At 41.4% G+C, this 111,657-nt stretch overlaps 2 protein-coding genes across 4 annotated transcripts; one reads left to right on the top strand and one right to left on the bottom strand.

Annotated features, from left to right (window-relative positions):
• The first annotated feature begins 14,412 nt into the window (after nt 1-14,412).
• Nucleotides 14,413-72,365, top strand: UXS1 (UDP-glucuronate decarboxylase 1). Of its 2 annotated transcripts, none has more exons than XM_083820818.1 (15): nt 14,413-14,649; nt 26,350-26,377; nt 28,966-29,014; nt 31,071-31,114; nt 34,663-34,723; nt 39,398-39,578; nt 45,905-46,009; nt 47,468-47,527; nt 49,313-49,434; nt 59,694-59,813; nt 64,554-64,597; nt 65,841-65,901; nt 67,318-67,375; nt 69,413-69,516; nt 71,545-72,365. In XM_083820818.1, the coding sequence occupies exons 1-15, from the start codon at nt 14,553-14,555 to the stop codon at nt 71,674-71,676; spliced, it is 1,266 nt and encodes a 421-aa protein (XP_083676944.1). In that variant the 5' UTR covers nt 14,413-14,552; the 3' UTR covers nt 71,677-72,365. The 2 variants fall into 2 exon arrangements, with proteins under 2 accessions (XP_083676944.1, XP_083676945.1); XM_083820819.1 differs by lacking the exon at nt 14,413-14,649 and adding an exon at nt 14,718-15,081.
• Nucleotides 72,366-78,074: 5,709 nt separating this feature from the next.
• ECRG4 (ECRG4 augurin precursor) lies at nt 78,075-111,330 on the bottom strand. 2 transcript variants are annotated; one of them, XM_083820820.1, is made up of 4 exons: nt 111,102-111,330; nt 81,605-81,652; nt 80,371-80,528; nt 78,075-78,450 (listed from the first exon to the last, which is right to left on the bottom strand). In XM_083820820.1, exons 1-4 carry the CDS (start codon nt 111,313-111,315, stop codon nt 78,289-78,291), a joined length of 582 nt encoding a protein of 193 aa, XP_083676946.1. In that variant the 5' UTR covers nt 111,316-111,330; the 3' UTR covers nt 78,075-78,288. The 2 variants fall into 2 exon arrangements, with proteins under 2 accessions (XP_083676946.1, XP_083676947.1); XM_083820821.1 differs by lacking the exon at nt 111,102-111,330 and adding an exon at nt 82,136-82,305.
• Nucleotides 111,331-111,657: the final 327 nt, after the last annotated feature.

Below are 111,657 nucleotides of genomic sequence, written 5' to 3'. Positions count from 1 at the left end.
CCAGTGTCATTGTACCACCTGCATGTCAGGTATTCATGCAGCATAAAGACAAGCATGGCTGAAAACTGTTTAGAGACACATAGACAAAAAGAAGAGATCCTGCATATAGCTGCAAACATCTTTACGTACTTTATCGGCAAACTTTCACACTTATCGGGATATAAATTTACTGGAAAGGAGCACAATAATATAGTTCTGGTAACTAAAATTGCAGCAAAACTACATCAAAATTGCAAATTGAAGCCTAGAAAAAATTATATGTTTTTTCACTTTTAACTACAGTGGTGAGAGATTGAATGATTTTTATTTATTTATTTATTTATTGGTATGTTAGTTATAGGTGTCATGCATTTCATACAGCCCAGAACACATCCCTCAGCTTTTCCAAATAAGCCCAATAGTACGCATCACCAGGGAAGATAATAATTACAAGAAGAAAAGTTGTCAGGTATATAATGTGACTGTACTTCATCCTGCAAGATGACCCTATTCACCTCTCAAACTGTTTTTCTGTCTTCAGGCTGTCATTGAACGGTGCAATACCAAGGCTACTGCTAATGAATCTCCCTGATTCATTATGGCAGATACAGGACAGCAAGGACTGAGTCCCACAGTACCTGAGTGAGGCAACAAGAGGAAGTCCAGTGATGGCATCAGCTTAGGTTGAGAGTCCATATTACCAGACAAGACCTTAGAGATGACGCAGGACTGAGACCAAACCTTGGAGTCAAGCCAGCGAGTCACAATCAAGGTTTGGGCCAGCAGTGCCCACAGCCAGGGATGGACACAACGGTGGCAAAACTGCAAGGTAGCTTGACGGTGGGACAAAGGTAAGAGCCTCAGCTTAAAAAGTAGCTCTGAATAGAAGGAGTGGGAACCCCTAGCCAAGGCATCATCCAGCTCTTTCCTCAGAAGAGTTCTGCTCAGGGAGCCCACCTTGAATGCTCTTGGCCCTAAGCCCAGGCTAGCAAAATCCTGGCAGGAGAGGGAGGATGTGCTGACACAGTCTGGACTTCCAACATCAGCATTCAACATGGATTCTTCATTCTTGGAAGAAATGAGAACAGAGTTGTACTCACAAGTGGAATCATACCTCTTTGGGAAGGCTATAATGTACATTAAGAGCAATGTTGATTCTGAGTGTTTCCTTTGCTCTATAGTCAAAAAAAAAAAAAAGCTCTGAGGAGTCTCGTAAACCACACAGGATATTCCATCTAAGAAAAACAGGAAAACAAACTGACATATGGTTGTGTTTAAAAGTGGATAGAGATCGTTACTGTTTAGTTGATACCCATCCTATTTGTCAGCAGCAGATGGAAACAACATTCATTCACACCATCTAAAACAGACAAGTCTCTATTTTTGGTGTTGAAACCAAACCGATCCTTTGTCAATTAAAAACTTTGGATTGGGATGTGAGGTCTAGCTAGCTAGTTCGCTAGCTTTACTCTGTGGAAACAGAGAGTAACAGTTAAACCACCAAATTAATGCAAATGCAAAATTAGTGAAAGACCAAGATAACAGCCTTGTTATGAAGTTCATTATAAAATCTCCATGAACATATAGATAAGTCATTCCTCCTGGCTCACAGAAGTCACCTTTGGTATTTCAATCATGTAACACTGATTTTGCTAGCCATTGTGCAACCACTTCAACCTACAACACCAGAGTACTTCAGGTTGCTCCACTGTTTTCTTCTTTTTCATGAAACAAGGGGGAAGATAATTTTGATCTTGTCGTATAACAATAATTGGTACCGGAGAGGGAAGGGATAGGTAGAATGAAGGATGTCCAGGAAAGAACCAGTTCCTCTGGGAACCTGGCAGGTATTTTGAGCTAGAGCTGATAACAGACTTAATCACTTAAAAGCTGAACCCAAGAGAGTCTAACACTTAGATGTCTGACCCCAGCATTGAACCTACAGTCCTGTGCCTTGAGTTCTTTATATAATATATGAGATAATCAGCTAGCTCTGAGTAAAATCCATTTGTACAATAAACTATAAGTTGTCTTCTGTGGTCTTGGTATTGGGTAAGTCATTTTCCCACTACATTCAGGACTTTCTAGAAGTCCCCCTATACCACACTCATTTGATGTAATGCTGTAGAGTGGATGAAGATTCTGCTCACATTTTTCAATTTACTAGGTTCCAATCAATGCTGCAACACAAACGTTTATAGCTGAAGTTGTGTCACAAAATATAAAACAGTTTCAAGACTTTCTTAGGTATGAATTGCAGGTATAGCTGTTAGCAAATGGGATACAACTTGCATTCAGCAACTGCATTTTTCAGTGGAAAGTACAGGGGACTAGGAGTTTCTGGAACTAGTGTTTGGGTTTTCTAATGTGTATTTTAAACAACAGGAAGAAGTCTGAACAGAAGTGGTGCAGTTTCCCTCAGGACAGCCAGAAAATACTCTGCTTCAACATCCATGGACTTCCAATCCAGAGTAGATTTTGGGACCTACACCAGCTCATCTTATCATTAAAGATGTGGCTTAATGCTGCCTTTTTAACAATCACTATTAGTGGGTGGATCTTTTGAAATTTACTTTCCATGCTTTCCTTCCTTTTAACTTGTACCTCAAGGAATTCACTCCATTTCTTGTATGAGGCTCTTCACTAACTTGGCGCTCATCCATACTCATAAAAGGCATGTTTTGTATGTGCAGCTCCCATTAAATTCACAGGGAGTAGAAAGACTGTTAAGAAGTGTATTCTGGAGGAGGGGAAATATTAAATATTGATGTGTCTGACTGAATAGCAGCCCCTTAGCTACTGTCTTCCCTCTCCCTGAGTTACCCTGCTTTTGCAGGATTGGAGGGAGACGGTACTATCATAAATAAAAAATGATTTCTGTATCCAGAGAAGGCAGTGAATAAGCAGATTTTAAATAGACCTTTCTTAATTCTATCAGACTGAAATAGCATTATATAAACTATATGATCCCTTGTGCTGATGGAAGAATTTTTAAATAACATTTCTCCCACTCTCACTTGGAAAACTGGATGGCCAGAAGATAATTACCCTATTTCCGTCTCTAAGTTATTGCAAGAGGATGCTCAGCTATTGCAATCTAGTAGAGATCAACACCTCATCAAGCTCTAGAGGCAATTAAACTACTGAAGTCTAAAAAGAAATCAGGCATGAACACTTTTTAAGTGACTTGTATTAATTGTTCCGAAGGTTTTACTCACCTTCTTGAAATTGTCTGATCTGTACGCTGGGAAGATCTTTCATGTGGTGGTAATGGGAGCACCATACACGTTAAAAGGATGAAAAAGATTCCCTAACTGCCTCTCCTCTAGTGAACGATTTCAAATAATAAACCTGAGACGGTTCAAGGCAAAGTATTTCGATGGCTAAATCAAAGATCAGAGCTGTAGATTGAGTGTTTGCTCTGGCTTTTCTGCAGGAATGCATAAATTCTGCCCTGGTTGCTTCACTATATTCAGAGCTCTACCTTTCCATGCTGTCTAGGATTATAAAAAGGAAAGGTGTTTGAGAAAGAAAGCATCTGTGCCTTTGGGAGAAAAGTAACTGCTGAAAAACTGAAGACCAAAGTAAAAGCCGATAAAAAATAAAAATCATCTCAAGCAGAAGCAACACTCACAGCCAGGCTCGGTGCTGACAGTAGAAATTTGCAAACAAAGCTATTGAAAACACAAGTTAGACAGTAAAAAGGGCTTTTACACCAAACACAGCTCCTAACACCCTCTACGTCTTCTCTCTGCCTGCTTTTTTTCCTGTTTAACTAAAGAGTATCCATGGCCTTGTGAGCTTTCAAGCCAAGCAGACAAATAGATGGGAAAGAAGCACTTATAAGAGCAATGAGCCATTTCACACAGGTGTGCAGAAAGCCTGACCAGACCCCCAGCTCTAGTCAGGCATTGCATCCATGTCCCTGTTGCATGCAAATACCAGCTGAAAGGCATGCTTTTACAGCTCCTTCCTCTGGGTGTTCTCATCATACCCACACAGAGTATGGAACATGCTGGGCCATGATGCCTATGCTACAAACCCAAACCATATCCCACACCTTTCCAGCACCCTCCTGCCCTCATTTGTGCGCACACGCCAGCTCCATATCTCACTTTTACTTGAGGAGTCCTGCTTTTCTCCTCATATTTGCCCAACACCTTAGCCTAGCTATATGTTGGGAAGAAGAAAATTTCTGCTAGGTGTCAAACACAAATCCCTGGATTATTTGCATTCCCTGCTGTTTGACTATGGCATCCCCAGGACTTGCACTTAGCACCCCTGAGCTGGAGCTGTGAGTGCTTGAACCCCTTGCCAGTCATCAAGACTGTCAGGGGGATGTACTAATGGCTAGTAAAAGCTGGGAAATACAAAGATTTTTAAGTTGTTGTATTAGTTATTGCACTCTATCAGTGATTTTATGTGTGGTCTGAGACCAAAACAGTGAGAAGGGTCAGTAATTTGGTATTAGGGAGTCCTTCAGCTCCCAGTCAAGGACAATGGTCCCATAGATAGCATCTTACCTAATTGCAGGATGCAAGATAGACTGCAACTACTGCTAAAAAAGAGAGATTTCTTTGTCCCTGGTAGTAACTGTAATTACTTCCCAAAGTGCATGACCATGTTGAAGGGCATCATTTAAAAGTCCTTAATAGATAGGTTTTTAATATATTTTTTGTTATTTCCATAGTTATTTCCATTCAGAGACCACAAAGATTTCAGTGGCCCATAACTGTACAAGTACAGCCTTTATTGAAGCTAGATGAATGTGAAGGGTGCCACCCGTAAGAGTATTACAGGTTTTAGAGTCACACAGGATTAATTTTGATGCTATGAACACTAAGTCTACTTGGCTCTAAAGATTGAAATAAATAATACAGGCAGTCAGGAATTTCTTGTTGGAATCGCTGTAGAACAACACCCTAATATTTAATCTCTATACAGAGCTTGTTGATATTGCATTTCAGTTTGGTCATTTTCTTTAAAATATATATATATAAAAAGGGAAACTATGTATTTCAAATGCATTTTCTTTTGAAATGTCCAATGACATGACAAAACCACACAGAAGACAAAGAATGGCCTGACAGATGGAGTATAAAACTGGTTTTACTTGTGCTTGCTCTCCGGTTGGCTGGATTTAGCGAATGAAGGCTTCGTGACATGCATGAGTAATTGGAGCCTACAGCCAAGTTCACTTTGGGTGAGAGTGGGTGGACCTAGCCAGTGTACACTACCAAAGTGCCATTTGTGTGGATGACACCCTTCCTTCCTTCTCTCCTCAAACAAACAACCTCTTCCTTTTGTAAATGCCATGGAGTACCTGGTGTTGGGATAAAAAGGGTTCAGAACTGTACAGTAGATCTATTGCCTGGCATTGTCCTCAATCTTTTGGGGAGAAACATAGGTAGTTCAAGATATCTGGATAGATAGATTCTTAATTTCAAGAGCGCTTTCTTTTCCTTTCCCCTTCCCACGTTACTCTCCTCCTTCTCCTGTAGATTGCTCTGCTTCTGGGGCCCCATTCATTTTTTTTTTTTTCCCAGGAAGCTGATACTGTGGGGTTTACTCTTAAGTTTTGCAACAATTAATAGCTCCAGGAACAGAAGAGCTAGTGAAGTCTAGTTGCCAAAGAATCTGTGTCTTGTGATTGGATTGTTTCATACCTAATAAATGACGAGCTATGATTAAAGTTCTCACACACAGTGCTTATAGGTCTGGCATGGATTCTTTAATAAGACTTGAGCATAACCTATATCTTTTCTATCCAGCTACCACCAATAAATGTATGGTAAACTTAACATCTTTGAGACCTATGCTATCTCAGATGAAACAAACTGGTGATTAAAAAATTACTGAGGGACCCGAGAGACAATGGAGAAGTGAGAGAGACATCAAAAGACATGGATATGCATGCACACAGGGTAAAAAAAATCACAGCCATCACCAGCACAGAGATTAAGGCAAAATGTCTATTAACAGCTCATCATACTGAGCTATGCCAGCTATCCTGGCAAGAGATGTCTTTTTCCAATATAATCTCTGTGGGCACATTCGTGCTGTCTGGAAGTGAATCCAGTACAGCCTGGCTGAGAAGACCTTCTCTATGTACAGTAGGCAAGCTCCTGAGCCATGCATTTGCTGAAATTACAAGTAATTTGAATCAGCATAATGATTTTCATTTTAACAGGTGCTGGAGTTTGAGATTCTGTTCCTACCTGGTCAGCCTATCACTTTTGTGTAGAAGAAAGGTTTCCAATGTCTTGATCTACAGACACCCAGACCTCAGATACAAGTCTCCTGATGAAATGCTTACTTTTCTCAGAACCTTTTGCAGAATCCTTCAAAACAGCCCTCAGGATGCTGAAACCTCAGGATGTAGGAATTCTTCCAAGAAGTAGTTCAGGTGTATGTTTTGGCTTTGTCTTCATCACATTCCTTCCTCAACTCACCATTCACCTCACCGTATTGTTTTCACAGGAAAAAGAGATGGTTGCATGAGCCAGTAAGGTCATACGGTATTGTCCAGGACCGGCCTAATCAACTTAGCTTGACTGCCAAGTTGGAAGCCCATGATAAATGTAAACTCATTTATAAAACCTTCCCATGGAAGCACTGGCATAACAGGAAAAGATAAATTTCTGGTAATTATTTTTGATCTAATGAGGCAAGCACTGTATGCCTAAGACCTTTTGTCTTTTGTTGGTTGCTTTTAATAAGCACTGTAGCAATAAATCTTCAGCTCCAATGACAGGCACAGGTAAAAATATGCACACGAGAATTACCACATTTTTTCTATGAAACAGTTTCACACTCAAAAGTTCACACTGCTTTTACATGACTTGGAAATCTATGGACATATTGCTTTTACCAGGAATGAATTTATACTCCGTACAACAAGACAATCCAAGGGTTCATTTGTTAGGTTTGTTTGTTTGTATGTTTGTTGGGATGAAACACAATTTGCAAATTCATTTAACAGGTATTCACAGAAGGAATGTATTGCTTATGTAAGACCATAATTTAACTTTGGAAGGCAGCAATGAAAGTTTATTTGGCTAAATCTCATTAGCTACTGGAAAACTTATCTGGAAATTACTAATCCTCCTTACTTCAAAAAAGAAATTTGATACTAAAATTACCTTGACCATAGGCTATATTTCTACATGTAGAAATTGCAAAAGAGAATAAGGTTACATAGAAGACTGTTCATTAGTGTCTTTACTCACATGAATATTTCTATTGAGATGACTAATGCCAGTTCATACAAAGGTACTTTCATTCACTTGGCTTTGTATCTATTCAGCGGTATCCAGGAGCAGAAATAGAGTAACACAATGACACAAAACAAAGGAACATATTTGGAACAGTGCTTTTGCTTGCTTTGTAAACACAGAATCAAAGAAGGGTTAAGGTTGGAGGGGACTTCTGGAGGTCATTTGGTCCAACCCCCACTCTAGCAGGGACACTTCCTCTGTTCCCGTTTGTGCCCATTGTCCCTTGTCCTGGCACTGGGCACCATTGGCTCTGTCTCCTCTGCACCCTCCCTTCAGGCACCTTCCCCTGAGCCTTTTCTTCTCCAGGCTGAGCAGTCCCAGCTCTCTCAGCCTTTCCTCATAGGAGAGACATTCCAGTCCCTTCATCGTCTTTCTGGTCCCCTGTTGGACTTTCTTTAGTATGTCCAGGTCTCTCTTGTACCGGGGAGCCCAGAACTGGATACAGCACACCAGGTGTAGCTTTACCAGTGCTGAGTGAGGGGAAGGATCACTTGCCTTGGCCTGCTGGTAATACTTTGCCTAATGCAGCCCAGAATACCACTGACCTTCTTTGGGGCAAGGGCACATTGCTGACTCATGTTCAACCTGATGTCCACCAGGACACCAAAATCCTTTCCTGCCAAGCTGCTTTCCAGCTGGGTGACCCTAGCATGTCCTGGTGCCTGGGGTTGTTCCTCCCCATGCGCAGGACTCTGTACTTCCCTTTGTTCAACTTCACGGGTTTCCTGTCAGTCCACTTATCCAGTGTGTCCAGCTCTCTCTGACTGGCAGTGCAGCCCTCTGGTATATCCACTATTCCGCCCAGTTTTTTGTCATCTGCAAACTTGCTGAGGGTACACTCTGCCCCATCACCCAGACCAGTAATGAAGCTGTTGAACAGGACTGGACCCAGAATTGACCCTTTGGATAATCTGCTCGTTACTGGCCTCCAACTAGGCTTTGTGCCACTGACCATCACCCTCTGGACCTGGCCTTTCAGACAGTTTTCAATCCTTCTGTTTGCTCATATAGCCCACACTTCAACAGCTTATCTATGAGGATGTTACGGGGGACAGTGTCAAAGGCCTTACTGAGGTCAAGACAACATCCATTGTTCTTGCCTCTTCTACCAAACCAGGCATTTAATTGCGGAAGGTTATCAGATTGGTTAAGCATGGCTTCCTGTTCGTGAATCTGTTCTGACAACTTCTGATGACCTTCCTGTTCTTCATGTGCTTGGAAATGGTTCACAGGATTAGTTGTTCCATTTCTTTCCCACAGATCGAGGTGAGGCATGGCACCAAGCCTGATGGAGTTCAAAAAGCTTTTGGACATTGTTCTCAGACATATGGTTTGATTTTGGGGCAATTTTGGTCAGAGCCAGGAGTGACTCAATGATCCTTGTGGGTCCCTTCCCACCTGGGGTATTCTGTGACTCTGTTCTATGAGGAGTACTGGCCTGAAGTTCCCTTGGTCTTCTGTCCAGCCCTTTTTGAAGACAAGAGTGGCATTTGCCATCCTCCAGTTTTCAGACATCTCTCTCTCAGTCTTCATGATCATTCAAAGATAATTGAAAATGGCCTCACAATGACATCTGCCAGGTTCCTCAGCACTTGTGGCTGCATCCCATGAAGGCCCATGGACTTATGTATGTCGAGTTTGCTTAGATATTCCCTATTCTGATTCTCTTCCACCAAGGGTAATACACAAATGCCTCTAATTAATTTGATATTAGAAGTTAAGCTCTTCTTAACTCTTTTTTTTTTTTTTCTTTTGAATTTTCCCAGAAAGGCAGTCTTCACGAATGATGTTACAATTATGTCATTACAGAGAACAACGCAGTGAAGCTTGCACAATGAGAGACAGACAGACATCTGGCACTCTGGTTAAATCTTATACACACACATATAAAAACACACACATACAGATGTATATATACATAGTCATGGCAAATTTAATGTCAGCCATGTGCAGCAATGCCTTATGTGTTTGAACATAACTGATTAACCTAGGCGGTGCACCACAATAGCATGCTTGCTCTGTTTCCCATGCTTAAATCAGCTTGTTCAGAGCTAGCTCGGTTCTCTTCCCATGGCAATCTATCAGGCTGGTCCTGATGAATCATTTGGTCCTGATGAAATCCCAAAACTGAAGCACACAGGCACATCTGGGCACAGGGCCTGGGCTTCCCCAGCTCACACGGCCCTCTGCTGATAGTGCCTCGATGAGCCTGCAACAGGAGGCTCCTTTGTTTGCAGCTGTCTGAGGTCCTCCTTCCTAAGACCATGGGCCTTCATAGCTATGGGCTACATAAACTTAATAATGCTTTTACATTACATTTCCAGAATGGGTGAGTGTGTGTGCTCTCTCTGTCAGTCATCCTACCTGTCTGACACTAGGGCTGGGGAAATTTGTGGAAGAGGAATAACATCAAAGAGGAGTGTGTATTTGTGCACTCCAAATACATTTCAGCTGGATTGTGGCACTGACTTTTCTGACTAGTGCCTTTCCATCAACCTTACAAGTTCTCTAACACCTTTAATGACCTTGTTTACTTTCTGCTTTATCGACAGCTTTAGAGTAGTTGAACACCACTAAGATTTTCTTCCTCAGAGGGAAAAAAAAGATACCAGTAGATAAATCTAGACTGCAGAGCAGATGTGCTCTCCAGCCTCTTGCAGTTCTGCTTTTCCAGTTACTCAATGTCATCCCCTTACTGGCACTTCAGCTGATAATTCTCACATTCATGTAACACAGAATCACTATCACTGAGGTGACCTGTAAATCTTTTGCCTGGGGCTTGTGTGAGGAAAGGAGAAGCAGGCCTTTTATATAGCATGCAGCTAAAATGGTTAAAGTCACATCCAACTAGCATCATTGCAAGTAAAGTAGCAGAAGAAAACCAGCTTTCCTCTCCCTAGTATTGCAGTGGCCAGCACGGCCTCCCAGTATAAATCCCAAGAGGGTTACCATAAGAAAAAGCAGTCCTCAGCGACTACATCAAGTACATTTTACATGCACGTATGTCCTCGTCCCACTCCAAAACAGGTTTGGTTTTGTTCACTTTCTGGGCCAGTGATACACGGGGGAATAGAAGCACAGAGTTGTGACTGCTGTGTATCATCATGCAAAGATGCCACGGGCCAGGTACTAATTCCAGCATGATCTGGACTGAATCCAGTCCAAAATAAAGCCATTCAAAGCCACCACTTCCCAAATGCTGTAGGGTAGAACTATGCCAATTTAAAATCTCCAAAGGACTTGGGTAAATTATGAAATGTGAAAGAGCAGTGAATGATTAAAGTACTTGCTGACCTAGCCTAATGAAGCAGTCTCTTTGATGGGTGATAAAAGACCTTTCAGGAGCAGCAGCTTCAACTGCTCACAAGTTTCTACAATTTAGCCACTCTCTGCTATTTTGTTCTTACCCAATTGCCAGAAAATTTTGCACATGACCTTCTGCACTTTCAGAATAGACAGTGGTACCTCAAAATCTGTTTCCAGCTTTGAAAATGTTCAGGGCTGTCTTTGGTTACCTTGGAGGAAAAATGCATCATGGAGAACAAGTCCATTATGTAGGTAATACAACCAGTCATGGCTACTTGACTTTTATTTTTCTGTCTAGTCCCCAAACCAATTTCAAAACTGGAGCTGGAAGCAACATTTCTGAGCATCTTTGAGAGTTTTGTTTCTATGTTCTAGATGCAAAAAGGACTCTCAGCTTTTACAGAATGAAATCTTGAGACTAATATGATACATAAGGAAACTGATTAACAAAACAGATGGACCGCAAAGATTTTTGACATATGATTATTTGCTTTTATGTTATAATTCATTCTTTATAAATAACTGATTAAATCATGAAATGATTCACCTAATTTCAGCAAATCTGTATTTAAGTAGTCATTTCCATACTCTGCTTTGACACCTGCTTGTTTGTTTGTTCATATTTGCTGTATGATCAGCCTCCTACTTTGTATGTTTTCAAGGCCTGGGACTGACTGAATTCTGTATTCATACTAAATATTAAAGGAGTTGTGATCCAGTCATATTTGAATTTGTTTATTGCCATCACTATCCAAATATTAAATAATAACTCACTGAAGCAGTTAGCAGGTTTTTGTTTTTTTGTTTTTTTGTTTTTTCTCTCTTGAGATGCTAATGTTAAAAGAATTGACGTTATTCCCAGAACCATGTCCTCTTTCCATTAGTCTTAGGGGAAAAAATTAAATTAATTAATTATAAAAAAAATAACCCCATAAACTCTCAAACTTCAAACTTTGCCGCCAAAGAAGCACTACTACTAGTTACACCTAATACCTTTTTCCATTTTCAGTTCTCCTCCTCACTACGATCTGTTGTTAAAAGTAGAGTTAATTTTAAAACAAACAAACAAACTTTATATTTCAAACTTTTTTTTTTTTTTAAATCTGTATTTTTACTCTCTGTACATGGATGAATGCATTTTTTTAAAAAATTTTTTATTATTTTTTTCCCCCAGATTTATCTAGGTCTTTGTATAACTTTACTGTTGTGCCTGTGCAGTACCATAGTGTCACTCCATAGAATAATCTGTAGATTTCCTAGAGGATAAAAGTTCCAGAATAATTCCTCCCAGGTATGTAACACTAGCTGTGGGATGCAGCCGGGCTGGGAGAGAGGTCAGAATGTGCAACTCAGTCTTACTTTCTTGGCTACATTCAGCCTTAATTAGAGTACAAATTTACCAGAGATGATAGCAGTGTGGTGGGAATGGCTTGTTTTTATTTTTGCAGTGCCTTGCAACTCATTTCCTACTCTTACGCACAGTAGGTCTCTCTGCTTGGATCTCACTGCCCAGGATTCATTTCTGTTTGCCGGGTCATATTGTCAAATGTTATCTCTCGCAGAAACATGACTGGGACAGAAACACATGATCTTCGTTATATTACACATGGCAGAACAGTCTCCCTCATATAGCATCATGTTGAAGTTGTACATGTGATGACAGTCCTTTTTTCCCTGGTCATGAAACAACAGCTGGGAAATCGAACAGTTCTGGTTGTGTCAGGCATGAAAGTATGTTGCAGGGGTGCTGTTAATTTTAAGTTTTCACCAGTTGTTCACATAGATACAACTGTTCCTTCATATTTTTAATTAAGATTTTTTTTTTTTTTTAAAAAAAAGACCATCTTCTTATAGACCATGGTTTAGTGCAAAATCAAAATGCTCTCATAAAGCATTTTAAGAACTAAAGATGAAAACTGCAATCTAGGAGACAGGGTTTATTGCTTGCACACTAGCCCAGAGAGGATTGCCATTAGCTGAGGTCATGCTGTCAGCCTGGCAAAGATAATGACTTAAGGCAGAAGGATGCCTGCTTCATGTTGCACAGCACACTCATAAGAGTCAGCATCTAAAAGAGTATTATCCCTCAGTCTTTCTCTTGGCACAGTTAGCAGCCGCTACATACAAAGACCTCTGCTACCGGTGCCAGTTCTTGCCACGAGGTTGTGACTGTGACCAGCTGTATCTTGAAATAAGCATCTCTGCTGCTGTCTATTGTGTGGATGGAGAACTTTATAGCTTTTATAATACACATGCCTATAGTTATAGTTGACGTAAGAGGGATTTAAGCACACTCTCCTGCAGCCTGTGTTAAGTTAGACATGCTCTGGCTCGCTCAGGGAATGACAAGGACACAGCTGGCCCTGGTGCTATGCATGACAAAAAGCTTGTCCTTTAGACAGCACAGTCAGGTTGCCTCCCCTGGGGTTCAAGTCTCCTCTGTCACGAACTTCCACAGAGCACATTCTGCTTCCTTACTCTCCTTTTCCCATCTTCACGGACTGCAGCCAGTCTCAACATGCTTCTGCAGCAAAATTAGCCTGAACGCTGAGCGTGGTGCCAAACAAGGTGCCTTACGCAGGCAGCCCGATAGAGTCATGGATTGTGCAGCTGAGCTTCGGGCAAGGCAATTAAAAACAGCTCGCCTATCCCTAAAGGTATGTGGAATAAGAGCTGTGCATGTGGATACCATTATTCAAAATCGTCTGAAAACAAAGTGAGTCTGAGCTGCTGGGCTCACCTCATAAAATGGATGCAGTCATGCTCCTGTAATATTCTCTAGCTTTCATGCAGCACTGTTCAGCTACAGCTTTTTGATGGCCAAATTTACTCCTGGTATAAAACTGCTTTACTATCTGAGTGATTGCTCTGCAGATAAATTCAGCCCTAGATAGTGGTTTAGATTATTTTTATTTTTATACCCTTTTCTCCACATAGATATAAGCAGTGGAATAAACATGCAAGTAAAGTATTTCAAATACAAATCAGAGGAAACAAAAGCCAAGAGGAAAGGAGTGGCTTTATACTAACAGCACCAGGGTTAGGAGTTAGGAAATTTTGATTCTCAAGGCTTCCTGAGTAAAGTCACTGCCTCTCTGCACTACAGGGTGATATTCTTCATCACCTCGAACAGCATCTTACTGCGCTTATCCTTCAAAGACTTACACATCTGCTCAACTTTTCACACTTTTTAGCCCTCATAATAAGGAGGGGTTAAACTCTCGTTAAGTGGGTGGGTTTTTGCTTGATAGAGGTCATAGTTCCTTTGGTGCAAACAGCTGCATTTCTACATTGAAAATAAATAATTGAAATTAATTCAAGAACACTTGTTCTTGCAGTATTCTCCTGCAGGAGATGAACCTGAGAAAGAATATCCCTTAGTAATTGTTTGAAGGTCATAGCACTGTGTGGGGAGACTGGCTTTTCTCAGATTTCTTTTCAGATTAAGTGTATTTTATTGACAGAACGTATTTTGACACATGAGAAAGGTGCAAGGCCTTCAGGTGTAAGTTGAAGGAGAAATGTGGACTGTTTTAGGGTAGTTTAAATCTCATTATCCTAACCAGAGGCAGCTTAATATTAACTATTTCTTCGGGGAGAGCAAACGCACACTGCTCTACACGCGCCATAGATGAGAGATGTGTGGAGATAGGAAAAGAATACGAGGAGACATGAAGCTTTCAATATGCACTGAAGGAAACAGAGCGACACACAGCTGGGGCATGCTTGCGTACGTCCGGGTCTGTCGGCGACCACCAGGTCACCCACAAAGCTCCAAGGCCACCCACACGGGGACACCCCGAGGGACCCGCGCGGCCCCCTCGCCCTCCCCTCGGCACCACGGCGCACGCGCCATGACGGCCGCCGGCCGCCACAGCGGGGGAAGGGGAAGGCGGGAGCGGGGGGCGCCGCTGCGCCTGCGCGGGCGGTTCCCGGGCAGCCGAGCCGAGCGGAGCCGAGCCCGGCCGAGCAGGCGGTGTGCGGCCGGGCATGGTGAGCAAGGGGCCGCTGCTGCGCCTGCTGACCGCCATCAACCGCAGGAAGATGAAGCTGCTCACGGGGCTCGCCTTCGTCGCATACGTCGCCTGTGAGTGAGCGGGCGGGCGGCCGTTCGTTATGGGGGCGGCCGGGGGTCGCCCTTTGTCCGCCGCGGGGCTGAAGGGGAGGCGGCGGGGTTGTTCCGCGGACGGGCCTCGCGTCCTGTCCCCCCGGGGTGAGCGGGGGCTTGGTCGGTGGCTGCCTGGCTGCAGAGGCCGAGGAGAGGGGCTGGAGGAAGCGTTTGACAGGGCTGTTGGTGGCTGGGGTTGTGAGGCGTGAGTCAGGCTTTCGGCTCTCTCGCCCTTCGTCCGGATTCATTCCGTCGCGTTCTTCGCGTGCAGCGTATTTGGGGCTGGCCTGTTGTGTTTTCAGACGTTTCTGCAGGTTTTGTGTAGGCAGCGCGTTGTGGGGAGGGAGCTCTGAAGCCTCGTCAGCGTGGCTGGAGCCAAAGAGCTCGCCTGATGCTCCGAAACACGTGCAGGTGAGCGAGCTTTGGAGGCGGGTGCCTGCGAGGTGTGTTTAGGACCCCCTCTGCACGTTTGGGAGCGTGGAGAGATACAACTTAAGCATTTCGGAAGAAAGCTGCTGTTTCTAGCCCAGAAACGCGAGACAGGAATTCCCTTTGCTGCCATATGTTGCCGTGTTTGCCAGACCTCATTATTTACTTACCGCTATAGTTGTTGCAATTATATGCCAGACCCGACTGTTAGGACAGTTTGTCCAAGCGACTTCGGGTTCCCTGCATACTAAAGCCAGAACGGCTCAGTGCCTGTTCTTATTTTGAAAGGGCTTGATATCTTGCCAGAAATGAAACTTAATATGAAAACAAAGTCACTAGGCTGCTCTGAAAATACTGGGGATCAGTGGCAATTGGCATGGCCACTGGGACCTGGCCAGCGATGAGATCTGTGAACGGTAACAGTGTTCGCTTTCTGGGTAAAAGCTAGCCTTAAGGAAGGGAAACACTGCCATCTGATTTTTGCTGTAAGTCACAGAAGTCTTCCCAGTGCACATTTCTGGTGATTCTTTGGGGTTAAAAATCAGGAGAGGGACTGCAGATCGGTGTGGCAAAGGGTAGCTTAAAAAGGGAGTAGATTGGTGACTGACTGGAATCTGCTTTTGCAAATCTACCGTGCAGTTGCTGTGCTTTTCCATCTTTTCACTAGCAGTGTAGTAAAATCATTAGTTACGGCTCTGGTGCCTTCAGCATAGTATGTTATGCTGGCAGAGATGCCACTGATCTAATAGATTGTAGAGAAACTATTTTCTGTTATCTTTTCTGTGGGAATGACTGGGATCCCAGCCCCCTATCCTGCCAGTGTACTCCTTGCAATGTTACTGAATCATCGCTGTTCTCTGCATGCCGTCAGATAACGCGAGGCTAAAATAGCATAGAATTTGAGAAAACTGAGCTTGTGGTGTAGGTGTATGTGCTGGCACTTAGTACGTTCCTTCTTTCTCAAGTGCTCTCCAAATGACTAAGTGTTTTCAGGCTGTGCACATCCTTCCAATGAATTTCCATTCAGTGTTAGCGCACGGGGACTCAGATTTGGAGCACATTATGTTTCAGGGAATGAAATACTTGGAAGTACCTTAATTTTTTATGAACTAGGAGGTAGGAGTTTTCTGATAGTGTCGTTTTGTTAGTTTGTGTATGAAAACCTGGGAGAGTGTTTGGAGAGTGTATTTGGGAAGAGCGCCTTATTTCATATAAAGCTTCTGCCTTTAAATGCAAATTTGATTGAAATGTGCTTGAAGAACTTCTTCATGGGAGTTAGCAAATGATGGGAAGAGCTTATTGCAGGCGGTTGAAAGGCTCTCAGCTCTCTCGCTGTCAGGAGTCATTGTTCTTGGTAGTTTCACAGCTCGTGGTGTTGGATGCCTGGGCTGGCTTAGGTATCCCTGCTCCACATCTCTCACTTCCCACCAGTCTCCTCTGCGTATAAGGGCTTAAAACTCCTGTCCTGTGCATCAAGTAAAGGAACCGGTCTGGGTAATGTCACCTGGCAGTGTCGCCTTCCCTTTTAGGTTATAACCAACTCCCAGTGGGCATTCAGACAGATATTTTGGCCCAGCTGAGAGGTGGTGCAATGGGGAAATGGGGAGCTGGGAGCAGTGATTGACAGTGTTGCCATCACACACCTTGCAGGTTCTACAACTAGTGTCTAATATAAGGAGTTTAGTTAGATTTGGTTAAAGTACTACCTTGATGTGAGGTGCACAGTCAGGCCGATGTTACCTTGGACTCTTACGGACCGCAGTGATTTCCCTAATGCCACTTACAGCAAGAAGGGTCTTTGCTTTCCATCTGGGTTTGAATTAGTCATGTTTGGTGTCTCATTTTTGTAAGTCTAATTTCTGTTAATTTAAAAAATCATTGTTCATTTGAAACGGCCTGCGCTACACAGTTTTTGTCTATAAATAAAAACAGAACCCAAATGGAGCATTCCTATGCAGTAGGCAGTAAAAAGTTGTAGCTTAAGCAAATGTCCTCTGGCAAAACTGAAGTGAACAGAGTTTAACTAACACTGCCGTTACTTTACCTCATCTGTAGGCCCTTAGTGAAAGAGGTGATTTTTGTTCCCCGTCACACAAGTGATAAATCTGGAGATCCTGCAGCTACTGAGCTGCCTGAATCACTCTGTAATCTGGTAGAACGCTGCTCTTTTTTTTAATTTATTTCAGAATTAGCTTATTTGAATCACTTGCACTGCTGTCTCCTTCTGTGAACATTGTGTTGCTATACTGTGCTAGATATAATAGGGGGCCTTGCCCAAAGGTTGAATTGTCTTTACCCTTTTAAAGGAACAAAGTTTTATTGCTACATCTATGCTCCTATTTGATCCCCTGCAAGGTACTGCAGGAGTGCTAGTGCCAGCCGGGGGGGGGATGTGGGTGGTGGCCCCAGAATGAATCCTTTCAGTTACAGGCTGCACTTGCATCATCTTGAAGCCATTGTGAAACCACGGCTTAAGAACATGAGGTGATTATAAATGCAAGTGAAATGGATTTAATTGATTTTTATTGTCCATAGCAAGAGAAATGTACACATCATAAAACAGCAAGCAATTAACAAGGTTCTGGAAAAATATCCAGTGTAACCACTGAGCAATTTATTTACATGCAGACTGAATTTAAAAATAAAATAAAAAGGCCCACCTTTTTGTGGGTTGGTAAGTCAATACATAGATACCTTAAATTCATTTCCTTGGAAGTTTTGAATGTTCATTCAGCTTTATACAGGCATGCTGAGGTGCTTCAGTGAGGCTGTCTTTATAGAATTAGACCCTTATTTAATTGTTGGATGTGGACTCTAAAATCTTGTAGCCAGGATTTAAAGACCAGAGCTTGTCGATCTACGTGGTTTGCTTTAATCTTGACGCTACTCTAAATAGTCCACTGATGTCTTGGTATAACAAGGGAGTTGCATGTTCTTGCTGAAAATAAAGGAAGAGCTCTATTTCTGTTGAAGTAGAGCAGGTTTTCTTTGCTCGTTTGTAGATCAAATAGTTCTCTGGAAGTATGTCAGTAGCCTTGTTCATTTTTCAAGAGAAAAAAATGAGTAGTAGGGTGCTGTCAAGAGATCTGAGATTAAGACCTCGCTACTTTTAAAAAATAAATCAAAGAGCAGCTACTAAAACAACTTAAAAACAAAATGTCAAAATATTGTGAGTAACGTACATCTTGCGGTGTAGTAGCTTGACTTCTCCCAGCATTGTGGGCTTCCACAATTGTTACGCTTCGTTTTATAAGGTTAGCCATTTGTTCTTGTCAGATTTCCATCAGCTAGGAAGAGTGTAACATCCCCTTCTCGGAATAGCAAGGGATGGGGAAGCTGATCGGTTTAAATCTTACTGGGCTCTTGCGTGCTGTATGTATAGCATTTGTTCAAAACGAAGTTTAAATACCACTTAATGTTGTATTCCGATAAGCTTTTACTTTCACTTCCCGTGATAGGAGAATAGTTATGAATTTGGTCCTGTTTTACTGCTTCTGGCCGGCTGTCTGAAAGTTATTTAGCGCTGCTTTTGAGAATAGCAGGAGCCATTCTTCCTCCCCCGACTGTTTTACAGCAAGGCATCAGGATTGACAGGCCAGGGATGATTCAGGAGTGGTCTGATGTGACATCAGGCTCGCCTGCTTTTTGTGTCAGCATGCCACAGATTCTCCACCAAAAGAAAACAAACCATAAACATTTGCTTTCTGACTTTATGTCCTGCAGAGCAGCCTTTCAACTGCGGGTTTGTGCAAATCAGTTTACTGTCTTCAGCAGCTTCCAGTTCACTGCTCGTCAGGCTTCCAGCTAGCTGTAGCCGTGTACCTTACGAAAATGTATTTGTGGTCCAGTATCAATTTTGAGTTTAAGTCAGGAATAGACGGATTTCTATTCTGCTTTGCTAGCCATGATGGTTTTACTGTGCGGTGGTTTTTTTTTGTTTGTTTGTTTGTTTTTTGCTGTGTCAGAGAAACTTACCCATACAGTTCCCCACATATCTCCATTTAGTATTTGTCTTCATGTGGCACATGCAGGAGTGATGCTGTCGTTGTTCTACACCAGGACACTCTTAGGGCTTTCATCTTCTTTCCTTTCTGCGTTTTTCAAAGGGAAAGTGTTTCCCTGTCATTTATATTGCTTATCTGTTTTCTGGAAGGTTGGTTGACCAAAGCAGAATTTGGTTTGTAAGTTGAGGTAAGCTGACACAGTGACCCCCACCTCTCTTTCCATAGGGGAGAACAGAAGTTGAAAACCACCAATTTAAACTAAAGTCTACTTTGGTCAATCAGCCTTTAAGAAAGAAAATGAGCAATGTAAAGGAGAAGGGCGAGCATTTCCCATTTGCAGAAATTCTTGGAGGGAAAGCAGATGTTCCAATTATTTAAAACTGCCTTCCAAGTTGCTAAAATGCACTAAATACATATGCACATATTTATATTAGATTTGCTGTTATTTCTTTTATTTAAGCATATTGCAGGTGTATAAAACACTTACTCCTAGATCTGCCAAGCTTTACCAAGGAAGTCAGTGTTCCCACTCACGTGCATTTCAAAAAAAATATTGCTACAACTTTAAGAAGCATTTCTTCAAATTCAAAAGTGTATCAGGTAGAATATTTAGTGCCTGCCTGTTGTGGGAACTGAAAGCTAACCTTTATCCTTTCTGCCGATTTTGCTTTTTGTTTTACTTTTAACCTGCAGTTAAAAAGTGTTGCTTTAAAGGAAATGGAAAAACTGTTTTTCTCAAAAGAAATTTTGTGCCTTTGAATTGTGTAGATCAGATTTACCTGGAGGTAAATGTCATTTCATAGGGATATTTTATTTTTTTTTTGAGCAGCAGCTTCTGTTTGAGGAAAGACAGGTTTTCAATTCTTTCTCCAGCTTTACATGAAAAGGGGGCACAGGAGCACTAGCAGCTTAGATCACTGAAATTTCATATTGTCAAAACAATCCTGACCTTATTCAGAATGTAATTATTGCACCCAGTCAGGTACAGGTGAAAGTCCTTCTGTTGGCTCCCTTGGGAATTCATACCTTCTGTAGGCAACCAACATATTTGTAAAACACTTTTTTTTTTCAGTAACTTCAGATCTTGGAAAGTTTTGTGGTGTCCAGGTACACTCAAATGTATGTAGTGATTGAAATGGAAGATCCTGATTGAAACTTAATAACTGTGATGAGCTCTTTGGGATGAAAAACATGCGTACATTCTGTTGGTTCTGTAGTTGCTGCAAATAGTGGGTGTTTCTGTTGGTAGTAACGAATTTCTGAATAGGATTACCTTGTTTATGGCAGAGCACAGAGGACAGACAAAAATGGATGAGTAGTGGTGAAGAACGATATGCTAGAGATAAAAGATAGAAAAGAGTAGAAACATTGAACAGAGAACTGGAAAAAAAGGGGAGGGGGGAAGCAGAAGAGCTGGAAAGAATTTGCCAATGGAAAAATGAAGACCTCTGTTCAGCCTTTAAATGATGGTGCGAACTGAAATGTTGCCATCAATAAAATATGCATTAATAGTTAGCTTACCATCCAGTGTGAAGCTCAATTAAGTCTTGTGAAGAAAGAAAATTTACATAATGTTGAATCTGAAAGCTGTAGGAGTGTATCAGCTTGCCAAAGCTGAAGTATTCCTCCTTAAGAAAAGGTTCAAAAACGTTGTCCTGTGTTGCTTGTCTTTTACTAGGGGATGAGTAGCTGAGGAGTGGCATAGAGTGATGTTTTCCAAGCTGAAGGTAAAGCCCCTGAAGAGCAGCACGCTCTATCCCGATGTCTTGGGAACTTCCCATGTGGGGAAAGCTGAAGTTCCTATCTGTTGTCTTTGATCTGGGGCAGGAACTTTGGTGTTGGACAAGACCTTGGTTCAGGAAATCTAATGCAAAGAACTACTTGCCGTACAGAAATCTGTATCAACATAAAAGAGATTTTAAAAAAATTGTGCAACTCTAGTATTTTTTTAGATTCAAACTATTATACATTACCCAAAAGCATAATCCTAAATTTCACCCAGGTGACATTTCCTAATACAAAGCTGTGATTAGTGATTGTGTGGTGTTATATCTACTAATATTGCAACATATTCTCATCAATATGATAACTTTCCTACAGCAAATTAAGAAACGACTGGAATTAACAGTTAGGATATGACTGCAATTTATTTTTTTTTTTTTACTGTTGCAGAATCTAGACTATAAAATGCAGTTCAAAATACATTAGCCAAATAATTGTATCCTTTATATCATTCCATATGTAACTGAGATCTGCAAATAATTGAGTTTTTTTTCAAAGCATCTGCAACAATCAACATTTCATGAGCTCCCTGTGCATACTTTTCCATTCTGTCTAGTATTTCTCTATAAAGAAAATGCTTGTTTCTACCAGGAGACCGAAGCTGCGCAGCAACTATGGAGATTGATTTAAGAAAAAATCCTGTTTTTAATGTCATTACATCTCTCTGAAATAAATATGGCTGAAGCAATTCACTCTGGACATTCGAAGGTTAGGATTTTGCTCTAGAAATTCAGGTAACAACTGTGTATCAATTCATAGTGTTCCCACATGTCGATTCTGTTGATTGCAGAATCCGTTTGTAACCAAAATCCTCTTGTACTCTCCTATTCTGAGGAACAGAGGACATAAGGAGGGTAATACAGGGAAAATTCTCGTGGTTTCAGCTAAATCTACTTGGGCAAAAGCTCATATGAAAGTTTCTTTAGCTAAGTGTCTTGAAATTGCAAACAACATAACCATTGTGAAGAAAATGGTTTTAAAAGGGTTGCATGTGTTGTTGCTCATAGTGCAAGTGGATCTTCATAGGCATTATGGCTCTTGCTTTTAAATACATTTATTTTAAAATGCACATGATCCTGAAATAAAACTGTCACTAATAATTTAAGATTATGAGTGTTAATTACAGTTGGTGCCTTGTGATAGACTATGACTTGATTTTAAAGAGACCCAGAGAAGAAGGATCATCCTGGGGTAAAGGCACAAATTTCCTTTGAGATTTTTTCCTACCTTCAGATTGTGTTAGTGTTACTCTTCTGGCTCTTCAGCCTGTTGTGGATGAGTTAATTCAGGCATGCAGAGTTCTCAGAGTAGTGATCTGTGTTTTATTAAAATGTATACAGTAAGTATTACTGCAATTGACAGACTCAGAGGACAATCAAGCTATAACATGCATCCTGTTCCCGTATTCTCGGGATCTAAAAGAATGACTTCTGCCAGCTGTGAAAAACAGCTGGTTAGAGCCAAAAGGCTATGATAGGCAGGGAAGTGTCCATTTAGTATTGGATGCTGTACACAAATTGCTTGGCTTTTCTGTTGTACTTTTTTGTGCCTGAATTACTAGGTGTTTTTTTTTTTTTACATTATGCAGTCAGGGTTGGCTTGAATTTATCTGAAGAATGGCTCTTGAAATGTTCCTTTGGTGAAAGCAGCCCAATCTTTGCACTGCTCTGCATCCAGTGTAGGTTCAGAAATGGTCTTCTGTAGGAAAACTAAACAAATTGTTAAGTTTCCAGGAATATACTTGTACACAGTAAGAAGAAAGCCATTCTTTATTCATCTGTAACTGGCTGCCTTTTGTTTAAGGTAGTTTCAAGAAGTCTTGGAGATAGGCAACAATTTTGCCATAAGGCTATGCTTGCCAAATAGTTGCAGCTTTATCTCTCAGGGGCAGGAGGAGAAAAAAGGAGGCTGGGGGGGACCACGAGTGATTAATGTTTAATATTTAAATCTGGTTGACCTCTTTAGTAACAATACTGTGATTAAGGCTTTAAAACACAAATCCCATTTTCCTAAAACTATAGCTCTTTATCACATCCAAGTCATGGCATTCTCCTCTGGAAGCTGTCACTTAAAAGTGTAATATCTATGGGGGTGATTAATGCCTCCAACGTATTTTTAATTTTCATGGTACGTGTAATTAAGCCTTGCAAAACCCCTACAATAAAAGTGATTGTTGTTATTTTATGGAAGGGAAGCAGAGGGGAAAAAATGTTTCAGATCAGATGGAATCAAAATAGGACTGCACCTTCCTCCTACAGGCCATTAAATGAGGCTTTCCTGCATCTCTGAGCAATACAAATACTTGGATCTCTTGCCTAATGGCTGCTTATTATTGCCTTAATCAGTTGTTGGGCGAGGTTTAAAAACGGACTTTTGAGAGAATAAGGCTTTTTTCTTCTCTCTTGTAACCAAGCAATTAAGACACTGATTACAAGTCATGCACCTGTCTGTCAAGTCCAGTGAATTGTGAATCCGTCACTGTCAGAGTTTCAGAGGGTGGCAGGAAGACTGTGAATGCTCTCTGGCTGGATGAATGGGAAGTTTTCATGGCTGTTGAGGGAGAGGATCTCTACGGCTCGAATTGGCATCTGTTACCCTGGATAAGTACGTCCTGAATTAAAAGATTTAGCTTTAGATTTTTCTTGTTGTATTGTGGTGGTGTTGGTTCATTTTTGTTTTTGTTCCACATCCACATCTGCAGCTTTTGGTGCCTGAACTTGGTTGGCGTGGGTTTTATGGTGCCTTTGATGATTTTTGTCTCAGATTTTGGTTTGTAATTCTGCATTATTCTGCTTGTGGATTTGGGCCCCGTAGCCTTAATATGTTTTTATCATTCGGAATATGTTCCTTGCTGAATGTCAGACCTGCCTTGGCGTAACCTTTAGGGCAAGGAAGTGACAAGTCCAGGAAATCCTCTGTAAGCCATAATCATACTGCAGGTTCTGCAGCTGTAGAAGACCGATATATAAACAGCTATGATGTGCATTTAAAAAAATAAATAAATCCATGCTGCAAAACCATACCTGTGATCTCTTCAAACTTGACATAAGCTAGGTGTGAACACCCAGCAGCAAAAGAAAATCTCTGTAGAGCCGTACATTCAGAACGCTTTGTGAGGACAGTAGGTCCACGCACACTTCTGTGGCAGCTCTGTGCGTGAGAGATGCTTTGGTGTCCTTCGGATCCTTCTGTGTGGGATTTCCTCTATGTGGTTCATTTTGTATTTTTTCCTTTTTTTTCAGTGTTAAAACTTCCAGGAAGTTTGACTATTTTTGTAAGAAGGTCACTTAGTCCTACAGAGTTGTGATATCGAGCACAGTATTTTTGGAAATAGATGGATGCTTTTCTGAGTTCCCATTCCCTGCTGTGGAAACTGAGCATGCACAGCTAACACGTTTCCTTTAGGAATCCAATTTCTTGTATGTAGTGTAGCTGCACGGTTTTTTTTGCTGCAACAAAACCAGCAGGATGGTATTTGTGGTGCAGCTGGTGACTTTTTTTTTGTCAATTCCTGCTTCACCAACTAAGCCCAGATGTTTCCTGACATTGCACAAACAATACCTTACATTACTTGTATGGGTTTCGGTAGCCCAGAAAAATAACCGACTGTAAGTATATCTGAGTGATGTGTAGCTTGAGAATTCTGTACCTATAGTTATTACATGATCATCATTCACTGTAAAAAAAAAAAAAAAAAGAAAAAAAAAAAGCTTTGCCTTTAATATTATCACGAATAATTCTAAAATCCTAGCCACACAGTAAATAACTTGAATTTACCATTAGTGCTCAAAACTGTCTCTTTTCCCACTGAGAATTTACTCTAATTAATGTAAAATCCACAGTGCTTTTTATTTCAGCTGAATTGTATTGATCATCTATTCTAATGTAAAGCTTCCTTCTCTCTTCCCCAAAGAAGATGGGGGTTTATGATACCACCGCTGATATCATAGTGCCCTCCTATAGTTTGATGGTCAAGAATTCATTTGAATTTCTCTTTGAATGACTCGGCAGCACTCAGCAGTTTAACGCAGTCCAGTAGCTTTGCCATCCCATGAAGGGTGGAACAGTAACTGCTTTATTGAATTCTCACTTGTGTCCTCCCCTATTCCTCTTTCCCAAGCATATTTTGTTCCTTCTGTTGCCCAGAAAATGCCTGTGACTGTAGCTGTATTTTTGTTCTCGTCTCTGTAACGCCTCTTTGCTTGAGATCACTAAATAATAACCATGAAAGTGTATCTGCAAGGCCACAATCTAGGCAAAGTACTTCACTGAGCTGCTACTTGAGGCCTGAAGCACAGCTTGCAAAAACTGAGGTCACTTCAGAAGCTTTCCATATGTATGTTAATACCATAACTGCATGTGGGCTGCAACAATTGTGAAATGATTTTCTGAAGATATTCAGGGTATATTTTCTGTGTTGTTTATTGTTGCAGAGTCCCTTATGTAACTGTCCCACGTTAACCTTATTTGTGTTGACATTCTGAAGTTGGCAGCTCTGTAGCCTGCTTTATAGCTTCTCTCTCTCTCTCTTCCTTTTTCCCTTTTTTTTTTTTTTCCCACTTTAAGCCACATTCTGTGTCCTAGTTGAAAGTGAAAAGGAAAATCTGTGTTCTGATAGTCTTTGTGTAATCGCTTAAACCCTGAATAGTTTCAGAAGATGTTTTCTAGTAGGGAATAGATTCAGCAAATGAATCTTTTCATGAACACGGAGAAACAGCTGATACTTGTTTGCTGTATCATTTCATATAGTGATTTGTCTTTCTTAAAACATTTCCATACAAAATATGTAATAAATGAGCATTGCTGCTCAGTGAGGAATTTGGTTATGTTGCTTAGGTTCTGTTTGAGTTTGCATCACTACTATATATTTATTGAAAATGAGAGAGAGCATGCAAATTAGCACTTGCAACTACTTTTAGTGCAGGACTGTTATGCCAACTCTTTGAACTGGTTCAGCTATTGCCTGTAGCAGCCAGTGCTTTTATCCTTGTCATTCTGCAGTTTCCAATTCTTGTTGTTCAGGGCTATAGTACTTCTTCCTTGCTGTTGCCAGTCTTTCAATATATGTAATAAACATGTCTAGAACTCATTTTTAAGGTGTACAGTGACAAATTAGAGAATTCTTGTGTATTTTGTTTACTTAATATAGTGTGGGGATAGGAGTCAGATAAGTGTATCTGCTGATTTGTTGGCCAGACAGTTCCAGGTGTGCACTGGAATAGACAAGTCCTGTTTAATTAAATTGTTCTATTTTCCTTCTTTGTAGTCTCATGTAATCATCAGAATTCCTCCTATACTCCTAAACTGTGTTCTGGTCACTTGGTTTGCTATGCCATGTATGTAACTTACTTAGATGATGTGGTGAACACACTCAATATTGTTTTAAATTCCTTATGATGATGATGGAAAAAATTACCTTATACTGTTACATGACACTAATGTTCTCCCTCTTTTTATTTTCCAGCTGTGTGGGGAAACTTTGTCAATATGAGGTAATGTCTATTATTTTTGTATTTAATATACTTACCTGAAATAAAACGGGTACCATTCCCATCAACATGCATCACTTTATGTCAAGCAGGGAGAAAACATAAGAGCAGCTCACGCTGCTGTTGGATGGTTGCTAAGCAGCTGATACCATTTCTTAAATACAGGGTGTTCAGTCTCAGAAAGGGGTGCAGTGCATGTCTGCTGAAAACCTCATCGAGGGTCTTCTCACATTTCAACATCTTCCTTTGCGTGAGATCATCTTCTGAACTGGGAGATGTTTTCAGGCAAGTTGAAGATTATAGCTGGGCACGTAGGCTGGGATTCTGCTTTCTTTCGTCATAGACCTGACCGATATATTGGTGACAATACAGACTTAAGCATGGAAAAGTAGCAGGTCATCCACTGTTTACCATAATTCTGTGCCTAGAATTGGAAATAAAGTTTTGAGGAGTTTCTCCCCTCCATAATTAATTGAGAGAGAAGCTGGTGGTTTAACTGCTGAAAAGCAAAAAAATCCTGTGCTATGTCCCCCAGAATTTATGCCCTTAAAAATAGGAAGGCATAACATATAAATGCAAATCATGCAGATTTCACAGTACTGCTGTTTGATTGCAAGTGTCCTCTGGAAGAGAAGGTGAAGAGGATATGAGGACACTGTGTTCCCCACAACAAAGTTTTGCGCATAGGGGACAAAATATTTCAACGTGTTGTTCCGCTATTAAAAGGCTTAGTTATTCTGTTACTGTGCTTAGCAGCACAGAATAAAGGAATTTTGAGGCAAATTAAGAAAATTACTTAGTTTCATGTGGACTCTGCTTTACCCAGGAAAGCTTGCTCTGGGATCTGTTCTTGTCCCAGGCTGTCAACTTTACTTTTCTTGCAGTTTCCCACCCTTGCTACGAGAAGTGTTCAGCTGTTAGCTGAACAGCTGCTGAGCTACTGTGGCTTTCAGATGGAGATATCATTTAGATTACCATGTTATCTCATGATCACCCAACTATGGCAGCTTAGCAGCTGTTAGGTGAGCAGCTGAGCATTTCTGAAGGAAGGACCCTCAGTGGTTTGAGGAGGACAGGCTGTCATGGGATCCAGAGTGTTGGTTCCCTGACAAGCTGTCCTTAGTAATCCTGCAGTTATCTGCATCTACCTTCTTATTTGAGAAGTCCTTTACAGAAAAATTTCTGAAGATCTAATGTTGGGACTCAGTCAATAACATTGTCTTTGTTAGGGTGGAAAAGCTCATTAAAAACTAAACTAGAGTGCCAATACTTAAGCTACAGGATTTCTGAATAAACAATACTGGGTACCTTTTTTTTTCTTGGGAAAACATTTGAAGCATTCACATGAATTTATAAAAACACTCCAGATAACATGGTATGAATTTATTATTTGCTGCTATTAAAAAATAAAAAAATAAAATTCATCATGAAAATATGGTTCAGGGACCGTGTCTCAGCCTATTAATGCACTCTACTGATACGACAAATCCATTCAGTGAGGTTTTTGCCTTAGTAATAGACTGAACTGACTTTAGTAACAGAGTTTTAATGAAGGGTATGAAGGGAATCATTGCTCCGACTTCTAATGGTGTGGCATATATATATCTGCTTAACAAAGGGCCTTCTGTTTCCTTAGGTGTTATGACTGCAGGTCCCAAGTAAAGGAGCTCTGTTTTATTTGAAAGAACTCCATTTTATGTTGGATACCCATGAATCCTCTAGTATGCAAAAAATTACTACTGTAAGGCTTGATAAATAATTCCCCTTTCAGAAAGTTTAGTTTGGGGAAGGAAAAAAAAAAAGAATTATGCAAACTTAAGGAAAATTATATAGACTAGATGCAAGAAGTAAAATATTCTACAGTTGTTGAAGTTTACCTAAAGAATGGATACACTAATTAAAATATTTTACACAATTACATGCTAAATAAGACCACATAACTTTATGCAAGACACTAACATCTTAGGCAATCCTCTGTTTTCACAACTTACACTGAAGGACGTCAAGGTATAAGCTTGGATTCATTTCAAATGAGTGACGTGCAAAAAGTTAGCATTGCCCATCAAATGGTCGCTTAAGGTAAGTTTCAGTATAGGTTTTTTTCCTTGTTTTGTGAAAATTCAAAGTCAAAGCTAGGCACGTGTCCTCTTCTCTCTTTTAGATTGAAATTGCAGTTGTGGCATTGAGAGAAAATGTTCTGTTAGCATACAGTGAACTTGCACCCTCAAGAAGACATCTTAGGCATTCAGATAGTAAAACTACACAAACACTTCTGCTGACCCTACCTTGGTGCAATGATTAGACACTTTTCTGGTTAATTTAATTTTCTCTGTAAAATGAATGCCATCTTCAGTTTTATTACTTTTTCCTGCGGGCTTGGTTCTGTTTCTGCCAAACTTTGTGACAAGACTGTAGCTGTTTTCAGTGGGAATTGGACCAAGCACTTTCATTTACTCTGAGTATGCCTATGAAATAATACTAACTTAGGATGCTGTGAAGATACTGTTTTAACAGGAAAAGCTTGATGTTGGTGCAGTGGAGCTAACGTTGCTTTGGTATGAATTATGTTTTTTTTGTTTTCTTGCTAACAGGTCTCTCCAAGAAAATGGGGATCAGAAAGTGGAAAGTAAAATAGAGGAGGTCAGTTTTCTAATATTTTTTTTGTTCTCTTTTGAAGACTCAATTTTTCATTTCATATTGAAAGGGACTAGCTCTGTCATTACTCTCCATTCCATTAAAATCAAAGCATTAGATTTATGCATAACAGCTTTTGAACTCTTACAGATTCACGTAGATATGACTTTCTGGAAATAAAAAGGGTACCTCTAAATCTTTCTGGAAGTTATAGCTCTAGAGGTAGTCTTGTTTGCTGCAGAGACTTTATAGAGACCTCCTGACAACTGACTTTCTTGAGTATAGGACATGCACAGATTGTTTCCTCTATCACCCTTCCAAAATATTAAGTATACGTAAGTTTAAGTCAAAATTTGAAACCTTACAAACATGCTTTGCTTTATTGTCAACTCATGAACAAATATAGCTGTATTTGTGTTTGGGACTAGTTTGCACTGACAATGCTTCAAGGACAAGTGCTGGCAATACAAGTACTACAGTAGGCATGGGTATTGAGCATGCTGGTGGTTCTGAACTTCTTCATCAGCATCTCTGAATTTATTTCAACCTCAGTTTCCTGTGCAATACTATGAAAGTTCACAAACAGATCTTCCTCCAGGTGAGTTTAGGCTTCCAATATAATAACAAAATAAAGAATTGAACAGATATAACTGTCCTTAGTTATATGTTATATATATCTTTTATACTCACCTTGAGGTGAGTACTTGCCACCCCTTTTGTGCGTGTTGGTGTGACCATGCTTATTTAGTCTGGTCTGCGTAGTGTCTTGTATTCCTACAGCTTTGTAAAGCAATCGTTCCTCAGGATACAGAAAGAAGCCTAATGAAATTGCTTAAAATTTGGGGAAGGGCTGTGTTCTTAGGTCATGTCTGTTGCATTCTTTTTTTTTTTTTCAGCTTTTTGCTGAAAAAAAAATGCATTTTTTTTGCATTCATTTGTTTTTAATTCTGGTAAATATTACAACAAACATTCTGAAAATCTCAGTTGTTTGGGAATGGTGAAATGCTTGAAATTTAGTGGGTGAAATTTTTTGGGATCAGAGTTACTTCTCTGAGAAGTTAGGCTTGTCTGGATCTTGTTTTTAAAGCTGTAGTTGTACACAGTACTTTAAACTGTCAAAATAAGTATGGCTGTTTCAGGAGCTATTTGCTGCTCCACAGAGCCAGATGCTTGAGGAGCTTAAAAGAAAATGCAGTATTTCTCTCTTAACATGAATATTCAGATTATTTCAGTTAATTCATGAATTTCCTGAGTTGTCTAGCTCTAACCATTAGTATTTGTGGGAAAACTAATGGTCGTTGGATGATACGTTTCTATTTAATACCTTTTTGAATGATAACCCTTTGATAGCTATCAATTTACATATGTCCCTACACGGTAAATTTTGTGACAAACTTTTAGTAAGCTTAATAACGAGATTACAGGGACTTGCTGATATTTGGCAGGAATGTTAGAAATTCAGGTCCTGTAATAAAGAACCTGAAACTGATGCTGACTTAAATGATTCCCTCTTTCAAAGCAATGAAAATACAAAACAGAAGTATTGGTAGGTGAATTTTATTTTTTCTAATGAATTTCCATTTATTAAGATTTTTTAAAAGACTAGTAAACTAAAAACATTTCCTCAAGTTGTAATGTAAAACATGATATTTCTTTAAATTCACATGTTCTGAGAGAATTGTAACCTTTGCACTGGTGCTAATGTCTCTGCTTCTGTATTTACGTCCACTTAAATAGGAATCATAACGGTGGATGTTCATATCACAAAGCTATGGTACTCATAGCTTTGGATGTTCTTTTGAGCAGCTGCATTAGCTTTGAAGATGCTTTACTTTTAGTGGTAAGCTTAAGGGTATTAGGTGATTTGATTTTGGGGGAAAACTGCCCAAGGATTTTTTGACATAAAGAATGCTTTAAGATAGAAGTTTCTTGGATTATCTTTTGTGAAGCTCTTTGTAAAGACTGCCATGGTTTTTGCTCTGAAGTAACTTCCTATATGAATGTTTTGTCATATGAATCTTACCTCTTCTTCAAAGTTTAAATACTATTCCTTTATTTTTAGGCTGTTGCACCTCTAAGGGAGAAAATCCGAGATCTAGAAAAAAGGTATGTGGTCTTTGCTTGGTTTGGGAATCAGTTTAAAAGTGCAATTTCTGCTTTGTAGCATTAAATTCTGTACCTTGTAGGCTAGAGATACATATTTTGCGTATGCCTTCAATCCTTTTGGATTTTTGTCATATCTGCTTTAGGATGGGCCCTTGAATGCCAAAGGACATTAATGCTTAGGGTAGTCAGGGCTGAATAATCCCATCAAAGTAACTGTGAGTACTAAATTCTTGTCAAGGTCAAATCCTGTGAAGGAATTTGCAGATTTTAGTGCTGCCGGTGAACAGTTTACCATGGTTTAGTAAGTCTAGTACAGGTATGTGCTGAAATACATTGGTTTCAACTACAAGAAACTGGAGGTGTTTTACCTTACATTTCCCATGCTTGTGATCGCTTACCATGGTTCAGCTAATGTACAACAATTTGCTTTTGAATCTTGTTCTGTGCACGTGTTTTGGATGAGCCCAACAGACTGACTTCTCTTAGGATTTGTAAAGGAATGTGATATCTTGAATTAAATTAGATAATACAGTTGAGAAATGCAGACAAGCTTTTTGGTGAACCACAGATGGTAAATGTGGTAGATTTCTATGCTTGCTCTAGTTCCACCACTTCTTGTGCTGTTTGAGTCCACTCTGCAATATCATTTCCTCCCTCATGTGGCACCAGAGCCATTCGAATGCTGTTAGTAAACTGGATGGGGAAACTATACATTTCAGTGTCTCTTCACAAGCAGGTCCCTCACACTCCAACCTATTTGCCTTTCAGCCAGATGCATTCTCCAGTCTGGGGAAACTGGCCGTTGTTGGCAGGAGGACACTGCTGGTTTTGACAGTGATACTGTTTCACGGGTGACGGAGTCCATGTCCCAAACAACCAGCCGGGCTGAGAATGCTGCATTACAAAGGGCCAGGTCTGGCCTTATTTAAGCCAGTGCCAGTAAGCCTGGATGGTTACATACGGCATACTGGTGGTTACCTGCTGTTTCATTTCAGTAAGAACGCTGATCTGATCATTGATCTCTTAATATAAGTATGGATTTCATGGGTCGAACTAAACAAGTGATGCAGTGATGAAATTATAGAGAAATGATTTTATGTTCAGATTAAATTTTTGATGCACTGTCTCCGTTCAATTGACTTGGTTAATCTTTACTGACAGCCCAGTATATCTTCAATTTCAGTTGTTAGTAATTCAGGTATTTCCTTCTGCCGTTGTGGTAGGGGTATCCTGGTTGGCTTTTTTTTGCTTTTGTAATTGTTGCATTTTTCCAAATGAGCAATGGGTAAAACCATTAAGTTAAAGCTTTTGTCAGGAGCCATCTAAATGCTCATTTCACTTGGAGTAGCGTGTGCAGTGCATTAATGTTTCTTGTTTCAAATGTCTAGCAAGTCACTAACAATGAGCAGAAAGAATGAAAATATATTTTACCTCTGCAGGAACTGATCTGGGAATCATATTTATAACAATAAATAATTATTATTTATATATAATTATATTATCTGCTGGTTCAGCTGCATGCAAGATGTTGCTGGTACTAATTTTCAAATTTTGTATCTACATAAAGAGGTGGTATGCAACTATTCACTAATAGATGCCTGAAGGCTGATCCTGCTTGCAAAACTTATTCTCTAGTGTCAATGTTTTTTTACCTCATAAGCTGATTAGAATCTGAAATCAAGCCATCTTCATGCATTTGGGAAGCAGGAAAGTCAAGAATTCCTTAATGCTAGTCTCATGACGAAAGGTTGTTTGACAAGCTAAAGTTGGAAAGCTTTTATTAATGATTTGCACAGCAAAAAGCATTGCTAGGCCTAGTGTATTCATCAAAGCAAAACTTACACTTAAGCTGTTGCCAAAAGATGAGCATTCTGCTGGATCAGTTCCAGACTCCTGCACGCTGCCCCTGAGCCATTCCTGGTGTAACGGAAGGTGCAAGCATGGTTGGGACATTCCTTTGGCAGCAGTGTGACTTCGTTATGGACTAATGTAACCTTGGCCTTAAAAATGGAGGGGACTGACTTTTACCTCACATCCAGCTACTTGACACTTACCTTTTTTAAAAACTTGATAAACATTCAACGTGTTTTCAACTCTCGTTATTGGTGGATTTGCCCTTCTCTCACTGGAAGGCTGTTTTACATGTATGTATTATGCTTACGCACTGCTGTTTCTCATTGTTTCACCTTAAATCAAGGAAATAAGGTTGCCCTTAGTGATCCCTGTAGTGATGGGATACAAGGCAAGTGTAGGTAGTTCCTTCTTTCAGTTTTCCTGTATGGGTAATGTTGGAAGATTCTGCTGCATATTTCACCTATCCACAAAACTGAAAATGGCTTTAACTCTGGGATGACAAGTTGTCACAAATACAGAAGCACTGTGCTTTCTCTTAATTTCCATTGGGCCAATACTGCAAGCTAGAACCAGAGGAGATGCTTCAGAATCAGTAAGTGTAGAGTCAGTTCAATCAGAGTCTGTGAGTACATGTAAACGTAATCTCAGTGTGAACTTCGGATGTAAATATCTCCTGCTTGCTACATCTGATTGTATCTCTAGCATGTGGGCTTCCTGGAGAAGAGTAACCGCAGTTTGATTTTTGTCAGGTGTCACACTGGTATTTAGTAAGCATAACATGAGCTATTGAAATATTGCTGGGACTAAAACGCTACTTAACTTAAAAAAAAAATCATACCTTCTTCACACCTTCATTTGGAGGTGTTTGTTGCCATATGCAGAGTGCATGCCAGTGAGGGGGAGAAAAAAGTAACATAATTCTGTTACTGTGTCCATAAAAGCATTTAGGGCTCTGAACATCCATTTTGAAATTAAGAGAGCACCAGAGATTCATCGGTCACATAATTTTATTTTAGAATATTTTAGTTTTGATTGAATTATTCTGAAGAATGTGAAAAAAATAAATGAAGTGAAAGTAGCTTGTAGACCATTAAGACAACATCAGTCTATTCATTTTTTTTGAGAAGAAAATTAAGATTAGCTTTCAGACTGAATAAGGTCTCTTGTTTGGAGGAAGAAAAAAAAAAAAAGGTTGAGCCATCTTAGAGGGTTTCCTCAGCATTCTGCTTGTAAACATTACATTGATTACACTGAAATTTTAAGCAGAGTTGTTTGAAGTCAATGTGGTAAGTTAATAGAATTTCCTTTCCAGATTTTTATAGAAGGTTGCTTGCTTTTTAAAACTTCAAAAAATAAAAACTAATTGCTCACGTTTTATGATTGTATTCTCTTGTGATGTCATGCCTGGCTCTAGGCCTGTTCTCAACAGATAGAAGAAGCCAAGTGATTCATACTCGAAAATCACTTAAGCAGAAGGTTAAAAGCACTTCTTGCTGTTCAGTTTTTATATTTTTCATGGTGCTTCAACAAAACGTAGGTAATTTCTCATGTTGGTCTAGATTCTTCTTTAGATAAAAGGAGTAAGCATGGCCTTACTTTGAGTATTGGGCGTTGTCAGAATAATGTTTCATAATTCAAAGAAGCAAAGCTGAAACTTATATGATTTTTATTCTTTGTTTTGATTTGTTTTTTAGTTTCACCCAGAAATACCCACCAGTGAAATTTTTATCAGAAAAAGATCGTAAGAGAATCCTGGTAAGTTTGAACTTACTCAAGGGTTGTGCTTGGGAAATAAGAGCTTGGTGGAATGTAATCTGTTTTACAGGATTAATTAAAAACCATGAGCAGGGTTAAAGTAAAATACTTTGGATGTTGTATGTGCTGCACAGGGTATAGGCTAGGGATTTGCTTACCCTGCGTTGATGTTCTCAAACACAGCATATGGATTTTAGACTTGGGCTCTGGTTTAGAGGTTTGACTTGCTGATTAAGCTACTGTTCTCTGCTTCTAACAGCTTAGACCTGCATCGCTAGACCTGCGTCCCCAAGTGGCTTAAACTTGCAGACTGGGAAACTTTAGGCATGTCTTGGCAGAAAGTTTGTATGGTTGAATTGAACAAGTCATAAGGCTAAAAGAGTAGCTGCTCTGCAGTACTGTTAAGAAGGAGCAGTTAGACTGAGGCAGTGTGTATCTCTTATCTTCTCTGTTTCTGGTATTTTGAAGCATCACAGACATTTTAGGATGGGAGAGGAGGACAGGTTTAGTCAGGACAAGTAATAGTCCAAGGCATCTTTAAATTCAGCAAACTGCTGTGACATCAGCTTTACAGTTTTGTCTACAAACACTTTTGAAGTTAGCAGTGTCTTAAAATTTTTCTTGTTTTCGTCTGTCCTGGACAAAAAAAGAATGTCTTTGTTTCTGAGAGGCAGTGGAAATATAGCTACCTAAGATACATATTAAGAGCTTCTGCCTCTGTAGTAGAGAGCAGAATCTACGACAAATCCCCACAAAAGTGCTGAAATTTCGTGGTTTTGCCTTGACACTTCAAAATTTTGACAAAACACTGAAAAGATATAAGTAAAACCAAATGACTTTATTGCTATTGCAAAACTTCATGAAGAATGTGTTACTACATTTTATTAGTTTAGTTTAAGTTCATATGTTTATGGCTGCCTGAAGGGGATATAGGTTTGTAGGCTTCCTGATTCCTTGTTGAAATTGGAAGGCGTAATGAGGAAAGTAACAGCCTTAATTCTGAAAAGTCCTAAATAGTGTGCTTATGCATGCAACTGTAACAATGTTACCTCAACGTCCTTTTTTTGGTATGATAAGGTGTTTACAAGAAAATTATCAGTGCAAGCTGTTAATGGATTATGGAGCTCTTTACTATTTTTTAACTTTGCCACTTGAAGGTATTGGATATCTTGCTGAAGTTCATTGCTTCAACAGAGATGGCAAATAGTTGGAATGGGAGTGTTTTCTGCAGACCTGGAGGTGAATAGCTTTTTGATGTCTGCATTCTGTAGAGATTAAATTATTAAACAGAGAGCTGGCCAAAAGGATGACTGAGTTGCATAGTCATTTCTTCTGTACTGCAGTTGGGAACTAGTTCAGTGCGCGCTCATTGGCATTCACAAACCTGCTGCTCAAGTGGGCAGTTTCATTCATCTATAATGTTCGTGTCATCGTGTAGGAAAAATTTTGAATAGTTGAATTCAGCATATAGAAGACTTGTGTAGACCTTGCATGGCACTTCAAAATTTGTCAGGAGTAAACAGAAAGAACTGGTGAGCCAAGTGAAGTTTGGTAGATGATTTGTTTCATATTTTGATGATTCTATGTGTTTTTTTTTCCTAAACCATTCTAAGTTCTTATTTTCCCTGAATGCAGTCTCCAGCTGCAAACCTGCAGATATCCACAACACTGATGTGAGCAGACAGCAGTTCTAGCAGTTCTTTGCTTATTCTGTACCTATTTGCAGATGATTGCTAGTAGCAGCGATATCTCAGCTAAGACTGGATACTCCAGCACTTTCTTTCAAAAGAGCTTAAGTTCATTGAACTTCGTCCTGGGGTGTGTGATTTGTCTGCTTGTTCACTTCTCTGAAGTGACTAGGCAAAAGGCTTTTCTGTGCAAGAGAAGGATTTCTGGTGATTTTGTGGATGAAAGCGTTGGCGTAGGCTCAGTGTGTTGTGTTTTTTTTTTTTCCTGAATTGAATATGGTAGACCAGTAGAAACACAAAACAACAACAAAATTAGTGCAATTTCCATATGGGACACTAGATGTTTTAAATCTGATTGCAGAGAGCAAAAATAAACCTGTATAGGAAATAGACAAGTATTTAAACACATCCACTGCAGGAAATTACTAGTAATGTTTGTGCCTTTCCATAGATGCTGAAGTTAAAAAGCATATTGGCACTGTTAAATTATATTTTTATATAAAGTTTTGTTAAAGAATGTTTATTTAAGCCCTAGGTGCTGCTATTTCAATTCTGATATGGAAATGATTCATGTACAGTATATGATTTTGGAGATTAATGACATTGTAATTTGCAGGAAGTCATATTTAGAAATGAAGTACATTAACCTTGCTTTTATAAGCAATTACAGGAAGGTTATGTTGAGAACTTCAGTGAAAAATGATCTTTTTAATGTAGCCTCAAGTAATGATAAAAATTAATTTATGTAGCTGTTTACTTTTCCAGGGGAAATTCAGCTCCTTTTCCAGGTAGTTCATTTTCAATACCTATGGAATTAGCATGTTAATGAAGCTAATACAGATTTATCATAAAAACGACTTACAGATTTAAAATAATTGTAAACTTCTTTCCGAACAAAATTGGTTTGTGCTTTTTTCCTTTTTTTTTTTTTTTTTTGCTTGCATATGACAGAAGAGTGCTGCTGTGCTGCTACGTGCAGTGTCTGGTTGGGTTAGGAGATGAAGAAGACACCTTCAGCATGTTTTGCTACACTGAGGGTATACAGCAAACATTGAATTTGTCTTCTCTGGAATGCCGGAAATAGAAGTAGCAGCAGGGAATTTTGTTGGATCTCGATTGAAGGAACAGGTTCATAAGCTCTACAGGAAACTTTGGTCCTGGTCACCACAAAAAGACAAACCCCTTGGAATGTTCAACAAGGCTGCTGTTCACTCCCAAGTCAGGATAAGCTTATGGCAGTAGGTTTTCTGTGCATTTTTTTTTCCCTTAGTAAGTGGTATTACCTGGCAAAGGGCTGTTCTTGCTCAGTTACTGCCCTCTCTGTGCTCATAGCATTATGTCAGAAACCTGTTCCTCCCTCCTGTCTGTTATGGGATTGTGGGAGCTCTGACATCGTTGCTTTGTTTTAAAGAGGGTTTCTCCTGAATCTTCTTTCTCCTTCAGGTTTGTCAAGGAACTGAATTACATACTGAATCTGGAAGCACTGACTAACCCAAAAGAATGCCAAATAGGCCAACTAAGTGGTTCTTTTATTAACTGGTACAATGTCTTTAACACCAATAGCCCTGAGTTTTTAATATGAAAAAACAGTTGTGGGAAAACAAGAAGTAGAAGGCTGGGGTTTAGAGAAGAAAGCAGATGTCAGTCTTTTTTTTTTTCCTTTTCAGTTTTTGTTAGCTTTCTATCTGCCTTTATTTCTTTCCTGATTATGAAATTAAAAAAAAAAAAAAATCTGCTCATCTGGTGTTTGCAGCAGTGGATGGGGGGAGAGGGCAGGATAAATATCTTCACTTTGTGCCAGTCAAAGCTTAAGAACTTCAGGCATTTATATCATTCTGCGCACAGTGCTTGGTCATTGTAGCACACTATCCATGCATTAGATTCCTCTTTGATAGTATCACTATGCCCTTTTGTTTGGCTAGTTGTCACTGCAACTGAAGAATGGAAATGAACAGCTGAATCACCTTTTCAAAATGTAAATTTGATCATGTAGTCATATAATAGAGCTGATGCTACGTTGGGCTTTTACCTTCATTCTTTAAAAGTGTTTGTCTGTCATCTTTGTGTATTCTTATAAACAGTTTATGAAGTGCAGAGAAAGTGATTGCTTCCATAGATATGTCTGTCTGGATGTGTCACGCAACGTGGAGCCCTACTACTTGCAGTGTTTACTGCTTGAATACTCTGTTAGTGATTTTTGTTGTTGTTTACTCTTAATGACATACAGAAAGGGGGAAAAATAAAGAACTTGATTACTTTAACTCTAATATGGAACAAGAGCACTATATTTAAAATATTTTATTTCTGCTTATTTCTTTACAGTAAAGCATCATAAAGTTCCAAGACAGGCAAGTGCTGTATGTCAGAGTAAATGGTACAAGAGGCTGCAAACAGAATGATAGGATGTGCATACACATCCTGTCATAATAGGGTTGTGGATGCATTAAAACAGAAAAGGAATAGTTTGGGTTTTTTTCCGCCTCTGAGAGGTGAAAGAATTTGTAGTACTTAGAACACCCAACATGCCTTCCATTTAAAGCAGACAGAAGCTGGATTTGATGTTTCTAATATTATAAATCTTTCACAAAAATAGCATGGACTTTTTATTTTTTTTCTCAGAAATGGGAATAGTGAAGAATTCTCTTACCTTTTTGGGTCTTTTTAGATCTCTCTCTCACATAAAAAGGGCACAATCCATTTTGAAGGAAAAAATAGGAAAGATTCTAATCTGAAAAAAAGTGATTTTGTTGATATGAATAGTTAGCTGAACTTGTAGGCTGACAGTGATGAAGCATGTCAAGCACCTCTTGAAATTCTAGATGCCCTAAATATTGGGTTAAAAAAAAATTGAACATGGAAATGGAGATGTTTTCCCCTGGAGTAAGTAAGGATCTGAAAGCTACTGTTCTTTTGTTTTCATGCTGTAGACTTTGTCTGGTGTTTCTGTAAAAAGAAAAAGAAATTTATACCAACTGTCCTAACGCAGATAACTGGAGGAGCAGGGTTTGTGGGTTCTCATCTTACTGACAAACTAATGATGGATGGCCATGAGGTTACAGTTGTGGACAACTTCTTTACGGGCAGGAAAAGAAATGTGGAGCACTGGATTGGTCATGAGAACTTCGAACTGATAAATCATGATGTCGTTGAGCCCCTGTACATTGAAGGTGAGTAGTTTCTACCTTGGTATTTGTTCTTGGATGTGCTTTACACTGATCAGCGTATCTGTAAAGAAATTAACTTTGGGCACTGACTTCTGAATTGATCTGTTACCTGTGTACTTTATTATTAGCCTGATTTCTGTGACTAGTGTGGGGTGAGAGGTTAAGAACACTTGTCTGTGAAATCAGTTCTTCCTTTCTGATTAGATGGGAGGAGGAAGTTTTCAATATTTCCTTCATGTGACTGATTTTGTGAGAAGACAGGATGCCAAAAGGTCAGTCTGTCTGTCCCACCCATTGCCCCATGTCCCTGTGTGCATGTACATGCTTACGCAGAATCTGGGTTCTGTGTCTCCTGAGCTGAGAAACTTAATTCAGGAGTGTGTAGTTACTGCAGACTGCATACATCTGCAGCTGTGAATGGTCAGTTGAGAGGAACATAAGCTCTTTCACAGAGCAAGTCGACTTGCTTTTATTAGTTGCCTTACGTTTCTTCTATGGAAAATAGTGCTCCTAGTTTAGGTAAGAGCATTCCACAGCTTGTGGAATAGGAAAATGACAGCATTAATTCCTGCAGTTTTCAACAAAAAATGAAGAAACAAAGATGTAGAAGTAACTCAACATCTAAACTTGCTGTGAGCCTCAAACTATTATGCCAAACTGTAAGATGACGTTAACATGGCTGTATTTAAAATATATGCATTTGTAGTCTTTTCTTTGGGAATATGTCAGTGTATAGTGAGTCAATGAAAAAGTTACTGTAATTCTGCTGGATTTCTGGTGATTTTTTCTCCCTTCCTTTAGACTTCTGTAGCAATGTAATTGTTTCATTTGTTAAAACAATGGATCTGGGGCTATTTTTTTCCCCATTTATTACTTATGCTGCAGTTTAATGGGTCAAATTTCACAGGAGAAACCTCTAGTAATTGCATCTCTTGTACTGTTGCTAGTGATGAATTCCTGACAACACTACTGAAACAATTCTGCAAAGGTGTTCCTTCTCTGTTCTGATAATGCATTGGTTCAGTTACTGTCTGTTACTTTATTTCAAACTTTTGTTTCCACTGGTGGGATAATGGAACTAGGATATTAATTGGCTCCAGGTGCTGTAGTTTATACCTCAGCCAGATGGGCTTTCCTAATTCCTCTGTTACCTTCTTTCTAACTGATTACACTCAAGAACTTTTCAGATAACTATCGGTTATCAGATGCTCAGTTACTGGGCACTAATGAATGTGAATTCTGAGATCCTTTTGCTACATGTCCCGTTCTTTGTGTAATAAAGACGCATTAATTCTTCGTGTTACAGTGATAACATGTTATAACGTTATTCAGTAGGCAGTTTATTGAATTTCTTCTCATCCTCCAGCAACATAAATTAAACCTCATGTGGCTAAATATCAAAATAAAATTGGCTAAAAAATAAGATAAAATTAACTTCAATATATCAGTATAGCAACTTGATAAATTGTTGTTAAAGTTTAAAAACAGTGCAGGGTTTGGTGTCAAGCATAAGAAAGGAGGGGAAAAAAACAAGTTGAGGTAGTGAGGAATAGTTATTGTAACAGATTAAAAAGTTGTCTCTTTTTATTCTGACATATGGATAAATACCTCTTATTTTAGTCCCTGGTAGTCCTTTTCACTTGGAAATAGAAATTAGAATGAGTGGGAAGTCTTGAAGGTTTTCAGCTGAAGAATTCCTATTTATACGCTATCCTGTTTGAAAAAGTTCATATACGGATGTTTAACACTTGAATTCCAGAGAAAGTAATCGGTACTTTGTTTTGGAAGGTGACCTCATTTCTCATCTAGAAAGAATAATGTCTGTGCTGTTGATATGGAAAGTGAATTTAGTTTCAAAATGTGTAGCTTTCATTAAATATCTTAATGAATTATTTAGCTTCATAGTGATGCTTACGTAGCATCTGCAAGTAATTATCTTTGATCCATGACACATGAGGTGGCACTCAGCATTCTTGGATCTTGGTCTGGGCTGGCCAGACAGAGTGGTAAACCACCAAGATACATGTTTCATTTCTTAGCCCTGTGATAACTATTGTTAACTGTAGTGCTGAATGACTTTGTCTTCCTCCAGTAGAATTTTTGTTGCTGTAGTGTTTGGGGAAGGTGTCTGCAGAGAACTCACAAGGGCCATGTAGTTTTCACTTGACCTTTTCAAGGAGAAAAGCAAAGGTGCTGAATTCTGTAATGAAAGTAGTTTAAGAATCTTGAAAGGCAGGAAATAATCAAAAACAAAATGTGAAAAGAAAAGTTGTAAAGCTTTGCATAATAGTTATGTGAACACTTTTATTGTGCTTGAGTTGTGCGTTCATGAAGTACGTGGGATTTTTAAAGAGATTTTCTTTTCAACCTAACTGTTATGTCAAGGTTTAAAAGGTTTAATCCACTAATAAATGTTTTTTTTTTTAGTCCAAGATGACAACTGTCTTTTCTAAAGGGTTACATATAAAGAAAGGAATCTTTTCTGTTATATTGAAAAAAAAAAAGTATAGAAATCCACCTTTGTTTAATCTTTTTACCTCTTATTCTTTATATTCCTTAATATTACAGGCTTTACAAGATGTTTACTTGAGAGCACTGTGGATCATGTTCCTGTAAACTTTAGTGTAAAGAGACATAGCTGTTAGTTGGAGAACAGAAGAGAATGAATGTATGAGCTGGTATCATTGTGATCTATACACTTCTTGGTAACAGAACTGCATTAAAAACTACCCAATGAAATTTTAGATTAAATGTATATAGGACAGAAATAATGTACTTAATTAGTTTACACAGGGACTTGAGCATCAGTGCTGTCTTGTTTATACTCATCTTTGCACTAGGGTTGACTGTATGTCTGCAGAAAAAAAAAGATTTAAATTTTTAAATGATTTCACTCGTCCTCTGAAGTATGTATTTCTGCTGTGAAAATATCATTTTACTCACATAAATGGGGCAGAGGCAGCTGATTTCAATGTGAAGTTAAAAGATACTAGTCCTACCACAAACTGGGCGTCTAAAAGCAATTGGTATTTCCATCCTCATGATTGAGGTCTGATTATCAGCTGCCTTTAGGTGCACACACATTGTACACAGTAGCTATAGGAGCTGAATAAGAAAACATCAGACAGAAATGCATAGCCCATATCCTTCTCCCACTGGCTTTTCTTCCTGCTTCCTCGGCAGCCTTTGGAAGCCTTAAAACAAGCATACAAACAACTTCCTACAGCTAACTATAAATGGCTGGAAATACAAACTCGTTTGCTTAATGTTAACAATGAATCAGACACGTCTGGTTAGAGCCATGGGTTTACTGTACAAGCATCAGATGCAAAATGATTCTGTGGGGCTCTGATCTTAGACCACATTATTAAACCAGTGCCACCAACATGCTTTTGCTACAGAATATTTTGTACTGGCTGGGGTTGTCATTCCTGCACCGTCTCCAACGCTGTCGTCTGTTTAGTGACCACCAACATATTCTGCCTCACCCTGAAGAGGCAAGGCAAAAAAATGACACTTTAAGGCTAAATCCAACACTGTCTTCCCAAATGTATGTTATATAAATATTAAAATCAATGAAAATTAAAAATTGTCACAAATTCAAGCATATAGTTGAACTGAAACAGATTAAGTTTCTAAAGACTTTAATTGGAGTAAGTGAAGTTCCTGTTCACAACAGATTTCTGTTTTGTGAAGCTTTTATTCAGTTGACACACCTGTAACTAAGGCATTTCTATTTTGCAATGTCTTGCTTTGCTTGAAAAGAATCTGGTCTTTAGAAATTCGAAACTTGCCCTTTAGACTTCAGGTGTCACAAAGTAACTCAAGCTAACTCAGACCTTGTAAACATACCTTCTCCAGTTTAAGCCTTTCCTGGTCAATGTTTCTTTATTTTATCACTTGTCTGGTAAAGTGCTTGCCAAAATACTTCTTGATGCTGTGTTCACAGTTGCTGACAGAGTTCTAGCACCTGATGTGAGTTACAAAAATCTTGCAGAACTTAACTGTTTTTTTGTTGTTGTTGTTTGTGGTTTTTTTTGTTTTGTTTGTTTTTATTCTTTTTTGGTCCATACCCATTTACTTAAAGCTTTGTATGTTCTTTCACCCAGTCATTTTCAATTAATCGCACTGCGGTTTAATTGCAAAGTCATCTCAAGGCTTTGTAGTCACACAGTTGGATGTTGTAAAGCATTTATAGGTATGGAGGTATGGAGGCAGGAAAGTATTTGATTCTCCTTTGACAGAATAGGGCTGGGCAGTAAGTTATGGGACTCCCATGCTTTTGAAGTGACATTTTCCTTCCACAACAATTTCACCAAAGCCTACTGAAAAGATTTAGAAAGGGTTGTGAAGGAATAAGGTGGAGAGAAATAGCATCAAACTCAGGTGAGAGGTCAAGTCTTGTGGTGGCTTTAATTGTCACTTGGTTTCATTTCTCTGAGCCACCTCGTTGGAAGCAATGTGCGTACCGCTGAGAGCAGCAGTGAACGGCTTCTCTGGGTGTTTCTTTCATAAGCTTTCAGTCTACACTTCTTTGGTATTGTGATGGTACTGTGCTGCAAGGAAGGGATGCTCACATTCTGAGACGTGACTTGAGACATTCATGGAGTTTGTTTGTATTCAGGGAGCACTGCATGTGGCAGACAGCATCCTAAAAACGTCAGTAGCATTAGCAGTGCGGGTAGGACTTTGGATCAAGCCTGAAGTGGGAGCTCGCTGCCCCCCAGCACTTGCTCTGTCAGGCCACCTTTGGTTATTATTCTTGTTGCTGCTGGAGGCTGCATGCTGTGGAAAGTTCTCTTTTGGTACTGCACTGTATTTGCTAGTGAATGGAAATATTTTTTTATTGACAGGAGAGCAAATAGCTCTGCTACATGAAGTTGTATTTTTCTCCGCTTCTTAATGTGAGAATAAGTCCTCACCGTTGTGACTACATTTGCCAAAATACCATCCTTCTAGTTCTCTGGTCTGTTTTGCAGTCCTGTAGGCAGCTGATCACCTGTAGATATTAAAATCTGTAGACCAAAAAAAACATGGCAACATAAACATATTTGGGGGTTGGAGTTAGATGATCTTTAAGGTCCCTTCCAACCCGAACCATTCTACAATTCTGTAAGAACTGATTGTATTTTGTGGTACCAGCTTGAAAAAAATGAGTGCTTTACTGCTGGCTCCTCTTTAAACAAAAAAAACCAAACCTTTCCTTTTGTAACACAAAAGGAATTATTTACCTTTTTTCCATCCTCCGTTCTAATTCTTACTTCACTTCTTGACTACTTTTCTTGGATGACCTTGGTAGGGGACTTATTTTTCTTTCTTAAGCATCACTATCTCTCACTTGATCATAGTGTTGGCATTTGCTTATCCATGTTCTCTCTCTTAAGTAGATCTAACTAACTGTGATTCATGTTACATAGAAGACAAAGATACTTTTATATTTACATTAGCTGTGTTATGAAAAGCTTGCTGACTGAGGTTTGTTGAATATTGGGTACTGTTCATATGAACGAGTCCAGTTTTTATTATAATTGACCTCTCACCCCTGTAATATCTCCAACCTTGTGTTCTTATTTTCATCAGTGGAATTTGCAGCCTGGTGTGGTGAAGCTGGTCTCAGGTTTAGGAGATTTGCCTAAGACTTCCATAATTATCTATGTTAATCACATACTAATGTAATCTAAATGTAATGTAATCTAAAATCCTATGTTATCCGTAGTACAGCATAGAACACCTCTGGAACAAATGCAGTGGATAGTGGAAAATGGAAAAAATTAAATGCCCATATCTTGGCATATCCCTCACTGTTACTATTAAAATACAAATGTGATACTAATTCCGATGATATTTCACTGACAGGTGGCTTACAAAAAAGTTTATTTTTCCCCAGAATTTCCTCATAGTATTAAAAAATGTTTCTGCCATCTTTGTTTGGGATTCCATGTGAAAAAAATTATTCTGAAGTTGGTAGCCACTTAAAAACTTAAGAATAAAAAAATAATGCATTCACTTTTGCAGCTTTTAAATGTTACTGAAGTACTCACTGCTAAAATTTGTACAAGTGAAAAATCTCAACAGACTTCTGGTTTTTGTGTCAACGGTGTTGATATGCATTATATGTTAGTTATTGTTTTACTAAAAATTAAGTCTTGATGTGGTACAACAGGTTTGCAAACACGTTGTATGTAGGTAGCAACATATGAGATGCTGAGTTCCAATGTAAGGAAATGCAGAAAGAAGTACTTGTATCTCAACTCTAATGCTTTCTCATTTAATATATCACACGGAAAAATAATAATGTTTTCTTTTCTCCCCTCTCTGGCTTTCTGTAGTGGACCAGATCTATCATCTAGCATCTCCTGCTTCTCCTCCCAATTACATGTACAATCCTATAAAGACATTAAAGACCAACACTATTGGGACATTAAACATGCTGGGTAAGTGGAAATCTTTTTTTTCTTCTTACTTAACATTGTTACATTAATATAACCTGTACATCGGTATTAAGGGGAGGATGAAACACGAGTCAAACATGGTAAAAATTTGCTTCTTTGAGAAAACATATTTTTCCCCTCTTTGAAGACTTGTGCTTTCCCTTTAAATGTATCTACAAATGAATTCATGGTCTGAATTTTTGGGTAGACCTGTGTGGTGCCAGGAGTTGGACTCAATGATCCTTATGGGTCCCTTCCAACTCGGGATATTCTGTGATTCTATAAACCCTGACAACAAGCAAGCTCAGCTAACAAAGCAACAGAACTTCATGCCTGTAACTTGGCTATGGAGTAACACCTGTGCCATAATTACAGAAAGTGCAGTTAAGAGCATGGGATTTTTATAGTGAAGTTATGCCAGTTACTGCACTTCTCACCTTGGTGACTGCAGAACAATCCCACATTTGCCATGAGTGACTGGGCCTTTCCACCACAGCAAAGGTTGAAGTAGGTGGAACTGCACTTGGTCTGTAAACCCCAAACTTAAGAGCACTTCTCCCTCTTGTGCACTCACTCCTTGGCTAGCAAATACTGAAAGGACATTTAATATCTAGCTTCATACTAGATAATTGCAAGGCAAAATTTTCAGCTTTCTCTGTTGGTTTTGATGCTGGGAATGGGCCTGTAAAAAGAAGGCATCAAGCCTTTGCTACTTTTTCCTCCCATCTTTAGTCTATTTGGCACGTGTTGCAACTTGAAATGGCTGTCAGTGATCCTGAGCGAGAAAAAGACTGCTGGGCCCTAGCCCATCTCACATTTGATATGCTAGTGGGTACAATTAAGATAATTAAATGATTTAGGTGCTATGTGCTATTGGACAGTTGTATAACATAGCTGAAAGATACCTTTGATTGGCCATGCCAACTTGAAGGCCATAAGGGCATTGAAATGGAAGGCAGAGTAATCTGAATAGCTGGGTAAGATCACCCAGGCTCTTTAATGGAGCAGTAATTATTAAAAAATAAAAATAGAGGGAAACTGATAGTTTTTGTTCTATAACATGTTATTCTGTATAAGTTTCTTTATGTAGCCTAACTTTCGATTTCATTAATCATGGTACAGTATGTTATTTCTAGATTCCGATTTCATATTTGGAATGGTTTATGCTTCCTTGGCCTTTATTTAGGTGTGATATACTAAGTTCTTGGATCTTATCTTGGTGTAACATTTAGTTAACCAGAACTGAACGCATCACATGTGGATGTTTTACTGTTTCTCAGGTCTCCTAGCTTGAGATTGGAAGCTGCAGATGTGATTTACAGCTAGATTTATCTAGTGAGAGAAAGTGAATTCTCTTTAAAAACAATGCAAATTGGGATCACAATAAAGCAGTTAACATGACTGAAAGATTCCCGTACTTGCTCAAATTATGTTCTTCTTTCTCTGTTTCCCAAAATCTAGGATTAGCCAAACGTGTTGGAGCACGGCTGCTACTGGCCTCTACATCAGAGGTGTATGGAGGTAAGAAAGATTAAAAAATAAATAAAAAATCAGAGCTCTTGAGATACAAATACTGAAGGGTGCTTACAGATCTTTTGATGAATGATAGATATTTATCACTGTCTTAGCTTGAATTCTTTATCAGATTAAGTTATCAGTTTAAAATGTGGGCATGAGTACTTGCTTTAAATATCTCTAGTAAGAGCAGTGGAGGAAGGCTTGGACTGCTGTTTGCAATTTTCGTATGTCTTTGTTTATGGCTCTTTTTCAAAGGGGCTTGTAGGGGAATTTTTTAGTGTTGAACCCTAATTAAGATCCAGATGCCATAATAAAAACTTGTGAAGAAAGATCATTTGAGTAGCAAACCTGCATTTCTTTTCCCAGTGTACTTACAAATTGTATTCTTATGGTTCAGCAGTAGCCCTAGTGCAAAAGACAAGGGCATAAACTCCAATCTGAGAAAACAATGATTGTGCATGCATGCTCTTGCAGTGTTTCTTAAAATTTAATATTCAGCAATGGTATCATATCTCTTCTTCTTCCTCTTCCTATCACTAAGAAGTAAAGTAGTGAGAGAATTACGGATAGAACTGCTAGTTGGATGCAACAAAAATCTTTGATAATTTCTTGCACCATACAACAGACTATATGCCTAAAAGAGAAACTTCCTGCTGTTGTGAACTCCTGCTTAATGGCTAATAGCAGTGTTGCAAGGGTAATGGGAGATACACAAGCACAGGCACCTGCTCAACATTAGTAGTTGTGGCTTTAAAAAATAACCAAGCAAACAAAAAGTACTCATCTCTGTAACAAGATGCAAAGATGCAGTGCAGATTTTGGGGGGAAAAAGAGCAGAAGAACAAAGAACATACCTCAAGCTGTACACTTTTGGTGGAATAACTTCAGTCAAGAAGAATCAAAGCACACACCCAAGCAAGAGATCAGAACTGAAGAGAATCAGAACTGACCATCATTGTTTGAGTTTTCTTTTTGACAAAATGGCCTCCAGCACTTGAAAGTTCAATAGTAATGCATGCAAACTTCAAACCCAGTAAAAAGGGTAAGTCAGTATAGATAGCAAAGTGGGGAAATGGAACAAAGTGAGTGTATTGTTTCAAATATATAGAGCCTACAGGCAGACACACGCTGGGAGCCTCCCAGGGCACTCTTGTTTGGTTGTTTGTTTTTTTGTAATTGACTCCTACACTGGATCTAATTAGAGGATTGTCTAGCCTGATTGTGGCCAGTGATGACTAGTAAAAAAGTGCTTAGGATAAATCAGAAGAAACATAGCATGTACACTGTGATATATTACCCTACTCTTTCTTTAGGAAATGCAATATTTCTCCGTCTTGCCATTTTTTTTTTTCCTGTGTTTTCTCTTATTTTATAAAACTTGAAGTCGCTTTGCTTTATTTATTTGCAAATACAGTAAAAAATTCTCTCTGTATAACCTATGATGTTTTCATGGAATTCTTTAGGGTCTTATTTGTGCCTCTGAGGTGGGTAATCTTTGCACAGAAGAGTTAAATTTAACCCTCTGTTCTCATTCTTCTATCAGAAAGCACAGGGCTGTTGTTTGCTTATGCTTGGTTACCTTACTAGAGTCTTGCATGTTCTATAATTGTCATTTTTCATGGTTCTAGTGAATATGCTTTTAATGAGTTATGTTGAAACTTAATATTTTTTAATGTATAGTTCAGAGAGAATCTGTTACTATCTAACATCAGTGATCCACCAGAAGATTCATTATATATAATCACCTTTCTGATAGAAGATCATTTAAGGTTTTTTTTTCCTCCATAGATCCTGAAGTTCACCCTCAAAATGAGGATTACTGGGGCCATGTGAATCCAATAGGTCCAAGAGCCTGCTACGATGAAGGAAAGCGCGTTGCAGAGACCATGTGCTATGCATACATGAAGCAGGTATTAAATTTGTATCACATTTTGTGGATTTTCTATAATAATGAAGACCACATGTATGGCAAAACTGCAGTATATATATTTAGGGGTAGGAGAGCAAAAGAAAATGTCTTGAGTAGGAATGTTCATCCTGTGGCTACAAAATCTGTTTTTTCTTTAATGCCGAAGTTTTATTGTTCCCATATTCTGTTATTTCAGATGAACAGTGTTCTTCAAGAAAATGTGCTTTAGTCTTCTTGATAGACTTATTATGTCTCTCAGTATAATAGTTTTTAGACAGATTAAACTAAGATGACCTTACTAATTTGGGAGCCAGATAAGAGTTGCTCTAAGTTGGTCTTGTGCTGAAATGCTTTGCTGAATAGGGCAGTTACTGATAAACGTGGGACGTTTAGTGAGCATAATTGAAATCAGAATATATGTGTAAAAATTAGGAAGTTCTTTAATGGGTACACATATAAGAGCAATATATTCTAAATTGCTTTATAAATGCCTTAAAAATAGATAGGTATTAATATAGCCCTTAATGAAAGGTATGAATACTCAGTTATGTAAGACATTTTTTCAGCCAAATACAGTAACACGAGGATTAAAATGAAGTTTAAAATATATTTTTGAAATGACACATGGCAATTTCCCTAGGTTTCATAATCAACAAGTAGAAACTCCTAACTAACTAACTAACCCAGCATTGATTCTTTACATGCGTGTGAATCTTATTTAATTGCTATTCTACTGCTCTCTGGGAGACTATTCAATTAGAAAATGTGGCACATTAAAGAAAACCGTACCCCTGTTTCATGGTGTTTGCAGCTTTAATATACAAAGGTAAAAATGAATCAAACATAGTATATTCTTTAGAATTCTAAGCCTTTAATTAAGAAAATTCTAAGTGCTGTTTAAAAAAAAAAAAAACACACCTTGAAGACAGAATTAAACTTAAAAGCGAAGAATTTAAGAGTGGTATTTTAGTACAGAGGATGTAGCAATTTTCACTTAACTCTTCAGCCAGACAAAAGGAAATTCTGAAGGTTCATGTCTACTTTGTTCTCTTTTAAATCATTAAACATTTTAAAATATAAAATCAAAGTACAATGTGGTTGTACTGCTTGTGTTCAGAATGATGTCTTCTATATTTCACTGTAGAAAAACGTTCCTCATGGGCTTGGAAATGATGGATATAACAGTTTTTAACGAGAAATTCTTGTTCGGTAGGGTACTGAATTTTCTGCGAGTTTGTGGTACACATGTTCTTTTAGAAGGGCAAGACTGTAGGTCATTTATAAAACCAGGGGCCTTGCATCTTAAAGCCACAGGATTAGTAATGATACTATCCCAAAAGTTCTATTCAGGATTTACAAAGAGTTATAAGGGTTTGTAAAGTGGAACTGCGGTGCACACATACATGAATTGAAAACTCATGACATAAGTTCTCTATCCTGTGGGTAGCTCTGAGAGAGATACCATGTACTTTATTATAGATTAGGAGTCTGCCCGAACTTGTCACACCTGCTGAATATTCTGAAATATTTTTGAGTTTTTTCTTTTTTTTTTAGATGATACACTGTTACCAGTAGTGGAAATATTATCCTTTGCTAGTGGAAAAGTCTGACTTCTACTATGAAAATGAGTATTCTGCTTTTTTGGGGGAGGGGTGTCAGGTAGGTGTGTCCTAGCACAAAACAATCATATATACAGGATTACAGGATAAAATATGGATGGGGGAGAGGCCAGGGGGAAGCTTAAGCACATAATATTGCAGTGCAAATTTTGTGCTTTGTTCAGTTGTTGTCATTCAGTGTGCATGTAACTTTTTATAAAAATACGATTAGAATTATGGATCTGCCTAGAAGTTCAAAATTCATGAATGCTCCAACTCTGTGACTTAAATACTAGTCAGAATCTGACATTATCTGTATGGTAGTAATCTGGTACATTTGCTTAAACGTGTAAATACAAATTCGTACCACTTAAAATGCTTAGCATATTAAGGGTGTTTTGTGAACTAGATTTAATATCTCTTATACTATTCATATGGTAGGAAATTCTCCAGATCTGAAGCTATACTTCAGCTCACCGTGGAGTTGTGCGGGAAAATTTTAATCATCTGCCATTTGTTTCATCCTTTTTTTTTTTTTTTTGCATATTGACTGCAACTTTACAAGCTTCAGTGGCAGCAAGTGGACTTAGCTTACAAGATATGATGATAGTTTTCAAATTGCCTTAGAATAACTTAGAATTCCAATTAAGAATTCCGTCAAATGTCCTCCTCAGAGTATAGAGTGAACTGAGTCATGGTAACCAAATGTTAAGTATTACCTTATTTAAGTGGACAAGGGTTATGGTCTACTTTATAGAATACTCTAATCAGGACTGTGAAGGTTCAAGAAGAAAAAGGCAAACTAGAGGTAAAGTTTGTTTTAGTAATGTGAGAGGATAACGCACACAAACTGATGTTGAAATCAGTTAATTATGGAAGTGCATTGCAATTGCAACCCTAGGGTGATTTCCTGTTGTATATAGAGTTGCACTTTTTTCTCTAATCTTTAATTCACAAAATGAGTTGGTTTTAGTAATCATAAAAAGCCTTGATGTGAAATGCAGGGGTAATGCAAACTGTTGATTGAATTGCAACTGAAAAGGCAATCAATAGTGAATAACCATGTAGTTATTGAGTAATTAGATAGAAAACACGTAGCTATGTTGGAATAAAGCAGTTCTCTTTTAAATGTCTTCTGGGAGTTTATCCTACATTCCCTAATTATTGCTAGCTATTTTCTTTCCTTGATACTCATTATAGATTTTTTTTAAGCATTCAGCATTTTTTTTATGTTGCCATATGAAGTTTGCTAGCAGTTTGCGTAAGAAAAAATGCAGAATTGATGATTTTGTGGAAGAATGGAGTTGGATTTACAGGAACTTGTGGCTCTGTCAGCATGAGGGCAGAAGAGAACCATAGAGCCATAGAATCATTAAGGTTGGAAAAGACCTTCAAGATCATCTGGTCCAACCATCACCCCACTACCAATGTCACCCCCTAAACAGTGTCCCTAAGCATCATGTCCAACCTTTCCTTGAACACAGAAGGGATGCCACCTCTCGCCCAAGGGCTGAGGGGAAGGGAAAGAAGCACTCACACAACCGCTGAAAATTGTCAAGAGTTCTTTATTGCCGGGACACCTTGCAGGTAAGCCTGCAGGATGTCCGTGGCGTTTGGTGGCTCCAAGCTAATGCTTGGGATGGAGCCTGAGCGACGAGTAGGGAGCTCGCCAGGCACTGCTGCGACGCTGTTTGTGCGCTCGGATGGCAGGTAGCAAAGATGTGCCGGGGTAGTTCCAGGTCTGCTCTGGCCGAGGTGGATCCACTTCCATTGCCTCCTCCACATCTCCTGGTGGATCCACCTCCATGGGCTCCATGGTGTTTGGCAGAAGGACAAGCCAGTCCTTGCCCGGGACTGCCCACACGGGATGCCTTCCATTCGGAATGTTTTCAGGCCAGGGTACCGAACCAGGGCGTCATCCAGTTCCACACTGAGGTCCCATGCCACTGTTTGGTTGATTTCCGTCTATGGGTTCGATGTTGCCGTCTCTTTTACGGCCATGGCTGGGTCCCGCACTGTGCTCTGGACGATAGGCACACCACTGCTCCCCACAGCTCTCTGCCTGCCGCTCCTGTCTTTGCCCCACGCCACCGTGGTACCTTTGGGAAGGCGCAGGCCCCCTGTCGCTGTGTGGCAGAGGGGGCGGCCTGTTCCCCTTGTCGCTGCGGTGCCACTGGTACTGTCTGTAAGTGTCTGTGGGCTGGGCGCCAGAGGTCCCTCGAGAGGTCCCTCGAGCACTGCTGTCTGTTGTGCTGCAGGCACTTTCCCTCTGCCCACGACACTTCTTCTCGCTAGGTGCACTCCTTCTCGGTGCTTCGTTGGACTGTATAGCTGTCCTCTCACACCGAGGAGGCCTGCCGCTCGCCTTGCTGCTTCGGCTCTTCGTCCTGCCACACAAGTTGGCTGTCAGAGTGCCTAGAAGCTCAGCAAATGGTGGGCCATCTGCAGGGGTCCTGTTTTATAGGGCCCGGAGCAAAGGCAGGGCAGTGGTGGCCACTGTGACTTCAGCAAGTCTCCGTGATGGAGTGGTGCACGTGTGGCCACAGGTGGCTGTGTTGGGAGCGGCCTGGAAGATGCCCTCGTGGTAGAAGGAGGAGGGTTGTGGGTGCTGAGGGCCCCTTTTCTGGGGCTGGTTCCCCTGGGCCATTTGGCTTGCCAGAGGGAAAGGCTGCCCCTCAGCCACAGAAAGACAAATCATTGCATATCATCAGGTCAACAGTTAAAAGCCCAGAGAATAGTCCTTTAATACCAGAGATGATGGTTACTGGTGATTGTGTGCTAGGCCAAAACTAAACTGTAGTGATAAATAATATCATGGATCTCTTTACCTCTTTAGAAGCCGTGCAGAGAAGTTTCACATGCAGGAGTACTAGTGAGGCAAAGGTTGGAGCAGTAGTCTATAAGGTGATGCAGGCAATCAGCCACCTCAGGCACTGCCTGTAGGAAAGAAGACATGAAATGCTACAGCTATTCTTACTGCTGAGGGACCCCTGAAGTGCAGGTGTCATCATTACAGCTAGTGTCCTGATATTCTATACCAAGTCAATGAAATTCATAAAGAAAAAAAATCCCCAATTCCTTTCCTTTGCAAAGTTTGAGAGATCACACACTCACAGTTGTATTAATATTCTCAATAAGCGCAGCAGTTCCTTTGAAAATTTGAAGTACTGTTAGTTGGTTGCTTTTATCTTCTTTATTAACTGACTACATTTTGAAAGAAGAAACAGTGCTGCTTTCAACCATTGTAACTGAGTGATTCACAAATATGCTTTTATACTTTGGAAAAGAGAAACCACAGATAATCATAACTTTCCTATGCTCCAGTGAAGTCAAGTAGTGCAAACTAATACTTTAGAGATTAAATAATGCTAAGATTTTGTTGTTTGTTTATGTCACCATCTTACATTCCTTCTGGTCATCCATTGTTAACATCCACTGAGGAGAAGTGAGGTGAAAAAGGGGAGAAGAACCATGTCATGGCTGAAGCAGTCTCATAAAGATGCAGCCTGGCCTCTCATGGGATCATTAGTAGTAGGGAACCCCTCTGTAAGCGGACAGTTTCATTGTTAGAATATGTTTCTAAATCATATTAGTCCATCTGAGTTGTCAGAACTTTGTTACACAAACAGCATGTATACAATAGGAGATTTTTTCTGTCAGTGCAACGACACCATTTTTCCAGATTACTTGAAAATAAAGCAGGAAAAAATTGTCCGGTCTTCTTGCTCCTGTTCACACAAAATGGCTTCAATAGTGCTGTAGTATCCTTATTGTTTGTATGTGCTCTTTGCTGTTAACAATTACAAAAGAACTTTGTGCCATAGACAAGGTCAAAGCCATGGACTAAACAAATACAAAGCAGTTTCCTAAGAAAAGTCGGAATGCTTTTTGTGGTCTCTGTGCTCAAAGTTTGTGTTTTTTTTCCTTTCCTTTACCTTCCCTGCTGTGCTATAAGAAGTCCCATTTTCTGATTTCCTTCAGGTAAATGGAGAACTTAGTCCTTTGTTCCTGCTATTGTTGCACTGTTGTGCAAACTGAACTTTGAAGTCAAGAAAACTTTAAGCTTTTTATTATTATTTATTTTTATAGATCTATTCACATCAATAGGTTTAGTGAGCGTTTGAATAAGAATAGATCCGTAGAAGCATTCATCTTTTGATACAAACTGTGTTGTTTCTGATGTTTTTCTTCAATTTGGTACACCTCCTTTTTTTTTCTATAAGATGCATCTTCCTCATTCAGTCACTATTGCTCTGAAACCATGGACAAGGCATTGCCTTTTACCTGTAACTGTCCTTGTCATACTAATTCATGAACATAGCTCTGCAGAACTCTCCATGAAGCAGAAAACTAAAATTAAGTTGTTTGGAATATGTACTGTTACTTGTTTGCAGGTATTTCTGACCCTTACTGGAAGCTGTGTTAAAGCTCTCATTCACTGGATTTTATTTCACTGTTTATGTTAACTGTTTCTTTACATTCCAAAGCCATGCTGTTCAGTAAAATACTAAAGTTAAAATCCTTGTCTGAAGGGAATATGCTAAATAAACAAATGCACTTAAATGGGTACACATCCCTTCCCAGTGGCAATATCTCCCATCCAAATGTTGTTAGAACAGGCCTGTGTCTACATTGGCCATATACACTACATGCAAAAGGCATGCAAGCTGAGGCAAATGCTAAAATGTATCAGGGAAATAAAAAATAAAGATATGAAGAGACCTTGAAGTGATGCAGTAGCTTCTCTAGTCTGGGAAGTGATTTATAAGCATGGTAATATTCAGCCATACTGAAGGTGTGCCTTGGTTGTGTTCGAGTCAGACAATTGTGATTGCCCTTCCTAGCTCGTCTGGGAGCTTACCATTTATTAAATTCAGATGTCAGCATCAGGATACGTTTGCAAAACAGTTCAAAAATCTTGCTGTTACCCAGGAACAATTCTCATTTTGTTTATGCGGTAGGCAATACATATAAATATGTATATATATAAGGTAGCTTAGAAGTCAAAAAACACATCCTGGATGAACCATTGTGAACTCTCTGGTAGTTACTGTGCTGTGGTTACAGTTCAGGTCTTGGGGAAAAAAAAGTCAGAGTTATTTAATGATTTCTGAAACACATGAGAGAGAATATGAATCTCTAAGAAAGTGGCTAATAAAACAAGGGATGCAGGCAGCAATTTTAGTAATTTTAGCTGAAATATTGGTATAGACTTCTGTCAGGTCACAGTGTTATTCGTGCAACTTTCCAGGCTTCCCTGGCAGATTTTTTTTGTCAGTGAATCTCATTGTCTGATGGAGAGAAGACAATTTCAGCTTTTCTTCCCCTAGTTTTATATGCAGGGAGTTCTAATTCTTGCTTGCTGTTTAGATACATCCACAGACTTCACAAAGAAGAAAGTGTTTGACATTTTTAGTGAAAGAAGTTTGCCTGAAACTGTTATGAACTTGGCCACAGCATATGTTTCAGTAACGAAACCTCTTGGCATTTCGGTTATATTCTGTATTGATCTGTTTTCTGAGACAGTCAACACAGGGAGATAACTTTTCTTAAAAGGCTTGTAAAACTAAAATAGGTCTGTTTAAATTGTTATCATACCATTCTTGATAACTTGAAACTTTCTGGGGCAATGTTCTCCAGAACTAACTGGCAAAGACTCATGCTGAAGACTATGGAAAACTTTGTTCGTGTTTGGGGGGAACTGCATAGCTAATGCTGCTTTTTGACTGACGGCTGTAAAATATTCTGAGGTTTGGTTTGGGGTGGTTCCTTCAGTATGATCGGCTTGTACCCACCTGGTTTTATGTATTCCACCACTTTTACATTTATTCAGCGGAGGAATCTCTGTGAGCCGAAACAGTCTTTCCTGCATTTTTTTCTGTCTTCCCTTTCCTTCTTTGGAGGCATGGCCTCTGTGATTGTGTCCATGGTGGTGATAGAGTGAACTGAAGTAAGTGTCTTGATAGCCCCCAGTGCTGTGTTTGATTAGTTTGATCTCAGGCTCTTTTTAAGTTGCTCAAGGAACTTGCTCTCTGAATAATCTGCTGGAGGAAGACATAGTCTTAAGCAGTGGGGACAGAAGCCAGTTGGCCACATTTGATCTCGGTGTCAGGGGTTAGTCTCAAGCTCTCTTTTGTTGAGCAGTAAACATAGGACAAAGTAGTTTTCTCCTTTCTCTAGGCAGTAATAAAAAATTATACCTGACTTACTGCCAGAACTCCAGGGAAGTGATTGACTTTGGTGGTGGGAATACTGTGGGAGGTAGTCAGTTGTAATTAATATGATGTTGCTATTCGAAGTAACAGCACATAGGTAAGAGTACCACGAGTATTTGTAGGCAGTTAATACAAAAAGGGGTAAAAAAGTACTGAACATGCATAAAGGATCTGAAAGGAGATTCTCATGAAATGGTAAAAGAAAATTTAGGACAATTATTAAGGTATTGATGCCAAAATCTATTTGTGGAAGAGTTTCTTTTTGAGAAGACAGATCCGTTTTACAGGCACAAATGAATGTTCTGCTGCATAGAAAAGAGATTTTCAGAGCCGTATGCTGCTGAGAAAAGCTTTTTGAGACAACACTATAAATAAAAAGTTACTCATTTTAAAAGACAACATTACAGTTTTTTGTGGAAAAAAAATAAATAGAAGGGAGAGGAAATACTGGATTCACTGTGACTATGAGTAAGTGCCTATACAGCATGTGTTGTTTTCCTTTTCTAGATCCCTCACTAGCTTCCAGCCAATACTGGAAAACAAGGCTGCTTCTGTAGCTTGTGCTGTACAAGAGAGGCTTTTTGGTCAGCATTGTTTAATGAGTTATTTTTATCTTGAGTACTAGCTTCCAAGTGTCTCATTTTCAGTACTTGTTAGTAATGGCAATATCTGGAAAGCCTATGTGAAATGCAATCCCTCCCTGGAGGAGTCAGTCTCCTTTTAAGACTGAGTGCTGGGGAAAGCAGAAGAACAAGAAACTCCATCAGAGTATATTTTCAGATACAGTGAAGGCAATGGCTCTGTAACATGCTGCTGGAGGTGTATTTTTTGACATATTTTTTCAATTGCAAGTGAAGAACATGTTCCCAGTGGATGCATTTTGCATGGAAAGGGGCTCTGCTCTTCCCAGGGTATCTCAGCAGGGTGAAGTGGGTGTTGTGAGGCTACTTTTTGGCTCTGTTGTGGATGCAAGCTTGATGTGTAACAAGACGCAAGACTGTAGCTTTTCATATGGCACAAGTTATCTGCTTGGTTAGTGTTAGATTACAATATGCCTGCAAATATAAATAGCATTTGCTCATGAAACCTTACTTGCAGGTAAGCAGAGCTTGATGTTGCTTGGCGTTCTCCATACCAGGGATGCTGGGCTTTACCTTTACTACTCGGTGTTTCCCATTTGTCAACACCAAGTAATATCTAAAGCATTAAATGTGTCTTTGCCTCTCTGACTCTCCCATTTATAAAATGTTAATGCTACTGCTTTCACAAAAATTGTATTAATTTGTTTATGAATCACTTGGAGCTCCAGAAGATAATACAAAATGTTGCGTGTATCATCTGAAGGAATAACTGAGTGTCTGTAGCTCCAGAAGCTTGTGCCTTTGAGTGCAACTGGTTCAGTTGAATCAGCAGCAGAAAGTTTGCTTAGTCAAAAAGTGTTTCTGGTGATTGATGCAAGGATGGATTTTTCTGGGAGGAGGAAGGACCAGGGAGTATGAAGAGGATGCATAAAACTGGGCTGAAGTTAAAAGCTTCCTCCCTGCCTTGTATCTATCATGGTAGCATCTCCTTACAGCATACCGTGCTGCTGTGAACTCATCCATAGCCAAAATGCATGCTTTAGCTCACAAAGGCCAAGCGTCCTTCTTGTGGGCTTAATCATGAACTGTGTCTTGTCCAAGTGAGTAAGTGTCAATAAACAGAAAACACTTGGAGAGAGATTACTTCTCACCTGCAGTCTCCCATTGTTAAAACGCTTTGTCCAGAGGGTTTCCAGTTTCACGTTTATTGCATTTTGCTTTGAAGTTTTGCAAAATATCCTCCAGAAAGGTGTTCTGGGAATGACAGAAATGTGTTTTGGAGAAAAAAAAAAAAACACTAAGGTACTGAAGAGACCTGGATTATAACGCATGAATTTACACAGCTTAATAAGTAGCAGGGAGTTAAGCAACATTATGGTTGTGGTTACAAAGCCACTTTATAGCATTGGTAAGGACACTTAACCTGAAGCACACAATTTTACTAATCTTTGGAAATGTTACCCTGGTATTATAATCCGATGATTGTGAGATTTCACTTTCCTGAAGAAGAAAAAAATCTACATAAGCCCCAGGTGGAATCAATTGTTGTTGGACGGGTGCTAATGAAAATCGTAAAGTTCTTGTTAGAAGAAAATGCCTGTGCTGAAATCATCAGCTGTTCTAACACTGATTTAGAATTTGCATTACAAATACTGAGAACTAGCATAAATTGTCTTGCTATATGCACTGCAGTTTCCAGTAGCGTTGATGAGATGTTAGAAGTGTTTCATTGTGAGAAAACAATGTGTCTTAAAACTGTAGGAAGGATTCTAAGAAAGCTTTTGGATAGGGGAAAGTGAATTTGCACTTTTAGGAAGAAAGAGACTCTTACTAAGGTAGTAATATTTCTTTTTTCTCTGCCCACAGGAAGGAGTTGAAGTGAGGGTTGCCAGAATATTCAATACCTTTGGTCCTCGAATGCATATGAATGATGGTAGAGTTGTCAGTAATTTTATCCTACAGGCTCTCCAGGGAGAACCACTAACAGTAAGTAATGACCTGTCAGTGATGTCAAGAGTCGTATGTCTGTGTATCGTAAGCTTGTGTGCTGTGAGGGAGTCTGGATTTTAGAAAACATGGAGGTTACCCCACCCCCAAAGATACAATTTTTCAATATATCAAGCTCAAGCATATATAGTTATACGTCTGAGGGTGTGCTCTGTATTGATATTGCTTTCCCAGAAAGAAACAAGGCTACCAGCTGCGATCTGAGAAAGTATTTCCTGAAAGTATATCCTGAACTTGAATCTCTTGTCTGTCACAACTCTTCCATGTGGTCAGGTTTAAAGAATCACAGTTTTGTACTTCTTCCTGTTGAAGAACTGTATCTGAACTATTTCTGGAAGTTACGAATCAAAATGTCTTTTTGGAAGCTTGGCTATCAGCCTAAATTTTCTAGGAGTAACATAACATTAAACACCTTCAAGCTACATCATCAAGAAAGCAGGCCAGAACTGGGTTTTGTTACCATTGACAACTGGTGTGGTATAGATGGCCCGCATCTATAGAGCTAAATTTTCCTGCCTTCAAAACAAGTTGCTACATCCAGACTGTTTGCTGGGAATGGTTCTTGGCTCTTGATAATACTTAAACGATGTCACAGCATTGTTTGGGAGAGCAAGAGCATGGGCCAGAATTCTGCCAAAGATGCTGCTGGTAGTTTAGCAATACGGACAGTGCCTGACCTATGTCAGGACATGGTTCAGTGGTAGACTTATCAGTGCTAGGTTAACAGTTGGACTTGATGATTTTAGAGGACTTTTCCCACCTAAATGATTCTATGTCCTAATCCTGTTTAGTTTATTGTTATAAAGTATTAAGTATGTATAAAATAAATGTGAGGAGAGATCCTGAAATAGGGAGAAGTAATTTGGAATCTGAGATGGGCTGTGAACTCAGGGAAACATTTGCAGTGTGTGAGACACACAACAGAATTTCATACTCATTTCTTAATGCTGCCTAGATTAGAAGAGTGAAGTGCCAGGACACCACTCAAAGGCTTCTGGACTCTTGTTCTGATTAATCACTAAAAAGTACCTGCTAACTGTTAAATAGCTGATAAATAACTAAAAAGTTGCCCCTCCGCAGGACAACTGTCTTAAGACAGAGATAGCATTCTTTCAGTTGGAGTCTATAAAATCCACAGTTCAACCAGGACTTCCTCTAGGAAGTTGAAGACGATCAAGGAGGGAAAAGATGAAAATTCTGTGGCAACTCCCGCTACTTTGATTCTTGTAGAGCAAAACCTGAAACCATCATATGAGCCAGCACTGAGACTGCAGTTGCCAGGGCTCAGTCTGGGGTAGGTGACAAACCTGTGAGCCAGCGTGCCTAGTCTGTACTGACAGGAGTCTTTTCAGCACTGAATAGGCTAATTGCACAACAACGTGTTTAGTACGGGTGTTGGGGAAATGAGTCTGCCACATGAATTTGTGCCCTACCTGTTTAGAAATAAGCATTTGCCAACATAATTTCTGCAGTTTACGTGCTGGGACTGTGATCTTAAGCAATCAGAGGAGGAGGAGACGTTATTTGCTAATAGTCATCAAAAATAAGTAGTCAACTCTTATTTATTTTTTTTGTTTGGCTGGAATTTTACATTTTGTACTACTGAAAGCTCATCTCAAGAGACCAGCCCCATGGGTTCTTTTTGTGGCAAAACTGCACTAAAATATGATCTGAAATGTTTGAGTGTCGTACATCAACAATAAATTCTGATCCCCCCCCCCCCCACACACACACCTCAGATCGTGGCAAGAATGAAGTGAATTATGATATAGTGAGACTCCATTTCCTGTCTGTATATTAGCACAGCTACTGTAATTTATTTGGGAATAAATGTTTTTCCAGGCAGTAAATTTGCCTAGACTGAGGGTGTGTATTAATTAGTAAGCTTCGAGATCAGAGGATCCATTAGCAAGGCTGTCTGTCTGGAAGAAATTATAGGGATGCTTCCTTTTTGTTTTTGCTTGCAGCATTCAAAATTTCATTCCTTGTGTCTCAGAAACAACTAGTTATTGATGAAAAATGCAAAGCTTTGACAGAAATACGCACTTTTCAAACATGAATGTTGTGCCAGCCACCATGCAGCCAGGGTAATTAGTTGCCTGAAAACTGCTTTGTTCTTTCCATCTGTTTGATGGTGCCCTAGATTTGGGACTGATCTGTAATGCTTTGTGGGATAGAAGAAATGTTTGTAAAAGGCAAGTCCCTGAACCAGTCCTTTCTTGATGTGATCCTTCTGACGTTACAGTGCAGCAAGCAGTCCATCAGACTGCCCACATCTATCATAGTAACTTAAACCAAAGCAAGTGCACAGTACAAAAATCCACATGGGATTATTTTTCCTCTCAAAACATCGAAAAACTTCCTGTAGAGAGTTTCCTTACCCACTCAGGCATCTCCCAAAAGCAAGCTGCAGGCTGAGGCTGGTTCTGTTTGTTGCAAGACAGTAAGCAAATGGAAGCAGACGAGAGATGGAGCTTTGTGCTTTGAGACTTCTGATTCTTGAAGGACTTGGCTGTATCAAAATACATATGTGTAACCATATACTTATTTACCAGTACCGTATGCTTCCAGGATAGTGTCCTGGGGCATAAAGTTTGAGCTAATAAATGATATTTAGAAAGCTTATCTAGCCTATAAAAGATCAGAAGGTTCTTCCATCTGTTATGTTTGCTCCCCTAGTGCATGGATGTAGTGAGCTTTTGCTGTATTTGGCCTCTAAAACACTTTTTTATCTGAGCTGCTCAAGTTTTATTGAAAGTAGTCCTGTAATCTTTTATAACTAGAACTGGGTGAAAACACTACCTGGAAGTTTTTTGGAAATTTACTCCATTATTAAATATAGAGTAGTTATCATGTTTTAAAACATGCAATCCTTGGGATATTTCAGACCATCAGTAAGTCTAGAGTCAGTGCTGTTCTTTGGGAGGCAATTTTTTTTCTTCTGTTGTAACTGCAAAGCTGTCTAGACTTTATCAAGAAGGTAATAGAGGATAAAATAAAGGATTTTGCCTAGCATCACTGTTCCATAGGGAGTAACACTCTGCCATTAAAAATGACTGTACATGAGAAGAGGGCTAAGGGGAGAGTTGTTTAGCTAACCAGGTCAAATAAAATGAATTATCATCAAGGAGCAGTAGTTGAGACCAAAAAAATTTGTACTCTTGTATTATCACAGAATTTGGCTGACAGGAATATCTAGTATTGACCTTTTTAGAAACCACATGTGCTCAATCTCTTGGTTCAAAGTAGTTGTTCAAGTGGAGTAAATCGATCTCACAAAGTGCAAACAGTCTTTTTAACTACCTGCCTTTAAGAAATTACAGCCTATGCAGACATGACCATCATTGCATTTTATTGTTGTAAAGGAAGGATTTATTAAGAGAAACTAAAAGGGGAAAACTGCATTGTATTTTCCAGCCACTACCTGCATGTAGGAGAGGTAGCCACGTTGGGTGACTTTGCACAAATCATTCACAAATGACTTAGTTGTATAAAACGTATTCCATGAGCCAAAACAAGGCAAACAGGAAGCTTTATATGTACATAAAATGCAATTCCTGTTTGCTTTGAGAGGCCACCAAGCTGTTGATGTGTTCTCTTACTATATTTCTCTCAGTGGATTATTAGGTAAATGCTTAAACATCCAAATCCTCAGGATCTTACCCAGTGCCTACTGAAATGTGAATTCTTTGGACTTTGAATCTGCCACAGACAGCAGGCTTAACAAGCAACAAATGATGGCTTGTATACCAATTCTGCTGTCTTTCCTGTCGCCTAAGAAAGCAAACATGCTTTCAATTTTGTTATTCCAAAAGGCTTTTCTGTTGTAGCAGTTTGGTGGTAAGATGTATGTGTCCTCACTCAAATTTAAGTGTTTTCCCCATTTAAATATGCCTGCCCATAACTTTCAGAATTTAAGTATTTGTTTATTTATGTTTAGTACTGCACACAATTAAACTGTAAACAAAAAAAGTCTGATACTGTTATGTGCATTTTAAGTATGCTTTAACGTCTCTTCTGAACTTAAACAACTTTCTTGCTCGAAAGTGTTAACGCATAACCAGAGAACACACACACACGCACACCATGATTTTGGAGAAAAAAAAAATCCGTACAGATGATTCTGGGAGTCATATTCAACTAGAAATTATTCTACCTCCCATTTCCTCAGGTAGTAATATTTAGAGAGCTGCATGATTTTTTTGGTGGTGTACTGATTCCTTGAAACACTTATTGCTATTTTTTTCTTTACTATTTTTTTTTTGAAGACCATGAATGTTTGGTGGTCTCTTTGAAGTTGGCTGTTGTTAAAGAGCAAATAAAAATTGCTTGTCGTAACCACATCTTAGTATTCTGAGGTTTGCTCTAAATATTTGGTGCTCTTTTCTGGTTGAGTGCATGCTACAGCCTTTTTCAACGTTCCAGGAGAGGACAAAGCATCGCTCTGTCCTAAACTGCTAAGAATGTTGCCTACATGCAGAAGTCTGGATTAATGAGATGCATAAGGGTATATTTACCGGAGACACTTCCAGGAACAAAAAGACCTTCAAAGAATTGATCCTTTGCCAAAAGACTTTGCAAACACATCTTTTTCCATTTCTGTAACACAAAGCTTGTGTCTCAGGTGCTTTTCCTTTGGACTTCTTACTGGGAAAAGATAATTGCGCTAGGGAGGACTTTTACACTTCTGTAACTTCTCTAATTTTCATCTGGTTTTAGGTCTATGGACCTGGAACTCAGACAAGGGCTTTCCAGTACGTCAGGTAAGCCTTGTTCATGCTGTCTGATATTTATTTGCTTCACTTGATGGTTCTTTGAGCTTGGCTACATAGTTTGTACTTCATTTTAATCAATAAAAGAAATTATTTTCATTTTTAGGCAAGCTTTACTTTTAGAATGGAGACACTGGAGTTTCCTAAAATATCAGGAAATAACACATCAGTTGGTTCAGAGCTTTGAATTAAAATAGTAATGTGCTCTTCCCTTAGAGGGACAGCAAGTACTTGGTAGGTAGGTTTTTGATGCTACTTTAAGTCTGAGCAGTTTAAGTCCTTGAGTTTTAATGCAATACTGCCACCTTGTGTTTTTCGGGGTGCTATATGTGTATTACATATTTCATTATTGTATTGCTTGTATTATTCCCTTCTGTGGGAAGGAACAGGCTGAGGAGGTATTGCTGTAGATAACATCTGCAGCATAAGCAAGGCCAGAATGTATTTGAACTAATGAAAAGTGAATCTAGGCGTTAGTCTTCTGTCTCGCTTGCTTGCTAAATTTCAGAGCCAGGCTTCTGGGTTGCTTTCATCATGCTGCACTTGGTGGAAATGTTGTTCTTCCCCTCTGCTGAAAGTAATAACAGTGTTGATAGAAGCTATGGAAACCCAGATCAGTTCAAAGCATCCACTCCTTTCGTGATTTTAAGCTGTAATGAAAGATACCTGGATTTGTGTGTCCAGGAACAAGCTGATAAATTTGCTGATAATCCAAAATAACTTTGGGTTATTTTCTGGGGGAAGGTAACACCAAAATACTCCTTTTAATAAAATTGTCTTAACATTTTCTGAAAGTGAGAAGACACTTCAAAAAACAAACTGCAAAGCAGGTAGTGGTGGTATCATGTGCCTCTGTCTAACAACTTAATCTGTTTGAAACGGGCTTCTGTTAAGTTTGGGTACTGGAGCAAAGAGAAGTTATTAATTGTTTCTGAATAATGTAGTTTTTCTTGATTTTCTTTCATGTGCTCAGAGGAATTGTAGCCATTATATCCCAGACATAATCACCCTTTAAAAATAACCTGTAATTCAGTGTATCTTACAACAGGGACTGTGGAATAAATAACTAAGGAAACATGCACCCCTTGAAATATATGCTGTAAATCTGATTTCAGCATTTCTCAGCTGACTGATCTGCTTTACTGGAGCTCGGTGGAGGCAGCTCTCTTTTTAGACAAGAACATTATTTATAGGGAAGTGGAAATTGCCTCAATCTGTTCTTCCCTTTTTATAGTGATCTTGTGAATGGGTTGGTGGCCTTGATGAACAGCAATGTCAGCAGTCCTGTCAACTTGGTGAGTATGAGAGCTCCACTCTACTGTGTTTACTGTACAGGAGCCAACATCCTCTGTTTTCCTCCCTGTTACTGATGCTGATTTCTAGAAGAAATAAACAAAGCAAAAAATCTCTTTCCATTATAAATAAACCCTGTGTTCTCTTTATAAATATGAAGAATGAGCACCTAGGTGTTGAGATGTGATAGTTTCAAGAAGATGAGAAATTTGCTATATTGTTTTTTGGTTTAGCAAGAAAATTCACGTAATTAGAATATGAAAGAAAAAAATAGAACAGGATGCCAAATACAACCAAGAAAATAATTGAACTCTAAAAGCACTGAAGCTCTTATCTCTGAACAAATGGAAATCACTTCGTACTAGCTTTGATTGGAGGAAAATGGGATAGTATTTGATTGTGTAATTTTCTAATATTGATTAAGGTTGCTTAGAAATTTTTTTAAATAGGATGTTTGCTTTGTCCCATTTGTTATCGCTTATCCTCAGCAGTGGATATAACAGTACAAAAAGGATGCATATGCCAGGTCAATTCTATGTATGTCAACTTTTGCCAAATCAAGTACTCAACTCCGCAGGGCAGTTCACTTGATTTTTCTTTTTTTCTTTTTTTTTTAATTGTGGCTGTAAGTTCATTTCTGTGTTTCTATCCAAATGTTGATATTTTTTAGCCCCATCACATGTTTTGCCTCCAGAAAACTCAGCTTTTAGATCTGTATATAGCTAAATGTTCAGCTGTAGGTCAAACAAGATGTATTAAGAAGTGTGTTAAAACAAGGAATTCTAAAGGTGGAAGGAGCTGAGCCTGATGAAGGTGAACTAATGCTAACAGGAAGCTTTCAATGTTTTATTCTGAGATGTTGAGATGTTTCTTATGTGCAGGTTGGTTGAAAAATAATGTGAGCATTAAGAGCAATATTGTATAGGAAAGCAGGTAGCCCATATACTTATTTTTATGCAAGATGCAGTAAATTCAGAAGCAATTGGTTGCAGTGAAATTGGTTGCTTTTTCCAATGTGGGTGAACTGCGAACTTGGCATTCTTCTTTAAATGAAGTCTTCATTATATTGTCTGTCCTCAGCTCAGCAAAGTTCTTGAGTCCATACTTCGAACCAATGATGTGGTTGTGTGGGCTCCTGCATTGGAGCACGTAGCATTACTGTAATTAAGAGGTGCGTTTGCCCATTCGTTACATATTGATTTTTGGGTACCTCCATTCATACATTGAATTACCAAGGCAAATGTGATGGAGGGCAGCTTTTCTAATGAATATTCAGCTTGTCAGTTAGAATAGAAATGAGGTATAATGTTGAGCTTTTTCAGTTTAACATGACCCTTTTAGAACTGTCTAATATCAGAAAGCTAACATGTCTTAAGGTGTTCACTTGCTGTTGTAATGAATATTCCTTCCATTTCCAGGGAAACCCAGAAGAGCACACTATCCTAGAGTTTGCCCAGTTAATTAAAAAACTTGTTGGTGAGTATGAGTAATTCTTCAATGAAGCTCATGAAGCACTCTTTGTTAAGATTATTATTTCTTGATTAGTGTATGTAATATATGGATAATTTAATTGGTCTTTGGATTTCTTAATAACCTTATCAAAGTCAATTGTATCCTGACCATATAATTAAATACTAACTAGATAATCCAAATCCTCTGAACTGTATGTAAAAGACTGCATGAATAGTTGAATGAATACATTCTTTCTGTGTCTGTGTGATCTATACCAGTAATTTTACATAATGTTTATGCAAGTTACTAGATAATTACCTAAAAGTGAAGAGTCTTCCTCACTGCATGCTGTGAAAACATCTTACATCCTAGCTGAAATATGGATACTTCAGCAAGGTGGTTCTTCACAATCATGCAGGCTGTTCTCCTTCAATTACCATTAAAAAGCTTCGTGCTGTGGTGACAGTCCTTCTCTACTTTTCTTTGATCTACCAGTGACTTGTGCAAGCAATGCCAGCTCCTCCCTTGTTTGTGGCTTGGAAGAAAATACTGCGGCTTTCCCTTCATACTTACTCTGATATCTGTAGCAAATCAGAACTCTCAAGAATGGAAGCAAATGGCTGTGCGCAGTCCTCTAATGTGGCTTCCTCATGAGATGAAGCATGCTGGTGCCGTTAGCCAAGGGTTTTTAATCTGTAGACTCCACCAGTGCTTCTGAGGGATCTATAAAAGGTGCCTGAAAAAGACAGGTTCAAACATGCAGTACAGAAGCTGATGCATGTGATGTTTCTAATAGAGGACTATCCCCACTGGAAAACGTTTGAGTCTACAGATCAGGGAGGGAAATTGAAAATCACAGCACCAAACCCACCTGGCAGATGAAATAATCTTTACCTTGTCTGTTCACAAACAGCTTGACTTGTTTCAGTCTGCCTGGAGAGGCAATTTAATTCTACATCCATAAAATCTCACAGTAAAATGGCACGTAAACTGTTTGCTAGATTTCATTATATAAGTTGTCCTATATGCGTCTTGTCATGAGGAAAGACAAGTACTGTGGGTATTGAACAATCAGACTGAGAAGTACGGGCAAAGAACAAGTGAAGTCTTTTCGCAAGGCAAAAGCGCTCACAGCATCACAGAACAGTTGAGGTGTGGGAGGGGACCTCTGGAGGCCGTCTGGTCCAACCCCCCAGCTCAAGCAGAGCCACCTAGAGCAGGCTGCTCAGGACCATGTCCAGGTGGTTTTGAAGTCCTCCAAGGAGTGAGACTCCACAACCTCTTGGGGAAACCTGTTCCATTCAGCAGTTACCCTCACAGTAAAAACGTGTTTCTTTATCCTCAGAAGGAACCACCTGTTTCAGTTTGTGCCTGTTGCCTCTCATCCTGTCTTGGAGCACTGCTGAGAAGGGTCTGGCCCCATCCTCTTCACACCCTCCATTCAGATACTTAACCACATTGATCAGATCCTCCCCCATACAGGACTCTACAAGTCCTTTTGATGAGCTTTGTGAGGTTTCTGTCAGCCGGTTTCTAGTGTGTTAAGAATGCTGGACAATAGCACAGTCCTGGTATTGGTGTACCAGCCACTTGGTATTGACCCCTGGGGTACACCAGTGGTTACGGGCCTCCAACTAGACTTTGTGTCACTCACCAGCACCCTCTGGATCTGGCCTCTTAGCTGTATGTCAGCAGCCTGTCTAGAAGGATCTTACAGATACAATGGCAAAAGCCTCACTGGGGTCAAAGTGGATGCTCTCCCCTTATATACGGAGGCAGTTATTTCATCAGAGAAGGTTATTCAAGTGATCGAGCATGACTTCCCTTTTGTGAATCCATGCTGAAATCTTTGTGAAATGTTTTTGTGAATCCGTGCTGTTGTAGGGCAGCTGGTTCACCCAGCTGTTGCATACAATGCAGCTGTGTCTGTGGAAGGCGTTTCAGTGGTACGATTACAAAGCAGAAAACAGCAGAGAGACCTAATGCTTCAGTAGGTAGAAAAGACATAAATGCAAAGCATAGTGAATTGCAGATGATAATGCACAGTCTCTTGTTTGATAGGCAGTGGGAGTGAAATCCAGTTTCTCTCAGAAGCACAGGATGACCCTCAGAAACGAAAACCTGACATCAGAAAAGCAAAGTTATTGCTTGGCTGGGAACCTGTGGTATGTACAGCTGTATTACTGTTTTTGTGTGTGAAAACACAAGGAGGTGTACCACGCGATAAGGATATCTTTAAGTTTTCAGAATATTTGCTTAATACAATCTCCAGGACAGTTCTTAAAAGGCTGTACAGTGCCTATAGTCTATCATAAGCTGCCCTTGCTCGTGATTAATGAACTGCTGGGTAAGATTGCATGCCCTTTGCCATGCAGAAGAGCATATTAGTACTGGCATTTTTAACAAACTTAAGTAGGAAGAAAAATATCATAGGCATTTTAACTTTTTCGCATGCATGTTCTAAAGTGGCTGCCTCCTGTAAGCCTGACATTCTCTGAAATACGTTGTACATAGTTATGAGAGCCTAATGAGTTTGCTGTTGCTGCCCTCATTCCTGTTTTCCTGTAGTAACGTGCATTATGGAAGGAAAAGATTGCTTTTAACTTCATTAGAATATTTTTAGAAAATCTGTGGAGTAAGACTCGTTTTAAGATGGTTGATGATAACATTGCAACCAAAACATTTGTTTGGGTTAGTGGGGAGAAATATGAGAACCGGATGTTCTGTTCTGTTAGAGTTCGTTTAAAGGGAACTATGTGAAACTTGGGCAAAGTAAAATATGAACCTAATCAGGGAGAGCTGACACTCTTCATTCTTTTATTTCTTTTTGTTTTAAGTTCTGGTGGACGGAACTTAAACCAGAATAAGGAACTCTTATTTTGGGCTACAGGTATCATATGTAGAGATGTTCAGAGCTTGTTCTCTGTGTAGATAAGCTTGGAACATGCTCAGGGCTAGTTGAACTTGTCTTATCATCCACAATAAAGTTTGTCCACCTCTGAAATTTGGTTATTAGCCATCTGATGTGGCCCAGATAGGGATTATTCTGCACAGCTGATACGTAAGAATTGCAAAATTCCCATTATCACTGTTACTTTCCTTCTCACCCTTTCTGGTGAAGTTAATTGTGCAAATCTATAATGAAGCAGAGTGGATGATGAGCTGTTTTGGTGGTGAGGTAAGGCCTATTCAATCCCTAGAAAGAGCATGACTTTCTTAGCCAGTTCCCTATTCTAGCTAGCATAATGGTTTGTAAGCTTTTTTGGATTTTTTGCAGACAAAAATCTTTACGGGAAACCTGTGAACCCATCTAGTAAATACAAGCCTATTACTAGAAAAAGCTCTGGACCCTTCTGAAATTATTCAGACACCTGATATTAATAGACTGTGCCTCAAAGCACAAGGAAGGTGGAAGGTGTTATGATCATAAAAGGCTTAAAGCAGTTGACTTTTATATTTCTGACCTGTTTTTGGTGCAGTCAGTACCAGCATTGACTCTGAAGTAGCAGCACAGTATTGGTACATCAAGTTTCAGGCACGTAGTTTTTGTGCTGTTTTTTTATCCTCTAGTATCGAAGATGGTATCAGCAAGCATGTCAGAGCATATGACTCCTGAGAAAAGTGGATAATATTTCTGTTGCTCTGCTCTACAAATCATAGTGCTTAAATATAGGCATAGAATATGAAAAAAATATAATTATTTTAATAGGATTTAAGGATATCAAATGAAATACTGGATGATAATTTATATCCCTTCTTTCTTTATATCGACGCAAACCACAAACCCTACCACTTTTATACCTTTCTATGGTATATACCAGTCTGTGAGATTCTGCAAAAGGTGATCCTTAATTATTAAAAACAGAAGGGGCTTAAATTTCTGTGTACTTCTCTCTTTTAATGTATAATGGTCAAATTCTGTAAATCTGTTTTAACACTAAACAGGACAAACATAACTGTCTGATATGATTTAAGTTTATTAGTTTTTTTTCACTTATAACATCAGAAAATACATCCGATGGTTGAAAGCTAACAGATGCATTAGCAGTGCAGAGATGTAACCAGTATGTGGTGCTGTTAATACTTGTATTGGCAAAGAATTAAAGGACTTTCTAGCAGTCTTGAATAGCTATATTAAAGAAGGTGCTGTTGTGAACTCAGAGTAATAATGATTCTCCCATTTTCGGGAACAGGTCCCATTGGAAGAAGGGTTGAATAAAGCAATTCATTATTTCCGTAAAGAACTTGAATATCAGGCGAACAATCAGTATATTCCCAAACCAAAACCTGCGAGGATGAAAAAAGGAAGAACAAGACATAATTGAAGACTGTTGGTTGGACAGGAAATGCCCTGCTTGACATTTGACGGATGTAATTTTTTCTTTTTTTTTTTGAAAGAGACTTTAAAACAGGTATCATGAAGAACAAACTGGAATTTCATTCTGAAGCTTGCTTTAAAGAAGTGGATGTGCCTAAAAATAACAAACAAATATTCCCCTTCCCCTGCAAATCTTGCCTTGCACTTTTTAAATCTGTCTTTTTATGTAAAATAGAGTAGAAACATCTTTTAGTATTTTCAAGTTTTATATCTTGCTGTGAGATCATTTTGTTGTGACTGTCCTTGACAGTTTTATTTACTGGTTTCTTTGTGAAGCTGAAGATAAACACAAACGGGATGGAAAATGCCAATTTATTTATAAAATGGGTACTATAAAATATGAGATGTTACTATGCATAAGAAAAAAGCTAGTGGTATTGTCAGATGAAAGACACTGACACCTAGTATAGAGGAGTTTAAGAGAATTCTGTATGAGAGCTTTATGTATTCTTTAAAAGAGATTTTTTCAAAGGTTTAGTTTTAGTTGTACACTTGAATTTGAGATATTTTCATTGATTACCATGGATAAGGATATTTTGAATCACTACTGTGTTGTGCGTACTCTGGGAATAAAGTTAATGTATTATTGGTTACAGTGGTTGAATATGCTATTTTAATAAAATATTGAAACTTCTATTTACTAGTTTGTGTTTCACTGTGGGCACATCTCTGGCATACACAATATATACACAGATGTGTAATTAATTAGGAAGTGACACTGTAAATAATTGGCTCAAGGTTAATAGCATTTTGTCTTGCATTGCTCATCTCTTAATAGCTACATAGGAGGGGATGCAGGATGTTGGAATAGACAGGAAAAAAAACATCCTGATTTATTTAATTTCAGGCAGTTGATAGTGATGCAGTAGTATAAGATTTTCCTTAAGCCATGGATGCTAACTTCACCCTCCCTAATTGAGGAAATGTTTCTATTTTAAGCATTTATTGAATTGCCAGTAAATGCTTACAACTTCAATAACTATGCCTGTCATCCTAAAGAAATAAACTATAATTAAGTTGTCCAGTTCTGCAGCGCAACATACCAAAGACTGAATACCTAGAAGGAAGAATTGGCAGAGGGCTTTTAAAAGGTATTTTGGCTTAGCGCCACTCACAATCGAAAATCCTAAATCTCATCAAGCAAAGTGGCTTGACTTTATCTCGTTAAAACTTGATGTTTCGTTAGCTTTTGAGGAACAGCTCCTTCATGTTTTTGAGGTCTGCAGACTGATGGTCAAAGTGGGAGCTACCTGCTGAGCTGACCTGGCGCCCGGACTCAGGGAGGGCTCTGGGGGCAGTGTGGTATTGAGGGCCCCGTGTCTGAGCATGCCATCCATCAAAGCTGGCCAAACCTCCTGGTGTTTGCAAGGCTTGGAGGCTCACCCAGGCTGTCTGAAAAAGCTCCAGAAACAATTTGGGGCAAAGGTATTCTTTCTCGTCATATTTACTTCGCATTCAAATTGTGCTGTTGGACGCCAAAGCATCTATGAAGAGGTGGTGCACAAGAGTTGCAGCCCTGCATCCAGCATTTAGAGCAGCCACTGAACAAGTAACAGGAGTTGTTGGGTACCAGCTGCTATTTCCAGGACTGCTTTTCATTTTATTCAATTACTTTAGTGTGAAATATGTAAACTGCACTGGAACAAACATGCTTCTGGAGACTGGCATAAAATGTGCATTTTCAAAAAAAAAAAAAAATCCCTCAGGAAGTCTGAATGTTTGGATGCTACAGATCTGAATTTAAAAGCTTTTTACTTTACTTCACAGCCTGACCTCCTTCACAGAAGGGGCAAATTGGTCAGAGGGCAAATGCCTGGTACTGATACAACCCATTTGTCAGTATGTGGCATGCCTCCCGCTGGGACTGAGTGACAGACTGCATTGATCTGTCACTTTTCTTGTGCTATTTCTAGCTTTCGTTTCAGTGGTTCCTCGTTCAGTTCCCATATCCTTTCTATATGCTGTCTTCTAGAAACAGCAGCGGAGGTGGCTGTTGCCCTTCGTGTTTGAAGCCAGTGGCTGGCTTTCTAGACAATTTGAAAAACATGAATTGTGGGTGTTAAAGCAGAGTCTGCTGGTGCTGAACACTGAAAATCTAAGATAATTTCAAGTTCTGTTTGGTCTCAGCCTTCAAGAAAGCCGTGTAGGTTTGCGTGTTGGTGCTCTCTGTTCCCACCTGGTGCTACACATCCGAGGAGGAGGAAGGCATCGGTTTTGCAGGGGACCACAGGTAAGAAACAGCTGCTGCCACTTCAGCAGAGCCACTTTTGACAGAGGACAGTGGAGTACAGGGGTAAGCCAAGCCATGTTCTCATCTCAATGCCCAAACACAACGTGTTGCTTTTTTGTTTTTTCAGGAAACTTGGGAGTTGGGATTTCCTGCTGTCACCTAGGCAAGCAGGCAGAGTTAAACTAACGTGACCTGTGTTATGTGGTCCCTATTTAGTCGCAGTGAGCTGCACAAGAGGGCAGTTTGGCCGGTGTTAGGTGCAAGTCCTCCTGGCTCCGTAGGGAACATGCAGCGCTAGCAGAGGTGTGTGGTGAACTGGATAGCTCGGTGCTGGCAAGTGAGGTCAGTTTTACAGAAGGAGAGGTGTGTAAGGCATCCAGGGTCCTGGGTTCCTTGAATCTCCCAAGGAGGACCACCCTTGCTGCCTGGAAGTTATCACAGTGTGAGGTCCACGGTTGGACTTTTTTTTTTTCGCACCGACTGCTCCTATTTCTACACACAAGGCTGCTCAGAAGCTCTGTAAGCCACATTATTGGTCCACAAACAGCTACAGAGAGCCTTGCAGACGGTTGTTTTAAGTGAGTAGTCCTGTGAACATACAGTCTAGAGAAGCTTCGTGTCTTTAGGTTAGATTTTCTGCTCTGGGGAGAGTCATCTAACCATCTCTTCTTGTGTCTGGGACGCTTGCAGCTTCTCTAAGATTCTGGTTTAGCAACCATTGAGCTTACCTCCCTCTGGGCATTTATGTATGTCTCTGCCATCTATTTTTTCCCAGAATTTTTTAGAAATATACATATATTTTTGAAAGTTCACTTTTGTTGAATATGTTTGGAGTTATCTTTCAGAGTTTAAGCAGGGGACGAGGGAAGACACAAATGCAATTGCATAAATTCGTTACCCTTAGAGAACGGGCTAAAGAGGGCAAAACAGGGCTTTGATTAGTCTGATGGATCGAGCTGCTCCCCAGGCCTTTAGTAGTATTGAGTTTAATGCTACTTGAGGCCAAGAAGTCCCCGTAGGTTGTTAGAGGCTGATCAGAGAAGACTTGTCCACAGAAAAAGGATGCTTTGTTACTAGTAAGGGAAGCGCGTACTCCGCACTGCTAGTTCCTAACATCCATACATCCTGCCCCTGAAATCAGTGGAAATGTAGCCAGCACAAATCCATAGTGGCTTTGTTCTAAACATTTCCCAGTGCTGGGATCACAAGTGGTGGGAGAAGAGTACGGCATGGAAAAGATCGGGACTGCGATAGGACTGTTGGCACGCAGACACTATTCACGTGTGCCAGGGTGACCAAGATTTCCCTGTCTCCACCTGAATCCCTTCAGTGGCCTCGAGACCCTGTTTTTATGCCATGTTCGTGAAAAAATCTCGCGTGTTAAAGTTCTTATTTGCTGCTCTGACTCCTTACAACGAACGGCAGCAAAAGCTCTGGACCCAAGCAGAACTCCTGTATGGCAGGGGGCTCCCGAATGTGATGCTGTATCAACAGGGAGGTTTTTCTGAAATAACAATTCATATTTCTTGCAAAAATCAAACTCTGGTTCCCTGCTCCTTTTCCCAGTCCCTTTCCTTCCCTTACTTACCTACCCGTAATAGCAATTTTTTTTTCCCACTTTTTTGTTGTTGTTGTTGATGCCATTTTACAGCTTGGAACAAGCAGCAGCTGGTTCATTCTTGCTGTGTTCTCCCAAGGTTTTGGAATGCTCTTGGCAAGGAGGGGATCTTCTGATTGTCTTGGTCCATGCCGTGCATGTTGGAAGGTCCAAACCTGAAGCCACAGGGAAACTTTTGGGGTGGCCATAAGTGTTGTCTTCCATCCAGGGAACAGTCCTGGGACAGCAGTGCCCACTTCTGAGTGACCGCCTTCCCCAGCGGCCACCCGCAAACAGGGGGATGTGACACCACGGGGTCTTGAAACGTCGAGAGCTGGACCACGGCCAGTCTGGGGCTGTTCTGTAGGAAGCCACAATGAACAGTGCCCGCTCTTCTGTCCCGGTGAAGTGACGCGATGTCAGTGCTGGGATGGCTGGGGATAATGCTGTGAAGTGCCCTGCGCTGTCTGAGCAGCAGAATAGAAAAGCTGGGAGAGGGTGGAGACTTTTGTCTGGGTTTGGGGACAGAAATATTCAAAGGAAACAACTTTATTAATGTACTTTGAAGCACTCCGTGCATTGTTGACAAACTTATTATTTTTCCTCCTTTTGCCTAAACCTGATGGTTTATGCCCGCTTGCTTGCTTTGCAGCTTATTGCATGCTGTTTTGCATCATTGGGACTTCACATCAGGCGGACCCCTCTGCAAGAAGGAGAGCGTCCTCCCCTCAGACCTGTTGCTTGGGAAAAATAAAAGTGAAATGTGATGCAAAGACCATGCACCATTTCTAAGAAGCCAACTGATGCCCAGCTACCCTGGGAGACAAAAAAAAACACTTCTGCCTCTTCCAGGGAGGTGGTGGCGTCACCGTCCCTGGGGGTGTTCAAGGAAAGGTTGGACGTGGTGCTTAGGGACATGGTTTAGCCTGACCCAGCCTGCCCAGTATGGGCACAATGTAATGGAAAAGATTATTTTATTTTTTTTTGTCTTAGAGAATGCAGGTCTTGCTGACTGTATTGGGAGCATGCAAGACACGGAAAGCTGCTGGACTGAGTCAGCCTGCAGGAATGGACACGGCTTGCAAAGGCCTAGGGAGGGATGGTATTTATTTACAGCACTTTTTTTTTTTTTAATTCTTCTTACTCGGCAGGTCTGAATTCCCAGTTGTTTTAAATTCTGGGAAATGATGGAAATCATCAGCAGGGTTCAAACTTTGCCAAGTCCTTTGCACTTTTTTGATAGGACACAAACTGGAAGCGTTCTTCCAGGAATAGGTGTTTTCCATCTGGGCGAAGGAGTGCTTGGTTCAGAACAGGATTGTTCCCTATTGGGAGTAAATGGTCGTCTGCCCTAGGAAACGAACCAGTTTAAACCAATTAAACTGGCAAGGAGTCTGCTAAGTCTTCCAAGATCTAGGGGAATGCAATTTCTGGAGCACATTAGGTTAGGGCGTGTATGTGTGCGCGCAGTGGAAAATTGACCAACGTGTTTGTTCAATGGGGATCCCTCGGCAAAAAGCTGTCTGCCTAGCAGTGCTCCTCCTGGTTGCTGGGCCATCCCCCAGAAGGGGCTTTGGAAACTTCTTGCAAGGCATCACGGACAGCATCACCCACCGAACTCCTCTGGAAGACCGTGACAGCTGAAGTCTCCTTCTTAGGCTCAGCCAGGTCTGCATAAGGTCGTTCTCTACTGTTAGAAGAGAGAAAAAGCAACGTAGCTGGGGATGCAGTGGCAGAAAAAAAAAAAAAAAAAAAAAAAAGGTCTTATTTCTGAAATGCTCTCTCTGATGGACTTTGATGCTCAGCCAGCTTTGCATGGAGTCCAGTCTGAATGGAGGCTGGCAGCAACATGGCAGGCAATTAGTTCTGGGGACCGTGTTGGATGCTATCTGAGGCTACCATCATTTGGAATAGCTTATCTAGCTATTTTGTTCCCATTTCAAGCTGGACTGAAAGCTTGCAGCTAAAGGGAAAAGACACAATGGGGAGCATTCATCAAAGATATCTTTTGCCTGCGATGGTATGGGGCCTCTGCATCTCAACTACTGCTGCTGAAGTTGGGTTCTTCCTTGGAGCCCTGGTCCTGAAGAATCCTTTCCTTTCACAAGCTTTGGAGGCAAGCAAGCTTCACTACACTGTATTTAGCTTTCGTGAACGTCTTTCTCCTTGCCCCAACAGGAACTGTAAGGGTGCCATATCACACAAGTTTGTAAGGCTGTGGGCAGTGGGTATGGAAATATCAGAGGAGGCAACATGGCAGCTTTCATTTGAGAGGATTTCTTTTTTCTTTTCCCCTAGGAATAACTGGATTTGTTTGTTCACACAAATGTGAATCAGCAAGCACATCTGATATGTATTGGCATATATTATATGCTCTATATGCCAGGCTAGATGACATAATGTAATTTTACAATTGGATGTAGGAAAGCAAATGAAAAAGCCTTTTAAAAAATAATCTCTAGTAATACCAGCTCAGTGAAACTCACTCTACTCAGCTCTACTAAATAATGGAAAATTGTTTATTTTATCAAAAAAAGCTTTATTTCTATAACACTTTATATATAGTGTACTACTAAGTAACAATAGTTTAAAAAAGTCATATTTCTCTTTTCAAAATCTGGCAGCTCCTTTACACTTGCTATTCTACACGAACAGCAGGGAAGCGGGGCCACTGTGACTCAGCCTTGTCCATCGCGGCCCTATAGATACCAGCTGAAGGAGGAGAAATGGCATTAGTAATCATCGTAGTTGACGCCTGCCCCATGCCTGAAGGTGTGGGGGTTCCGTGGGCCAATTGGTGAATCCTCATCGTAGTGGTGCTGGTAGTATCCACCGTAGTACTCGTTGCCACCGCGCCCTAAGCTCGTCCAGTAGGACATGTCGTCTTCAAATTTCTGCCAGACAAAAAAAAAAAATAAAAGTAAATAAATAAATCCTTGCTGTCCAAGAATGGAACTTTACAATGAAGAGAATGAAAGAAAAAAAAAAAAAAAGCAATTTTTCTTTTTTCCTCCAGAAATTCAGATCCTTCACATAATTGACAAAACTAAATCCCTACATCCAAGAGGTTTTGTGACTGCACCAACTTTCTCTATGGGACATATCCGGACCCTGATCTGGTCCTGATGTCCTGACCAGCCCCACCTGGGACCCACCATCCCACAGCCCTGCTCTCTATGCAGTGCTTAAACTGAGAGCATCTTCCACTGGAACACATGCTGAACACCATTAATATTTCTGCTACCTTTTCAACAGAAGTCTATAGAAACATTTCAATGTTTTGCATTAAAAATTGAAAATTTGTTCTGTTGCCCTATGTCTTCCGTCACAAGGTCCCTGAGTGCAAAATGGGTGAAAGAACCCTTCACTTTTTGGCTCTGATGTCTCACTTATTTTATTTTTCGTGTTTAATTTTCAATCGAATATGCAGCTATAGGCAGTAGGCAGTTCAATTCTGTACACGGCAGCAGTGGAAAAACAGTATGCAAGGATATCAAATACTTGCCAAGCCAAAGCCTTTCCATATGAATGACTCTTTGGAAATATTTTTGGCCGAGATTTGAAAAAAAAGTTTTGCAAAATACACAATGGGTAAGTATGGCCTAAGTCCTTGCTAAAGCATGGCTGGAACACAGTTATTTCATTGTTAAAACTGTGTCTTAATACTCCAGAAAACCTCCTAAGTGGATTCATTGTGTCCCACAACAGGCCTTGTTTCATTTTCGTCAATGCACACAGCAACGTGCAGTGAGGAATACATCTTATCTGCACGGCTTGTCCTTGCTACTTAACCTCTTGGGATTTGCACCCAGTCTCCAGTTTGGGAGCCACAATGCTGCGTTTGTTATTTTTCCTACTGTGTAGGGGGTATAGCCATGCTGTTAAAAAGTAACTTGTATCTACATAATGTCCAGGAGCAACAAAGAAACGTAGCCTTCATTATTGCAGTCCAAGCAAAGGATTGTTTTTAATTGTTCCAGCTTTGAAAATGAGTGCATTCATCTTCTAAGCAATGCATGTAACATGAAGGTCTAAAATGTATTCCAGCTTGCCTGTGCCCGTGCAGTCTCATTAAACACATTCATGCAGCTGACAGAAGCCAGGAATTCAATGTCTATATCTATTTTTACCTCTTATTTATGTACAAATTATTCCACACGTGGGACTGCAAGTAAATGCACATTTTCCACTCTCTTTCAGTGTCTGTTGAGCAGGGCTTTGTGCAGCGTGCATATCAGCTGGGAGCTCTTGCTTCCACTCCAGTGTTTATACAAATTAACTGTTGTAGGGAAATATATCCTTATCATTTGAAGGGAGCACATTGCCAGGCAGATTTCCTTTCACATTTAGAGTCAAGGCACAGCTGCCAGTGCTGGCGGGGGCCGGGAGCTGTGCAAGAGGCAGGTGACGGTGGTGCGATTTCATTGCAGAACGCCACCCAGGACCAGCCTGGTGTGCCTTTCTCAGCGTGTTTAGAAGCAAATTGATTGAGTCGAGCCTGCCAAATTCATTTCCTGAAACACAATTGATTACCCCGTCTGGCCGTCTATTTCTCAAGGCAAACTTTGTCTCTAAGTCTGTAACCGGTTAAGCTTAGGTTCAGTAGAAGGCAAGAATTCCTGCCAGGATTTCAACACTGTTTTGTCTATTAATAAAAGTACGTGGAACAAATACCAAGCTTATATTTCTGTGCAACATTTGCTATTTAAACCAGACGAACAAAATCGCAGCATCCGACCTGCGACCAGGAACAGGGCAGCCCCACTCCCAGTGGCTCACCCCGAGCCCTGACGTTTCTGGGGTGCCTCACTCACCGCCTCGTCGAAGCCCAGGTACAGGAACTGCTGGTACCACTGCTGCACGTCGGGCTGGCTGCGGTCCCACAGCTGCCGCTTGTGGCGTCTCAGGCTGCTCAGGAACTCCTTGGCCGCCTTCTCTTTCACTGACACCTCGGGCTTCACGGCGGCGGGGGCTGGAATTAATTTCCCCCCAAAAGACACGCCAGGAAATTTTTTAATCAGCCTGAAATGTACCCCACTGTAAACATTTCTTTCTTTGTGTTCATTACCTCTGTCCTTGGCAGTGCAGTGTATGTAGCGGTAATAAAAACAGGGACTGGCAATACAGTACAGTTTCGCAGCTATTCCTATTCTCTTGGATTTTGTAACAGCTATTCTGAGCTTGAAGACATGTTAAGGGTGGAATTTAACTCAATAACCCGAACAGAGGAAAGCAGAATGGACTGTGTGTGCTGCAGCCACAGGAGAGGGAAGGAAGACAGGAGGTGAAGTTACAAAACCTGAAGCAGCTGGAGAAACGCATAGCTCAGGGGATGTGGGCGAATGCTCTCAACATGCCAGGCCTGCAAATAAGGGGTTTGTTGCTGCTGGAGGAACGCAGGTACGTCTGAAAAGTACAGCAGTGAGAGCCAGCCAGCCCCTGCTAAGCACAGTGGTGATCTTCCCATCAAAGCAGCGCAGTGTCCCGTGATGGCTGGTTGGGCTTCCTGAGAAACCAGGAGCATGCACAGGGGTAGGAAGAACATCTCGCCCGCGAGGATCTTCCCCCTGGTCTGTCCCTCTCACTGGGAGCCAGAACAAAAGCCAAAAGTTGCTGGGGTGCAGGAATGGCTGCTGCACACCTATTTGCAGGTATCGCACAAGGACCTACACGATGCAGGGAGCCCGCATGCAAGGAAAGCGTCCCCGGCGTGCAGGGCTGGGAAAAGCCCACGCTGGGAAAGCCAGGTGCTGCGTCCTGCTGCACCACGGCCAGGCACGCAGAGCAAAGGGAAGGGATCCCATGGGGACAGCAGCAGGACCCACAGGGACATGCGGGCACGGGCACCACGGAGCTGGCACTGTGCTCGCAGGAGTCACGTCACGCATACTTGTGCATGGCCAGCTTTGGTCTAGGTGCTCATACAGCGCTCCTCTGGCCGCTCTCTGAGAGCCGTGAGGACACTTTTAGAGCTGTGATTGATGGCAGCTGAATCACACAGGGGAAAAAGAAAAAAAAAAGAGGGAAAGCAATTTGCTGTCTCTTTACCTTCTCGTTTTTGAAGCATCAGTTTAAGCTTATTTCCTCTCGAAACGCCTAGAGAAGCAAAAATAAGACATACTTCAGCTAGCCACTCTATTTAGCGAGACAGAAATAACAACAAAACAGTCGTATCTCAAAGAGCACACAGAGAGATGCCGTAGCTCCCCTCCACCGAGGGAAAGGCTGGAGAAAGTTTCCACCGGCGCTCCCGCTTACACGCCTGGGTGCAACACGAGCTACAGGGAAGCCCCCAACCCTCCGGCACCCTTTCCCCGGCAGTTTTGGGGCGGGAGCCCCACCACCTCGTTCACCTGCCGCAAAGTTTGCCTTTTCCAGCAGAAGGTCTCCGTGCGGCGACAGAGCAGCCGGGCTGGGACGGGCACCCTGGGGAACTGTCACCGAGCGGGCGTCCTGGTGGCCAGCCCCCAAACCCTTAATGCACCCCAAAACCAAGGCGCTGGTGGGAGATGCTCGTCCCGCACTAAGCTGGGGGGGGCTGCGGCGGGGGGGGGGGATGCCCCCCGAGGTCTCACTCACCGGGGGCCGCGCAGAGCAGCGGGAGGAGGAGGAGGAGGAGGAAGAGGAGGAAGGCCCCGGGCAGGGCCCCGCGGGGGCACGGAGGAGGCATAGCGGAGAGCGGCGTCCCCGCCGGGCCGGGGCGAGACGGAGCGGAGCGGAGCGGGGGGAGAGGGGGAGAGGCGGCGAGGGGAAGCAGCGCCCGGCCCACGCCGCGCCTACGCCCACGCCCCAGCACGGGGCCCCGCCGCTGGGTGAGAAGGAAAAGAAAAAGGAAAGGAAAAAAAAAGAAGAAAAAAGAAAAAATGAAAAAAGAAAAAAAGAAAAAAGAAAAAAAGAAAAAAGGAAAAAGGAAAAAGAAAAAAGAAAAAAGAAGAAAAAAGGAAAAAGAAAAAAGGGAAAAGAAAAAAAAGTAAAGAAAGAAAAAGAAAAAGAAAAAGAAAAAGAAAAAGAAAAAGAAAAAGAAAAAGAAAAAGAAAAAGAAAAAGAAAAAGAAAAAGAAAAAGAAAAAGAAAAAGAAAAAGAAAAAGAAAAAGAATGAAAAAGAAGGAAAAAGAAAAAAGAAACAAGAAAAAAGTTTAAAAAAAAGAAAGAGAAAAGAGAAAAAAGCAAAAAACGAAAAAAAAAAAGAAAAAAGAAGGAAAAGGAAAAAAAGAAAAAGAAAGGAAAAGAATGGAAAAGAAAAAAGAAACAAGAAAAAAGTTTAAAAAAAAGAAAGAGAAAAGAGAAAAAAGCAAAAAGCGAAAAAAAAAGAAAAAAGAAGGAAAAGGAAAGAAAAAAAGAAAAAGAAAAAGAAAAAGAAAAAGAAAAAGAAAAAGAAAAAGAAAAAGAAAAAAGAAAAAGAAAAAGAAAAAGAAAAAGAAAAAGAAAAAGAAAAAGAAAAAGAAAAAGAAAAAGAAAAAGAAAAAGAAAAAGAAAAAGAAAAAGAAAAAGAAAAAGAAAAAGAAAAAGAAAAAGAAAAAGAAAAAGAAAAAGAAAAAAAAGAAAAAGAAAAAGAAAAAAGAAAGGAAAAAGGAAAAGAAAAAAGAAAGAAAGAAAGAAAGAAAAAAGAAAAAAGAAAAAAAGAGAAGAGGAAAGGGAATGGGGAAGGGGAGAGGAGGGGAAGGGAAGGTTAATTTAAAAAAAAAAAAAGAATTGTTAACCAAAGGTACTCTCGCTGCAACACTTAGCACATCCTCCCCCAGCCGTACTCCAAGTGCCCCCTCAGACCATACCGAGCCGCCTGCTCTGTGTGCAGCAGGCTCTGTTCCAGCCTGTGCGAGCAGCTGCTAGCCGTAATTGAGGGCTTACGTGATTTTTGTGTCCTTTGTGCTTGAACGTGTAGTTAACTGTGTTTCGGTAGCACAAGGCATGCACTCTTCTGTTTAGCTTTGCACAGCTTGCCAGTTTCCAGCCGCATTAATTTTTGTGGTTCCATGTAATCCAGTATTAGCAGACAAAGACTTCTCAGCTATTCATATAGGTTTTTTGTTACAGCAGAAATGAAAAAAAAAAATATGGCCGTAACATGTCATTTAACATTTCTCTGCGTATTAAGTCAGTTTGTCAGTTGCCTGTAATATGGATGAAATTGAGACCTTGTCTTGGTGGGAGAATGAATCAGAATTAACCAAAGGTTAAGGTTTTTTCTGCCTCCCCTCCTCTCCTGTCTTTCCACCCTCCCTCCCTCCTCCCAGGTCCATGGAAGACTGCAGTGCATTTAAACTGAGCTGCTTCAAAAACCATTAGGATTTATTTTTCTTCAGATAGACAGGTTTAGCATGTAATAAGAACTGGAGGCCCAAAATCCAAACTCACTAACCAGAAGTCCCTGCTCAGCAGGACCAGATCTGTAATGGCTCCTAAGCTTACTGTGCATTTTCCCATTTCAGGCTTAAGTTCCCCTCGGTGAATTCAGCTTCTCTCAGCGTCTTCCTCTGCAAACATCTGAAACAGCCCAGATTAACCGTGGAGAAATCCTTGTCCGCCCTGGACAGAAACCTCTCTCTTGACTTGCAGCAGAGACCCACAGCTCTTAGGAGACGGTCATGGTTTTCTCGCTGCCCGCTGAAGCAGTGCCAGGGTACGGGGAAGAATGCAGGAGGTTTTAGAGGAGAGGGTGAGTGAGAAGAGCAGGGCTAAAGCTCAGGCCCCCTGCTCATCCCATGTCCTCCGAGCAGCGATCCCAGCGACCGAGGGGCTGACACAGGAGCCAGGTCCCCTGGGCCACCTCCCATGCAGCTGAGAACCAAAATTATTGTCCATTTTATCACTGCCTCTGAGTGTTTCTTCCCTGTTGCTGCATGTTTTGAGCCTCAGTGCTCTCAGTGTGTAAGGCCGTGTTGCAGCAAGCGCCTGTTCTTCAGCATCAATGTGCTCTTTCATTAGCTTAACTTTGATGGTCTCTTTACTAAAACCATTTGGCTTTTCTTGGAAAGCTGGCTGCAGAAAATAACTAGGAGCACAACAAGCAGACTACATATGCAAGGCTGCATGAAATACACATGAAGTAGATAATTTATAAAAACTGGGCAATCACTCGCAAACATTTACATCCCGCTGCTATTTTTGATAATGGCAAACCACTATTTTGTCCAGCTGGTCAGTTCACAACAAGTCTTGCGTGTAAGCTGATTCTCTGCAGAATTTCAGGTACTTGGTGCATCTGGAGCAAGGGAATACAATGCAGTGAATCTCATCAGTGCACTGGATATATCACCGTGGCTCAAGAAACTGCCCAGATGAAATGCTATCTTGTGAAACTCAGAGAATGTATTGACTTGAGTACAAGGTTATTGTAGAAAATCATTGCTCCGTTGGTGGAAGAAATGATTGACAGGAGAATATAATGCTCAAGGTTAAACTGAATGCTGCATCTTTCCAGAAAAAGTCACTTTCTCAGCTCAGGGGATAGAAGTTTTGAACATATATATAAAAAAAAGTTGTTAAAAATATAACACAATCTCTTTTCAAAGCCAGTGCTGAAAGGTGACCACTATTTTTTCCAGTAGCAATCTTTATTTCTATCCCAGGTTGTTTTAAGGACTAGCACATTGTTGCCCTGGTGTTGCAGTAAGACACACTTTTCTGCTGAGCTTGTGACTACTGCATCATTACTGGAAGTGTGTACCTTCAGATGAGTACTCATGTTTATTGATACACCTGTGGTGCCCCTTTCTGGTATTTGCCATTTAAAAACACAATCACCGTGCATGCTACCCTGACAGTGCAGTGTTTTTCAGGTTCTCTTCATTAACAATAGCACTGCTCTCTTTAAATTACCCTTTTCTTCAGCCCAGCTTACGGTTTGGAGTCTAAGGAACTCCTGCCAATTGCCTCCTGCCAACTTGCTTTCTCTTCAGAGCCTGTGGCACACCGTGTACCTTTTTTGGGAGGTAAGCAAATAAGATCCCATCTGATTTTTTATTTTTATTTTTTAATGGTTCTGCAACTCACTACAAGTCTGCCAACAGTCTGAGTGACCTTGTTTCATCTCTGTGATCTCTGCATTTACACTTACAGTTTTTAAACCCAGTGGCTTCTACCTAAAGTGACACGGACATATCTCTGTCATGAAGCATCACTGGGTTTTAAAGCATCTACATTCCTTTATTATAGTTATTATTGTACATTTGGACTAAAATTAAGTACAGACAGATTCGTGAATAGCAGAAAGTCACCCTAGCTTTTGTATCTCATCACAGCAGCTGTTGAGAGAACTTGTTATGTTCATTAAAATGTAAGAGAGATCATCAGTATTGCCATTCAAGGATATCCAGAAATTCAATGCACAAAAAACATGTGAAAAAGTTGATCTTGGTTTCTTTCCTTTTTCCTTTATTAGGCTTCATGCTTTCCAGATTTTCAACACAGTTATGTTTTTAAATATAGTGTATTCTTTTATAATCAAAGGACTCCTAAGGCTGGATTTTCAAGGAAGAAAAACAACAAATATAATGAGACATGGTAAAATGGTGAGACCTGGCTTCAGTGTAACTAAGTAGGTAAATAGACATGGTGGACACTGGCCAAGGACTGCAGGAGGCAACACTTCTTCTCAAGCAGAGAAGCACCACAAAGATTTTGATGGTCCACTGACAAGACCTGTCGGATTGAGAACCGGGCAGAGCTGAAGTTTTCCAACACTTAGAAAATTGTTGTTTTCTGTTAATGAGTTTTTACAAAACATCCCAACCATCTTGCCCTGGTAGCTAGCCTTAGGATGGAGGCACTTGGCACTCCAAATTGTTTCTGCAGCCTGTTCCAAGAAAACCACAGGAGTCGTGTTTTTCTGCCAAACGGAAGAATATTTAAGTCATCATCCAGTGACTCCCAAAACATGTTGAGTTTCACACTACACTTTCTCCTGCTCCAGGGTCTTCCCAATAGTGACAGAACCAGCCCCAAGTCCCAGGACAAACCCTTTTGCTTCAGGGAAATTTTATTTTTCACTGACTACAAGTTTTGCTGGCCTTGATGCATGGTCTGTGTCTGATAGGAACAAGAGCATTTCATCCATTGCAACTTGCTTGGTAGCAGCAGTACTTTGATCAATGCTACTAATAAACATTAACCTTTATATTTTCCATAGAAAATAGCTTAAAATACAGTATTTCATTTTTCCCCCCATAGTCTTGGCTACTACTGGTATTTTCTGCAGCTTCTGGCTGACACTGTCAGATAGGAGGTTGTGGCTGTCAGTCTGTCTTTCTCCCTTTACTGACAGTAATTTCCTGCCCTCACTATAGAATTAACCTTATTGCTCTCATGATGAGCACAGTGAGAAGCAGGTTAGTCCAGCAATGTTATCTGGCCACAACTGCCTCCTTTCGTTAGGTGACATACAATAGAGGGATACAAAAAATGCTCTCCCTAAGAAGTCCTTCTCCTTTTTCTCTTCCACTGCCTCCAGTACATTTTTGCAAGCATATAGCAAGTCTGCAAGTTGGGTCTAACAGGAAAGGAGAGGGACTGTAGTACATTTAAACGTGTCTTTTTACCGCAGACTGATCTCTTTCAAATCATTCTTTCTTTTACTGCTGTCTCTAAGGGCTCTTCTTTTAATGCTTTAGAATGTTTTTTTCTGAACTCGTATTTCTGAGCTATTTTTGACTTATATTCGTTCCCTTCTTTTATTATACCCATCCAGAATGCACGTACACTGTTAAAAAAAGAGACACTGCAAATCCTCAAAGATTAGTAAATGCAAAGTATTAGATGTCTTAATTTTAGCAGTTTGCCTTTAGCATCCCCTTCCTACACAATATTGCTGTCTTAATGGTTTGTACACCCTTCTGCTCTTTCCCCAAAACTGGACTTACTCATGGGGTGGTTGGTGCTCATATAATAATAATATATATATATACATAATAAAACAGCTATTTAATGTTGTGCTGTGCTGCCAGTTGACTGTTCATGGTGACCAAACCCTTCCCCACATAGCTGCTCTGTCCCACATGCCATTGTCTCTCAGTCCTCCCAGGCCCCCAGCCAAATTCTCGTCACAAGATCATTATTTCCTCCTCATGCTTCACCAGAAAGCTGGTCTGGGGGCACAGCACCATCACACCAGCAACAGCTAGACCAGGGGAAGCAGCAGAACGTGCTTCAGGCACCTTCAGGCCCTGGGGCAGGTTTCTCAGCCCGAAGGAGCCTCCCTTCACTTGCCACTGGCCCCCCTACAACCCTTTGCAGAGCAGCATATGTGTGTCCTTCCCTCTCCAAAGACTATAACCATAAGAGTCAGCCTTTCCTGCACACAGTTAAGCATGTTATGATGAAGCTGACACAAACTGGAGGACGGACGGAGGCTGGGTTGTTCTTCTCCAGGCAGCTGCCCTATCCTTAAGAGCTGAAGTCCATGTGGTGCCTTGCTACCACCAAGATATAGTTCCCCCTTTCTTCTCCCGTGTTATTTGGCTCTCCCCTCTCTTACTAGCACCGACTCTGCTGCTTTTTGGATCCAATTTGGCATTCACTAAACCAGCAGGGCTGTGTTCAGGTTTACTTTTGCTAGGCCTGTCTTCAGGCCTAGCGAGCTGTGATGGGTTGGCCAGGCAGTGAGCCAGAGCCGGGGCTGAGCAAGAAGGCTGAGGGAGAGTATGTCCAGAACTGGGAATGGGGTGAAACTGGTCAAAGCGACCTTCTCCATTTTGCTGGGGAAGTGTATGATGTCCACCCCACCCTGAGGAACAGTCAAGGGTCAGGCCTCCTCCATAGTCAGACAGCAGCAGCCCAGCAGCCAGACAGTGTGGAGAGGCCTGCCTGAGGCAGGTGCCTGGCATGGAAAATATCTGCCCAAACAGCAGAGATAAGGCAAAGTCACCTGCTGCTGAAAACAGGTGGTTTCTGTCCCCTGGGTTTGAGCACGAGGCTTTGGGAGCCTTAACAGCAGCTGGAGCGTCTCGGCTCTGAGTACGACTCCAAGGTTATCAGAGCGGAAGCTGCTCTCAGCTTTCTGACGTTACCAAGTGTGACCTTATGCCCCCCCTTGATTTGCTGTGCAGCCACTTTCTCAACCTCTGCTTTGCGTCTGTGCCTTCCAGTTTCACCAGCGCCTGCCTAAGCCCTCCCTGTGATGGAGGCTGTGCCTCTGCCCGTTTGATGCTGGATTACATTTCTGATTTACAGCTCAGTTTTTTTCCAGGAGAGTGCACCTTTTGTAGTTCTTGCGTGCTGCTGCTGAGTAAGAGATCATGGCATCTTTAATCTTCCAGCATGAAATCCCGCTGCAGCAAGCCACGCTTGGATGCCAGCAGCTTCAAAGGCAATCTTTACCAAGCTGGCAGCGCAATGCTGCACCGCCACCGACTATGAGCATTTGAGGGGGCATTTTTGCCTGTTGTGATCATTTAAGTGCTTGTCCTGCAAATAGCCACACAGATACTCAATTTGAATCATAAGAGCAGTGTGGCATCCCATTCATCTCAGAAAGATTAAATTCCAGTCTGCTGCTGCTATGCCTGGGTCTTGCAAAATGCCATTGTACAGAAATGTAGCTGCCATGTGAAGGCACGCATTTCATCTCCAGCTCTTTGCTCTCCTGAGGTTGCACTGGGTGCATGAGTATATGCTAATAGGGCTGCACAGCTTCCAGACTAAAGCTGGCTCTCATTCACACAGGCAGAAGAACCTGTCCATGTTTGTTCATGTAGACAAGCCTCCAAAGTCTCTGCTAGCTCCTCTAAGCATGGGCATAATTGCTCTTATGTGATGGAACTATTGCCCTTGGGGATGGCTGTGGCACAGAGGAGCTGCCATCCATCAGCATTGTGTTGGTCCTTCTTGACCAAAAATGCCCCCTTGAGAAAACAAACCCATCTGGGGCTTGATCATTCAACTTTGGGCCAGATCAAATACAGTTTAACCAGAAAGCCAATCTGCTTCAGGAAGGAGAATTCTGGGGCTGCAGTTCTGCAGAATGGAGTGAGCAATTTAATAGCTTTACAGCTACCAAATCCAACACCAAAATATTTTGCTTCCTTCTTTCTTAAGATCTGCTACTATAAACCTTTGTGTCCCCTTCCACTTCCTTTTTTTCCCCCCTAATGAAAACTGCCTCTTCCATGAAACTGCAATAATAATTTCTTAGAAAACATCTTCCTCCTTTAAAATATCTTCTGGTTGCACATCTTGCACTGCAGATCTGTAATACCCTTCCTAGCCAAAGGACAGTGGCTTCATTTTTCAGCGACACCCAGCCTCTAATGCCCCATACCTTCCTCTGAATATAAATACTGTCTTCCTATTAGGTAATGTTACCACCTAACGGTGGCAAAAGAAAGGTACTTTCACCTGGTAATTACTACTAATGATGTAATGGCTGTAGCTCTAATAAACATTGCCTGAAATTTCCTGGGAGCTGGGGAGGACTTGAGCAGGGTATTTGTACACTGGTGCAGGAGAGGCTGTGCAGTAGGATGAGATTCATGGCATCATAGAACGGCTTGGGATGGACATTGAAGGTCATTTAGTCCCAGACTATTTTCTTTCAAGTTGAAGCTGGGATAGGAATATCTTCTCAAAGATGGTCAGTTAAAATTTTATTTTTGCAACTGATTAATGCAGAAGCAGTGACAGCAAGTTAGATGTAATGCAACTTGTTACTGGTAATCACTTTTTTATAGGAGACAGGAAGATAGGATGCTCAATGCCCTTTCCCAGTGAGGAAAAAAACAGGGGTGCACAGACAGTTCATCCTTTGAAGTGTGAAGCACCCAACATGGGAGCACAGTTTTCCCTGTCTGACACTCTGCTTTGCAAATTCTAGGCACCTGGAAAAGAATCCAGGTCCTTTTGATTCAAATGCCCTTGGTTTTAATAGGGTAAACATTTTATCCTTGATCATTTTACATGAAATTTTTATTGTGTGGTTTGGGTTAGACCTTTCATGAGAAATTCTTCTACACTTTAGAAAATAAAAAAGAAAACCACAACACAATATAAACAAATCACAGAATCATTACAAAGCCACTAAATAGAAAAATATGGATTTTTTTTCCATAGCAGTAATCTTTCTTGACTTATTATTTGTGCTTAAGACAAATCATACTGAAACTTTTGGAGAGGAAGGAGAGAAATATATAGCAGAGGCCTTTTTCTTTTTACCTAAAGAAAAAAAAAAAGTGTTTGTTGTAAGGTATACATTTTAGTAAAGAAGACAAAATCCACAAATCTCCACTACTGTCAGCTTTCCTGTGCAGTTCCCATCAAACCTGCAGTCTCAATATCTGAAACAATCAATCAGCCTCCTCTAGCCATGGAAAGTCCTTGCTGCCCAAGGCACAGATTAATTTACCTGTAAGAGCACAGACAGCTCTAGACTAGGCTAAAAGAGAAAAAAGTAAAGGCCAACAGAACACTTACATTTTGGATCTTTATGGACAAATTTCATCTCCTCATGTTTCGTCAGAGGTTTCTCTCCCATATTTGTCTCTGGTTTCCATTGAAATATCATGTATTTTCGTTTAAAAGTAGGCTGTCACATACAGAGAACTAAAGTCTTCTATATATATATATATATATATAAAAATAAAAAATAGAAATATTATTCAGAGATCTAGCATATTCTCTTCATAGCATTATATGGGAAAATATATCTGTCTTTTCCCTTCCCAGAATATGTGAACAGCTTTAGGAATAAATTATCTAAAATTATCTAAGGATTAGTTTTTGACAAGAACAATGACAGTTATGAAATGTGTCAGTTTTTTTTTTTCACTGATATTAGAATTCTGTGCACTGGTGATGTATGTGCAGATGGAGAAGAAGACACAATCTAAGTGGCTGTTTAATAGCTTCGGAGTCTAACTTCAGATTAAAAATATTAGATGAGGGTTAACAAGCATGTGGAAAGTATAAGGCATTTTTCTTGGACAACACAGGAAGAACTTAAGAGGGATAGTGTTGGAGTAGGTAGGTCTTTCTTAATCACTGGGAGATTATTTTTCTTTCTAAAAGACAATCTCTGTCAGAAGTACTCTTCATGATCCTGAAAGATGTGTTTATACAGGGATGTCAGAGGATCTGAATTATGCAGGTGGTCAGACCAGATTTATGTCTTCTAGCCTTAAAATCAATGCACTTCTCTCAGATGTGAAAGGAAGGAAAAGCCAGGTGGTAGCAAAGAATTTGTACATTTACAAATCACCTATAGAAACTCTTTGTTCCAAATTTACACAGAAATGTCAGCTGAAACCGACTTTTCTTCCACCTAGCTGTTACCATTTTCCCATCGATTGCACAGCAGTGGCTTCAGGCATTATCTGAAAAAGGACAAATGGCTGATTACAGGGCTACACCGAACTGAGGGTCTGCAGGTAAGCAGCAGAGCAAGGAAAAGGGCAGAGCAGATCATAAAGACCGAGGGGCAGGAGTAAGACACAATTGCATAAGGTCTTGACAAAGCACATTTATTCCCAGAAGTAAAACACTTGTGCTTATGCCGCCTGCTGAGGATGAACTCTGCATGGCAAGTGGTAAGAACAGCCACTACAAGAAGAGCCTTTAATAAGAAGAGAAAAATGGAGGTGAGTTTTCCCATTGTTACGCTGAGATTCAAGCATCACTCTGGCTGACTGACATGGAGATGCGCTGACATGAGGGCTTGTCCTTCCTGTAACTGAAAACCCATGCTCTGTTAACTGATCACTTCCACAGGCAGTTCCACACTCTGTGATCAATGCTTTCAGAGGCTATTGACACAGCTAAAGGAATCCCATCTGTGTCTGTCACAGGAGAGCTTCTCATCTCTATATATCACCATTAGGAAGAGAAGACTGACATTAGCGTTCACAACACATGAGGCTGTATTAAAATAAAAAGGCATCGAGTATGAGGTCTCTAAATAGGATCAGAATGGATTTATTACAGTGCCAGTGTGCTGCAACGTCTGAATGAACGTTTAGGAACAGACAACAGGGAGAAGTCCCAGAAAACATCAGATCCCACAGAGTTTCTTTCAGACAACCCTTCTCTACATCATTACGTCTTGCCTGCGGTAAGTCAAGCCAAACACAGCATGAAAACATTTCTGTATTTCAGCCTGTGCTAAATAAATGTTTCTGCCTATTGTTTTTTTAACGACAGATGTTTCCCTTTGGATCTTCATGCACCAGCATAGGCTGTTCTGCTGGTGGATAAAAGTTCTGCCAGTGTGTTTGTGAGTACGTGTGGACAAATTGCAACATTCAAACGTACAAACCAGTGAATAAATATGTGCACTGCACATTTTTTTAAATGGTGCCTGTCCACCACCATCCCCAGTGACTGGGGACAGTTCTGGGGAAGTCAAGATGGAGAGCGGAACAAATGCTGAACAAAGCAGATATTTGCAGTGACAGTCTCCTGAAGAGGAAATTAGGAATAATACCTGCCCCATATACAAAGCTTTCCTGCCAGGCTGTAGGGATGTGCTCTCACTTTCTTAGATTCTTGCACCTCATCTTCACTTCAGTTAAGTCATGGCTAAATTACAGGATGTCAGAGGCCAGCCATATAGCTGTGTGTATGTGGGTATTCCCCCACCAGAAAATGCTACAAAAAGACTTCCCATTTTTTCAAATGTGTTGACATTTTAAATACCTGATGATCTATGTTTCAGTGACTACAGCTAGCGAAACTGCCAAAGGAGACCAGGATCTCCCTCTTCCTCAGAAACACTTGGATCTGCCGATGGGTTTCACAGCTGCACTTCTCTCAGAGAGCTAGAGCTCTGAACGTCATGTAAGGGCAGGGTGGAAGAGCAGGCTCTGTCCCTTAGCAAGCGCAGGGCTAAAAGGCTGGTGAACTTTGGGCATGCAGAGGTCACAGAGAGCCAAGGCCATGCCCACCACAGCATTCTCCCATACAGCTGTGTCAGAAATAGAGTGGCCAGCAGGACTAGGGAAGTGATGGTCCCTCTGTATTCAGCTCTGGTGAGAGTACATTTTGAGTGCTGTGCTCAGTTTGGGGCCCCTCAATACGAGAGGGACATCGAGGTGCTGGAGCATGTCCAGAGAAGGGATACAAAGCTGACGAAAGGTCTAGAGAACAAATCTTACGAAGGGTGGCTGGGGGACCTGGAGTTGTTCAGTCTGGAGAAGAGGAGGCTCAGGGGAGACCTTATTGCTCTCTACAACTACCTGAAAGGAGGTTGTAGGGAGGTGGGTATCGGGTTCTTCTCCCAAGTGATGAGGGGAAAAGGCCTTAAGAAGCACCAGGGGAGTTCTAAGTTGGATATTAGGAAATATTTCTTCACTGAAAGGGTTGTGAGGCAGTGGAACAGGCTTCCAGGGAAGTGGTTGAGTCACCATCCCTGGAGGTCTTCAAGAAATGTGTAGATGTAGTGCCTAGTGACATGGTTTAATGGAGGACCTGGCAATGCTAGGTAAAAGGTTGGACCAGATGATCTTAGAGGTCTTTTCCAACCTGAATTGTTCTATGATTCTTTGATTCTAAAGTTGAGCTACTTGATAGTCAAGCTTTCTTTTGTTAAAAATACCTTCCCTTTATTCCCCAAGCATGACATTCTTAATTGCACTTATAAATTACTTTTTTTGGTCCTTTTGTGTAGCAGCATGCAAAGCAAATTTTAAATCTAATCTGACAAATCTGTAGAAGTACCTAAACCATGGTGCATCTGTGCTGCAGCCTGAAGTGGGATGGAATATGGAGCTTTCATTACACTAGGGATTTCGAGTTGTTTCCTTGTTGGTCAGATGAAATGGAGAAAATATTAAGAAATAAACAGTAGCATCACCAGAGACTGATAGTATTCCTCTGTGTCTACTCACTGCCCTTTACTCGCATTATTTTTAGCCATTTCCTTGGCTACAGAGCGTGCATTCACACACCCATGCACACACACACACATACGTGCATGCGCCCACTGACAAAGAGCCTTCTTACGGCAAGGAAAATACCCTGTATGAGTCTGCAGGCAACTGAAGGCTAAAACATTTCTTTACGACACCCCACAGCTGTTGTCAGGGCAGAATTATACAGTCCTCAAATAACTTTTTGTATGGTAATATCTAAAGGTATGTTTTTGACATTCGTCCCGTTCCTTCAGCAAACAAATATTTTATCATTTTACCTTAAAAATAATATGCTTCCTGTCTCCATCCCAAGTGCCTGGCCAGAAGAACAGACCTTTTATTTTTTTTCTGCCACAGAACAAGTTTCTCTTTATTTAATCATTTCTTGGCTCCTGAAAGTAGGGCTAGAGGTGCGCAGGATGGTGAGCGGCGGGCCGGACAGGCTGCTGGGGAAGCCGCGGGTGAAAGGCAGGCTTATTTTGCTCCTCCCAAATCCTGGCCCCTCAGCTGCAAACATTGACTGAAATGTGGAGAATCACATTTCTGCTTCAGCAGGCCGGCTGGCTGGAGAAGGATGATCACAAGCAGATGTACCCGTGTTCTCATGCAAAAGGAATTCGGTCTTCTGTGGAGGCTGCGCGATGTGAGACGGGCTCCCGGGAGTATTTCAGCCTCCCCTAATTCCTTGCAGGTGTTGGAGGCTGGTGTATCACAGGGCTGCAGAGCTGAGCCTCGCCATCCAGGGTCTGTGTGGAGGAGCTGCACGGTGAGGGCTAGCAGGAGGGCAGAGGGAGAAGAAATGGCCTGCAGGGCTAGGCAGGCTTGGTTATGGAGGGCTCTGTCTTATAAAGACGTGAGGACGTGGCACTAAAGGATGTGGCTTAGTGGTGGGGCTCTGTTGGTCAGGTTGGTGGTTGGACTTGGTGATCTTGAAGGTCTTTTCCAACCTCGCTGATTCTGTGGTTCATACTCTTGGTTTATGCTAGGTGGGCTCCAAACATCACAAGGCTGAAGCAGCAGAACTGTGTTTTATCCTACGCACAGTGCTTCTTACTTCTTGCTATGGAAATCCAGGAGGAATAAACAGGATTGAAATAGTAGTTTCAATACAATTTCTCTGAATCCATAACAAATTAGAGACAGGCAATGAGCATGGCTCATAACATCTACGTGTTAAAAAATTCTGGCTTATAATGGGACATCCCAGTAGCATTGCAAATAGCCCAAGGAAATCACAGTCAGTTTAAAGAAGCTTTTGATTCAGTTACAGCTGTACTTTGGAGGCTTGTGATGCAGAGCAGCTAAGGCAAGAGTTGTACTCTGGGGTTCGACGGAAATGGATGTAGCCCTTGGATCACACCCCCGGATGCCTGGCCACACGAGGGTGTGTGTTTGCAGCCATGGCCCGTATCTGGACATACGGTGACTGTATGCAGCCCATAAAAGCCTGGGTACCCTGCACGTGGCTCACCTGAAGGCAGTCAGTGGCATCCACGTGCACGCAGGAGTGCTGAGATGCGAGGCTGTACTTACTGCAGCCACTAGAAAGTAACACGATCGTGCAGACCTCAGCAATGCCACTGCTGCAGCTCGTGTACTGTGCAAAGCCCAGTCCACCTGGGGTAGGCTTCTAAAACTAAAGGAACGGGACCTGGAAGCCTCTAAAGGATTTGGTGGTGGTGGTGGTAGTGGTTCTTTGCTGACTCCACAAGAAACATCAGCACTTACTTTGAGAGATCTACTCTCTCAGATAACTAAAATTGGGGTTCAAGTGAGGCTCCAATTCAGTGAATACCATTTAACAGCATGATGAGCTAAGCAGTCCCTGCCCAGCTTTTTCCCCTCTCGTTGCATCTGCGCACACAGCTCTCCGTGGAGCCACACAGTGACCTGTTCCAAGAAAGAGGCTTTAGCTGAAAGTGCCCCAAAGGATAAAAGGCAAACAACCCCACCAGCACTTCACCTGGATCCACCTCCGGATCCGCTTCATCACTGACCGAGTGACCCACCAGCAGAGGGGACCAGAGGGCACCAAGCAGGAATGGGGGTGCTGTTAGATGAAATTGAGTCCCCTGATGGTTCACCACCACCACAGACACCTCCCTCCCTCCCTCAGCCCTCCTGAGAGTTGTTCTTACTGCACACCAGCTTCGTGAGGTGAACTCAGTGGTGCACCCAACATGCAAAAAACACGGGACAAGGGAGGACATGGAAAAGAGCAGCTGAACTTGAGCAATGGGGTTATTCTTCTAGATTGTGCCAGCTACCTGGTAGGACATTGTCCTGAGCAGGAGAGGCAACTTGAGAAGTGTTGCCGCCCCGTGTGGCCGTGCAGCCACAGCAGCAGCAGCTAATGACAGTGAAGTCAGCAGGCTGCTCCCATCCTTGAGTTAATTGCAGGGTGGCAGCAGCCAGATACTTTGTGATAAGGGCTGTACATCACACAAGGAGACGTGACGCCTCTGGCTCGTAGGTATTCTTTAAGAGGCTCTCATGACTCTTCTGCTTTGCTAGCAGGAAAATGAAGAAGCCTCTGCAGAGACGCCCACTCAAAAGCCACTTGCTTTCATCCCCTTCAGCATTTTGTCCTGCAAGGACTTGGAAATCTCTGGCCCTTTTCTTGCCCAAAGGTCTTGTCCTTGGCAAGCCAGTCATTTCCCTGCAGCAAGACAAGAGCTGTCAACCAGAGCTGTCCCAGGAGAGTTGATCCAGTTGTCAGGGGGCTTTGGGGCTGACAGGAGGAGAGGCAAACCTGCTGCTGCTGTCAGCCTTTCAGCAAAGGGGACAAAAAGGCACTCTGGCAGCTCGGTTGCTTTTTATCGTCTTGCTAACTCAGATAAGAAGATGGTGCACGTCCCTTTGTGTCCCCAAGCGCTAATCCTCGTGCAGGTTTGCATCTAGTCTGCACTGCACACAGCTTACACACAGCGTGCTGCACTGCACTGTGCAGCTGGTGAGTGCAAGTCCTCCCAGCACATTCTCCCAGTTGGTCTCCTCCTGTGGGACAGGTCTCCCTGCCTGCTGCCTGAACTTTTGGCGTGTGGCTCATAGGACAAGTCGCACCTCGGACAGAAACCTAATCCCTACCCTGAACGATAAAACACAGACAATACCTTCCACATTACAGAAACTGAAATCTCAGCTAAGCAAAAATTCTGTATGAAAGAATTTATGATTTTGTATGCCTCCGTCTTTCTTATAGTCTGTGACCAGGTTCTGTGTTTTCATAAGCAAAGTTTCCTGTGCAGAACAACAGTTCTTAAGCATTGTTCCAGCTCAGAGGTACACATTTTTGAGCACTAAAACCAGTTGCTCAGATATTTTTTTTTTTGTTAACAACTAATAAAATAAGGATTATGAACACAGTCATGAGACAAATCGAGTAAGACTGGGTGAGAATTTCGCCTCGGTATATAGCACTGTGTTATTAAACCAGTAACTGGAGCAGAAACCTCCTTCTAGACAGATTCAGAAGGAAGGAAAAAAGGGGCTGACGAGTCATTAGTCTGAATTACTGGAAAACAGGCAGAAAACTGACAGGTAGCTTCCAGCAAATTTCCACGTAAAGGTTTAGCAGATCCTTTCCAAACAAAGCTTTGAGATGAGTTTCATTCCTGATCACTGGGAAGGGCTTAGACATTAGCCCAAGGAAGTGCTGATATTTAGAAATCTGACAAGGCAACTGCAATGGGGAAAACTCAGACGAACGTGTCTGCTTCTGGCACCGTGGGAGACAGGCAAGAAGGGAAAGGACACGAATCCTGTTCATGGAGATATTTTATTTCATATTTCCTGGCCCATATTATTTAAATAACGTCACCCTAAATCAGAAAGAGAGACGGTTTATTTCTCACAGTTGTGATTTGGCTTTGTGCTGCCCCTAATAGCTGTGCAGAGATCCTGCTTTTACAGAGCTATCCAGTAACTGAACTGGCTATTTTGGGGAAATTCTTCCTGTTTGACTGCAGCCACTGCCTCTTTTGGCTGCCCCCCCCCCCTTCTCCTCGCATTCCAGTTGCAGACCTGTTTATACCACTGCCTTTCACGGCCTGAGTACCAGGAACTCAGGCTGGAGCCCGTTTACACACCTCTCTCCCCTGCCCTGACACACCACACTGTGAATGCCCCTTCTGTGGAGACACTTGAGGGCTCCCAGAGCCGAGCAGTATTTTTTTGGAAGAGATCAGCACACAGGTACACTGGTGCCAGCTTAATTCCCTAAATAACTACATCAGATTTATTTATTTATTTATTTATTTGGGGGGGAGCTACTACCCCCCTGTCTCAGTTAAATGCCTGAATTCCATCAAAACCTTCCTCCCCTTCAGACTTCAATCTTTGTCTAAAACAGATGGCCCCATAAATAATACATCCTAGGCAACCCGATCAGCCATCCCCGGGATGCACTTGAGCTCCTGTCTCTCATAATATCACCACTAGATTAGCTCTGGGAATTCCTTTAATTTAATCCTTTTAACAGGTCATGTGCACACGAAGCGGAGACTGGGAAATGAGACGTGTTCAGCTGGGCTCAGTCGTCCCTCACCCGGTGCTGGCAGGTCCCTGCTTGCTGCTTTTGGGGGCTCCGTGGGAGATACCCACTGCCCTCTTTTAGAGCCACGTCCTGGAGGAAAAATCATCCTCGATACCTGGCCCTGGGCAGCTAACTGCCTCTGAAACGGGGAGGAGGCAAGGGAACTGGGCTGGAGAGATGAGCGTGGAGAGATGGAGAGGGGCCAGGGCACAGAGCATCTGAGCAGCACCGTCCCACCCGGCCCGAGGACTAGCGGGGAAGAGTGGGGCATCTGCTGGATGCCTCTGGGGGCTGAAAGCATCGCATTTCTTTCAGGACGGAACACAGAAGTCCATAAATTCTTAAATTAATTAATTCTTAATTCACAAATGTCTTTAGTGCCCCCTGCTTTTCCAAATAACCGGCTTCTAGTAGGCACTTGGTGATGTCTGTGGGGTTTATTCTCAACCCACCCAATCTCCCTCTGGGGACGAGGGCAGAAATACCAAACACAGGTGATGCGGTGGGTCCTTCTCACAGCTGCCCCAGTGGTAACGTTGGTCTTAGATCTTCCTGTCCTTCCTCTCCCTGTCCAGCTATGGCCTGAGCTCCAGACAAATTGGTAAAATGGGCATATGGGAAGCCCTGGTGGCCTTTGCAAGCTGAATTTCATCTCCCCAACCTCCCCTGCACCACTGGGAAAGGTGTTCTGAGCACTGTTCTGTGAACAGCTTCACCCATATGACACCAACATTAAAAAAAAAAAAAAAAAAAAAAAAAGCCTTCCTCAAACAAAGCGAGCAAAGGAAACCAAAGGAAACTTCCATTTTCTATTGCAAATATGTTGCTTCTCAAAACCTTGGTGCACAGAGCTGCCACCCACTTTTATCCTCACAGTGCAGGTGGCAGCAGCTGTGATTCAGGACATGATAACAGCAAGCAAGACGTGAAAGATGGACCAATGGGTCTGTTTTGAATGGTTTCTTTGCCAAGAAAATTGCATCGCAGACCTACATCCTCACACTGCACTGCAGGCGTGCAGCTTATGCTCTTAGTACGGGACAAGTAAAAGGGTCTGGATTAAAAACAAGCAGAAAGGCCAGCAATCTTTTTCAGTCCAGGGTCATTTTCCCTGACCGATGGGAAATGTCCTCTGGCGTTGACCTCACTGGGGTGCACATCACGGCGTGGGGCTGCAGCCTGCACTGCGCTGTCTCATGGGCTGCAGCAGGCAGAGAGCCATTTTCAAAGGGTTGCAAACCTCTCTGTTTCTTTAAAAAATGGGTCTGGAAAGGAAAAGATGGGCTCTAGTCCTTATCTGGAAATGCCTCCAGGGTGCAAATATTTTAAAGTAGCACTGTTAAAATGGAATGGCTTTTAAATCATAACAAATCATCTCTTGCATTTCTGTCATGCCTTTCATCCTATTTTCTCTTTGCAAACATAAACACATTAAGTTCAACAACACATCTGGCAAAGCGTTGTGCCGTGCGGGAGCTTTCACGTCCCAGTTCGGTGGATGAGCAAGCGCATGGGGACGGTAGGGACTCCCCATCCCACTTCAGATGGGCTCTCTTTGGCAGAACTTGGACCACGGCCAAGATCTCCTGACCACCAGCCTTCTGCTGGAGTGGGAAGGCGTCTTTCCTTATGGCCCGGCTGATCTGTTTGTGAGGAGGCCGGATCGTGGATCTGCTCTCATCAAAGATAAAATGCTGAAGGGGAGAAAGACTGCAGGGGACGAAATAAGCACCACTTTCCCAGCTGTCTTCATTAAGCTCTTCAGCGTCTACCCCATGCATTTGCAATGCTGAGATGTCATCCCGTTTGGATTCCTGTTCCATGCATACCCACTTGGTATTGTACTGGAAACTGATTATCAAGAGACACATTTACTGTGTGGCGAATCAGAATTTGTTATTATCACCACCCCATTAATTTCCACACACATCTGCTGGAGTACTTGTTTCTGCCTGTGTCTCACATTTATCTTCATCTAATCCACTTTTTACTGCCCTTGTCCTAGTGCCAGCAACTATCATCAGGAACTGTAAACACTCGTTAGTTAACCATTTATGATCGCCAGCCCTTCAGATCCCGCGTTGTTGGGCTTTAAGGGGTTTTCTGCGATGCCGCAACTATTTAACCGCGTTAGGAAATAATTCACGAGCAGGTACAACCAGAGACAGCCCCCGCTCCCCAGCTGCAGGAGGGGTGAGGAGGTTTGGGATTGCCAAGGATGCCCGGGGAACTGAGGATCTGGGAAGTTACTGGTCCGAGCCCTCGGCCTGACCGGCCTTTCATCCGTCCTTCGGCCACTGCACAACGTGTCCCCAGCGGGGAGGAAACCTTCCTGAGAAGACGACGCATCCCAGACGCGCCGGCTTCCCATCGGCCTGCAGGACACCTCCGGTTAAAATGTTTTCTGCCGAATCAAAAAGCATTCCTCCCATGCTACTTGACAGCCTCTTTTCCTCCGTCAAGCGTAATTAGCTTACTCTAATTAAAGGGCTGCAGCCAGGCTCAGCAGGAAGCCCGAGGAGCTCTGTCCTTAACCAGCAGCTTTTCATTTCGGTTCAGCTTTCAGGCAGCTGAAGGCCCCAGGCCCGGTGCGACCCTTCAGGGCACTGAATCGCCTCTGCCATCCCCTGTTTTGAGCCGTGAACAAAGCCCAGGCCCCCTGGGGTGGGCAGCAGGAGGCAGGTGGGGTGCAGAAGCTGCCCAAAGGTTTCTCCTGGTTTAGTTCGGGAGATGGGACAGATGAACTACCAAGGGTGTAAAAGCTTTTCTCCGTACCACCTCCCTGCTTTGGTGTGCCGTGGTCCTTCCTTGTGCCCACTTGCAGCTATTATTTCTTCCTTCTGCCTTCATGTGAACTATATATCTCCTAGTCACATGTTGACAGGAAAAATAATATCCCTCCAGGGCCACTCAGGCAACTGTGTGAAGCCAGGAGGCAGGGGAGTTCCTGGTGCCGATAGCTTGAGGAGCGTGGGGGCTCACCCCAGCCCCTCTGTGGAGCAGGAGGGAGAGAGCCAAGAGGGGAAATGTCACAGTTCTGTGGCTGCAGCCACCCACGGCAGTGCAAATCACACGCACGTGTCAGTGCCAGGACCTCCTCTGCCACGATTCCTTCCCTGTACCTAATTGCCTGCAGCTTGCTCCCTCTCGCCTCTTTTGCCCCTCAGTGACTTTGTGCAGATTAAGTGGTGATGATTTCAGAAGGGCAACGTTTTGGAGGGGACACTTGTTATCCTAAACTTACTAAACTCCCCCCTCCCCTCTCCAGGCCCTCTGACATCCCATTAACTTTAGCAGTAGGAAATTACATCTTGTGTCAAGGTTGAATTATTCTAACTTCAGTTTCTACTCCCCAGCTCCTGTTATGTCCTTGTCTGCAAGTTTAGACTTATACTTTATATAGAGTGTATGAAAGAATATGTAAGGATATACTTTATATGTATGTTTAGGAACATAAGTCACCTCTCAGCTGCCTCCTTGGTAGAAAAGCCAGTCCGTGTAGCTGAAGTCACACCTGTAAAGGCTTGCTGTCTCACTCCGGCCACCTTCCTGCAGACCCTGCTTGGTGTTTCCTCATCCTCCGTGCAGTGTGGGTCCCCAGGCCGGGTGTCTGACTCCAGAAGGGTTTTGCCAATGCTGCACGGAGGCAGGGTGATGTGCCTGTGTCTGTGTGGCGCACCCGTTCCGTGCAACGGGGGCTTTGCATAGCCTCACCTGGGGAGGTCGTGTCAATAAGGTTATTCATAACAACTCTGGCAGCCTTTCTGCTGTCTTACAGGTACTCCTTATATTTTCTCAGTCTGCAATTTGCCTCTATTTTAGAAATATTTAAACATGTTTTGGATGGTGATTATTTAACCAGACATTATTCTTTCTCGGTAACCTGTCATTATCATCACAGTTTCGTCCACTAACTTTCCCACAGCACGTTTTATTTTGCAGCATGGTTGATTGTAACACTCTATGATTTGAATCTTAGACAAAATCTTGCTGATTAAGCTTCTTGATTTTTATTTCACAGGCCTTCTTGACTGTAGTTAATATGAGCCTTGTCTTCTTAAAATCTGTTTTTGGTGGTGGCTCGGTTTATAATGCTGGCTGTCATAATGATGCTCCAGGCTCTTGTAGTGTAGAAGACAAGAAGACTGTTGATCTCCCTGCCAAAGGTAAATCCCAGCAGCTTATTTAGAAGCAATTTAGTTTCTAAAGTTAAAGATTAATTACCGAAGTACCTGAACATTTACCAGGTTAATTAGACAGGATCAGCAAAATCTCATTCAGAAGTAGTGGTTTCCTTATTTCCATTTAGATATAGATCTATTTAGGCTTCAATGGATTCCACTGTGAACTTTCATATCTTTCATATCCAAGTCAGCAAAACTGCCTGCAGCCTTTTTTTTCTTTTCTATTCTTGCTTGCCTTTTTTTTTTTTTTTCTTTTCAATTTTTGTCAGTGTTGATTACACAGTGGCACTCTGCCTCACTTTAAATGCAGAGCCGTATTTGAAACTCACTGAAGCTGATGAAAGGCCTTCCACTGGTCTCAGAAGGCCTAACTCGAGGCTCATAATCTGTGCATTACCTCGGCTGTAAGCATCTGAGATATGTAAAGAATATAATCTCTTTCTATCATGTCTTCTTTTTTGTTCCTATTTTTTAAACGTGCCATACAAGCTGTTAATGGAACAAATGACATGGAAACATAATCTGTATTCTTGCAGGTTTTGTGGCCGTGCTTGCTGCTTATTCCCTATCACCCAAACTGATAAAGGCTTGTTGGCGATACCGTAATTGAGTTTAGTGGGAGTGATTTATCAGGTTGCTAACAGAGAATGAAAACTTTGGGGAGGGGGGAACAACAGCAAGAGAATATGAACTTTTCAGAAACAAGAGCCTTGGTTTTTATGCAAATAGCTCTGTTGATGAAAACCAAGGGGAAAAAAATAATCACAACAGTTTTGCTTACAGAGCAGATAGCTTATCTAAGGAAATGGGATTTCAAAGTTCTTCCTGAAATGTCACCTGGGTTTCATTATCTCTCTGATAACATCTAGTGTATAGAATCTGTGCTTTACTCTTTGCTGTTAACTCATTAGGAATAAGTATGTAATTCTTCATTATGCAGAGAAAACATGGGACAGTCCCATAGTCTGACCACAAGAACAACAACAAACATACTTACAGTTTTTCTTTCATGCGAAAGTAATATTTTTCTAAAGAGCCAGCCTGAAGATCCAATGGGCTCAAAAGAAAGGCCCTACTGATTTCAAAAGTTTTAACCAACCTTTTATTTAGCTTATTTTCTATTCTTACTTTTAGGAGTTATTATCCTGTATTTGAGCTGTAGTAATACTCGGAAACCTCCAGCTCAGGATCCCACCGCGCTGAACTCGGTACAAGTGTGCATGAAGACATCAGGTTTTGTCAGCAAACACTCACCTACTGGTTGCAGGAGCCTGCAAAATGTCGGGTGTGATGCTCCAGCCACGTGTGGGTGGCCTTGGACCTGGTGGCTCGCACTCCACTGGGGCAAGGAGGAAAGCCACAGGGGCTGCTGCAGGGACTGGGACCGCCAGGGCCTCCTGAGAGGAATGCCGACCTTCAAAGTGGTCGGATGGTCACATTGCCAGTATCTGTGGCCACAAGTTCTGTGCGGATGCACCTTGGTGGTTAATCAGGGAGTCAACAACTTTAGAAGTGAGCAGGTGTTTCAAAGTGCTGCTGAATGGCTTGGGATGAAATGCTGAGAGTTGGCACCAGTAATTTAATGCCAGTGCAGACTAAGACTTTCTAGGCACTGGTGTTTATGTATGGTTCTTTACTTCTGAGCTCACCAGCTTCCTTACCAATGCCAAGATAAATTCATTATCATTATAGGTTCAATCTTACTTGGCTGGGAAGACATCTTTAAAAAAAATCTCTTTTTTGTTAAATTCATTGTTTTATTTTTCTCTCTACAGGTAGAGGAAATGTGAAACAGCCCTAACAAGAACTTCTAATTTTGATAAATTAATCGTCTCCCTATAGAGTGGTCAATTATAAGAGACGCTGTGAAGCGTGCTTGCACGTTTCAGAATGCCTCAAATTCATTAGCTATTCCTCTTGAGCTGGGTTAGTGAGCCACACGAAGAAAATGTGTTTGGAAAATCTCTTTGCAGCTCTCGTGTTTTTAAATAGGCAGCTAACAATTTACCATTCCCTCCTATTCAGCTGTTTGTTTTATTTCTCATATATAGGAAAAGGCAATCAGCTTTCTATTAAATGAAAAGATGAGGATAAAGTTCCCATTGTTAAATCATGTCTGCTGGCATCTCCTTATCTCTTCATAACAGTGGTTATTTTCTAAATCTTCTATTTCCCCTTATCCTGTGTGTATTTAGTTACTGCTTTTTCTATCAAGATTTCTGTAAGGCAGCCCCCTAAAACTGCTGTGACAACGTTTTACCTCGTATTCTCTTGTTTGGTAGGCAGGGCTGGCTTCCTTGCTTATAAATCATGCAAGAAGCCAAGTAAGGCTCTTCCCTGTGGGACCAGAGTGGGCCCGTAGGCCCTCTATGGAAACTCTCTGCTGTGAGGAGTCTGCACCATGGTACCCTGTGCTTTCAGTGTCAGAAAAGCCACTGAGCCCTGGTGGTCAGTCGTGGTCAGTGCTGCATTCAGCCCATTTCACCCTGTGGGTCAGTGGCAAAACCTTGTGGAGCCACCCTGTTTGTTTTTGTTCTGGTTCCCCTTCCAGAGTAAAGACAGAAAGAGGCCAGACGCAAGAGGAGAAAGCAGTGAATTTTCTGATAGCTTGGTCAGGAGGGTGATGCAGCCATGAAGGTTCATTAAAAGCCTGTTGGGTGGGGATGTAACCATCTTGCTTCTCACACGGCTCCTGCACTTCCACTGCCTGAGAGGCCGCAAGGTCCCACGTGGTGGAACAGATGAGACAAGCTCGAGGTGGAGTTGAGACACGAACTCTGTGGAGGCCTCCAAAACCCCAGAAGAAAAACAGGCATGACAGAGTTGTCCTGCAACAATTTCAGCCAAACTCTGCAGCAAACGTACACCGAATGAGGAGAGGACCTGGTCTGCAGAGTTGTGGTGGCTGCCAAGAGCCTTTCCTGTTGGATCTTGAACTATCGCTTGATCGTTAAAGCATCCAAAGGCCTCAGGCAAGCTTAGGACTGTGATATGCAAAGGGACTCCATTGCTGCATGGAGAATGATAAAGCCTTTCTCCAAAAAAAAGCAAATTCAGAAGAAGAACACCAGATTCAAAGTCAACAGTCTTCAAATAAATTAAAGCTGTGGACTTCAGACAGTAGAATATTCTCCTCAGCTATTTTCCCTGGGCCAACTCTCAACTTTGAGAGCTCATTACAAGAGCCCAACTCAACCCAGACTTAAATGCAAGTAAAGCATTTTCAGGGCAATAGTCCAGATTACCCTACAGGCTCGGCCTGAACAACCAGTATCAGTAACGCAACTGGAAGAAGCCAAAAAATCAAGTCTTTGGCAGTCACAGGCAGCCATATAATGAAAGGATCCACACCCCTTTTGTGCTTTGCCACAAAACATTTCATGAATCCATGACAAACTTAGGATCCTTGGTGCAAAAATAAAACCTATGACCGGCAATTTAGACTACCACCAAGAGGGAGGAGAAGAGAAAAAAAGGAATTTTATTGCCCTAGGACCATACCAGATGAAGTCAGTCGGGGGGGAAAAAAAAAAAAAAGAAAAACAAAAAAAAGATGATCTTCCAAGGTGGACTGTATTTTATATTACCTTTGGAAGCAAAAGCCCCACTGTTTTTCCATTTGATTCCCATTTCTTACCTTGTGATCATCTCAGTTCTGAGTCTGAGGACCAGAGAGGTGACCCAGCCACTCAAGAGATGGCTTGGTCCTGCATGGAGAAGTTTTCCTTCCATCCCCCTCACCCTCTCCTGCTGTAGCCAGTCTCTGACCTCCAGAATGAGGAGAAACATTGAACATGGCCTTTTGTCCAAACCTTTCTTATTCCCCCCAGATAAACCGAGCATCAAGGGAAGCCATGATGTGCCCTGGGTCCTACAAAGGACCATAAGGAGCAGGAAATAAATTCATCTTTATTCCAACTTGGCAGGAGTCATAATCAAAAAAACATTTTGCCAGGGAATCTGTCACTGAGGATCTAGTTGCATTTTTGTAATTAACCCTGATTTGGAAGTATAAGTCTTAAGCCATTTATGATCATCTAAAGTTTTAACCATGAAAGCTTTAAGAAGTCATACATGGTTAGCAAGAGACGTGGTAGGTAGGAAGCCTATTGCCCATCAAATTAATTTATTGAGAAGAAAACAGTTTACATCAGATTTTAAAATCAGGGCACCTTTAAAAGTTTCTCAGTTCCTGTTGTTATTTTCGTGAATGATGTCATGTTCCTCTATTTTTGAGACGGTAAACATTTCCAAAGCAATGATTTTGATGTCACAAACAGAAAATAATGATTCCAGGAGACAGAGAGAGAGAGACGAAGCAGAATCAGATTCTCTCTTTAAAATAATAATTAATAATTCATAATAATAATGATAAAATCTCCTTTCCTGAAAACACCTCTGGTAAAAAAAGCTGGAAGAGAAATAGAGAAATGAAATGATATACAAGTCCCAGAACTGTCACTGCACACTTGGTTTGTTTTAAAGCCTCCAAAGAAGACATAAGTGGGTCTTTTACCCTGCAGCTATCACTGCCCCAACCCCTTCCAAAAACAACAACAACAAAAAAAAAACCACCACCAGCAACAACAAAAACAAACCAAAACAATTAATATTCCTCTCTCTGCTGTGGAATTCTGATCAGCACATGGACTTAACCACCACATCAGTACAGTTCCCACAGAAGACAAGGTCAGAGTCTGACCCTTCACTTTATTTTTAAACACCCTTTTTTGCATTTGAACATGTAAGTAGTAATAGTTTAAAGAAAAAAAAAAAAAAGAAAAAAAAAAGCAGCAAGGAATCCATTGATTCTGATTCATGTTGATGCACTTAATGTCCTTACTGTAGCAGTAAGACCACTGTAGTTTGCTTTTAGTGTGATGATTACACACAAGTATTTCATTAGTATGAAACATACGTCTCAGAAAATGGAAGAACTGGAAAAAAAAGAAGAAAAAAAAAGGTAAAAAAAGAACACAAGCTATGAAATGAGGACAAATTCATGATTTGCCTCTAGTCAAGAGAATACATAAGATAAATCAGTGAGGATAGAAAGATCCTATGTGGAGTTCTGAAGGTGGGCAAAAGAAGACTTTCATTGAAGTGCCTTGAAAGAAAAGGAGACTTTGGGAAGAAAAGCTTCTTAAACATCAAAAGATAAAGGGCACAAATCAGGCTTAGTGAGCGAGTCTTTGAAAAAATGGTACCAACTTCGAAGTCAGCAAAACATGCATAGATTTAAATATAACAGCACAATCTTCTCTCGTACTTCTGAAACGTTACTTTCACAAATGAGACTGCAAGCCACTATTAGCAAAATTCCCTTTTCTGCAGTGTGCATTTCTAAAAATAAACCAGTAAAGCAGAAAATCCTAATGTCAAGAGAAAGCCAGAGGACTTTGCCTCCACTGCCTGTTAAAAAATCTTTTCCGAGGTTGGATGCATCCGCTTGCTTACACATGCTGGTGCACACCTAATTGCTGCAGAGGACGACCCGATTCCAGCACGTCATTCAGAGACATGTGCAGTTTAGGTGATGTATTCTCAAAAACGGGCACTGTACGAAACTCCGCTGAGCTTGTCAGCCTCGGATGAAGCGCACGAGGCTGAGCGCAGAGCGCCTTCCCTTCGATCCCCCAACAGGAGGGTGTTTTAGGGCCAAATGTCAGAGCCTGGTTAGAAGGGCAGGGGCAGGACAGCCACGGTGCTGGTTGTCTTGCTCAGCTTGTTCAGGAGCAATGCATTTTACACCACCACACCCAGCCGGCACACACACATCTGCATTATCGGCTTCCACGAGATAAATGGAGAGATAGAAAGCACAGTTTCACTTCCAGGTAGTGAGGGATGATTTCAGGGAACTTTGAGAACAAATAGGCTCACTGAAGTGATGAAGCACGCTTCCCAAAGTGATGAAGTATGTTTGCCAAAGGTGCTGCAACACAGCCAGCAGAAACCACGCTGAACTTTGCATGAGCTGGACACAGCACAATGGTATATATTGTGGCATAAGTACATTATTTCTTATATGCAGTTTCTGAGGGACTTACCCCACACTCAGGAATGATGTAGGACAAAAGTGAGCTGAGGGAAGAGGGGAAAAATGGCACGCGGGCCCACTGTTCTCCTTGCTTATGCCGACGGAGTGGGGCACTGCGGTTGGCAGCCCCAGCTCGCTTCTCCTGCACTCCCTTGACCCCTCACCACTTCTGATTTCCACCACACCAGGGCGGACAGGAGCAGCTTCCTCCAGCAGCACCCGGGGATGGGAAGAGCACGGCCCCCTTCCCCCTCTGGGGAGACATTCATGGAAACCGTCCACACATCCGAGGGGGCCAGGGAGGGAGGCTCGCTGTCTTTCCTGCTTCAGAAAGAAAATTATATTATCGGTTTGTTTTGCTCCCTCTGAGGAAGCGTGAATAAGGGAGAGGCAGAAGGAAGATATTTGCCTATTAAAAATAAATGATTCAGACATGAATTTTTGAGACTTTAAACATATGGCTGGAAAAATTCTTAGGGAAAAAAAAAACCCTCCTGAGACCGAATTTCCTTTTGATCGGAATTTGAGCAAGGGTGTGCTCACTGGGGGCCTTTAAGAGTCCCTGTCAAAGCAGATGTGCCACTGCTCACCGGTGGCGAGGACACCTGGCTCTTCCTTTCATCCGTGATTTGGTTTAGGTCTCCAGGATCAGGGAGAGCCTCTGCCTTCCACTGGCACGCTAGGGATCGTGAAGTGCACTCACTGCAGGGGGTGAGAGGAGAAGTGGGTCTGGCCACCTGGCACTTGCAAGGAATGGAACAACAGCCTGAAATGGACAAGGTGATGTGTGCTTTCTAATCAGTGTGTCATTTTTGCTTCGATCCTGAAGTGTCGGGATCTTGCTCAAGCAAAGGGACCACAGCACAGCGAGGGAAAAGCACCTCTGTGGGGAGGTGGCACCAGGACCCACCTGGGACCAGCGTGGGGGAAGAGGACACAGCCCCTGCATTTCAGTGGTGCGGGAGGGGACACGGGGTGCCCCAGCAGCTGTAGCAAGTTAATGATTTTCCAAATAGCAAAGCACAGGGGGAAGGAGGGCAGCATAAAGCCCTCCGGCTGCACGAGCTGGTTAGGCCCCGAATCTTTAAAAAGCAAAGATAGATGAGAGGTCGTATCCCGGGTCAAACTAGCCTGACACGATCTCTGGGGAATGACAATTAATCTGTAATTGGTGCACACACACTAAAAAAAAAAAAAAAAAAAAAAGCCCCGGGGAGGAGGAGGATGGGAGGGCACAGCCCTGAGTCACGCTCCCTGTCCCCAGCTGTGTGACATCCAGCTGCACCGGATGACAAGCAGCCCTCCCATGGCTGCTTTTTTTTGGGGGGGGCAGTTTTGGGGCCAAGCATTTCTGCCCCAAGAGCCTGGGGACAGAGGTGGCTGGGGGGATGTCAAGTCATTGTGTCCTGGGGCGCAGGCACAGCGTCAGGGGACATGGACACGTGGGAGGAGAGGGGCATGGGTGCTTTGCTTGTGTCAAGCCTTTCTCCACAAGAAGCCCTCCTGGCAGCAGCCACATCCCCTCGTACAGTGCTCAGCTTTCTCCTGCTGCCCCAAAAGCCCCATCTTGCTGTTACTCCCAGCAGCAGGGAAGGCAGCTGCTGGCCACGAAGCCACCTCTGCCCCAGGTGGCTTTGTTCAGCAGGCGGAGGCGGTCGTGGCGCTGTCACCACCTGCTCCCTGCAGCAGAAGATGAAGATATCGATACTCCAGCTCCTCCAGGGCCTGCCCTGCCCGTGCCTGAGCATCCCGCAGGTGACGCTTCCCATTTCCTCGTGCTGCTGTCAGCAGAAACATTAGTGCTGCTCTTGCTGTTCCTTTCCCTCACTCAGCTCTGCCTTTCTTGCCGATTCCTGTTTGCTGCACAGAGCTCTCCCCCTCCCCGAAACGGCAAACTACATTTTAGTGCAAACCTGAGTGCTGCAAAATCCGTCACAAGGCCTTTTGTACTCACCCCCACTACTACAGGGATTAACCAGGTACCCAGCGGTGCTGGGCTGTGCAGGAGGATCACCGCTTCGTTTAGCACTTGCTCTTTCTCCCGTGCGAATTTCGTGCCGCAGCAGCCAAACGCCAAACTCCCACCCATGTCCTTGGGCGCTTGTCTTTTCAGCAGGGGTGTCCAGCGAGCCAGAAGCCAAATTGGAAATCCTCCTTCGCTGAGGCATCTGGTAAACATTATCAGCTAGAGGTCTCCGGGCTTTGATTCAGGTCAGCTGGCATCAAAGGGGAATCAGGAGTGTTTGCTTTCAATTCCAGCGGCGAACAAAATAATCTATTTTAAAGCTCCGGCCTTCACCTGCCCTTGATCGGAGGTCGTTTCTCAGAGGAGGAAACACCAGAGGGAAGAAATGTTGTGCTGGGCGAAAGCCTCTGCTTTGTTCTCATGTGTTATGGCTGGCACCAGCAGGCCTCCGAGAGAGGGAGGTAACCACCCTGCCACTTGTTCAAATATTTTGAATAATAGCAATGTTATTTTAATAAATCTCCAGGGGCAAGAGTCGCCTGGG

The sequence above is a fragment of the Anser anser genome (assembly GCF_964211835.1).
Source record: "Anser anser genome assembly, chromosome: 1".
NCBI classification, from domain to species: Eukaryota; Metazoa; Chordata; class Aves; order Anseriformes; family Anatidae; genus Anser; species Anser anser.
This window is presented reverse-complemented; position numbering and strand designations above follow the sequence as displayed.

Excerpts from the sequence above, each read along its gene's own strand:
- UXS1 (XM_083820818.1), top strand. The coding sequence starts at position 14,553 with ATGGTGAGCAAGGGGCCGCTGCTGCGCCTGCTGACCGCCATCAACCGC. Across the intron at positions 46,010-47,467 it reads TGGGACATTAAACATGCTGG|GATTAGCCAAACGTGTTGGA; the intron begins GTAAGTGGAAAT and ends CCCAAAATCTAG. Across the intron at positions 47,528-49,312 it reads TACATCAGAGGTGTATGGAG|ATCCTGAAGTTCACCCTCAA; the intron begins GTAAGAAAGATT and ends TTTCCTCCATAG.
- ECRG4 (XM_083820820.1), bottom strand. The coding sequence starts at position 111,315 with ATGCCTCAGCGAAGGAGGATTTCCAATTTGGCTTCTGGCTCGCTGGAC. Across the intron at positions 80,529-81,604 it reads GATGCTTCAAAAACGAGAAG|CCCCCGCCGCCGTGAAGCCC; the intron begins GTAAAGAGACAG and ends AATTAATTCCAG. Across the intron at positions 78,451-80,370 it reads ACCTGGGCTTCGACGAGGCG|AAATTTGAAGACGACATGTC; the intron begins GTGAGTGAGGCA and ends TTTGTCTGGCAG.